This window comes from Dromiciops gliroides, chromosome 3 (genome assembly GCF_019393635.1).
Source record: "Dromiciops gliroides isolate mDroGli1 chromosome 3, mDroGli1.pri, whole genome shotgun sequence".
In the NCBI taxonomy this organism is placed as follows: Eukaryota; Metazoa; Chordata; class Mammalia; order Microbiotheria; family Microbiotheriidae; genus Dromiciops; species Dromiciops gliroides.
In genome coordinates, this window is record NC_057863.1 from 605208059 (window position 1) to 605347279 (window position 139221).

Below are 139221 nucleotides of genomic sequence, written 5' to 3' on the forward strand. Positions count from 1 at the left end.
GTGAAGGCAGGGACCATGTTTTTTGCCTTTCTTTGTATCCCAATGCTTAGTGTGGTATCTCACACATAGGAGGTGCTTATTGAGTACTTGTTGAACTGATAGATTTGAATGACTATTAAATATGCAGTTTTTTCTTGCTCAGGTAAGAACTGGACTAGATTAGCTCTGCAGTTCCAATTCAGAGGTTCTGGGATCATTAATATTCCCTTCCATCCACATTCCCCCACACTTGCCACTACCAATCTTAGCTCAAGTCATCAGCCCCCTTTGCCTGGACAATACCAGGGAATGATGTGATAATTGGCCTATTTCTCATCTCTTTTCTCCCATCAATCCATCCTCACAGCTGTCAAAAGAATATAACATCTCATATCATATGATTATATTTGTTCATGTAATTCCCTTCCCTTCTCAAGAAGCTCCAATGGCTCCAATTTGTTTTCAAATCTAGACTTCTTGGCAATTAAAGCCCTTCACAGATTGGCTCCAGCCACTGAACATCATTCCCCTTCATCCACTCAACATTCCAGCCAAACTGTCCATGAAGTTGGTACTCCCTCTCCTACATGACTACAGTACAGGCACCACTTATACATAGGATTAGTTGGATGTCATGTTTCTCTCTTGCTTCCACTTCCCAGAATCCTCAGTTTACATCAAAGTGCTCCTCTGTTGCCATCTTCTACAGGAAGCCTTTTATGTTGCCCCTACTCATTGACAATCTCCCCCTCCTCATCTAATGGGCACTTATTACTTGTTGAATTTTATATTCATTGAGCATTAGATCCACTTAGTAGACTATAAGCTTCTTGAGGGCAGGAATTCATAACCTAGTAAGTAACAGAGTCTTTAACAATGGGTCAAAATATATGCCTGTTGGAAGAATGATATATTCTTTATAAAGAATTAGATTAGGGGCAGCTAGGTGGCGCAGTGGATAGAGCACCGGCCTTGGAGTACCTGAGTTCAAATCTGGCCTCAGACACTTAACACTTACTAGCTGTGTGACCCTGGGCAAGTCACTTAACCCCAATTGCCTTACTTAAAAAAAAAATTAGATGATGAGCTCCTCAAGGGTAGAGATGGTCCTTTTGCCTCTTTTCTATTCCCAGTGCTTGGCACATAGTAGGCCTTGAAGCTGGGAAGGCCCTCAGGCCCTTCTAACTGCATGGTCTCTCACTGGATGCGGAGGCAGAGAGAGCCCCCAACTTTCCTTGGACATGCATGAAGCAAAAAGCATGCTGCTGACACTCACCAGATTCTTTTGAATGCTTCTGAAGCCAATCAGAAAGCTGATACTTCAGCACATGGTTAGTTAACTGGAAGCAGCTACACATGTTCCACAGTCTCTCCAAGGCATCTCTCAGCATATTTCTGGTTGGGTTTCTTTTTTTGCAGGCAATAGGGGTTAAGTGACTTGCCCAGGGTCACACATCTAGTAAGTGCCAAGTGTCTGAGGCTGGATTTGAACTCAGTTCCTCCTGAATCCAGGGCCGGTGCTTTAACCACTGCGCCATCTAGCTGCCCTGCAGCATACTTCTGAAAACCATCCCCATGGTTGATGAGTCTGTGCATGCTCCAGACCTCCATTACACACATATTAGGGGTGCACTCAAAACCTTTTTTTTTTGATCGATAGAGGTGTATGGTCAAAAAAGTGTGGAGACCTTTTTCCTGGACCATCACACTCTTTCAATTCTCTCCTTATCCACAGGTACCCTTCTTGCCACATACCAACATGCCTGGGTCTCCACTATCCCTCAGGAACCTTCACTTGACCCTAAAACTATCATTTAATAATACATTCTACAGTCAAATGTGATGCAGAGAAAAAGCCCTGAATTGGAAGCCACTGCACCTGAGTTTAAAGCCTATCTCTGCCCTTTCTTGTTGATGTGGCCTTGGGTAAGTCACTAAAAACCTGTTGGCCTCAGTTTCCTCATTTGTATAATGGGGATAAATAATAGCACCTACTTCCCAGGGTTGTTATTGTAAGGCTCAAATGAGATATTTGTCAACTGCTTAGCATGGTACTTGACACATGGTAGGTGCTTGATAAATGTTAGCTATTAATGACGATAAAAAAATAATAGGTGGGGGGCAGCTAGGTGGTGCAGTGGATAAAGCACCCGTCCTGGATTCAGGAGGACCTGAGTTCAAATCCGGCCTCAGACCCATGACACTTACTAGCTGTGTGACCCTGGGCAAGTCACTTAACCCTCATTGCCCAGCAAAAAAACAAAAACAAAAACAAACAAAAACAAAAAAGAATAATAGGTGTCCATAAGCTTTTTGTGTCATGGATCCCTTTGGCAATCAGTCTAATAAGGCCTGTGTACCCCTTCTCAGAATAATGTTAAATGCAGGGGCAATTAGGTGGCACAGTAGATAAAGCACTGGCCCTGGATTCAGGAGGACCTGAGTTCAAATCTGGCCAACACTTCAACACTTGACACTTACTAGCTGTGTGACCCTGGGCAAGTCACTTAACCCTCACTGCCCTGGCAAAAAAAAAAAAATGTTAAATGCATAAAATAAAATACACGAGATTACAAAGGAAACCAAAGGTTAGTGAAAATAAAGATACCATTTTTTTTCCTCTCCAAGTTCACAGACCCCCTGAAATGTATCCATTGATTCCAAGTTAAGAACTTTTGTAGTAGGCTCTAAGTGACACAGCATATATAGAACACTGGGCCTCTCATACGAGTTCAAATCTGGCCTCAGACTTTTTTTTTTTTTTGTGAGGCAATTGGGGTTGACTTGCCCAGGGTCACACAGCTAGTAAGTGCCAAGTGTCTGTGGCCGGATTAGAACTCAGGTCCTCCTGACTCCAGGGCTGGTGCTCTATCCACTGCGCCACCTAGCTGCTCCATGCACAGTGCTTTTAACGAACCTCAATCTGCTTCAAGATCCATTTTAAAATAAAACATCCTGGAGGCAGCTAGATGGCGCAGTGGATAGAGCACCGGCCCTGGAGTCAGGAGTACCTGAGTTCAAATCCGGCCTCAGACACTTAACACTTACTAGCTGTGTGACCCTGGGCAAGTCACTTAACCCCAATTGCCTCACTAAAAAAATAAAATAAAACAAAACATCCTCCTAGAAATGCTGTTGGACTTTTGGTAATCCCATTTGGGGTTTTCTTCGCAGAGATACTGGAGCCATTTGCCATTTCCTTTTCCAGCTCATTTTACAGATGAGAAAACTGAGGTAAAGAGAGTGAAGTGACTTGCCCAGGTTCACACAGCTAGGAGGTGCTAAGTACTTACTTGCAAATCCTCCATACCCTGAAGAATCAAAATTATGATTAACCCAAAGGTCGATGGAGAAAAACATGGTGGGACCAAGAAGGCTGTGTTTCTGATGCAGAAGAGACAATATGGCATGATGGGAAAAGCACCAGAGGCCCTGGAGCCATGTCCTACTTCCATGGCTACCTGTCACCTAAGGCAAGCCACCACTTCTCTCTGGGGACCAGTTTCCTCATCTGTAAAACAAAACAAAACAACCTGAGGGATGGACTAGATGACCTCACTCTGAGGTCCCTTCCAGCTACAAATTTCTGCTATTGGACATTAACACTGAAGTGGAAAGTGTGAAAGTGGCTCCTACCACCTTTGCAGCCAAAGTCTCCAGTGGTGAACTAATGAGGGGGGAACCAGACTAGATAATGTCTGAGGTCTTCCAGCTCTAGATGTATAATCCTATTGCAAAGAGGGGTAATTAACAAACGTTCCACGCCCTGATAAATAAACAAGGTAGGTGATTCCGGTATAGAACCAGAGCTTGGAGTCAAGAATTGAGTTCAAATCCCGCCTGAGGTAGTTATTAGCCTTGGGTCCCTGGTAGTCACTTTCTCAGTTTCACTTATAAAATGAAGTGGTTGGGTTTGGTGGCTTTGAAGGTCCCTTTGTTAGGTGAGATAGCCTGAGTGGCAGAACCAATCAAAGATGCAAACCAGATATGAGGAGTAAAATGCTTCAAGCTATTGGGAAATCAGATGACATACATGTATACCAGAAAAGGAGACTTGAGTAGCAACTGATTCATTGGGTGCACTTGGAAGAGCCAGATCCTTGTGCCTATCACCACAGACCATATAACTAGGAACAAGGGATGCTTTCGGCTGGGAGCTGGGAGGACAAACTAGAAATGCTGAGGAAAAGGCTGCAAAGGAGCTTGGAGAGAAGTTGCAGCACCAGGATTTTACAGGAGCCTTTCTCACCACCCCACCCACAGAGAGCCCTGCATACCTGGGGGCTCCAAGAAGAGTGGAAAGGACTTCCCTCCAATCAAGAGAGGCTACCCTTTTGATGTGTACTTTCTACCCTCGAGCCTACTTCTGCCTGGACTTTATGTACTTATGGGGAATTATCTCAGACTTTTTGGAGGGCATGTTTTGTTCCAACTGTTATGACTAAAAACTAACTGGCTGGCTAATTGATTTCAATTGGTTAATCAATGGAAAACATCGGAGTGGGAGTCCACGGATGGCAGTATTAGGTTTTTTTGTTCGTTTTTGGTGAGGCAATTGGTGTTAAGTGACTTGCCTAGGGTCACACAGCTAGTAAGTGTTAAGTGTCTGAGGCCGGATTTGAACTCAGGTACTCCTAACTCCAGGGCCAGTGCTCTATCCACTGCGCCACCTAGCTGCCCGGATGGCAGTACTAGAAACCCCAGTTTCCTCTTAGGGCTACTCCTAGAACTCTGAGGGGAGCAGGGGTCAGATAGCCTGAGGGCCCAGCCTTCCAGTTCAAGAGAGAGTTGGAAAGCAGTTCCTTAGGGGCTTCTACATTGTGAACAGTCCACTTACTGCCTTCATGCTTTTTTGCACAGGTGGTCCCCCTGACTCCCTACTCACTGGTCTCGTGGCCTCCTTAAAAGCATAGCTCATGTCATCTCATCCCCTCAAACATTAGCACTCTTTCCCCCTTTTAAAATTAGTTTGTGGGCAGCTAGGTGGCGCAGTGGACAGAGCATGGGCCCTGGAGTCAGGAGTACCTCAGTTCAAATCCTGCCTCAGACACCTTATACTTACTAGCTGTATGACCCTGGGCAAGTCACTTAACCCCAATTGCCTCACCCCCCCCCAATTGTTTTGTGCTGGGCAGCTAGGTACCGAAGTGGATAAAACACCAGCCCTGGATTCAGGAAGACCTGAGTTCAAATCCAGCCTCAGACACTTGACACTAGCTGTGTGACCTGGGCAAGTCACAACCCTCATTGCAAAAATAGCTAACATTTGTGAATCTCTAGCAGAATGTAAAGTATTTCAAGAGATGGAATTTTTGCATGTGTATCCTTTGCACATATTAGGCACCTAATGTTTATTGAATATTTGTAGCAGGTTAAGGTGGTACCAAATGTTTTCTTCACTCTTAAGTTGGATCGTGTATCTTTTTTGGTTTGTTTTTTTGCAGGCAATGGGGGTTAAGTGACTTGCCCAGGGTCACACAGCTAGTAAGTGTCAAGTGTCTGAGGCCGGATTTGAACTCAGGTACTCCTGAATTCAGGGCCGGTGCTTTAACCACTGCGCCATCTAGCTGCCCCCCGAACGTGTATCTTTTTGATAGATACATTGGGGCTGTGTGGGCCCTAAGGTTACAGTAGCCAATTCTTCACTCAAAGTCTGGCCCATATGATCTGAGGCCAAGGAGCCTACCCAATCATTACTTGGTACCACTGAACCTTTGGAGATTGTGAACACTGCTGCTGTCCCATCTACAGAAATAGCAGAGGCTTTACTTAGCTTCACGTACCCTTTCCCAGGCATCAGTTTTTAGAGCTGGATGGGACCTGAGAGCTCATCTATACTCATCTCTCATTTTACACTTGAAGAAATTGAGATCGAGAGAGGGTAGAATGATTTGCTTAAGGTCACACAGCCAGCAAGAATCAGAATTGGAATCTGAACTCAGATCCTTTGACTCCAATGCTCCTTATACTCTACCCATGTGCTCTTTGGCAGTGGGACAGCTCAGGAGCAGCAGTGTAACCATGATCTGGAGCCCAGGCAAGGAAGGATCCTGTTTATTCTTTGGGGGCTAAACCAGGCAATCTTCCTTAGTGATGAACATGCTGGTGTCTCCCCCCAGAGCAAAACCTCTTTGATCCTCATTTTATCCTTTGTACCAGCAGTGTCTAGTGCATGTTAGGTGCTTAATACAAACCATTACATACCTCAGATTATTCTGGGGGCAGCTGAATAAAGGATGTCATCTGAGAAATGACTGAGTGAAAGAACATTGGGCTGCCCATCTCATGGCAAGTCCAGGGGACAGTGCTTTGGGGGCCTCTAGGACAAAATGCTCATCCCCCAAGTCGGAGGCATCTAAAGTCTAGAACCTGCTTTCCCAATTGTACAGCACATTCTTGCATTCACATACACTCTGTTACAGACTGACCAGCTCATTAGCAGCTTGAACTTGACCAGTGAAACCTACATAAAAGGCACTGCTTCTGCTTTCTAGAATTCTTGCTTTTCTTCACGAAATCCAGGGAGCCTTCCCCAAAGCTCCCTACTCTCTGTGCTCTTGCCCAGGCCTCTCTCCACAGACATAACAGAAGCACCTCGAGGGCGGGAACTGTTCTGGTTTTGCCATTTTATCTCAAGTGCCTAGCATAGTGGAATACTGAATGTAACTGCCAATGTTGAAATTAATCAATAGGATTTTTGCTTATGATACATTTCTGGAGGCTAGAAGGGTCCTTAGTGCTCAACTAGTCCAACTCCTATCATCTGATGCATTAAAAACAGCAGAGAGAGGGAAAGTGATGGCACAATTTCGGCATTTCTTACAGTGGCCCCTGCCTTGGCCCAGCACTGTTCTGTGCCTCATCTTCCTTGGAACAGATCTGAGCAACTTCCTCTTGGGAGCACCACCCATGGGGCCCCTAGAAATAGGAGACTGGCCCTGCGCTGGAAAGGAGCCATGGAATATTTGTAGACACAAGAGACACACATGGTTTTGTTGTTTTTTTTGTTATAGCTGCTCCCCTCTGGAAGCACCAATGCTAAAGCAGTTACACAACTTTGGAAGTACTGAAGCTGTATTGTTCTAGCTAGTGCTGTCCCCTTTGGCCCAGAAAAAGGGCCAGGCTAGTACCCAGGCCAATAGGAGAGATCACATGGCTTTTCATAGTTGCTTCCCTAGCAGGGGCCATCTCCAGTCATCCTGATGTATATCTTGCCACTGGACCAGATGGAGGAGTGAGACTGGTGACCTTGCACAGCCCACCCTCACTTAAATCCAATTCACTGCAAGTCATGACATCACCTCCTGATGTCATGGTCTTCGGGCACCTATTTCAGCCCTTCATTAATCAGTAGAATCAGGGACTGGGCTCGGAGGCCACACACCTAGAGCCTATCAACTGTTGCACTAATGGTTTTCCCAGTCTCCTCATGTGTAAAACATGGAACAATGGTGCCTGCCCAGCCTCAGGCATAATGGAGTCAGGAACAACAAGTGAGCACACTCAGAAAAAGCTCATCATTCTCTAGACACAAGAAGTCCAACACAGAGACCATGGGGCCTGGCAATCAGGGAACCAGGACTCTGCCCTTGCCTTGGCCATACACTGGCTTGGTGATCTCGGGCAGTTTTCCTTTCTGGGCCTGTTTTTTCTACGGTAAAAAGTGTCCACAGAATCCTCAGGTTGCTCCAAATCTTTCTATGTTCTGAGGGCCCTTGTCACTGATGCTCTGAGCTGGCCTTTCTTCTCTCTCCACTATACAGAATGTGTCCCAGAAGCTCAACACAAAATCCAGAATCTTCATTTTCTTCACTTACTACCTACATGACCTGGGGCTGGACTAACCAGTCTCGGAAGTGCCATTTGAAGCTCTATGAGTGGCTGTGGACTTTGTGTTTTGGAAGGGACATCGGCGTGGCTCTGGGACCAATCTCCCTCCAGCCCTGCCTTGGCTCTGACCATTTGTGTTGGCCTCTGTAAAATGACAGCTGTGGATAATATCAATGAGCTTCCAAGAGACTAAACTGGTATCTGACCAGAGGTGTCACATGCCAGGTGCAAGCCCCGTGAACAGCCTGTGTGTGGAGAATGGAGTCAGGGTACAGCTTGGCCCTTAGCAAAGTCAGGGACAGATGACTGGGGTCATCAGCAGGGATCGGGTTCATAGCAAGCCTGCAGGGGCCAAAGCTTTGGGGGCCAGTCTTATGTCCTAAGGAGCCTGCCCTCTCCCTTCCACAAATTCCACATCAAGACCTAGAACAAAATGTTTTTTAATCAATTGCATCATCACCCTCACTCTGCTGGGGGTGGGGAGGGAGGGGGGGGGCAGAGGAACAAAAATATTCTGCTCCTGCCCAAGTGGACAGTAAGGCTTTTGTGTTTCTTCCACACTGGGGGGAGCAGAGTGAGTGTCGGCTGAGGGGTGGGAAAGCTAAGGGGCTGTGCCAGGCCCCCCTCCCTTCCCCAGGGAGCCCTGCCCACCCCCTCTCCCTCTCTGGGCTGGAGAAGTCAGGGAAAAGAGAGGGGAGATCAAGTCCCAGCAGCAGCTGTCTCCTTCACCAATAAATATACTTCATTACCAAGCGAGGAAAGGAAGGAGAAAAGGGGGGCTGAGAGAAAGAAGGGGAGAAAAGCCACCCCTGCCCTGCTGTGAGTGAAGCAACAGAAAGAGGCCCCGAGACCTTCACTGTCCATCTGTCCTCCAAACCCACCCCCCATGTGACTTCCAGCCTGGCTGCCCAGCAGGGGCAGGGAGGTGCTCAGATGCCCCCTCCCTCTGCAGGGCCATGGGACTGGAAGGTGGGGAAGAAGGGCATCTACCTTTCCCAAATGTCCTTGGCTTGGAGGTGGGGAGAGGGGTGGAAAAAGGCCTGGGCTGGCACAGCACTTCCAAGTGGAGGAGGACATGGGGAGGGTGAATGAGATCCCCTTCCCCACCAGCGTGTGTGGATGTACGTGTGTGAGGTGGTATGGCCCCAACAGAGCAGGAGACAGAAAAGCCGTCCTGAGGCTCAGCACAACAGGGAACGTAGAATGGCTGGAAAAGGTGGGAAGGGAGAGGTCTGTGGCCCGGGGAGGGATGGTAGAAAGGAGCCCTTACTTAGCATTCTGCTCAGCCTTGACGCTGGAAGAGATGAGGGCCAGTGGAAGGGGAGGATGCCAATGGGCTCTGGGGCAGAGGTCACAGTGAGGCCAAGCAGAGTTGGAGAGGGGACATTAGCATAGTGAAAGGCTATTCTCTGCCAGGGCCAGTAGCTCTAGGCCCCAACCACTTTCCCAGGAAGATAAAGGGAATGAGTTAATTGAGAGAGAGCTGAGGGCCAGGATACCAGTGAAGACCAAGAAGCCCCCTCCTCCTCCAAGGGTAGATTAGCTGGGGCGGGGTGAGGTTTGCTTTCCCTCAATCTGCTCCCATCATGTTAGGACCCTCCCTCCAGGGCAGAAGGGAGCAGGAATGCTGAGCAGATGCCAGACTTGGCCATGGCCTCATCCCTGACCACCCTGGAGGACACAGGGAGACAGACCAGGCCTTCAGGGATTCAAGGACAAGAACTAGCCACAGCCAAGGGCATCTGCAGCCCCAGATTCCTCCTCCTCACCCCACAACCTCCTCTGCAGACACAGAAGGGCTCCAGTAAGTGGGGCGACATTCTCGTCCTCACACATGCCTAACCCCCTTTCCCAGCAGCCCGATGCCAGAGGACTTGCTGCTGGGGGCAGGAGGAGGGAGACCGCTGGAAGAAGCTTCTGCTCTGGGCCTGGGGCAGTCACCCCCAAGAGTCTGGAAGCCAAGGAGCTGTACCGTCCCCCACCCTCCACCCCCAAAGAAACAAACAAAATGGCAGGGGGAGGTGGGGTGTCTGGAAGGGGATTTTTAAAAAAACCCAAAAACAAAAAGAAAAACCAAAACTAACCCCCCCCTCCCCCCTGTGAGGAGCCGGGAGGCGTGGGCTGGGCCTTAGCTGGGCCGGCACTGGACCTGCCCCTCAGAGCTGTCCTCATCATCAGAAGCTCCAGCGCCTCCACTGCTCAGGCCTGTGATCCGATAGCCCATGTTGAGCAGCATCACTTCTAGGGGATCGGCATTCATCCGGCGCTGATTGGCCTGAGAAGCCCCCTCCATGTCCTCGACCACTCGTCCTGTGAGGTCTTCACTCTGAGCAGGGCAAGAAGGATGGAAAAGGGGAGAACATGGGTTGAGAGGGAAGCAGGTCCCATCTGCTCCCTGCCTGTGAGAAATGTGGCCAAAGGCTTAAGCTGGAACTCGCTGAGCTGCTGCTGTGCTGCCCTTTTTGGTCTTCCCAACTGCCTTCTGGAGCCTGTCGGATTTCCCTCTAGAAGTGGGGGCAAATTCTCTTTGGAATCAGCAAACGGTTTGGCTTCCAAGAGGAGAGGGAGAAGTGGAGGGGCCAGGCTGTGTAGACAGGGTGTCCCTCACAGAGAACGCAAACACCAGTTGCCTTCTTCAGGCCAGAGCAAGCCCCACCTTCTCTAGGAAGCTTTCCTTGACCTCCCAGATTCACAGGTAACTTCATCTCCCTCAACACCACAGGTCCCCATCCCTCACAATCCCTACACCTGTAAATCTTAAAGTAACCAAAGAATATGAACTATTAGCTTCTTCCTCCTCTAGTCTTCATGGCTCTCTCCTCCCTGTCTTCCTCTAAGGAGCTGCTCCCCATGTGTCAGTCTCTGCCCTTCTAGGATGAAAGCTCTCCTAGGGAAGGGCTTGGGGTCAGCACCACACACCGTAGGCATTTGATCAAGAGGCTCCATCCAGGAGATGGCAAAAATAAGGACACTATGAAGCCCCTTACACCACCGTGCTTTATGGCTTCTCAATGGCTTCCCTTCTGAAACTCTGGCTTAGAGAGGTCAACAGCTGAGAATGCTCAGGATGGCACAGTTAGCAAAAGCCAAGACATGGGAGGTAGACACAGGTCTCCTAATCCTGAGGTCCCAGAATGCTCTTTCCATTCCACCCTGCCTCTCACCTCAGGCCGAGGATTCCAGAGCCTCACAACGGGGTCGATGCCACTGGTGGCCAGGAAGCAGTAGCTGGGGTGGGGCTGCAGGCAGTTGACAATGGACTCATCCCCCTGTAGCACACGCACCAGGTTGGTAGTCTCCTTCTCCCAGATGAAGAAGGAGCCATCGTCTGAGCCACTGACAATATACTGTGCATTGCTGGAGAGGGAGAGGAGGAGGAGGAGGAGGTTAGTCGCTGTGGGTTAGCGTTCACAACACATCCTGCCCACCCTGCCCCTTGTTCTTCAGTTCCAGAGGCTGTTGGGATCCTGGAATTGAGAAGCATGGAGAAGAGTGTACCCTATGTAATAGGAAAGGGTCAGGGGACCAAAAAGACACTTGAGCCCCCTAGTCTCACCTTATTGTGAACTAGTATTTTTATAATGAGTAATAAGGATAGCCCACTTTTATGTAGTTGGGTACCATAACTATTACTGGCCTCATTTTACAAATAAGGAAACTGACCCAGAGGTGGCAGAGCATGAACCCCTGTCTTCAATCCGCTCTCCACTGCGGCATTCTCCCTTGTTGCTCCCTTCCACCAACAACACACCTCTGTACCTTATTCATGCTCTTCCCTAGGCCTGCAAAGTCTTCCCTTATCCCTCTTCACCTGATGAATTCTTACCCATTAAAAAGCCAATTCAAATGCCATCTCCTCCCCAAAAGGAAAATGTGACCAAATGAGAGAATAGATGAAAAGTGCTTTGCAAATGGTCAAGTATTACATAAATGCCGGTGGTAGTTATCACTGTGGCTTCCTGCTCCCTTTGCCTCTGACCAGCCATTCCGTCAGAGCCTCCAGCAGAACTTTATTTGCAGCCCTAGGAGCACTCCGCAATAGACTCCTATGGAACAGCTATTGCTGGGTCTTCCCTCCCTCCTAGACTGTAAGTTCCATGAGGGCTTAGACTAGACTGGGGCTCTTGCCCAGGAGCAGGGATCATTAAATCAGACTCTCTCACACTTCCTCCTCACACCCCTCACCTGGTACCTAGAATAGGGCTGGGCACACAGTGTGCCCAATACTGATTGTGGGGGTTCTCACGGGTCCCTTCCCAACCACCGGGCCCTTGAGAGCCAGCTGGGTGTGCCGCTGGCCTGTGCGCCCTCAGGTTGCCAGGCGAGCCGCCTGCTTGGGAGCCGGAGGAACCCTAGCTCACAGACCTGCCAAAGAAGTTAGCTTCCTTGATGTCCGTGGTGGTGTTGCAGTGCCCGCAGTACCGGAACTGGTAGTCATAGCTCCGCTCCCGTAGGACCATCTCGTCTTCTGAGATGGAGTCCTTTCGGCTGGTGTTCCTCAGGCGAACGGGACCGCCGCCCTTCTTCTCCTCTGTGGAGCGAAGAGGCCGGAGCCAGTGAGAGGCTGCTCCCCTCCTCCTCCACCCTTAGCTCAAGGACTCTGGACAGGGTCCTCTGGCCCCAGTGCCAGGAGAGAGCTCAACAAGAGCAGGCACAGAGGGACACTTCTGGATAGGCTGACACAGTGGCCTGACTCGGATTCACAGGGACTGACAGTGGGGAAGACAGAGCCCCTTCCGGGAGGCTGCCAGGTCACCTGTACTCTGTCAGTCCCAGAGGTTATTTGTATTTTCCAGGGATAGGAGAAAGGACGAAGAACACTCAGTAGATTTTTCTAAATCAATCACAGAATTGAGCCAGCCATCTAGGACCCAGGAATCTCCAAGCCCATGACTTTAAGCAAGTTAAGTCTGACCAGAGAGTGTCAGGGACTTGGTAAGAAGGCCCATTTTTTATCCTTTCTTTGTATCCTCAGCACCATGCACACAGCAGGTGTGTATGGACCCAAACAGAATGGTCATTGCTATTTTACAGATCAGGTAAATGAGTTCCAGAGAGACTGAATACTTTTGCTAAGGTCACACAGCAAGTTAAGTGGTCCAAGTCTCCTGCCTCCACAGCAACACAAGCTGGAGTAAGACTAAGACCAGCACAAAACAAGCTGTGTAGAGTGGAGCCCACATGAAAGAACCATGTTTGGATTCTGACATTGCTGGTGAGGGCTGTGTGACCTTGGAAAAGTCACTGCCCCTCTGGGTTTTTGTGGGACCAGATGATCTCTACAACCCTTTCTGTAATCTAGGCCTAGGCCTCAAGGCCCAACTTGATTCTGCTCTTCTTTGATTTCCATGGGGGCAGTTGTTGGGATGATATATGGACCAGGCAACTAAAGCAGAAGAGGGGAAGGAGTTGGGGCACTCAGGGTTAGGTAGCAACACAAACCTGGAACTCATCATACCTATCTGGACTTAGGCTCATAAGCTGGCAGGGCAGGGAGGCGCATACCCTTCTCCCTCAGAAAGAGCCCCTTGTCGCCCACCTCACTCACCACCATCACTCTTAGAGAAGAGAGCTGCGGTGATGTCCCGGCCCAGAGCATCACAGGCACTGCTGTGGGCCTGCTCTGGGAACTTCCCTTTGAAGTCATCCAGACACTCCAGGGCCTCGGCCACATACTTGAGCTCGAAGAGGCATCGGGCTAGACGAAAGTGAGCCTTTAAATGGCAGGGGTTCAGGGAGATGGCTCTGAGGCAATCCCGCAGGGCGTCGTAGTGGTCCCCATCCCTAAGGAGAGAGGATAGCACAGGCGGGTGACTGGAGACAGAGAAGAGGGAGGGAATTCTACCTTCACAACACCCTTTACCTCCCCCGAAACCCAACTTTTGGCCTCGCTAGGAAAAGGGTGGGGTGGCGGGGGCAGGGGGGGGGTCCCAAGGGGAGAATTGCCCACAGGAGGAGGCGCCCACTGTCTTCCTTTCTTCCTCTTCCCTGCCCCCAGCCTACCTCTTCCCAATCTAGTTTCTAGACCCCATTGAAACATGAGAGCTCCTGGGCAGGGGGTGGAGGATTTCAGAGCAGAAACAAGCCACGGCTCCCACAGAGGCACCATGGCATCGATGTAAGCAGATACCACAGAGATCCGGGGTTCAGTAGTGGCTTTGCCACTCACTCTCTGTGTGACCTTGGACAATTCCATTAGCCTCTCAAGGCCTCTGTGTTTCCTCCTTTGTAAAATGAAAGAGTTGGCTTAGCAAGAGCACGGTGTAGCAGAGCATTCAACTTGAAATCAGAAGAGACACTCATTTTTATTCCGGCTCTGATACCAGCTGGGTGATCCCAGGCAAGTCCCAACTTCTCCGGACTGAATGAAAGAACCTAAGCCGAGGGTTTTGTACACATCAGCTATTAATGACTGCTCTCTAAAGAGCAGCTTTTGGGCACTAGTGCCAGCTTTGCTTGGTCATTCTAGGATTCTCTATTCCCATCGTCCTCTCCAATGGGTGAAGCATATCCAAGAGACGGTGGATAGAACGCAGTGGACAGAGTGGCCTGGAATCAGGAAAACTCCTCCTGGACTCAAGTCTGGTCTCAGACTCACCCTGTGACCCTGAGCAAATCACTTAAGCCTGTTTGCCTCAGTTTCCTCATCTGTAAAATGAACTGGAGTATCTCTGCCAAGAAAACCCCAAATGGGGTCACCAAGCATCGGACATTACTAAAAAAACCCCACCAGAACATCCAAGAAACTTGAAAACATTTAAAAATGACTCCTAGTTTGCAGGCAAGCGCATGCCTCACAGCAAGAACAAGGCAAGGCTGCCCCCCGGTGGGCAAACAGCCTAACTGCACATTGCCACCCAGCAGACACCTCAGGTTACCTCCAAACACTAGCCCTTCTTCTATAAGCCCCACCCTGAACCCCAAGTCTTAGGCAGATTCCACATGGGGAGAGGGGGGAAGCCCAGCAGAAGCTTCTCTCCCATAGTTTACCAGCTGGCTGACACACTTTGAAAAGCCTGACTTAGGAGCTGTGGGGTAGGGAGGGAATGAGGCCAGGAAAAGGCCATCGAGGCCAAGTCATTCCTGGTAACATCTTCATCCTCCTGAAAAGCTACGGCAGTCCTCCTCTCCACCCTATCCTGTCCAAGGACAGGGCATAACTATGGAGTGCAAGCCAAAGTGCTTTGCACAGCAACCAGTACCAGGCCATGGTAAAATCTGCTGATGCCACCACTACCACTGAGGTATAAAGGCCATGCCCTAGTCACCTGGCCCCAGGCAAGTGGATCTATTCTAGGAATAAGACTCACTAAAAGCCCATGGAGTTAATCTGATAATAGCACATTACCCCCCCCCCATCACCCCCACCCTCTAGCTAATCTTCATGCTCTCCTTATCTAGTGGCTCCTTCTCTGCTGCCTACAAAAATACCCCTGCCCCACCCCTGCCCCATTCTTCTTTTTTTTCCTCTCAACAAGTCTGCATTTGTTTTCCCTCCTACCTCTTCCCTCCCTCCACTGAGAAAAGCAAACCCCCCCAACCAAACCCTTGTTAAAACACGTACAGTCAAACAAAACAAATTCCCTCATTGGCCACGTTCACAAATCTGCGCTTCAGCCTTTCCACCGTCACCTGTCAGAAAAGTGGGCAGCGCGTTTCGTGGCTGGTCCCCTGGAACTGGGGCTGGTCATTCCCTTGCTCGCGGTTCTGAAGTCTTTCAAAGTTGTTTTTACAATATTATTGTCATTGTATAAATTGTTTTTCTGGTTCTGGGGCAGCTAGGTGGTGCAGTGGATAAAGCACCAGCCCTGAATTCAAGAGGACCTGAGTTCAAATCCGGCTTCAGACACTTGACACTTACTAGCTGTGTGACTCTGGGCAAGTCACATAACCCCAATTGCCTCACCAAAAAAACAAAAAACAAAAAAACAACAGAAAAAACAAGTCAGATTTCCCCAGGCTTCTCTGGAACCATCTACTTCAGCATTTCTTATAGCACAGTAATATTCCATCACATTTATATGCCGTAACTTATTCAGCCATTCCTCAATTTATGGTCATCCCCTCAGTTTCTAACCTTTGCTACCACAAAAAGAGCTGTTAGAAGAATTTTTGTACATATGGGTCCTTTTCCTCCTTCTTGGTCTCTTTGGGACAGACCTAATTATGATACGACTGGGTCAACAGGTATGCATAGTTTAATAGCCAATTTTGGGCAGTTACAAAATGCTTTCCCGAATGGGTGAACCAGTGAATAGTTCCAACCAACAGTGTATTAATGTATCTGTTTCCCACACACCCTCCAATTTTTTCTCCAGCTTTGTCAATCTGAAACTTTCTCCATTGTTCAAAACCACTTGCTTGATCTGATCCTGTCATCTAGGCTAAAAACTTAAGATCCCCATTTATACTTGGTGCCTAAGCTTTCTCTCTAACACCCTTTGCAATCTGGCCTCTGACTTTATCATTCAATTGAATCTGCCTTCTCCAATGGTACCAGTGATGTCTTAATTGCCAGATCTAATGCCACTGCCCCCAAATTCTCCTCCTACTTGACTTCTCTACAGTTTCTGACACTATTGATGACCATTTCTCCCCTTGGACACCCTCCTCTTAAAGGTTTTGTGACCCTGCTCTCCTTCCTGGTTCTTCTCCTACAGGTCTGGCCACTCCTCATCCTCCTTTGTTGACTCTATCCATTAACCAGGGCTCTGTCCTGTGCCCTTTTCATTTCTTTCTCTATACTAATTTTTCCTGAGCTATACTTTTTTTTTTTTTTGCTGAGCAATGAGGGTTAAGTGACTTGCCCCGGGTCGCACAGCTAGTTAAGTGTCAAGTGTCTGAGGCTGGATTTGAACTCAGGTCCTCCTGAATCCAAGGCCAGTGCTTTATCCACTGTGCCACCTAGCTTTCCTTCCCCTGAGCTATACTCTTGAATCATCAACTGTCTTTTAGATAACTCAAACTACATGTTTCTCAGGCTTACCATGTCCAAAGAGAATTTAGTATTCCCCCCAAACCCTCCCCTCTTTTCAATTTTCCTCTTACTGTTGAGGGCAGTACAGGCTCACAATCTCAGTGTTATTTTCTACTCCTGATTCTCACCTCACAGTCAGACTATCTGCCAAGTCTTGCCCTTTCTACCTTCCCAACATCTCTACTCACCTCACCTCATCAACTTTTGCTTGGATTACTGAAATCCCCATCTAACTAACTGGCTTCCCTGCCACCTGACCATGTCATCTCCCCACTCAATAAGCTCTTACGACCTTCAGGATCACACATGAAGTTCTCTGTTGAGAATTTAAAGTCCATCACAACTGAACCTCTTCTGTGTATTCTATGACTCCTGTTGTCTTCCCCATTGGAAGGTGAGCTCCTTGAGGGCAACAACAGTGGGTTTTGTTTGGTTTTTGTTTTTCTAACTCCCCAGCCACTAAGGGCTGTGTCTGACACACAGGAAGTCCTTAATAAATACATGTTGACAGACTGCTCATTTATGAAGAATACAACTAGGCGTGGTTACAGGTGGGGCAAATAACGAATCCCCTGAAGTGGTGGCTGCATGTATTTGAAATCAGACTATTTGAAATTATAATTATGTAAAATATGATACAGATACTTCTTGCATTATGCAAATCCAACTGTAGGTAAAGAACTCCAAGGGAAATATGTTCCAAAAACCCCCTATGTTAACCTTACTGTACACTACTGTGACCTCTCTCTACTCAGCCTCAGCGGCTTCCTACCCCTCACCCCTCCTGCTCCCCCAAGAGACTATACCATTGCCAATGGATCTGGGGCATGGCTTGAGACTTCCAACAAGAAAGACCTTTGCCCTGCACCACCCACCCGCCTGCTTGTCCTGCTCCCACCTGTCTGTCTTCCATGCAACCTTGCTCAGGTACCAGATGTCGCCCCTGGTCCCTATGTGTCACCTGTCCTCTCCTGTCCATGTCTAATCCCATGTGTCTGCCTCCTGTGTGTTTTGTTTTGTTTGCGGGGCAATTGGGGTTAAGTGACTTGCCCAGAGTCACACAGCTAATAAGTGTTAAGTGTCTGAGGCTGGATTTGAGCTCAGGTACTCCTGAATCCAGGGCCGGTGCTCTACCCATTGCGCCATCTAGCTGCCCCTTCCTGTGTATTTTTAACCTTTGGTTTTGGCCAGTCCCCCACCGCCTCCCATGTGTTGCTCCTCCTGCTCTCACCTCTCTGTCCTTGAACTGTGTGCCAGCCAGCACCCTCCTTTCTATGGGCGCAAGGTCCCCATTCCTGGCTCACTCCCTCTTCCCCACATCTGCAGGCAAATTCACATTATGTAAAAAAATGACTTTATGTAGAGGGCTGGAGAACAGGCCACTATCTGTAATTGGTTCCAGCCCAGTGGAAATGTGTAGTGCAAATTTGAATACTGAAAATGTGTAGTGCAAATTTCTCTACTTCAGGGGATTCCTTATTCCTACTAATCCAGGCCTATTTAGAGTCCAAAACGGCTAATCCCAGCCAGGACAATGTAGGCTAGAAAAGAATATTCAGAGATTTTAGGCAGCAGTGGCTGGCCCAGGTGAAGATCACAGACAGACAGGCCCCTCTGCTTTTGGCCAAAACACACACTAGGTCAATGGCTAACAAGGAAGGGTTGCTCTGAGTACCTAGGGAACTTCTCAGCACCTAAGGCAGGAAGAAAAGGGTGTGGTGTGTGGGTCCTCTGACCTCTGAAGCTGCCACAGTGACTAGGATAGACTGACAGTAAATGGGGCAGAAGAGGGAGTGGAGAGGGGTGCAGTCATGCAGAGGCAGAGAATCTATCATGACCCAGCAGACACCAAAACAAGTGGGGGTGACTCAGAAACTGCCGCAGCACTGAAATCCAATTACTGTCTGCAAGGTGCCCCTCTCCAGTGCGTCATAGGCAGAGAGAAAGAGCTGGGGACAGGCTGAGTCAGCCCAAAGACCAAGCCCAGAGCCCTGCAGGCCACGGCACCTGGGGGTATGCAAGTTGGAACAGCAACAGTAGAGTACATATATATGCTGGAGAGAAGTGAGCACAGAGAAGGTGACATTCAAGGGTGTAGTGGGGCACAAGGACCCAGCTCTGCTCTCTCCAAGGACTACACACTCAGTAAGAGTCAATAGCATGATCTAGCAGCCAAAAAATAAAACCCAATGCAACCTCAGACTGCATTACTAGAGAGACAGTGCTCAGAACAGGGAGGGGATCATTTCTGTTCTCCAAGCCCCACAAGAATGTTCCCGTCTAGTACGGTGCGTCAGGTCTGGAGCCACGTTTTAGGAAGGGCACTGACAAGACGGAGCATATCCAGAAGATATGGAGGGCAAAGGGAGTGGAAACTAACCACCACCACTTCCTGGTCAGCTACCAGGGCAAATCACCAGCAGCAGGAAGGATACAAAAATTCAGAGCGACTCCAGAGATCTCAGTAGAAATACTTTTTAAACTCCAGGCAACGTAACAAGAGGCCTCCATCAGTGGCTAGAAAAGGATACCAAGAGGCACCAGGGACAGGTGTGAAGAAGCTGGGCTGAGAACCATGGGGAAGGACTTGTGGGCAGAAGGGTTTTTCCAAAAGCAATCTCTGGCCCACGTAGCTGCCAGAAAGAACAGAAATGGATGGAGACCCAACTTTCTCTTTCTCAAGAAAAAGGCCTGTTGTAACAATTGGAGTGACGCCCCCCACTGGAGAGTTACTGTAGGAAAGCTCCGCCAGGAGGAGAAGGCATCTGAGGGCAGCCATGCGGCTTTTCTTTGGCGTCAGGAAGTGACGATTGCTTGTGGGTACTGTCCATCAAAGCTACCAGCCAATTAGCTTGGAGCTGTGTATGCGAGTGGATGGGATATTCCCAGTTTCACAGGAGGCGTGTGGGAGGAAGAAGGGGCCAGGCAGGCTCTCTGGCTCTCATTCACCAGGACTCTCGTGGAGAGCGGAGCAGGAGATGTTGGCTCCCTGAGATAGACAGCTGAATCTAAGGCCTCTTTTTCTCTCTCTCTTCACCAAATTCTTATTATCCTTAATAAATGCTTAAAAGTCTAAACTCTTGCTAAAGCTTCTAATTTACTGGCGACCACTCATTAGATTTTAGACAGACTAGCTAGGATTTTAGCCCCTTACAATGTCCTGTCAGTCCCGAAGGATGTGATAGAAGAGAAGGCAATAAGCACCAATTAGGTAGCAGGCACTGCACTTAGCACTTGTATAAATATGATCTTACTTGATGGGCAGAGGAAGAGAGAGAGGCCTTTTAGAAATCCAACCACCAGCCCGGGAGGAGCAGCTCAGGGTCTCTGGGACTCTGTGAGAACAGCATTTGACGTCACAGAAGCTTGAGAATCTCTAGATGGCCACTAATGGGCTTCACCAGATTTCCTTGCCTTGTATCTGTGCTACACCTTCTAGAACTACTGCCCCTCATCCACACTTGGTTTCCAGGAAGGCCCTAACTCCTGCTGAGTCAGGAAGAGGTGGTGCAGCTGGACTAGAGGGAGTTCCCTAGTAATGTGGAACTCTGGTGATGTGGCCACAAGCTCTGCATCATAGGTGGGGATTCTCTCACTTCTCTTCCTTCCTGGGGAGAGCCAAGGTCTCCAGGGGAGGGCACAAGCTCCAGCCCTGACTTTGATGGGTCAACCACCTGTGGTTCCCACACATGTGGACCACCATTCCTCTGTGACTTCGAAGGGCTTCATGCCCCCAGTGCTCACACTGGGGAAGATTGTGAATTTTGCTAAGCCGGTGTGTGGAAAACAGTGAGAAAGCCCTACTCGTAACAGCTGACACTGGAGTGTTTTACAGTCCCTTTCCTCACAGTGACCCTAGAAGGAAGCTAGTGCCAAGAGTATGATCCCTGCTTTACAAATGAGGTAGCTGGGGGGCAGCTAGGTGGTGCAGTGGAAAGAGCACTGGCCTTGGATTCAGGAGGACCTGAGTTCAAATCTGACCTCAGACACTTGACACTCACTAGCTGTGTGATCCTGGGCAAGTCCCTTAACCCCAATTGCCTCACCAAAAAAACCCAACAACAACAAAACACACACAAAAAACCAAAACAAAAAAACAAATGAGGTAGCTGAGGCTTAGTCAGGGGAAATAACACAGACCCAAGGTGGAAGAGGCTCCAGAAATCCTCTACAACTAGAAGTGGAGGCTTAGAGAATGGTAGTGACTTGTCCAAAGTGACTCAGAGGGGCAGCTAGACAGCGCAGTGGATAAAGCACTGGCCCTGGATTCAGGAGTACCTGAGTTCAAATCCGGCCTCAGACACTTGACACTTACTAGCTGTGTGACTCTGGGCAAATCACTTAACCCCCATTGCTCCGCAAAAAAAAAAAAAAAAAAAAAAAAAAAAAAAGAGTCAAAGTGACAGAGATGAGTGTGGTTCGGCTCTGGCCGATGTGCTTTCTGGGAGGAGGAGCCGGCTTGGCTAGCCGCCCCCATCTCAGCCCAAGGACTCCAAGGTATCCCACCCCACTGTCCGTTAGCCAGACTCGAGGGCTCACTCACCACTTGCGCTTCATGTAGGCAGCGGCTCGGTTCCCGTAGAGCATGGCGTTATGAGGGGCCTTCTGCACAGCTTTGCTGTAAAGCTGGATGGCCTGAGTCCACTGCTGGCAGGCAAAGGCTTCGTTGGCCTGCTGCTTCACTCGCTCTAGGGATGGAGGCAGCTCTGCCTGGGGACTACAGAGAAGACATAAACCAGGGGAGAAAATCAAGGCAGGAGAGCAAGGGCAAGACACCTGGGCCAGGCAAGAGGAGCAACCCTGAATGCTGGCCAGGGCAGACCAGGCTAGCTCTGCCAGATAAGTGGTGCTGGCCAGGGAACTCTGCCAGGCCTTCCTTAAAGTGCAAGGAGAGAAAGCAGGGCAGTCCCCCAGCTCCTGCTCTAGACAGATGCACATGAGACAAAAGATGAAAGAACAGAATGGGTTATGGCAGGAAAGCTCTGGGTAATGCCTTCCCCTGAGTCCCAGTTTCATACTTCAGACTGCCTACTAAACAGCTACAGATGACTGAAACCGCAAACTCATCTTCCTCTCCAAAACCTGCCTCTTGCTCTACCTTGTTCATTTGTGGAGATGTCACCATCATCAGATTACCCAGGCTCAAAACCTCCCTCTTCTGTCTCCCCGCCTCCACATCAGGTAGTTGCCAAGTCCTGCTGATTTTAATTTTACCTCTATCATTTATCTCCTATTTGCAACACCCCCCCCCCCTTCACCTTGCTTGGACCACTGCAACAATTTCCTAAATCACCTTCTTGCCTCCCGTCTCCTGCTGTTCCCATCGACCCTGCACATCTCGCTAATGCAGATTCCTCATCATGTCACCCTTTTAATGGCTCTCTACTGTCTGAAATAAAGTCCTGACTACTTGGCCTGGAATTTAAGGCTTTCCACGGCTTTCTTTTCCAAAATTCTTTAACCCTAGCTCCCTTGAAATACTCTTTAGTTAAGCTTGACTCTTCACTGTTGCTTATCCCGTCCTGTCCCCTTCCACCTCTGCCCAGGGAGATCCTGCACCAGCATACAGTTGAGATGCCAACCCCTTCAAGAAGCCTTATTTGATGTATCCATATAAAAGGGGTCTTTATTCTCTTTGGCCAAACCCTTTTACTCTTCCTATGCATGTTTTTATTTCTGGAATTTTACCACACCTCACCCCTCAACTAGATCTTAGTAAGCTCCTTGAAGGCATGTGTGTCTACCTTTTTCCTCTGTCATCCAAATGTTTAACACTGGGCCCTGTACATCAAAGAATCCTATCTGAGGGTGGAAAGGTGCCTCAGCAGCCATCCAGTTCAACCCAAACTTAAAACAGATTGGATAAGTGGTCAATGAACTCTCGAAATGAAGAGTAGGTCACTGCTTCCCAAGGCAGTCCATCCGTTCCACTTGTGGATGGCCTCCCTGTTAGAAACGTCTTCCTGCCATCCAGTCTAAACTCCCCCCCCCTCCCCCGGGCACTGCTCTGAGAACAAACAGAAAACATCTAATCCCTTCTTCTACCTAAAAGCCCCTCAATACCTTAGGACAGCCATCCTGCTCCCCTGAGTCTTTCCTCCAGGCTAACTGTTCCCATCTCTTTCACCTGATCTTCACTGCTAACCCTCTGGATGCTCTCCAGATGCTAAATCTTCTTAAGCTGCAGCAGCCAGAAATAATCTCAACACATTTGTTCTGACTGGGGCAGAAGCTACTGCTCTGTCCCTGAAGTCATGATCTCTCTTCATGTAGGCCCAAACAGCATTAGATTGGTTGGCAACCATGTCAGACAACTGATTTATATGGAGCTTGCAGTCCACTAAAATCATCAGCTCTTTTTCAGACAAACTGTTCTCTAAACCTGTCTTCCCCATCCTCCTTGAAGCCAAGTAGAAGACTTCACATTTATCACTGTTGAATTTCACCGTGTTAGATTCCGCCCAGTGCCTGTCAAAATCTTTGGGGACCCTGACATAATAGCAGGTGCTTAATAACATCTGTTGAACTGAATTTCTCCATCATAGATGTGATGGAGGGGAAGGGAATCTCTTGAGCCATCTTCCTGACTCTATAACACAGACACCTGGTCATACTATCAAAGCTATGCAGAGGACAGTCACAGAATCATAACACGACATGAGTTGGAAAGTTCTACCTCCCTGGTCAAGATTTCTTGCCTCCAAGCTCCAAGGAACTAGAAAATGCCATACCTACCTCCCAAGACAATTCCCAAATGACAGTGTCTCCCCTATTATCTCTCCCCTCCACTTCCTATTCATCCTACCCTTACTGGAAACTGGGAGACTATAGGGGACGGAGCAAAGAAGGGAGAAAACCAAGGCAGGACAGAGTGAAGGTAAGGCAAACTCTGGGGCCTCAGCCCTTGCTGATGCAATCCTGGGATGGCATGACTTGACACATTTCCCATTCCCAGAGCCCTGACCAGGCAGAAGGAACGAAGCAGCTTTTCCACCCACAAACCATCCCACAGCCAACGTTTTGCTGGCTTTCTCTTGCCCACATAGGCAGATCCATCCATATCTTTCCCTCCCTCTCTGGGAAGACCATGGAAGGTGCCAAGTTATTTGATGGGACACAGTACAATTAGAGAGAGGTACTGCAGCCTGAAAGCTGACGTTACCTTACGTGTGCTCTGCCCTCTGACAAGCGAAAGCCATTGCTGTGCAGGTGGAGCCCATTGGACATTCCATTGGTGGACATCTTGCCATTCTGGACCTCTGAGGAGTTTGGGGGAAGAAGGTGAAATGAACAGCTTAAATTCTAGGTAGGGATGAGAGGCATGTTTTCCCACACAAACCCTGGGTACCTAAAGGAAAAGTGTGTTGGGTGGTGGACAAAACTGGCTTAAAGGCTCTCCCAGCCATACCAGAAGAAATGAGAGGGAGGTGCAGAGAACTGTTCCTAAGGAGAAGTTCTACAATGGGGGACAGTTGTAGGAAAAGACTATGAGTGCTAAGTCTCCCTACCAGTATCTGAGAAAGCTCAACAAGACCTATGCTGGTTGTCCAGAGGGTATGAGCCCGGCCTGGTAGTTGGGGAGGGAGGACAGTGGTGGTAAAGTGAATGTGCAGCTGAATCAGAGGGAAGGAAAACACGACAAGTCATGTAGTGATCTCTCTCTAGAGGACTGAGGATCGGGACCCCATGGGATCAGCCTGACAGGAAAGGTCATTAGTCTTTGAGGCCTCCATTCTGACTCCATAGGAAAGAGAACTAGTGTCAGGAACCTGGGCCCTCCAATTCCCACACTCACCCCCTGATGAGTGACATTTCCTTGGCAGGAGAAAGGTATATGGTCGCTGCTTGTATGTCAGGTCAAACAAATAGACCTAGAGACAAACAGAGAGAGAGAGAGAAGATGGACACAGAAGCCATCAAACAACCTCCCTGTCATTAATGGGCAGTAAAGACTCCACCTTCTTCAGGGATGTATGCTAAAAAGCCAGGATACAGTGGGTGTCAAATAGATGGCGGGGAGGATTCACAACAATGCTGTTCAATGCCTTGTCAGACAGGATTTAATAAGGCATGAGGCAGTTCCAAAGCAAGAGCTCTCTGAGGAATCTTCAGCCAATTCAAAGTAAAAGACACGAAGACTGTTTAACAACAGAAATGCATACAGCTCTTTAAGGTTCACCAAGTGCTTCACAGAATTCTTTCATGTGATCTTTCTGCTAAGGAGGGGTTCCTACAGATACTACCTGCCCTCACACCCGAGGAAACAAGGCTTGGCGTGTGTGTGATGTGGCTTCCTGGACTTCACATCCATCATCTTCCTACTGCACCTTCCTGACTCCCAAATAGAATGTGTCTTACCCACTCCTCTGGATGAGAAGGCTTACTGACCCCAGAAAGCCCCAGCAGCCCCTCCAGCCCACAAGGACCCTGGAGGGCCTGCAGCCTTTATGTATTGTCTCATTCAGGCTTACAGCATCTTAGGGCTGGAAGAAACCTCAGAGACCACAGAGTCTAACATGGGAGATTTTAGAGAAGATGCAATTAGGCCCAGAGTTAGGGATGAAATGATGTTATTAGGCAACAAATAATGAAACGCTTCATGCCCATGGAAGGCTTATAAAGTGTTTGCTTAATGCATTAACTTACCTTGATAAGTGGGCAGTACAAGAACCGTTAACCCCATTTTACAGTTAGATTAAAGCAGTTCTACTATGAAGTGAATGCTCAATAAGCATATGATCAATGTGGCCCAGAGCTCTTTAGAGGGCCCAAGAGACATTGATTTCAACCAGCATAGTGCTGGGTCCCAGGGGACACACAAAGATCCCTAAGACCAGATTTCTGCCACCGAGACATTCCTAGATAATGCAGGGGATAGAGAAGCATCACCTCCTTCTCGTGCCTCTCTAACCAAATGACAAAGTCACTGGGTATGTGTCCTCTGTTTCCCCTTCAGATTTCCCTGTCCCAGAGAAAAGGGATGGGACAGGCATGCCAACTGGGCAAGACCCTGGCCCCAACACTATGGTACTATGCCCTCTCTTTGCCCTTTTGCTTGGTATAGCGACCAAGTCCTGTTTTTCACCTCTGCAGGGATGCTTTGACCTTTTGTTTTTTAAACAAACTGAATGAGGAACAGAACCACCATTCCCTGGGGACCTCTGGCTATCAAGTTAAGACTGTTTTCTCCATTCCATCTTAACCTCCTTTGTGGTAACAACCCACAACTTCAACTAGCTGGACACAGGGCTCCCGAAAGGCTCAGCTATTTGCCATTACAGTGCCTACCTGTTCCCCTCCCATGTTGACCAACAACTCCGTGCCATTGGGACTGAAGGTGACATAGGTAGCGACCAGCACTCGGAGGCGGTTATTGTAGTCCGGCAGCTTCACTGGTAAGTGCCCTGTTGGGGACAGGCCAACCACTGGGATGTAAGGTCTCTGCTCCAACCTCATTCACCCACCAACCTCTTCTCAAACACCCATTATCCCAGAGCCAGATCTTGTGAATGAACTTGTAGAGGCCCACAGCATTAGAGATGTATCCTAGTTAAGCCTATGACATTCATTATTTTTCAACACAATCACAGACATGAAGACTGGCTAGAGAAAGGAAGGAAAGGGGAAAGTCACTTTGTCCCATTCTCTTTCCTGTAGGTGCTGGGGATTCTCTGTCCAAGTGCAGACACTGCATCTGTGCTCACTCTCCTAATGCTTTAACACGAACTGCTTTTCAAAGCACTTTGACATATATCTCCTCATTTGATCCTAATAATAGACTTGTGGCTTAAGAAGAAAGGGGATTAGGGGCAGCTAGGTGGCGCAGTGGAGAGAGCACCGGCCCTGGAATCAGGAGTACCTGAGTTCAAATCCAGCCTCAGACACTTAACACTTACTAGTTGTGTGACCCTGGGCAAGTCATTTAACCCCAATTGCCTCACTAAAAAAGAAGAAGAAGAAGAAGAAGAAGAAGAAGAAGAAGAAGAAGAAGAAGAAGAAGAAGAAGAAGAAGAAAGGGGATTGGGGGCAGCTAGGTGGTACAGTGGATAAAGCACTGGCCTTGGATTCAGGAGGATCTGAGTTCAAATCCAGACTCAAATATGTAACACTCACTAGCTGTGTGACCTTGGGCAAGTCACTTAACTCCCACTGCCCCGAAAAAAAAAAAGGAAAAAAAAAGAAGGGGATTATGAGCTTCTTGCCCCATCACTGACCAATAAGCATGTTGTCTCCTGAATGCTTCCTTAAAGACACTCAACCAATATGAACTATATATAATGAATATATAGTTACATTATAAAATGATATAAAAATAATATATAATAGTTGCACACACACACACACACACACACACACACACACACACACACACACACACACACACACACACACACAAATTAACAGCAGAGTTCTCAACATGAGCTACCTAAGCTCCCACCCCTCGCCTACCAGCCCTCTCTGTAGTTGCTTCACTACAGGATGAGGCAGCTTCCCTAGCAACAGGGTCCTTGGTATCTCCGTTTGTCCATAACAGTCCAGGCAGATAAGTGAGGCCACATAATAAGAGAAGCTCTTCAGATCACAGATCGTTAACATTAGAGATTACCTCTTCAGTCAGCTGAATATGGGAAGCTGTGTCCAAGGATGAGGCAACTCTAGGGTGTGCCAAATCTCATGGAGCTGGTTGCTAAGGAGTGGAGCTGAGGCCCAGAAGCTGAGGCTCTTTCCATAAGCTACCAGTCCATTCCACCTTATGGACAAGGTGCCAAAGGACCCACAGTCCTGTCTCTGGATGACAGTGCTATTTCCCAAGGTCAGTCAAACTTCCTACCCTTCCCCAAAAGTCAGCCTTGACCTAATGAGGAGGTTCTCCAAGGTCTGTGGCTGGACAGGGCCCTACCTGCTACGTAGTACTGGGCAGCACCATCGGGGAGAGGCTTCCGTCGGTCACAGAACGTGTGCACACCGGCTGAAGGACCTTGCTTCATGCTTTTCCTGCCAGAAGAAGAGCTTTAGGAACTGCCCCGTATGGGTGGTACCCCAAGATAAAATCAGACAGTCCTTGGCAACAAGAAATGCTTCTCATTTTGTCTCTATGTCCCCGGCACCTAGCATAAATACTTGAGGGGCAGCTAGGTGGTGCAGTGGATAGAGCACCAGCCCTGGAATCGGGAGGACCTGAGTTCAAATCTGGCCTCAGACACTTGACACTTACTAGCTGTGTGACCCTGGGCAAGTCACTTAACCCCAATTGCCTCACCAAAAAATAAAAAAAATAAAGAACTGTTTTTGTTTTTTTAAAAAATAAATACTTGATGAATTGAATGATATGGTGGGTGGCATCTTTCTTCACTAGGTCATGCAATGTCCTCCGAATCTTACCCAGTGAGGTGCCCTCTGTGGCTAGTGTGTGGTCCCTGCCTACCCACTGGGGAAGATTGCTCCATGAGGCACTGAAAATATCATGCAGAACTCCTCCCTCCTCCCCAGTAAGCTTAGGGTATTTCCATTGATGCTGTGAATCACAGATCACCACACAATCAGAAAAATCAATGTTATAGGTGACTCAAAGAGCAATGGAAAGACTAATAATGGTGCCTGCAGGCAGGCTGTGGGAAGGGATATAACAGACACCATTGAAGGGTGTAGAGACCTGGAAAAGGAAGTGGGTAAGTCATGGATGGGGAGAGAGATAACAGATGGCTAGATAGCAAGTGCCAGCCAGATACCCCCAAGGTATGAAAAGAACACAGGGGGTCCTGGTGGAGGATTTATGGTACAGTCTAGAAGATTGCAGTCCAGGACAGGGAGGGACAGATGGGCTTTAATGTGTAACAGTGGAGCCAGCAACCACCCTGAAGATCCTGGGCCCACCTAAGTAAGCATCCAAGGAGACCAGAGGCTACTATCACCAACTGTCTCCAAGAGGCTCTACAGTGAACCTGGAAAGCCTAAAATCACTTCAGGGGTTCTGCTTTAGAGTCCCCCAAGGGAGTTTAGGTTTCACCAGGGATCCCTTTGGGGCCTCCAGAAGGTTTGGGAGATGGAATGGAAGGCAATTCCCTTCATAGCTTAAAACAGTCACCAAGTAAGAAGGGCTGGGGCAGTGAGGAGGGGAAGATGGATGGTGGCAGTGACCGTGACTCTGGTGGGGGCTGGTGGGCCCCAGGGTCAGAGGACATACCTGTGATTGTGGATCATTCGGATATCATAGAGCCGCACAAAAGGTCCACTGGCCCCTACCGCCAGGCAGTTGTTATCTTGGGGGTTGACTGTTAGGCATTTGGCCTCTACCAGCTGGCCACAATACTCAGTCAGGTCGATCAGCACCTCTGAGTGTTTACTATTCTCTCGAAGATCATATTGACTGCAAGACAGAAGGGTCGGGAAAATGTAAACCATTGTGGAGAGCAGCAGAGACTTGAGGTATTGCCTTGGGGTAGAAGCTGACAATGTGGGAGTTCAAAGAGGGAAGAGTTTCGGGGAGGGAATTGGAATAAGTGGGGATTTTCACATGAAAGCAAATAATTTCAACGTGAAATAGTGACCATTTCAAATCTTTTTTCCATTTTCCTCAAGGCTCCGCCCTCGGGCCAAGGCTTCTGATGTAAGATTTTCTCAATTCCTCTATTCCAAACCACAGAAGTTCTCTGTATCTTTACTTATCCTCTTTCTTTCCTCCTGTCTCACAAGAAAAGAGGTATCCTGTGTCTCCTCACCAAAACGAACTTTGTACTTGTATCCTACATACCTCTTTAATAATATCTGGAACCTTGTACACTTATCTTCTCTCTCTTGAAAACAGACACACACACACACACACACACACACACACACACACACACACACTTACATTTACCTGCTTTAGTAAGTTATTACCCTATACACACCGCCACCTCCCAGCATCCTCTGCCACAACCTCTCACACCATTTTCTCTCTATTTCCTCTTTCATGACTAAACTTTTAATCGATTTCTTGCCTTTCTTTCACTACTTGAGATCTGGTTTCCACTCTAGTGAAACAACTCTTTACAAGGTCACCAATGACTTCCAATCATCAAATCCACCAAAATGTGCTTAGTCCTCGATGACCGTGATCTCTCTGCAGCTACTATCACTATGGACCACACCTTCCATATGAAAACTTTCCTCAAAGAGCTTCTCTACTACTGGTCTATACAGGTGTTCTCTCTCCCTCTCTGATCTAATTCACTCACAAGGCTTCAACCACTATCTATGCAGCTATTCCCAAATCCATATTTTCTTCTCAAATCTCCCTGAAGCTTATGCATCAAAGTTCTCTTTGCCTACTGAACATATACAACTGGATATCCCACCAGTGTTTCAAATCAAGAGCGAACTAATTTTACCTTTTCAAGCTGGCTCTTGTTTTCGATGTCCCCACTTCTATGAATGGCATACACCAGCCTTCCAATCAACCAGGCTTATCATCCCCGCCTGACTTCCTTTTTTCTCCACATCTAATGACCAAGCCTTTCCAATTTGACCTCTCTCTAAATTTTCTCTTACCCTTTCTTTGTACTTCCATTGCACCTACCAGAGTTTAGGTCCTTACTACTTTTTGCCTGAATAGACTCCAAACTTGTCTCCCTGCTTTCAAACTCTCTCTGGTGCAGTTCTTCCAATACAGACACCAGATGAGTTCTTCTGACGTGTAACTCATCTTGACGATTGAGGTCCTTCCAGCTCTAAGGTTCTACAATCCTACGTTACTCCCCTGCCCCAAAAACTTCCCATTATTACCTGCTGCCAATGGCACAAAGAACAAATTGGTCTGCCTGGTATCTGAAGCCCTCCTCCCTCTACAGTGTCATCTCACCACTCCCCTTCACATGCCCCATTCTGGCCAGGCTCTCTGAATTTGTCCCTGTGTGTTTCTAGTTGTGCCATGAAGCCTTTCCTTGTTCTCCCTTCCAGCTTCCTTCCTCTAGATTTCCAAAACCTTTCTGTACTCCCATTTGTGCTTATCTGATTCTACTTTGCAGTACACTTGTGCCCACTAACCAAGTTCTTTAAGTGTGAGGATGATATTCTTTGTTGTTATATCTCCTGAAATGCTCTATATGCTTCATAACCAATTAATGTTTGTTGAATGACTGAACTATGATTCAAATGAATTCAATCAAACATTTATTAAGTGCCTATTGTATTGACAGGACTGGGCTATGTGCTGGGAGAGATGAAAAACAGACAAACTAGTCCCTATCGTTATTGAACCTGTAGTCTAGTATTAAAATACACACACAAATAACTAAAACACAAAATGTGACAAGTATAAGTGCCAAAGGAGGAACAAACCAAGTACTATGTGATCTTCAAAGAGGGAAAATGTCATAGGCAGGAAAGGCTTCACAGAGGAGGTATTTGAGCTCAGTTTTAAAGGGTGGGTAAGAAGTCAACAGATGTGGCATGAGAGAGAGAGAGAGAGAAAGGTATTCTTAGCAAAGGGAACAACACACCGAAAATCATAGGGCTGGGGGAGGGGGAAAGTATGGACACACAGGGGATGGCAGCAAGGAGTAGTCCAGACTGGCTGCAGGGCAGAGTACATGAGAGGGAGTAATGATGATAGAAAGAGAACATAGCACCAGATCATGAGAGACCTTGAACACCAAGCTCAAGAATTTGAACTTGACTCAATAGGAACCTTGGATCAACTGAAGATTTCTGAGGAGTAGCATGGCCAGATCTATAAAAATAGAAGATTCTGCTGGCATTGGTGTGAAGGATGGACTGGAAAAGAGAGGAGGACCTATTAGGGGATTATAAGAATACAAATGGGCCATAACAAGGACCTGTACTGGGGAGATTTGTCTTATATCATTTGCTAATGGCTCACACGTCTTCATGTCTTCTTTCTGATTAAAGGTAAAAGTCTTATGCTCCTCTTGGACAACCTTTCTTCCCTCCCTCATCCATAGTACCTAGGACAGGGCTAGGCACAGAATAAATATCAGTTACTGGCCAGCCATTTTAGGAAATCCTTACTGATTCATCGTGCTGCTCCAAACACATTTAGATAATCCTGTTTTAGAAAAGAAACAGACTTCTGCAATGGGCAGCAAAATAGGGCCTGAATACATGCCGGAAGGCATGAAACAGCCTGGCACTAAGGCTGGACCAGGGCGCTTACCGGATGAGCCCATCCTCCGCAGCGCTCCAGAACGTGTTGGGCCACATCGGGGCCGTGGCGATGCGCTTCACCCGGTTTGTGTGGTCTCCAAACATATGAATCGTCTCTTTCACAGTCAGGTCATGCACGTGCACTTTAGAATCAGCAGCTCCCGTGATCAAGATCCGATCCCCAGCATGAGGCAGAAACTAGTGTGGGTAAATATTGTTGTGGGGGGTGGTGGAGAAGGGGAAAAGTCAGTTCGACTCTGGCAGCCACTGGACTTCTCTACTTTTCTTCTTTAGACAAAAGGATTCTCTTTCCCAATCAATTAATCAATCAAAAAGCATTTATCAAGCACTTGCTGTCTGCCAGCCAATTGTGCTAAGTGTTGGGGAGTGAAAGACAAAAGCAAAACAAAACAGTCTTTGCCTTCAAGGAACTTATATTCCCCAGATGCCAACCCTGATTCTCACAGAGCCTTCATCAGAAACAGGAGCTAGAGTAGAGGAATCTTCCCACTTTACTCATCTGTCAGAGTTAGACCTCCCTCACTGGGTGTATGGAAAGAATCCTGAGTCTGTGGGTCAGGGGAATATGGCGGAGGTGGTGCCCACGGCCCTAATTCTTTCACTTGGACAGGTTGTCTTCCCCAACTCAGAGCTTTGTAGACATCCATATAAGGACTACCCTAAAGTCTGCATGCTAAGGCAGAAAGCAATGGGCCCAGACCAGCCAGCCACGGCAGCCCTGCTAAGTCAAGGCTCTTGAGCTCTCTGAGGCTGTTTTCTCATTTGTAAAATGGAGATAATACTTGTAATCATTCCTAGCAGGGCTGTAAGAGAAGTACTTTATAGACTGGAAGGCATTGCAGACATGTGAGCTAGGGCACTATGACTTACTCCGTGGGGTTGTAGTGAGGAAAGCCCTTGATTGGCCAACTACAGAAGTGCTACAGGAATGGGAGGTGGCTGCAAGTAAGGAAGATGTTCTGCAGCCTGTCTGTGCACTGTTCTGTTCTCATATACACAAAGCCATACAACTGAAAAGAAGCCATTCCTGCACTGATTCCTCTCTCCATCTGCCCTTCCCAAAGTAGGCACTTAATAAATGTTTGTTGACTATATGACAGCCATCCAAAACCAATTTACTGGTATTTAGGAATTATCAGCTTTGGTAGAAAGGGTAATTTATCATGGTCTGGGGTGGCAAACACTGATCGATGGCTGATATAAGCAGGTGAGCCCTGGCACTGACTGCACCTTTACAACAGACTCCTATTATAGTCTGGGTGGGATGCAAAAGGCACAGCTTGCCTAGGACCTTTTGTCAGACTGCAGAGCCTGAAAAATGGCTTTCAACCTGCCTGGGCACGGGACCTGCCCTCTGTCATCCAATCATTAAGGCAATTCAGCAATGCTGAATCTCTCAGAGGGTCGTATCTAACTCAAAGCAAACTGTAACAATAAAAGCTTACTGTGAAAACTATTTCCCTAGTTTTTAAGAAGAAGTTTGGGGTCAAGTGGCATTGGAGAAGTGAGGTTTCACAGGAGTTGACCAGAGCCCAGGAAAGCAGATGTGAACACATCCAGGGTCGCATCTCTACCACAAGCCATGTGACCTTGGGTAAGTCATCTCCATTCTCTGGGTCCCAGTTGCTCACGTGTAAAATGATGAAGTTGGGTTTACATGTCTATGGTTCCTCGTAGCTCTAAGATTATGCAAAGGGCGACACTGCAGAGTGAAGAGAGTACTGAATTTGAAGTCGGCAGACTTTGGGTTTGACTCTCAACTCCAGTATCTGATATCAGACCATGTTGTCAAATCACGTAACCTCCCTGTTGCTTCAATCTCCTCCCTCTAAAACGAGGGGACTGAGGTCGATGCTCTAACAATATAGGATCCTCGTGGCTGACCTGCACCAAAGAAAGTCTTGAGCTCTCCGATCTAGATGCAGGACAATACCTGAGGTATCTGCTTGGCTCTTGCTAATGACAAAGAACATCATTTGGGGGCTTGAGATCCAAGCTCTTAAAAAGACAGTCAGTATCACACCAGAGGTCTCAAACAAAAGAACGTATTATACTCAGCTGTCCTTCCTTCCTTCCCTTCTTCCCAAGGCCTCTCTAGCCTTCACTCACCTTGACAGAGAAGATGTTGGCCGTGTGCCCCGTGTGCATGGAGAGGAGCTTCTTGTGGTGCAAGGGGTCCCACACGATGGTGTGCTGGTCATCGGAGCCAGACGCTAGCAAGCTGGAGATCAGAGCGGGAGATGGCCTGAGTTCCTCGTACTACTTACTTAGCCCCAAAAGCAAGGAGTCTTGTCATTGAGTCTAGGGCCTGGCTCTGAGGTTCTTCCCAATATTCCTAGTTTCTTGGTAGGTTTTCTCTTCTAACGACACTCTGGCTTTCCCTGGCCTAGAAGTCAGGCCTTGCTAGAGATGTCTATCCCTTTAAAAGGGTTACTGTTGGTATAACATCATGACAAGCCGTGCAAATGTCAAATATGCCATAAACTTAAAAAAATTAGCTTGTGTTTTTGCTCCACTAAAGTCCTCTTTCAATGCCTTATCATAACATAGAAAGGACCATAAGTTTTTAACTTTGCTAGCAGAGCAAATACAGAGGACATACAACAAGCTAGAAAGGCTTCAAGTACTATTGTTGCTCCTAGAAAGGCTTATGAGTAGGGGAGGGGCTAGATAGTAGGTGATCATTTTTTCAAACCAAAGTTAAGTAGAATTTGGAGATTTTATGCTAGTTTTTAAAATAATGTGATACAAAGGAAGGCTTAATCTTGAAAGGGGAAGATTTGTTCATTTTTTTTCTCTTAGAAATAACTAATTGTAATGAAAAATGAGTCAAAAACATTTTTTAAAAAAGAAATGTGATATACTATCAAAAAACCCGGGTTGGGGAGTTACTGGTTTAGGGGACTAAGGGACCAAAGGAGACTGTGGCCAGACAATGAGAGGAGAAAATAATACTTTTGAGTGAGGGTGGGGAATAGAGAAAGTTCTGGTTCCCAACCCTCCACTACCTCTTCCCTCTGCTAAGGGGAGGGTCTAAGAGGTCTCTAGAAAGAAGCCTCTCCAGCTCTGGCCAGCCCTGCTCCTCTCAGCCTCAGTGCCATCTCCTGGGGAACCCAAGGGCTGATACTCACTCTCCTTTCTCATTCCATTCCAGGCAGTTTACACATCCTGAGTGACCCTGATGGAGGGAGGCAAAGAGGAAGGAAAGGGAAGAAGAGTCAGTGACACCAGTTCTTGTGGAATGCTCTCACATACAGAGACTGTTAGAAGGCTTGATTAGGTTCTTGAGGTGGTGTAGGCCAAGGAGGATGAAGCACAGAGAGGGCTTCTGCCTGAGAGTGGCTCCACAAGGATTTGTCAAGTGCCTCCCATGTTCCAGGGCATGGTGCTAGACAAAAGGGATAGCGGCATGAAGAATGACACAATCCTTGCTTACACAGAGCTGGCACTCTCGTAGGGCAGATACATACGGCTATGAATATGTGTATGGCATAAAGTGAACAAATACAAATATGTACAAATTAGTTAAATACAAGGTAATTTGGGAGAAAGGGCACTAGCAGGTGGGGAGACTGGGAAAGACTTTGCGCAGAAGAGCAGCATGTTAAAGGAAGAGAGGAACTTTTAAAGTTGAAATTTAAGAGGTATGGTGTTCCAGGCATGAGAAGCAGCCAGTGGAAAGGCATGGAGAGAGTAGAGATATTTTCACGTGAAGAACGCTGAGAAAGCCAGTTTGGTTGGAGAGCTGAGAGTGAGATGGGAATAATGTTCAATGATAGGTCAGGGTTAGACTGTCTAGGGCTTTAAAAGCTAAACAGAGTAGTTTATATTCGATTCTAGAAGCAACAGGAAATCACTGGAGTAGACTGACTAGGGGAATCACATAGGCGCATCTACACTTCAGGAAAGTTACTTTGGTAGCAGTGTGTAAGATGCACTAGAGTAAAAGAAGGCCAATTAGGAGATTGGGGCAATAATCCAGAAAACAAGTGATGAAGGCCTAAACTAAAGCGGTAGCTGTGTGAGTAGAAGAAAGGGGTCAGGTATGAGCAGTGTTGTGAAGGTAGAAATGACAAGACTTGGAAACTGACTAGATACACGCTTGAAGGAAAATGAGTCATTTAGATTAATGCCAAGGTTATGAACCTGGGAAATTCAAAGGCTGGTGGTGTTTAAAAGAGGGTAAAGATCATGATTTCTGTTTCTGACATGTTGCATGTTAAGATGTTTTGTAGATACCCAGTTTGCAATGTCCAATAGGCACCTGATGACGTTGGGCTTAAGTTCCAGGGAGAAACTGGAGTTGAATATATAGATTGAAGTCATAGAAATGGCAGTTACACCTATGGGAGAGAGAATCTTTAGGCAAAGGAGGGCCTGGGACAGAATCTTAAAGGACACTCACAGGTATGAGTGGATAATGAGCCTGAAAAAGAAACTGGGAGTATCCCAGAAAAGAGGGTGGTCAGCAGTGTCAAATGAAAGATTAAGATCCAAAAAGACTATTAGATTTAGCAATTAAGAGACCATCGTTAACTCTGGAAGAACAGTTCTAGTTGAGTTTGAAAGCAGACGAAGAGGAAATGGAGATAGCTCTTTCAGTTTGGCCGAGAAAGGAAGGAAAGATGTTAAGAGACCAGTCCTGGGCCCTTTTTTTCCCTTTCTAGTGGAAGTTTCTTAAGGATAGAGGAGGCTCAGGCAAGTTTGAAACCAATAGATAGGGAAAGGAATTCTATATTCTATATTCTTTGGACCTGGCACACATAAGGTCCTTTAAGGTCATAAGACCTATGTTCAAATGACATCAACTGGATATATGTGATCAGTCAACTACAGTGTGGCAAGTCATTTAATGTCCATGAAGTCTTTCAACTGTAAATAATGATGACATTATTTGCCCTGCTTATCCTATGGGCAGTTTTGAAGAAGCCACTACCTTAAGCCCATTATGCTATTTTTATTCTTACTTCCTAATCTGGGTCATAATAATAGCTAGTGCTGTACTGTTTACACTAATAGAGACAAGGAGAGGAGGCAGACTATACTTCACATCAGATCATTAAAAAAAAAATTCTATTTGACAGTCAGACATTAGATTCACTTTCCTATCCAAAAGATTTTGAGGGAGACTAGTTCACTAGAACTTCTGTGGAAGACTTATGGAAAGATACTTCTGCTGTGCAGCTGAGACAAATATTTTTTCTAATTCATGTAGTATAGTTTTTTATAACTTAATTTTGTTCAGGGGATTTCACAGTGCACCTTGAAACAACAGATGATATAAATGTAAAAAAAAAAAGTCAAATCACTGGGAACGGCATGAAGCACAAAAGGTGAAAAGGCTTGGAAGGGCTGAATTCTGCACTAGGGGCCAAAGCATCCATCCCGCCAGCACCATGGATCCATCAAAATATAATCAAACACACACACACACACACACACACACACACACACACACACACACACACACACACACACAAATTCCTGCCACTTCTGGAGATGACATGATGTAGAAATCATCTGGATTTGGGATTGAAGGCCTGGGTTCAAATTTTCCCCCACTTATTCCTTACACAATCTTGGGAAAGTCACTTCAGCCTTCCAGGCCCCATCTTCAAGTATAAAATAAGAAGGGTGGCCCAGCTGACGTGTAAGGTCCCTCAGGGCCCTGAATTTATGCTAAGAGGATCCTTCCTTCCCACCCCACCCAGTTGTGCTTCCAATTCTGGCATAGCTAGTCAGCAGCCTAGCTAGAGAGGAAGGGAAGGAGACTCCTGGTGAAGTCACAACTTGATTATAATTTAAAGATGATTTCAATACAGCTTCAAATTGACAGACATGCAACTAAGTGCATGCTTTCTAAGAGGTAAGGTGCAAGAGATGTGAATTTAAAGACTATTCTTGCTTGGCCAGGAAGTTTCCTGGAAGAAACTCAGGCAAAGGTCTTATCCAGGGCCTCCAAACTTTTCTGCCATGAGACATCTATCAAATAGTGGTGCAGATTTTAAAAAATAACAATTATGTTTGGGGGATTTCACCATTTCCCTTAAAACAATAGCTCATAAGTTATTAAAAAAAAAAAAAGGTCAGGGATCAATGGCTGAGGGAGATTAGCAGGCTAAGGTAAATTAATCATTGGCAGCAAAATCCCATAAATGAAACCAAAAGAAATCTTCTCTTCTCACCCTCAGCCTCCTGACTGCAATGAAAGGTTTTCCATCTATCTATTTTGACAACTACTGGATTTTATATTGCTTTAAAGTTTGCCAATGTTTTCCTCAGAGGCGGGTATAAAAACATCCATTTTGTAGACAAAGAAACTGAGGCTTTAGAGATTAAACAACTTGTCCAGGACCACAGAGCTACCATCATAACCTGGACTCAAACCTATGTCCATCGATTCCCAATCTAAGTGCTCTTCTTCCCATAGTACTGTCCACTACAGGACAGTCCCAAGAGGTCCCCAGAAAGACCTATCTCCAGAGCTGGCTCTCCTCCTGGCACAGAACCTTATTTATGAGCCCAAGTCCATTTCTTTCCTAGAAGCCCTGCTCTCTCACACCTCCTACTTGAGCTATAGGATGCATGAGCAACAAATCAGCTGAAAGCCTCTGTCTTCTGGGTCTCTTCCATCAAAAAGCAAAAGGACCAATACCATGCTTCCCCTTTCCTGGGACTCCAGCCTTTGTATCTAAACAAGAACACCTTCAACCTGGGACCACAGTGGACATTCAAATCAGAGAAGATTTTGGCCCAGGAAATAGGGCTGATCCCAGGGAGCTAGAGGGGAAGTGTTGGAAGGCAGAGGGTGCTGCAATGGGAAAAGCACAGAAGTCCAAAAGAGCTTCACTACACACACTCGCTCTGCTGAAGAATGCCAACAAAGGCTTTCATGACTTGGAGCACATGCCCAAGAATCTGCTTTATGAGAGAACAGTGCGTCTGACACAGATTATTTTGGTCTTGATAAACAGGGCTGGCTCTGTACAGACCCACGATATGTATAAGCATATTTCAAAAACACAAGAAAATGCATTCACTACACAGAGGGATGCAAAGTAGGGGAGAAGTGGCGCCCAGTGGTACCTTCTCAGGGTGTCAGCAGGAGGGGCAGGTTGGAGGTGGTTGCTGCTGAGGGATGAACAGGGTCTTCTCAGGCTGTGTCTGCTCCGTGAGGCTTTGGGAAGGCTAGGACCTCTCCCTACACTGGCACCATGTGCAGAGGGCACAGCAGAGACAAGAAAATCCCAACTGCTGTTTAAACCCAAAGTTCCTACGTCTCCTCAGCCTCTTCTGTAAGGTGCTAGTCACAAAGGGCTGACAAGCAAAGGAATGCCTTCCTTACCCTAAATACACAGCTCTCAGTTTAACTGGGCTTCCAGGTTTATAAAGGGCTTTCCTGGGGCAGCTAGATGGTGCAGTGGATGGAGCACCGGCCCTGGATTCAGGAGGACCTGAGTTCGGATCCGGCCTCAGACACTTAACACTTACTAGCTGTGTGACCCTGGGCAAGTCACTTAACCCCAATTGCCTTACTAAAAAAAAAAATAAATAAAATAAAGGGCTTTCCTCCTAACAACTTGTCATCACTGCCTCCATTTTAGACATGATGAAACAGAAGTGATTTGCCCACAGCTGGGAAGCAGAGGTCACTCAACACCAAATCTAATGTACTGTCCATTGTGCACATACACAAGATCTGTGAAAGGAGAAAAGCCTGGATAATTCACAAAATTAAAAAAATAAAAATACAAAAGCCCCGCTGTCAGAAGTGGAAGGGTCTCTCTGTCATCTAGATCTATTCCTATCTACTAAAGAAAAGGAAAATGAAGCCCAGGGAAGAGAAGTGCTTTGCCCAAAGTCATCTGGCATTTTGGCCTCCAAGGCCAGATGCTGTCCGACCACTGTCCCAGCCTGCCACTCAAAGTGAATTTTATGAGGCACTGGAAAACTCAGGCAGCCAGATTCCTTCCTTTGGTTTAATGGCCTTAAAAAAAGTTATCTACCCCAAGCTCTGCACAATTAGAAAGACTGAATTTGCAAGGAAGTTCAACACTCTGTCCATGAGAGGTGAACAAGAGTGAAAGTAGACAAACAAGACCAAGTCCTGTATTAGAGGAAGGTCCACGCCCAGAGAATTGGGGCCTCTCCCTTTAGAACCAGAGACAAAAGGATGAGAAGGGCCAGATTCTTAAGAGTTATAAGGGATGTCAGACTCTACCTTGCCTAACCCATATATAAAAGGAATCCCTTCTATAACATACCAAACAAATGGTCATCTAGCCTTTGCTTGTAGACCTTCAAGGAGGAGAAACCCAGGACCTCCTGAGGCAAGCCATGGCTTTTTGGTCAGCTCTAATTATTAGGAAGGTTTTCCCAACACCAAGCTGAAACTGACCTCTTTGCAACTTCTATCCACTGGCTCATTGTTGGGAATATTACACAATACAGATTAATTCTGCAGTCACCTATTGATATGCATTATAATCCAGTTACCTGGGCATCATGAATTGAGGTGTGTAACAATTGGAATGACGGCACCTGCTGGATACTTACTGTAGAAGAGTTCTGCCCATGAAGCGAAGGTCTTTGAGGGCAAGACCAGGAGTCTTTTCTTTGGGAGGAAGTGACGCGGACTAGTGGGAGGAGGAAGGAAGAGACTGGCGCTGACTCTGGGGCTTTTTCCTCTGGACTCTGGTGGAGAAGGGAGCTAAAAATGTGCTCTCCCTTTAATAGATAGAAATCTAGGCCTTTCTCTCTCTCTTCACCAAATTCTTATTCTCCTTAATAAATGCTTAAAAGTCTAACTCTTGCTAAAGCTTATAATTTATTGGCGACCACTCATTAGATATTTTAGACAGTTTAGCTAGAATTTTAGCCCTTAACAGATGGCTGACCACGAAGAGGAAAGCTAACCCTCAGTCTTCTTCTGATCTTCTGGTTGGGTAAGAAATTTCCCCTCCCTCTCCCTTTAACTGCTAAGTACTGGTGTACTGGCTGTGTTTTCCCTTTAAATTTTTTCAAATGGACCTTTTAAACTCCCTAATTACCCTATTTTTTATTTTAGTCTGTTTAACCAGACAAATGGGAGATAAGATCATGTTAATGCTTTGTTTTTGTGGATTTTCTATTTTTATTTTTATTTTTGTTAAAAGAGCCAGCAACTTACTCACACAAGGAAATATCTCTCCCTCTCCCAACCATGCTTTTTCAGAGAAACCTGAAGAGATTCCTGCAGCTTTTCCCAGTTCTAACACTAATTGTTGCTCTAATTTTGCATGCCTGGAGGCAATGACCCACCCTCTAGAAGCTTTTAATCCCCTAGCACCTGGAGGCAAAGTGGGGGAAGAGGAATCCAGGCCTGAGTTCAAAATCAAGTCTGATTCAAATTGCTCTGGTCCCTCCCCTCCTCTCCAGACCCCACCCTCTACTCCTCCCATGGCCAAGCCCATTGCTTCCCTGGCCTGGGAAGTCCAGAAATCTAATGCTCATGCGCAACTTTCTCTAACTACATTTGCAGCTTCAGGCTCAGCCCTTCCCCAGCCTGGCTGTGCTTCTGAGACAACCTTAGAAAGCCCTTTAAGTTCCACATATGCCCGTTTTGTTCGTAATTTTGCTAACTTGCTTTTGTCTTTAATTAGTAATATTATAAAGCATTTGTATGGTGAAAAGACTGACAGACAATATAGAGGGGTTAAAGAAGAAAAACTTAAGCTGAATAAGAATGACAATCATCACCATCGTTCAAGACTCTGCTTCTTTTGCCATGGAAGGGTACATATTTTACAGAAATGTAGAAGTAAGCAGCAAGGTATTGATATGAGTATTGGGGATTTTAGAAATCGGAATCAAAAGTGTTCTGAATTCACTCAGAGTAATAATGTCAGTTCAGAGGTTACATAGGATTTCTATGCTATTATATATACATTTTGAAATTAATGGTATGGGTTTATTTTCATAGAGATTTTCATGCTTTTGAGATTGTGTCTTATACTTAGTTTTTAAAACAAGGAGAATATTTGTAAAAGCTTTTTAGTCATGTGATCAAGTTTATATTTTATAATACTCTTTAAGTTCATGTTCATTTAGATTTCCTTAGTTTGAATTTCACTGTCTTTTATTGTTCCATGTGTATTTTCTTCTATTCATTTATCTAATTTTGAAAAAATTGCAAGATGGTTTTGATTTCATAATACAGTGTTAATTCTAGGAGTATTGTGCTCCCATATTCTGAGTTGTTTGTTTTTGTTATTTTTTCTCAACTGATTATTTGATCAAACTCTTTAAAGCATTTCCCTGGCAAATTGTTTGCCATGGCAAGTGTAAATTGATTCTAGAAGTATTATTTTTGATAAGCATATTCCAAAAAAAAAAAAAAAAAGAGGGGAACATTTGTAAAAGTTTTCTTTTTTTCAGAAAAAAGTTTTCTTTGATATTCTGTTGTGCTTTAACTTGTATTTAAATATGTTCTGATTTTTCACAAAAGTAATTGTATACTAAGTGCAAAAAAGGGGTATTATTTGAAATTGTTGCATAATTATATATTGTGTTCTGAGTCAAGATGTATTCACATTTTTTGCAATCATTTATTATCCTCAATTTTTAAATCCATATGAGACTTGGATTATGGGAACTTATCATTTAAGACATTAATTGCCTTTATTCTGAGTTATCAGATGCCAGTTGGCCAAGATGCCATCCAATCACAAGAGGAATACATGCAAAGAGCAGACATTGAACTGTTACATGAGGGGAGACATGCACGAAGTTAAGGTATGGCCGAGGGAACGGCTTTTGACAAATGTTGAGGTTGGATTCTCTTGGTTTAATATTTTATTTTATTTTTCCCCACAATATTGTACAGATGGCTGGAAGTATTCATCCCACCCATCTCACTTCTACACCTGGCTTCTATGCTCCCTCCTATATGCCTGATGCCATGGACATCTCAATCCCATGCATCTGATTAAGTCTGACTCAGTTTCCTCCAATATGTTCGGTGGCATGGACATATATTCCATCCACCTATTTTAAGCCTGGCATACTGCATGGACAGTATATATTGCTCAAGTGTGGGAATGCTCATATCCCATCATTTCTCTGTTCTTTTATGGTAACCCCCATAATTATCTCAGATGTCATGATAAATAACAGTGTTGAATTTGGCCTTGACATCTGTTACCAATTATTTTAGATTTGTAATTTCTCATAATGGCATGAGGATAATTAGGCAGATGATGCAAAAGGTGATGAAACAAAGATAAAAATTATTTTAAAAAAATTAATATTGCAGCAATTGTCTTCTCAATTACCCTCCAAAAGGGGGGACTATAGTAATATTATAAATTTAAAGAATGGTTCAATTTTTGTTTTATTATATGTTTCATGTGTAACAACTAAGATTCTGAATTCCCTTAGACATGTTTTTGAAAACTTTCATTGTTTGATTTGATTATTGACAAAGCTATTTTAAAGTTGTGTTAAGCTCAATTTTGTAGGAAATTTCCTGGCTAATTACCAGCATCCACACATCAACCCCTGAAAAGACTTCCATTCCACGACTACACCTAGAGGACATCTGAGAAAAGACTTTCAGAGACTTTAAATGAACAGTTTTGATTTGTTGTTTTTGTTGTTTTTTTCTCTTTCTGTTATAATATACACCATCTGTAACATGTATTCTCTGCAGAGGCCCTCCCTTTGCAAGACTAATGTCAAAGCGTCGGTTCATGAGGACAAAAAAAATCGCTCCTCTGGACAAAACTTTCCTCTCTTCCTTTTCTATATTGTTGTTCACATATTATTAGTTAGCAATAGTTATTATATTGTTTTTACTGTTCCGTCAAGGAAACATTTTGTTTCTTGAGGAACAACAGGGGGGACTGTAACGATTGGAATGACGCCACCTGCTGGATACTTACTGTAGAAGAGTTCTGCCCATGAAGCGAAGGTCTTTGAGGGCAAGACCAGGAGTCTTTTCTTTGGGAGGAAGTGACGCGGACTAGTGGGAGGAGGAAGGAAGAGACTGGCGCTGACTCTGGGGCTTTTTCCTCTGGACTCTGGTGGAGAAGGGAGCTAAAAATGTGCTCTCCCTTTAATAGATAGAAATCTAGGCCTTTCTCTCTCTCTTCACCAAATTCTTATTCTCCTTAATAAATGCTTAAAAGTCTAACTCTTGCTAAAGCTTATAATTTATTGGCGACCACTCATTAGATATTTTAGACAGTTTAGCTAGAATTTTAGCCCTTAACAGGTGTGAGGACTCAGACATGTTTTCTATTTTATGATCTTGTATCCAATAAGACTAATTCAATATCTGGGTTTATAAAGTATTCCAAGGTACCCTAAATGTGAACTGCATAGCACTTACTAGTGCCATTAAAAAAAAAAGTTCTGAGAGACAATTTGGTATAGGGAAAAGAGTATTAAGTTTAGAATGAGTCCTGATTCTACCTGCCAAAAACCATCCACCCATTCTTGGGTCCAGAGGCAGCTCCAAAGAGGAAGGTTACTCATTCTCCTTTCTCCTTTCCAAGCCTGCCTCCTCCAAGAAGTCAACAGGCAAAAGGGTAGGACTATGGATTAAGTGGATATTTAATGTCAATTTCTGCCAACCTTCTCCCAACCATAAACAAAACTTCTCTGACACAATCCTTCTCTTAAAACTTCAAGCTTCAAGAAGAATACAGGGCCTGGTATAGCATCTAGCATTCAAGGAACACACCCAAGATTAATACTTGAAGAGAGCTCTCACTCACCTCTTCCCCGTCTACCCCAAAATCTAAGAGAAATATCCCTAGTTCTTTCAATTACCCCTGTATGGCATGAACTCAAGGACTTTCCCTTTCTGACGTGCCCTCCTCCAGATACTCCAGTTAATCAGTGCTCTTAAAATGTGATATGCAGAAATGAACACAATTATCAATCAGTGGTCTGATCAGGGCAAAATACAGTAGAACTATCACCTTATTCCTGGAAGCTCTCCCTCTCATGTTAGAATTTAGGCTGTAATACCACCCATACTATTGATTCATATTGAGCTTGTAAGTCCACTAAAGTGTTTAAATTTTTTTTCCCAGATAAACTTCTGTCTAGTCATGCCAACACATTGTACTTGTAGAAATAGATACTTAAATACTTGGTGGATTAAGACTGATTTATTTTTTAACCCATGTGTAAGACTTTACATTTATATCACAATTTCATTTCTTAGAGTCAACCCAATGTCCTAGTCTTTCAAAAATTTTCTGGATCCTAATATCTGTACCCAGTATGTTTGCTATCCTTCCCTTCTGTAAATTTGATGAAGATGCCACCTATAATTTTATCCAAGTAGCTGATAAGTTATAATATCCTTCCAAGCTGACAATGAATTATGAATTACAACTACTTGGATCCAGGTAGTTCCAAATCCATCTAGCCCACGTCTATTTTTTTTTAAAGAAAAACAGCATGAAAATTTATCATGTACTATATTAAACTCCAGGTAAACCATCTACAAAACTCTTCTGATTCCTAAGTTTAGTAACACTATCAAAAAATAAGGTTATCCTGGATGTACCTACATTTTTTTCTAATTTTCTTTTATTTTCGGTTCCAAATTCTACCTCTATACCTACCCAATAATAAGGCAAGAAAAAAACCAACAACCTTACAAATATATGGCATCCTATAAAACAAATTCATCTATTAACATTGCCCAAAAGAAAAAAAAAGAAAGGAAAAGAACATATGCTTTGATCTGCCACCTGAGACCATCTGTGCTTTCTCTCTGGTGGTGAATAGAGCAGGTTTCAAAATGAGTCCTTTGGAATTGTGGTAAATCATTGAATTGATCAGAATTTCTAAATCTTTCAGAATTGATTGTCCTTAAAATATTGCTATTACTAGGTAGATTGTTCTCCTGGTTCTTTTCACTCCACTTTGCATAAGTTCACGAGTCTTTACAGGTTTTTCTGAAACCATCTCCTCTGTCATTTCTTACAGCCACAATAGTATTCGGTCACAATCATATATCATAATTTGTTCAGTCAATCTTTAACTGATAGGCATCACCTCAGTTTCTAATTCTTTTCTACAGCAACAGATAGAAAGAGAAATTCCACTTAAAACAACTGTAGACAATACAAAATACTTGGGAGTCTACCTGCCAAGACAAAACCAGGAACACAACCATAAAAACACATCTCACATAAGTAAAGTCAGATCTAAACAATTGGGAAAACATTAATTGCTCATGGATAGGCCAAGTCAATCCTACCTAAATTAATGTTTATTTAATTCCAATCAACCTATCAAAAAATATTTTATAGATATAGAAAAATTAATAAAATTAATTTGAAATAACAAAAGCTCAAAGATATCAAGGGAATCAATGAAAAAAATGAAAGAAGGTAGTCTAGCCATACCAGATCTCAAACTGCATTACAAAGTGGTAATTATCAAAAAATATGGTACTGGCTAAGAAACAGAGTGGTGTATCAGTGGGTTAGAATAGGTACAAATTGCATTGTAGTAAATGACCATGTAATTTAGTGTTTGATAAACCCAAAGATCCAAGCTTTTGGAACAAAAACTCATTATTTGACAAAAACTGCTGGGAAAACTGTAAAACAGTATGCAGAGACTAGATAGAGACCAACATCTCACACTGTAAATCAAAATAAGGTCAAAATTAGTTACACATCAAAGATAATGCCATAAGCAAACTAAGAGAGCATGGAATACTGTTGGATTTATAGATGGGAAGAACTTAGAACCAAAGAAGATAGAGAGCATTACAGAATGTAAAACAGAAAATGTAAAACAGAAAATTATGATTATATAAAATTAAAAAGCTTTTGCACAAACAAAACCAATGCAACCAAGATCAAAAGGAAAACAGAAAATTAGGAAAGAATTCTTGAAACAAATATCTCTGATAAAGGTCTCATTTCTCAAATATATAGAAAATGGAATCAAATTTATAAGAATACAAGTCATTCCCCAATTGAGAAATGGTCAAAGGATATAGTTTTCAGACAAAGAAATCAAAACTATCTATGCTCTAAATCACTACTGATCAGAGAAATGCAAATTAAAACAACTGAGGTATCACCTCAAGTATCAAGAGCAGCTAATGTGACAAAAAAAGGAAAATGTTGGATGTTAAGGGGATGTGGAAAAACTGGGACACTAACCCACTGTTGGTGGTTACAAACTGATCCAACTGGAGGGCAATTTGGAACTATGCCCAAAGGGCTATAAAACCGTGCATACCCTTTGATCCAGCAATACCACTGCTAGGTTTATACCCTGAAGACATCCAAAAAGAGAGAGAAGGACCTATTTGTACAAAAATATTTAAAGCAGCTCTTTTTGTGGTGGCTAAGAATTGGAAATCAAAGGAATGCTTATCAATTGGGGAATGGCTAAATAAGCTGTGGTATATGATTGTAATGGAATATTATTGTGTAATAAGAAATGACAAGCAGCATGATTTCAGAAAAACCTGGAAAGACTTACATGAACTGATGTATAGTGAGGTGAACAGAACAAGGATACAAAGCAACACCAATACTGCTTGATGAAGTGAGTGACTTAGCTATTCTCACCAATACAATGATCCAAGACAATCCCAAAGGACTAATGATGAAGCATACTACCTGCCTCCAGAGAAAGAACTGATATTGATTAAACACAGACTGAAGCATGCTGTTTTTCACTTTCTTTTAATCAAGTCTTATACAAAACAATTACGGAAATGTTTTATATAATTGGACATGTATAACCTATATCTGATTGTTTACCTCCTCAGGGAGGGGCTTGGAGAGGGAGGAAAAGAGAGAGGGATAGAATTTGAAACTCAAAACTTTAAATAAAAATGTTAATTAAAAAAATAAACTATAAGGCTAAAAAAATTAATTCATTGCTACCACACAAAGAGCTACTACAAACATTTTTGTACCTATGGATCCTTTTCTTCTTTCCTTGATCTCTCTGGGCCATAGACTTAGTCATGGTATTGCTGGGTATAAGGGTAGGGACCACTGAATAGTTTTAGGGGCACAGTTCCAAAGTGCTCTCCCCAAAATGGTTAAACCAATTCAGAGCTCCAACTAACAGTATTAGCATACCTCTTTTCCCACAGTCCCCCCCAGCATTCACCATTTTCTTTTTGTCAACTTAGCCAATTTGATGAGTGTGACATAGTACCTTAGAGTTTTTTTAATTCTAATTTCTGATTATTAGTAATTTAGAGAATTTGGCTCTAAATATGGCCATTTATAGCGTGGCTTTCCTCTGAAAACTGCCTAGTCATATACTTTGACTACATAATAATAGGGGAACGGCTCTTATTCTTATAAATTTGAATCTGTTCCCTATAAATCTTTTCTTTTCTTTTCTTTTCTTTTTTGGTGAGGCAATTGGGGTTAAGTGACTCGCCCAGGGTCACACAGCTAGTAAATGTTAAGTGTCTGAGGCCACATTTGAACTCAGGTTCTCCTGAATCCAGGGCCAGTGCTCTATCCACTGCGCCACCTAGCTGCCCCTATAGTTATACTTTGAGATCAGGTACTGATATTTTTAAAGGAATTCCCTTGATATTCTTGACCTTTTGTTCCTCCAGATTCTTTGGTAGTTGGAGTAGTATGACATTAATTAAGTAAATTAAGGTAGTATTTTCATTTTTATTATATTGGTTCAGCCTACCTATCAGCAATTAATATTTTATTTTATTTATTTTTGGTGGGGTAATGAGGGTTAAGTGATTTGCCCAAGGTCACACAGCTAGAAAGTGTCAAGGGTCTGAGGCCGGATTTGAACTCAGGTACTCCTGCATCCAGGGCCGGTGCTTTTATCCACTGTGCCATCTAGCTGCCCCCAGCAATTAATATTTTGCCAATTATTTTGGTGTGTCTTTATTTGTATAAAGAGTGTTTGGTAACTGTATTCATAAAGTTCCTGTGTGTGTCTTAGGAGGCAGACTCCGAAGTATTTTATATTGTCTGTTGTTAATTTAAACAGAATTTCTACCTCTTCCTGTTTAATTTTGTTAGTAATATACAAAACTATGGATGATTTGTGAAGGTTTATTTTGTATCCTTGAAACTTTGCTGAAGTTAATTGTTTCAATTAGTTTTTTAGTTGACTCTCTAGGATTCTCTAAGTAAACTGTCAACATACCATTTGCAAAAAAGTAATAGTTTTGTTTCCTCTTTACCTATGCTTATTTTTAAAATTAATTTTTCTTGTCTTATGGCTATAGCTAGCATTTCTAGTACCACAGTGAATGGCAATGGTGATAATGGACATACTTGTTGCAGAGCCATGGAAAGATCTCTACTGTCCCCATTGCTAACAATGCTTACTCTTGGTTTTAGATAAAGACTATGCACTTATCATTTTAAGGAAAGCACCATTCATTCCTATGCTTTCTAGACTTTTTTTTTGGTGAGGCAATTGGGGTTAAGTGACTTGCCCAGGGTCACACAGCTAGTAAGTGTTAAGTGTCTGAGGCTGGATTTGAACTCAGGTCCTCCTGAATCCAGGGCCAGTGCTCTATCCACTGTGCCACCTAGCTGCTCCTGCTTTCTAGACTTTTTTTTTTTTTTTGGTGAGGCAATTGGGGTTAAGTGACTTGCCCAGGGTCACACAGCTAGTAAGTGTTAAGTGTCTGAGGCCGGATTTGAACCCAGGTACACCTGACTCCAGGGCCGGTGCTCTATTCACTGTACCACCTAGCTGCCCCATAGACTTTTTTAAAGGTATGGGTATTTCATTTTGTCAAAAGCCTTTTCTACTTGTCAAAAGCCTTTCATGTGAATAATCATGATTTTTGTTGTTTTTGTTATTAATATGATCATTTATGTTTTCCTAATACTGCACTAGCCCTGAATTCCTTATATAAACTCAGCTTTGTCATAGTATATCTTTGTGATGTTATAACCTATTCTTTTCTAAAAATTATATTTGTTTCATTAAATATGTCCTAATTACATGAACATTTTATTTTATTTTTTGTGTGTGTGTGTGAGGCAATTGGGGTTAAATGACTTGACCAGGGTCACACAGCTAGTAAGTATCAAGTGTCTGAGGCTGGATTTGACTCCAGGACCAGTGCTCTATCCACTGAGCCACCTAGCTGCCCCCTACATGTACATTTTTTAAAAACAATCATTTTTTAAATTGAGTTAGAAATTATCTCCCTATCCCCCTCCCTGAGAAAGCAAGTAATTTGCTATCAATTACACATGTGAAATCATGAAAAACATATTTCCATATTAGGCATATTAGTTCCAAATTGCTCTCTAGAATAGTTGGCCTAGTTCACCATTCTACCAACACTGTTTTTAGTGTCCAAATTTTCCCATATCCCCTCAAGCATTTGTCCTTTTAGTCAATCTGATAGGTGTTGAAGTGGTATCTCAGAGTTGTTTTTATTTGCATTTCTCTAATCAGTAGTGATTTAGGGGATTTTTTCATGTGACTATTGGTAGCTTTGATTTTTTCTTCTGGAAACTGCCTGTTCTTATCCTTTGATCATTTATCAACTGGGCAATGGCTCTTATTTTTGTCGTGACTTTTTTTGTTTGTTTGTTTGCTTCCTTGGCTGACTTTTTTTTTTCCATGTTGAAAATACTGTATTTATTTTTTTTAATCATAAAAGTATTTTATTATTTTCCAGTTACATGTAAAGATAGTTTAACATTTGTTTTCATAAGATTTTTAGTTCCAATTTTTTTTCTCCTTCCCTCCCCCTTCCCAAGACAGAAAACAATCTCATATAGGTTATACATGTACAATCACATTAAACATATTTTTGCATTAGTCATGTTGTGAAATAAAATCAAAAGGGAAAAACCTCAAAAAAGAAAAAAAATTAAATAAAAAGTAAAAACCATATTAGTATGGTTCAATCTGTATTCAGAATCCACAGTTCTTTTTTTTTTTTTTTTGTGAGGCAATGGGGGTTAAGTGACTTGCCCAGGGTCACACAGCTAGCAAGTGTGAAATGTCTGAGGCCAGATTTGAACTCAGGTACTCCTGACTCAAGAGCCGGTGCTGTATCTACTGCGCCACCTAGCTGCCCCCTCCACAGTTCTTTTTTATGGATGTGGAGAACATTTTCCGTCATGAGTTCTTTGGAATTGTCTTGGATCATTGTATTACTGAGAAGAGCTAAGCCTATCACAGTTGATCATCATACAATGTTACTGTTACTGTGTACAATGCTCTCCTGGTTCTGCTCACTTCACTCAGCATCAGTCCACTTAAGTCTTTCCAAGTTTTTCTGAAATCTGTCCACTCAACATTAAAAAAAAATTTTTTTTTTAAAGCCGGGCAATGAGGGTTACGTAATTTGCCCAGGGTCACACAGCTAGTGTCAAGTGTCTGAGGCTGGGTTTAAACTCAGGTCGTCCTGAATCCAGGGCTGGTGCTTTATCCACTGTGCCACCCTAGCTGCTCCCCTGCTCATCATTTCTTATGGCACAATAATATTCCGTTACATTCATATACCACAACTTATTCAGCCATTCCCCAGTTGATGAGCATCTCCTTGATTTCCAATTCTTTGCCACCACAAAGAGAACTGCTATAAGTATTTTTGTACAAGTGGCTCCTTTTCCTTTTTTTTAATTATCTCTTTGGAATACAGACCTAAGTAGTGGTATTAGTGGGCCAAAGGGTATGCTCAGTCCCATAGCCCTTTGGGCATAGTTCCAAATTGTTCTCCAGAATGGTTAGTTCAGTTCGCAACTCCACCAACAATGCATTAGTGTTCCAATTTTTCCACGGCTTCTCCAACATTTATTATTTTCCGTTTTTGTCATGTTAGCCAATCTGATAGGTGTGAGGTAGTACCTCAGAATTGTTTCAATTTGTATTTCTCTAATCAGTAGTAATTCAGAGCATTTTTTCATATGGCAATAGGTAGCTTTGATTTCTTCATCTGAAAACTGCCTGTTCATATCCTTTGACCATTTCTCAATTGAGGAATGACTTGCATTATTATAAATTTGATTTAGTTCCCTTTATATTTTTGAAATGAGGCCTTTATAAGAAACAATGACTGTAAAAATTGTTTCCCAGCTTTCTGCTTCCCTTCTAATTTTGGTTGCATTGCATCTGTTTGTACAAAACCTTTTTAATTTAATGTAATCAAAATCATCCATTTTGCATTTCAGAATATTCTCTATCACTTGTTTGGTCATAAATTCTTCTCCTCTCCATAGATCTGAGAGGTAAACTATTCCTTCCTCTCCTAATTTACCTATGGTATTACCATTTATGTCTAAATCATGTACCTATTTTGACCTTATTTTAGAATATGGTATAAAACATTTGTCTATGCCTAGTTTCTGTCATACTATCTTCCAGTTTTCCCAGCAGTTTTTGTCAAATACTGAGTTCCTATCCCAGAAGTTGGAGTCTTTGGGTTTATAAAACAGTACACTGCTAATGTCATTTACTACTGTGTCTTTTGTTCCTAACATCTTCCATTGATCCTCCATTCTATTTCTTGGCCAGTACCAAATAGTTTCGATGACTGCCACCTTATAGTATAGCTTCAGATTTGGTAAGGCTAGCCTACCTTCCTGTGCATTTTTTTTTTCATTAGTTCCCTTGATATTCTTAACTTTGTATTCTTCCAGATGAATTGTTGTTAAATTTTCTAGCTCTGCAAAATAATTTTTAGGTAGTCTGATTGGTATGACATTGAATAAGTAAATTAATTTAGGTAGAATTGTCATTTTTATTATATTAGCTCAGCCCATCCATGAGCAATTGATATTTTTCCAATTATTTAGATCTGATTTTATTTGTGTGAAAAAGTGTTTTGTAACTGTGTTCAAAGAGTTCCTGGGGGGCAGCTAGGTGGCGCAGTGGATAGAGCACCGGCCCTGGAGTCAGGAGTACCTGAGTTCAAATCCGGCCTCAGACACTTAACACTTACTAGCTGTGTGACCCTGGGCAAGTCACTTAACCCCAATTGCCTCACTAAAAACAAAACAAAACAAAACAAAACAAAGAGTTCCTGGGTTTGTCTTGGCAGGCAGACTCCCAAGTATTTTATATTATCTACAGTTACTTTAAATGAAAATTCTCTTTCTATCTCTTGCTATGGAGCTTTGTTGGTCATGTATAGAAATATTGATGATTTCTGTGGATTTATTTTATATCCTACAATTTTTGCTAAAGTTGTTACTTGTTTCAAGTAGTTTTTTGGTTGATTCTCTAGGATTCTCTAAGTATACCATCATATCATTTTCAAAGAGTGATAGTTTCGTTTCCTCCTTGTCTTGGCTGACTTTCTTTATTTTGTTTTGTTTTGTTTTTTGAGGGGCAATGGGGGTTAAGTGACTTGCCCAGGGTCACACAGCTAGTAAGTGTCAAGTGTCTGAGGCTGGATTTGAACTCAGGTACTCCTGAATCCAGGGCCACTGCTTTATCCACTGTGCCACCTAGCCGCCCCTTTGGCTGACTTTCTAAAAAGAATTTATTCCATGAGATGATACCTAGTTTTCTTCTGAACTGTTCTGAAACAGGCTAGCTCAAAAGCTGATGCACGTGTAACCCCATTCTCAGCTTCCCTGTCCTTCTCTCATAAGAGGGAGTAGTTTCCCATCATTTTCAACCTAGCAACCAGGTCTTCCTGTTGGTGAGAATCAGGTCTAGGAGAGAATCTCCATTTTGGGGGAGACCCCACCTTTCAAACAATGAAATTATCTTGAGGGCATGTAAAGTATGATTTGCTGCTCTGCTTTTGGCAGAGCAAGTGCTCCAGAAGGTGTGTGGATGGATAACTAACTGAAGTTCCATATGATTACTTTGGAATGTTCTGTAATCTCATTTAAATGAAGTTTACTCAGTCTACAACACACGAGGTGGAACGGCGGCATATTAGAGAGGGCTGCAGAATATGACACAGAGCACCTGTGTCATATTCTAGCTCTACTGCTGAGCAACTGAGGGTGGGGGGGGTCACTCTTTGGACTTCAGTTTCTGCCCTCTTTCCCCTCCTTTTGTAAAATGGTGGGGCTGGATTGCATGCATGATTCATGGGCTCTTCCAAGTCTAGATACTACGATCTTAGGGATTATGCTGTTATAATGCCATAATCCTACAACATCAACCATGACTTCAGGCCACTGGAAGGTAAAGAGAGGAGTGATGGAAGGTAGAGTTGTGCTGTCCTGTCAGTTCACTCCAATAAAGAAAATGGTTCAAAAAACATGTGTTGGATTCCAGGAGGTCCCCCAACAACATAAAAAGCTCTTAAGGAAAGGAGTAAATGGTTATTTGTCCTTTACACAGGGACGCTATAAAAGAACCATGGAAGATTGTAGAATCACTGACTGGACTTAGAGTTTCTATAGAAGGAGCCTTAAAAAGATCATCTAATTTAAACTCCTCATTTTACAAATGAGGAAACTGAGGTCTAATAGCTCTCTTAAAAGGGGTGTTCAGAATATTTAACAACGTGCCCAATGTGGTACCATCAGCACAGAATACAATAGGACCATGACTATGCTTCATTTAGATACTATACTTCTATGAATGAAGTCTAAGACTGAGTTAGCTTTTTTCAGCAAATGTATTACACTGTTCGCAGGAACAACATGATCAACAAAAAACAACTAACTTAAAAAAGAAATCAATGCTAAACCAGGCATGCCTGGCTCTACCCCAGGTTCTACCTTTTTGTTTCCCTGACTTCCTTCAAGATTCAGCTGAAACCCTACCTTCTGTGGAAGACCTTTCCCTGTCCCTGCCCCCAGCTGCATCTGTCTTCTCCTTGTATGGCATCTTCATCCACTCCAAATACATCTTGTGTGGACTTAGTTATTCACATGTTATCTCTCCCATTATATCGTATACTCCTTGAGGACAAAGGCTATTTTTTGCCTTTCTTCCATATTCCCAGCACTCATCATAATGCCTGGCACATTCTAAGTACTTAATAAATGCTTGTTGATTAAATGACTCCATCCTGCACTTATGCAATTTAAAAATACAACACTTTACATTATTTCCTATGAAATCACAAACTGTTAAGACCATTTAAAACCTTAATACTGTCACCTCTCTGATTAGTGGCTCCTCTGGGTTTTGCCTTTTCTATAAATCTGATAATCACACCTGATTTCAACCAAGTCATTAATAAAAATGTTGAGAATCAAGGACAGTACTCCACAGATTTCTATTTTGGCACTGAAATAAGATACAGTACATTGGAAATAACTGTTCAATCAGCTCCAGACTTGGCCAACAGTAATATCAACCCACCCATAATACAAAGTAACTAACATAAGTACATCAGGGGTACAAAGTGATGTGTGAATTTAGAGAAGGAGAATCAGGGACGAGTTCCTGTTATTTGTAAGACTTAAACTGGGCTTTAAAGAACAGGGAGGAACTCAACAGGTGGAGAGCGATGGTGGTTCAGGTATTCCAAGCATAGGGTCTACTGAGAGGCAGGAAAGTGCAGCGGGATGATGAAAAGTCATTTGCTAACAGGATATGAACAGGTAGTTTTCAGAAGAAGAAATCAAAGCTATCTATAGTCATATGGAAAAATGCTCTAAATCACCAATGATTAGAGAAATGCAAATTAAAACAACTCTGAGGTACTGCCTCACACCTATCAGAGATTGGTTACTATTACAGAAAAGGAAAATGTTGGGGCAGCTAGGTGGCACAGTAGAACACCAGCCCTGGAGTCAGGAGTACCTGAGTTCAAATCCAGTCTCAGACACTTAACACTTACTAGCTGTGTGACCCTGGGCAAGTCACTTAAACCCAGTTGCCTCACTAAACAAAAACAAAAACAAAAACAAAAGAAAAGAAAAGGAAAAAGTTGGAGGGGATGTGGTAAATTGGAACACTAAAGCACTGTTGGTAAAGTTGTGAACTGATCCAACCATTCTGAATAGCAAGGTGTCCAAAGGGCTCCATCCAAAGGGCTATAAAACTGCATGCACTTTGATCGAATAATACCACTACTATGTCTGTATCCCAAAGAAATTTTTTTTTAAAAGGAAAAGGAACTATATGTATAAAAATGTTTATAGAAGCTCTTTTTTGTGGTGGCAAACAATTGGAAATTGAAGGGACTCCCATAAATTGAGGAATGGCTGAGCAAGTTGTGGCATATGATTGTGACGAAATACTACTGTTCTATAAGAAATGATGAGCAAGATGCTTTCAGAAAAACCAGGAAAGACTTACATGAACTGATGAACAGTGAAGTAAGCAGAACCAGGAGAACACTGTACTTAATAATAGCAATACTGTAAGGAAGTTTAAGTGTGAATGACTCAGATATTCTCAGCAATACAGTAATCCAAGACAATTCCTAAGGATTTATGATGAAAAATGCTATCTACCTCCAAAGAAATGATGGAGTCTGAATGCAGATCAAAGCATACATTAAAAAAAATTTTATTTATTTAAGTTTTCAACCTTTGTTTAGATAAGATTTCCAATTTAAAATTTTTCTCCCTCCTTCTCCTCCCTTCCCCCCCTCCCCTAGACAGCAGGCAATCTGATATATAACATTAAACATATTTCTGCATTAGTCATGTTATACAAGAAGAATCAGAGCAAGAAGGAAAAACCTCCAAAAAGAAAAACAGCACCAAAAACAAAAGAGATAGTATGGTCCAATCAGCGTCCATATTCCACAGTTTCTTTTTTTTTCTGGCTTTGGAGAGCCTTTTCCATCATGAGTCCTTTGGAACTTTCTTGTACCATTGGATTGGTGAGAAGAATCTAGTCTATCACAGTTGATCAACACACAATGTTGATGATACTGTGCACAATGTTCTCCTGGTTCTGCTCATCTCACTCATCATCAGCCCATGCAAGAGCCTCCAGGTTTCTCTGAACTCCTCCTGCTCATCGTTTCTTACAGCACAATAGTATTCCACTGTATTCATATACCACAACTTGTCCAGCGAGTCCCCAATTGATGGGCATCCCAAAGCATACATATTTAAACTTTTTCTTAGTCTGTGTTTCTTTCACAACATGACTATTATGGAAATATGTTTTGCATGAATGTACATGTAGAACTTTCTCAATGAGGAGGGTGAGGAGAGAGGGAGAGAATTTGGAACTCAACCACGCAAAAAATTTAAAAAAAAATTTTTTTTTTAAAGATGTTAAAAACTGTCTTTACATTTAACTGGGGAAAATAAAAAATAAAAAAAGCACCTCACAAATACTCTCTCATTTGATCCTCACAACAATCCTGCAAGATAGATGCTGTTATTATCCCCATTTTACAGATGAGGCAACTGAGGTAAACAGAGGTAAAGTGACTTGCCCGAAGTCACACCACTAGTGAGCATGTGAGGCCAAATTTGAACCTGGATCTTCATAATGCCAGGAAAATGAAGGAAACAGGTAGATTTCTTGAGTTAGGAAATAATCAGAGTAACTGGGTCATAACAAGATAGCACACACATTCCTAGAGAGGTATAGCTATTCAGAAGATACACAGAGAGAAATGGGAGGTGGTAGCATTATGTATGTAGTATATACATACCTAAGTTTAGAGGCTCAGGAAACAGAAAGGGGCCTAGCTGTCAGATGTCTGATAGAAGAGGTTTAAGTATGATGATGATCTTACTCAAGGAATGTGTTAAGAGTCCTCTAGATCAAGGAAGAAAGGTGGAAAAGTCTTTCCTGATTCAACTTAAAGCACCATAGGAGGATGCAAAAAAACCCAGAGTTTTGGGAACATGGATTCTGGTCCCAGCTGCAAATAGTTAACACTAATGTCTGCGTGAACATAGGCAAAGTCCTTCCTATGGCTGGGCCTCCATCGTCTCTTCTGTAAAATGGGGGACTGGACTCAACCCATATAGGTCTAACCTTCTATGAACTCATCCGTGTGCCTTTAGATCAGCAGTTGATAGTGGTGGGGGTAAGTAACTATTAACCTATATGCTGGAAGTTTGTTTTATAATAAGGGAGTGACTAGGTTTTAAAGAGTGTGCTTGGAAGGGGCAGCTAGGTGGCATAGTGGATAGAGCACCAGCCCTGGAGTCAGGAGGACCTGAGTTCAAATCTGGCCTCAGCCACTTGACACTTACTAGCTGTGTGACCCTGGGCAAGTCACTTAACCCCAATTGCCTCGCAAAAAAACAAAATAAAACAAAACCAAAAAAACCTGGCAAACATGATAAAGAGTGTACTTGGGATAATTTCCTAGTATAGAAAAATTGACTAGGATTCTGATTCAGTTTGCGCAAAGAGGACCAAATTAAGGAGGAAAAGGGTAGATGGAAACATCTGGGGAGAAGCCACTCAACCATAAAGTTAAAAAAATGAACCTCAAGGCAATAAAAGCTGTCAAAAACTCAGGGCCCTGGGGCAGCTAGGTGGCGCAGTGGGTAGAGCACTGGCCCTGGATTCAGGAGGACCTGAGTTCATATCCGGCCTCAGACACTTGACACTTACTAGCTGTGTGACCCTGGGCAAGTCACTTAACCCCAATTGCCTCACCAAAAAAAAACCCCTCCAAAACCAAAAAAAACAAACAACTTGGGGCCCTAACTAGGAAGAATACAGGTGGAAAATGCCAAAGAAGCAAAAATAAGCCAAATGAGACTTAGAAACTTTTCAAAACTGAAGTCCCATGGACACAGGGACAAACTCTGGTAGTGTGTAGGCAGAGTAACGAAACGCCAAACTGGCCAAACCCAAAACACCACAGAGACCTGAAGGCAAATGGGAAAGTCACAGAAAGTCAAAAGGAAGAGAGATTATTAACTAGGTGTTATGTTTGGAGACAAAATTGGAGCCAGATGGCAGAGGAATAAATCACACGAACTGATGAGCTCTTACTAAATGCCCAGGACAAATCCACTTTTTTTTAGACAATCTCCAATCCAGAAGGGATCTCAGTGGACATCTGTGCCCAAACTTAACTGGGCAAAATTATCTCAAACCCACCCCCTAACAAGTGGCTATCCACTGTCCCTCAGAAGGCCTCACCCAGGAGCTGGAGAGGTAATGACCTCTCAGAGCAGCCCATTCCCCTTTTATCTTTCCTCAAAACATGAAGTTCTGTACAACTCTAAGAGCTTCCCATTCACCAGTGTTTGAAGCTTTATAGAAAGCTTTATTTATGTACATGATTGAATGTCATCCTCACAGCCACCTTCTAAGGTAGACATAACCATGACTGTTCCCAATTTTCCATTTTACAAACTAGGACACAGGCTCAGAGAGGAAAAGCAAAGTTTGCCCCTTACACAGAGCATATAACTGGGAGAACTGGCATTACAAATCAAGTCTCTTGCCCATGCCAGGGGGTATATGCAGAGGGAGGCTGAGGTTGGCACATCTCTCAAGCCCCAGGAGGGTCAGAGTTGATCAGATACTGGCAATAAATCTGCCATTAATTTGGTGAGTCCACCAGAGTTAGGGAACATGAGGCAAGGAAGGCCCCCAGGCTGCCTAAGGAGGGGCAAACTGACCCGGGGGGAAAGACAGCAGGTCAAAGCTGTGTGCTGAGCACCAGTAGGATCCATCAGCTAGCAAGCTGCCAATGTCCTTCCAACCTCAGTGAGGGAGGGAGGCAAGGGAGGTAGACAGACAACAGGCAGTAAGATCTTCTGCCTCTAAGACCTCCTGATAAAATGCAAACTGCCTCTCAACCAGTAAAAATGTTCATTAGACCCGAAGGAAAGGAAATTGAGGAGAGTTCATTAGAAAGAGGAAGGTACTTTGAATAATTTTCACAATCTTCTTGTTTTTAGGCAAAACAACCAAAAAGATGTGACTGGTTCCTAGGATTATGACTGGGAGTGAGGGGTGAGTGGAAGGGGAAACTAAAATAGGGAAGAAAATGGCTGCAGACTATTTGAAGAGTTACACATAAACCAGCAAAACCTGATGACAGGTCCACAGGACACTGAAAGCTCTGGCGGCTATGAGTGGGCAGAAAGCCACTGTTCAGGAGTGTAAAGAAACCGGAAGGCAGAATTCTCTTAAGCCGGGGAAAGAAAAGGGGGGGATGAGAGGAGAAATATAGAGCCTGACTGATTTTTTTTCTTTTTTTCTGGTAAGGCAATTGAGGTTAAGTGACTTGCCCAGGGTCACACAGCTAGTAAGTGTCAAGTGTCTGAGGTTGGATTTGAACTCAGGTCCTCCTGAATCCAGGGCCAGTGCTTTATCCACTGCACCACCTAGCTGCCCCCCAACAACCCACTTTTGAAAGAATATCTTATAACTGGGTAATATGTCATCATTTTCATATCCATGACTTCGTCTGAGCCTCACAACAAGCCCTGAGATAGGAAGTGTCTGACTGCAGTTTTACAGATAAGGAAGCCAAAATCAGAAAAGTTAACTGCTCCCTTGTCGGTACTCCCTCCACCAAACGAGGTGACTTCAACAAGGTGCCCTTTAAGAGTAAATCTGGGGGCAGCTAGATGGCGCAGTGAATAGAGCACCGGCCCTGGATACAGGAATACTGAGTTCGAATCCAGCCTCAGACATTTAACATTAGCTGTGTGACCCTGGGCAAGTCACTTAACCCCAAGTGCCTTACCAAAAAAAAAAAAAAAAAAAGAGTAAATCTGGAGGGGGCAGCTAGGTGGCACAGTGGATAGAGCACTGGCCCTGGATTCAGGAGTACCTGAGTTCAAATCCAGCCTCAGACACTTGACACTTACTAGCTGTGTGACCCTGGGCAAGTCACTTAACCCCCATCCCCCCCCCCCAAAAGAGTAAATCTGAATAAATCAATTTCTCCTCCTTTGGTCAATTCTACCTTTAGAACTTGTCTTCTCTCCTCTAACACTGCTATTCATATAGCACAAGCCCTCATCACCTCATGCCAATCAGCCTGCTGGTGGTTCTGCCTATCATAAGTCTCTCCCCACTCCAATTTGACTCCACTTAGCTGCTGAATTAACCTTCCTAAAACATAAGTGTGACTGGGTCACCCCCTGCAGTAGCTCCCTATCACCTTGAGGATCTAATATAAAATCTCTATGAAATTAAGGAAATGGATTAGAAGTCCTCTGAGGCCCCTCCCAACCCTGACATTCTGTATTCTAAGCTCCTCTTCAACTCAAATGATTTGTGACTGTAAAACCATAAAACAGTCAAATCCAGGCCAGGATTAGAGAAGAGTTGTATGGCAATAGTCCTTCATTCAAGTAATGGAGAAGAATGTGGAACATGGATAGTGCAGATAATGCAGAAATCATTCCTATTTGTCTTCTACAATCATTTGGATTTTGGATTTTTTAGCAGCTTTACCTTTTTAGTTCAATGAGGGTGAGGGGTGTGTGTGAGATAGAAGTGTAACTAACATTAAGAGTCCAATTCTGAAAAGGTGTTCTAACCAATCCACAGTGGGTTCCCTCCCATCCCTAAGAGTAGACCATCTGGCCATTAATTAGGTTACAGGTTCGAAATCTTACCTGCAGCTCAGCTTCTAGGCCCAGCCGACGGATGAATGGGTCCGTGACATGGTAATGCCTCTCGAAGCTCAATGCACCCCGCTCCTAGAAAAAAATGAAAACAATCCTAAGGTTTTATCAATTCAGTTTAACAAGTCTTTCCTGAAGCATCTATCAAACATCCAGCAGTGTGCTAAGTAGTATGGGAAATACAAAAGAAGTCACTGAACTGCCCCTAAGAAGCTTATACTCTACTGGTGAAGAGGGCAGTTCCAAGGTTCCAAGTAGTGATAGAAAAATACTCTTAAAATGGCTTTAAATAGCTTTGAAAAATACCCCATGCAGAGGTGGAAAACTACAGGGATGAGATGCTATCTGCTTCAGCATCAGACTGTCAGACTAAGCCTAAGTGTTGGCTACTTTTGCTGTTGTATTTTTTTCCCTTTTAAAAAAAGAAAACATACAATCAAGTGATCACATTTTAAAAAACCACACACCAAACCTCACGTTTCTATAGCACCTCTGGGGTAGGTTGTATATCTCCATCTTACACATTAGGAAACTGAGGCCCAAAAGAGGCTATGTGAATTGTTCATAGTCCTACAACTGATAAGAGTCAGAACCATGTACTAACTTTAAAAGTTCTACAAGTATTTGGAGAAAAGACTCAATATAACCAAAATAATGGTGGGTATGTTCAAACCCCAATTCTTCCTCCCGACTCCCCCAGTTTTGTTGAGTATAACACCATCCTTCCAACCATTCAAGCAACTGACTGCAGACAGATTCATTCTTGACTTCTTTCTTCCTCAAATACAGCTAGTTACCATGTCCCTCACTGCTACTTTCACAGTATCTCCCTAATCTATTTCCTCCTTTGCACTTCCATGGACACCACTCCTGTAGAGCCTCACCATCTTTCACCTGAACTACTGTCATAGCCTCCTAATCGATAGCCCTGCCTCCAGTCTCTAATTCATCCTTTATACATTTTCCTTAATGCACAGTTCTGACCAAGTTACTACCTCAGTCAAACATTTCCAGTGGTTGCCTTCTGCATGGGCAAAATAAAATGCAAACTTCTTAGCTTCGTATTTGAAGGCCCTCACAATCTTTCCAAACGGTCCTTCCAGCCATAGTTCATACAACTCCAACCAAAACGGACTCGACACTACTCCAAGATCCCGCCACCTTTTCTTTCCAGTTGCACTATCTTTGTTTCCCCATGCCTAAAACAGACTTTCCTCCCTAATGTGCAATTTCTACTTACTGCCATCTTTCTCCTCCTTGTAGGTCCAGGTGCCACATCCTCCACTAATCTTCACTTCCCTGATTCCTCTCTGCTCCCCCAAATAGAAGTAATCCCTCCCATTTTTCCTAACCCTTTCTTTGCATTTAAGTAATTTTATTTTTAAATTGTATTTTGATAGCTTTTGTCATTACGTTGTTTCCAAATATTCTCTTTATTCCTCCCAACCCCTAGCAAGTCATCCCTTTTCAGAAAAATGCAAAAATAAATCAAATCACTGCAATGAGCAATCCAAAGAACTAATGAAGGATCACGCTTCCTCCCTTTCAGTGGGGAAGAGTGGATTATATATGGGGGTGAGGTGTACATTGTCAGGCAAGGTTTACTTAACTGTCTTTCTTTATCAGACTGCTGGTGGCACCAAAGTGGATAGAACACCATGCCTGGAGTCAGGAAGACCTGAGTTCAAATCTGGCCTCAGACACTTACTAGCTGTGTGCCCCCTGTCTGCCTCAGTTTTCTCATCTGTCAAATGAGCTGGAGAAGGAAATGGAAAATCACTCCAGTATCTCTGCCAAAAACCCCAAATGGGGGTCACAGAGTCAGACATAAATGAAAACGAGTGAACAAATTTCTTTATTACAAGGGAGAGTTCTGTTGAGGGCAATGTGGTTTTATTGGGAACTGACAGCAATGGTTTTTTCAAGGAAATAGAAAAGATACCAGATGGACACCTCCTGGACCACATCTGACACCAAATAAAACATCCCATGTCCATTGTATCCCCCATCCCCATTGTGAGATGAAGGGAGGGAGGTACACTCTCTTAATTCTGTGCAGTCATGCTGGGTCAGTTTAGGTTTACTTTCTGTTTACACTGTCAGGTGCTCTCTCCTGGATCTGCTTACTTCCCCCAGCATTGGTTCATCTATCTTCCAGTGCTTCTCATTTCTTATGCATTTGAATGCTCTCTCCTCTGTGGTAGAGCTGTCTGTGTATATGTCTCACTCCCCTACACAACTTGAAGAGCCATACTAGCAAAGATTTCATCATTTTCATCTTTGCATCACCCAAACAACCCTGGGAGAAGCAGTTCCCCCCAGACCACATGTCCCCACGTCCAGCTTCCTGCCAATCCCCCAAAACTGTCATCCTGGGCAGCAAGGCCACATGGTGATGAAACCTGGCAACTGTTTAGGTAGTGGGGGGTGGGGTGCAGTCACAACTGCTAAAGACCCAGAAAAGAATATTTTCACCAGAAAAGTCCTTTTCTGTGTCACACAATTCAACATCAGAAGTGGATAGGATCACCCACGTGTACAAAAATATTCATAGCTGCTCTTTTTGTGGTGGCAAGGAATTGGAAATTATGGGGCTGCCCATCAATTGGGGAATGGCTGAACAAGTTGTGGTATATGAATGTAATGGAATATTATTGTGCTGTAAGAAACGATGAGCAGGCAGATTTCAGAGAAACCTGGAAGGACTTGTATGAACTGAGGATGAGTGAGATGAGCAGAACCAGGAGAACATAGTACACAGTATCATCAACATTATGTGTTGATCAACTGTGATAGACTTGATTCTTCTCAGAAATACAATGGTACAAGATAGTTTCAAAGGACTCATTATGGAAAAGGCTCTCCAAATCCAGAAAAAATTTTTAAAAAAAACTGTGGAATATGGATGCAGATTGAACCATACTATGGATGCAGATTGAACCATACTATTTCTCTTGTTTTTGGTGCTATTGTTTTTCTTTTTTGAGGCTTTTCCTTTCTGCTCTGATTCTTCTCTTATAACATGACTAATGCAGAAATATGTTTAATGTTATTGTACATATATAACCTATATCAGATTACTTGCTGTCTTGGGGAGGGAGGGAAAAAAATTAGAAACTAGAAATCTTATAAAAACAAATGTTGAGAAGCACATTCTCTGCAAATCCAGATGAGCCAGACAATAAATACACATGGATTTCTGATAGAAAAAAAGAAAGAAAGAAAAAAAAAAGAAATGGATAGGATCTTATCAGTGGAAACACCATTAAAGAAAAGGTATTCCCATCTGCACCCTAAGGACCACAGGCCCTTTCCATCTGACATGCAGCTGAAACCTCCTGCATGCGGTACTGAGCAGGAGATGTCTGACTTTTCTGTTTGTCTCCCTAGCCCTTAGTACAGTGCTTTGCACAGAGTAAGTACTTCATAAATACTTCTTCCTTCTTTCAGCATCAAGTACAGGGCCTAGCACATAAAAGACTTTTTTTGGGGAACGAAAAAAGAAACTTCATTGTGTGCTGGAGTGTTAGAGGAAGAGCTGGGGTTTGAACTAGACTATGAAGCTTTTCTGACAGGTGGGGAAGAATAGGAAGTCATACTGACCTATGTACATCAACTTCACACCTCTGGGACTCTGAGAAGTCAGATTTTCAGAATCTTGAAGTCTAGTCTTTCAAAGATGCCCAAACCTCTTCGAATCAATGAATGTTTATTATCATGACCATTTGGGGCGGCTAGGTGGCGCAGTGGATAGAGCACCGGCCCTGGAGTCAGGAGTACCTGAGTTCAAATCCGGCCTCAGACACTTAACACTTACTAGCTGTGTGACCCTGGGCAAGTCACTTAAGCCCCATTGCCTCACTTAAAAAAAAAAAAAATCATGACCATTTACCTAGTAGCACATCCTGCTCAAGATCTCTGTAATCCAGAGGCACCACTTCTACCCTGAAGCCTTTCCCTAAGGAGGTCTCCTTCCTTAGCACATCTAATCCTCTCCATCCTAAACTCTCATTCCCTTCACTAAAAGCACTCCTGAAACCCTGCTTCTTCCATACAGTCCTCCTTGGATTATTAACTAGCAGACAGTTAATGAATTCCTATCATCCCAAACTGTCTGGGCATACAATTCATAAGGAGACTCTCCCTGTTCTCTACCTGGGATGTCCACCCTCACATATCTATGCCCCCTACGTGATACAAATACACCAGAGGCTCACTGTGATTTGACAACAGCACAGAACTCCATTTAATTACTTTGTAGTAATACAATCAGTCCTACAGCAGACACTGACTCTATATAGCAAAGTACCAGGATAACTGCGGCTGCCTATTCACCTCTAAGTTTAAGGTTTCTCCTTGCGATTGTGAGTTCTTAGGAGACAGGGCTCATCTCGGTCAAACACTTATACTAAGCTCCCACTCTTTTCAGGCCACTGTGATAAGCTCTGTGAATGAGAACACAAATTCTCTGCTCTGAGGAGCTTAGAATCTAATGGGAAAACAACCACACTGGGAAGATGCCAAATATACATGCAGGTGATGACCCGTGTGACCTGGGGATGAGTCAAAGCGTCTCTGAGTTTCAGTCTCTACTTCAAAGTCTTGTTTAACACCAAGATTCTAGGGCTGGGACTGGGGCATCATAGAATCTTAGTGCTGGCCGGGACCTCCATCCACCACCTCACCCACAAGTGGTCATCCGGCCTCCATCCAAAATCCTCTGGTGATGAGAGAGCTCTCGCCCTTTCCAGAAAGTTTCTCTTTATAGACAGCCTAAATCTGCTTTTCTGCAGCTTTCCCTAACTCGGCCCATGCAAAACAACAACAACAACCCCAGACACATCCTAAATGTTAAGTTTGTATTTGAACATTACACTTCTATCAATTGTGCCAGTTGGTAAGAATATGGAATATTGTCCTCACTTGACAAATGAGGAAATCTAGGCTCAGAAAGGTAAAGGCACGCCACCATATTGTATGTATGCGGTGCATTCTAGTTTTTCAAATGCTTTCTCATTTCATTCTTACAATCAAACAGTAACTGATTAATAATGATCAGAATTTGACAGAGGAGGGAACAGATGAGGTTCTGAGTGGTTAAATGATGTTGTGAACATGGTGACAATGAAGGCATGGCCTACAGCAGACAGTCAGCTGAAGGCCACGTGCAGACATCTCCCCTGAAGCAGACAAGAGGAGCGTGTGTTGGGGTGGGGAGGGTGATATGGTAGCTGTGGGGCCAGAGAGCAGAGCCAGGGCTGATGGGCAGCAATGATGGAAGATTCTGACTAAGACAAGTTCCCTAACAGTTCATTAGGGCTGTCCCAGAAGTGGAATGAGAACTCGTCCTCACTTGAGGTATCCGTGAAGGCTGGCTGGCCACTGGAGCTCTCTGCTTAGTTATGGCTTAGACTAAATTAGAGGATCACAGTGAGAAGGGGCCTAAAAGCCATTTAGTTCATCTCTCCCACACCACCCTCTGCCTCAATGTACAGGGAAGGAAACCGACCCTAAGAGGTCACCGTCAGGAGAACTGTTCTAAGTTCTAGACCTAGAATTTGGTTCTAGCTCTTCTCACAGTGACTGAACTGGTGTTTCTACTATGCCATGCGCTCTCCCCTGCTCTGCAACCTAAGTCACAAAGCTAATTAGTGGCAGAACTGGGACTAGAACCCGAGGTAACTCTCCCGGCCTGGGGTCCTGCGCCTCCAGTCAAGCTCCTCCCCAGCAGCTCCAGGCCAGTCCAGAGCTGCTCTATCACTGGGCATCTAGGACATAATAACCACCGACATTTACAAAGTGTTTGCAAAGAATTTACAATGGTCTTAAGCAGCCTGTGAGGTCTTATGGGGAAGGGAAAGGAAGGATAGGGAACAAGCATTATTGAGCTTCAACCCCAGACACTGTGCTCAGCACTTGAAGAATATTATTTCATCTGATCTTCCCCCAAACCCTGAGAGGTGGGTGCTATTATGAACTCCATTTTACAGTTGAGGAAACTGATGCAAAGAGAAGTGAAGTGATTTACCCAGGGTCATCCAGCTAGGAAGTGTCTGAAGCTGGTTTTGAACTCAGGTCTCCCTGACTCAAAGTATAGGTATTAACAAGTCCTTTTTACATTAGAGTGTGCCTGGGTCCAGAGACATGAAGTAACTGACCATAATCCAACAGTTAATCAATGAAGCTGTGGACCCCAGGTTCCTTTCCCCTCAGCCCCAGTACATGGTCCACAACACTATGCTGCCTCTCCCAGTACAAAGAGTAAGTAAAACCTCAAAGTTCAGGCAAGGTAACTCGGGAGAAAACTGAATAAAACTCTTGGGGTCGCTCATTTAAAGTTAAAGATCATCTGGTTAACCCCCTAATTTTATAGATATGGAACCTGAGTCCCAGAGAGGTAATATCAAGAGACTTAGTAGAGACCACATAGGTGATCAAAACAGTGGTTTCTGTCCCATTCTATCTCAGCTACTTGTAAGTGGGTGAGCTCTGAAGAGAACAAAGCTGTTCAATGAAGATCCACCCTCCTGAAGCCTCACACTTGCATGGAAGCCTGGGGAGGCAGTCTCACCCTCTACCACATCCCAGCACTGCTCAGGCCCACACATGCTTCCTGGAGACCCCATCTCACCAACCTGGCTGCTACCTTTATTGAACAGCAAAGTCACGAGCAGCCATGTGATGAAGGGCTCCATTAAGCCAAATCCCTGAGGGAAGGGAAGAGGGTACAGACAGAGGAAAGAACGCTGAACTCAATCAAGGGGCCTGAGGTTGGACTTTGGCTCTGTTACCACCTCCTCAGGGTAGCAACGCAGTCACTACTAGTTTCCTCATCTGTAAAAGGCGACTGAACTAAATGATCACTAAGGGCCCATCCACCTCTACCATTCCACATCCAGATGTTCTTTCAGCTCCAACATCTTATGGCTCCATGAGGTGGGCTGGATGCAGTCCCCCAGACTCTGATCCCCCAGATAGTGATCCTGAGCTGCTTACCTTTATCTGCCTATGAATGAGGTCTCTAGTTATGTTGACTTTTGCCATCTTCTCAAAATGGGGGAGGAAAAGGGAGGCTCTAGAAGGATCTTCTGTACCCCCAAGCATTCCAGCCAAGCCTGAGACCAGGGGGCACACATGTAATTACCTGGAAAGAAAAAAAAAATCACTATCAAACATTGGCCAGGGGGAAAAGCATGTGGATGTGGGTGCATTCATACATGTGTCAGAATTCTCTAGCCCTTAAACAGCACACTCTAGCTAATGGCCTATTGTCTAAGTAGAGCCTTGTTCCTCATACACTGGATGAGTCCCATCCCAGGTTTACTGAAGAACCTCAGGAGTGGGGGTGGAAAGCAATGACTTTTTTTTTTTTGTGAGGCAATTGGGGTTAAGTGACTTGCCCAGGGTCACACAGCTAGTAAGTGTCAAGTATCTGAGGCCGGATTTGAACTCAGGTCCTCCCAACTCCAGGGCTAGTGCTTTATCCACTGTACCACCTAGGTGCCCCAATGACTAACTCTTACTAGGAAAGGGACTAAATGCTAAAGGGGCTACATGTGTTTTGCCAGAAATACATTTCACAGGATATTCCAAAAGTCTTAGTGCAGTTTTAAACTATTAAAGTTGAAGTTCCAACTCCAGTTCTAGTTTTGAGCTGTTTTTGGGGGGTGGGGTGGGGCTTTCTTGTGTTAATGATAATGCCTGGTACATAGTAGATGCTTAATAAATTCTGGTCCATGGATAGCTCCAGTATTTGCCCCTTAGCTAACGTCCTCTAAGTTTCTCTACAGCCAGCCAAATCAGCGTGATGGCTAGAGCAGTCATCACCTTTCCACTGCTGAATTCCTTAGGCTGGTTCTAAGACTCCACAGAGCTACATTACATGATTCCTACTCCTCAGTACCCATATGCCCCTGCCTAAAGAAAGGCTCTCCTAGCTCTTCGCCCTCCCTCAGAGCACAGGATCTCCCCCTGCCCCAGTTATGGGCCACATCAGAGATCCGTGTGTGTGTGTGTGTGTGTGAGTGTGAGAGAGAGAGAGAGAGAGAGAGAGAGAGAGAAAATCTCAGCAGCATCTGGTCAGCAGGACCCCTGCTGAACACTTCAGTGAGGAGCCACAAATTTGGTATGAATTCTGCACCTACAATCTAGATTTATTTCATTGCTAGGCACATAGGAGGTGTTCAATAGGTAATCACTTTTCCACATGCCATGTAGTTCTCACTTGGTCCTACATCAAACACCCTACTAAGCCCAAAAAAGGGCAGGAAGAGCCTTGTCCGAATATTCGGACAGGACACTAGGTGCAGATTATTTATTAGTCAATGAGATCTCTGAGGTATAAGAGAAAGAGCTGAGAGACAGAAGCCAGAACACCCGCATTTTCATCTTCCTGCCACTGAAGAAATGACCTTGCTCCAGTCCCTTCACTTCCCTCCAGGCCTCAGGAGATGGACTAGATGCTCTCTTAAGGTCCCTTCCCTGGTTCTAAGAGTCTATGATTCCATTCTCATAAATGGATCAACATGCACTTATTAAGCACTCACCATGTGCCAGGCATTCTGCAACAAAGATTAAAAAAGTTATTAACATGTCTAGTGTAGCTCTCCCCGCCACCCACAAACACAAATGTCACAGGAACAAAAAACATCCCAAGATGCTTCAGGCCTTCCAATTTCCTAAGGTTGGAGTGGAAGTTTCAAATGAAAATGCTAACTCAAATGATTAGCAGGAGCCAAGTGCGGTCCAAGGACATCTACCATTTTGGCTTGTGATACAAAAGTCAAAAGCAAATCACCCAAATCAACAGAGAGATTTTTAATCTCTGGTTCAGGAACAAGGTAACTGTTGAGTTTTCTCATGCAATAGTTGCTGAGGTATAACACTAACAAGTTATCCCAGATCTCTCTGCTGTGGAACAAGAGGGAGAGCAGGGAGTTCACATTGTAATGGTGGAGACGACACGAGAATAACTCTGTAAGATACGTACTGCAAAAATGGAAGGTAATCTAAGATTTTAAGGCCTATCAGCAACAAAGACCATGAAGGACCTGCTTTCCTGATGGAAGGTGGGATTTGAGTTGAAGTTTAAAGAAGGCCAAAGAAGCTATGAGGCAGAGGCAAGGAGGGAGTACACTTTAGCCAAAGGGGACAGCCAATGCAAAGGCATGGTATCAAGAGATGGATCATGTGCTGGGACCAGCAAGGAGGCCAGCGTAGCTGGATCAGAGCATACTCGGAGAAGAGTCAAGTTCAAGGAGACTGGAAAAATAGGAAGGGGTTTGGCTGTGAAGAACTTCAAATGCAAAACAGTACTTTTTATTTGATCCTTGAATTAATAAGGAGCCACTGGACTTTTTGTACTTTTAGGAAAATCACTTTGGCAGCAGAGTGGAGTGGAGATAAACTTGAAGCAGGGAGACCAATGAGAAGTATCCAAGGTGAGAGGAGAATGAAGGTGTGAACTAGGATGGTGGCTGTGGGAGGTGACAGAGGAGCATGTCCTGAAGTCAGAAACAATACGATTTATCTCCATGCAGTCTGCTGAGGCAGTGGGCCACTGGGCAAAGCCTCAGTCTCCCCGCCTCCTCCCATTTCCCCCCACCAAGATGATGATCCTAAGTGAAGCTGCCATTCCCAGCAGGCCCTTTGCTTACCCCATTCTCTGTGCCTACAATGCTATTTCTCCAACCACATGATGTCTCTTGTCATCCTTAACATGTTTCAAGACCCAACAACTCAGATGCTACTTTTTCCATGAAACCTCCAGTAACCCAGTGGTCAGAAATTCTTTGTTCCTGGCTCTCATATAGAACTCTGTACTTCTCAAGGTACATGAAGTCTGTTTTGTATTATTTATATGTGAAGCATTTTCCCTTTTATGTTTCACAAGCAAAGAATTCTATCTTATTCAATGAATCTTTCATCTCCCCACACTCAACACCCAGCAAGGGAACCAGCATAAGACCCAACTCATAGTAGGTGCTTCATAAATGCTTGTTTATAGACTCATATAATGATATACCGAAGACAACTATCAGCTTAAAAGATCATCTGGTCTAATCTTCATTTCACAGATGAGAATGTGAAGCCCAGAATGGGTTAAGTGACTTTCCCAAGGTCACAATGTCAGTGATGGCAGAGCTAGGATTCTTTGAGTTCAATCACAGAGAAGCCTTCATGAGTTCTGAAGTTCTGCAGACAAACACATCTAGACACATTTCTATCCAGAGACTATAAAAACAGCTCATATTTAATCTCTCTGTAAAGAGTTCACACTAGGAAGGGAGAATACTGAATATACCAAGTAACAACCAATTTCTTCTAAGTCTCTCAAACTCAGGTATTACAGATCAATAAATCAACAGTTAAGCCAACTCTTATTCATTAACGATGAATGCCCACTTTCATGTACACAAAGCACTTTCTCCAGGAAAGCTCTGTGCAGCTACTCTCCAACTTGTTAGCTTACAAACCTCAAATGGATTTACGTAAGTGAGAAATTTGGGACAGGCTGCAACTTCTTGACAGGAGGTGTAATTAACACACTAAATGTGACCAAGGGCAAACGTTTTTTCCACAATAGTGATAGACAAATACAATACAAAACCATGTGCCTAGATACACGAGGTTGATCCTTTGATCACTAAGGATCTGTGACTTCTAGAATATCCTCCTTATTCTCCTGGGCTAAAGTCACCTTCCTTCTATGCTACTCAGTTTCTCCATCAGCAGAATGAGGGAGATCGCCTATATGATCTCCAAATTCCCTTCTAGCAGTAAGATTCTGTAATCTAGTTTTAAGTCATGCTTCACATAAAGTGACACATAACTCCTAAGGTAACTGAACCTTAGGTGCTACTTCATGTACATGAAAAGGAATCAGATTCCAGCAAGGACTCCTGGGCAAGGTCAGATACACGAATGCCATTTTGGGCGGTAGTTATAAGCTCTGTGTCCAAAGTAAAATGGGTAGTAGCCCATTCACCCTGGTGCACCACATCTGGAGTACAGTGTTCTGGTGGGCATATTCTGGGGATGACTTTAAGAAGATGCAGCCCCTCTGGATGGGGTAACCAAGAGGTGAGAAGCTTACAAATCATGCCACAGGAGAGTCTGTTGAACTGGTTATGTTTAGCCTGGAGAAGAGAAAAGAGTTGTCTTACAAAGCAACCTGGGTGGGCTGTCATTTGGGGAAAATGATCTGATCTGTTCTGCTTGGCTTGAGGCAGCAAAAGGAGAGACAATGGGAAGAAGTTGGTAGATTTGGGTTTAAGGAAGAATTTTCCAAGGATCAGAGCTTTCCAAAAGTGGAATATAATGGGCGGTTTCAAGCAGAGGCTGATAGCCATTACAAGGGGAAGTGTTCTTTTAGAGACAATTCTTGCTTAGGTACAGGTGAAAGTAAAAGATCCACAGGGTCCCTTCCACTTTTGAGACTATGTCATTTAACACAAGACTGTGTCATTTGCCAAGGAGCTATAGAGTTTTCACATCACCTTTAAGGCTACCAATCCATCTCAGTCAATGCTAAGTTATTCAAGCTTTTCCCTTGCTTGGAATCATCTAGTTTAAGAAATACTTTATATTCCAAAGAACTTTTGATGAAAAATGACCGATGTTGCCTCAGTCCCGAAATTGTTTAATTAAGGTGCTTTCTCCTCTTCGTAAGAATTTTTCCTTGAGGCTCTCAGCATTTTGATTTTGAATTATCTTGAAGTTTCTCCACCCTCCTCACTTCCTTCATCCCTTAATTATCTTGAGGGAAGAGGAGAGAGAAATGGGCATTTATTTAATATCTTTATCTTTTCTCACCACATTTAAGACTGCCTGCTTTGGGCTCTTGTCTTATGTTGTGGCAGGACTTGTAATGGTTCTGGTTAAGGTGCCACTCACTTATAGAAGCTTTTGAGACAAATGACTGGGAAGTCCTCGAGCTAAAGTTACACTGGGGTTGATTTCAAGTGCAGCCCCGCCATACAGAGAGACCCACTGGCACCTAAATACCTCTGCATCAAGCAGAAAAGCAGTTCGGTGACTATCTTGCATCTTCTCTGTGCTGCAAGCAACAATTCCTCAGCAGCCCAGCAGAAAGCTGAATTTAAAAGGATCAGAAGAAGAAGAAGGACAGAACAGCAAAGGAAGACAAAAACTCCAACCAAGTCATGATCCAGCCCATTCCTACCCTCAGGCTCCCTCTCCACAGGGAATGGGGCAAATATATCTCCCAGGTGGATGTATCCATGGTTCACTGTTGTTCTTCTTGGCACTGGCCCTCTCCCATCAGGGCTCCAGAAGAGATGCCCTGGGTCCTGGCACAAGAAGAAGCTGCCCCTCATCTAATGGGGAGCCCTTGGAATCCAAACTCTCTGGCACTTTTTCTTAAGTTTCAGGACCCAAAATAGAATCTCACCTCAGATCATCTGACTTCCCTTTCGAGGAAAACTGCACCAACTGGTTGAGTTCTGCTCTTTTTAAAAAAAAAAAAAGGCACGTAAAGAGACAAGACCAGGAGGGAACACGCTGCAACTGCCCTTCCAAGACAGTAGTGGGATAAAGATTTCCTTTGCATAGGTCCTCCTACACACATTTGGGACACTCCCACTTACTTGACATGTTCTAGGGCTATATTCAGCCCTGAAGTTTTTAAGCTATTAGTCATTAATGCCACAAAGCCCAATGCAGAGCTTACAGCTATTACTAATAACACAAAGTGGGCTCTGAAACTCAGGAAGCCGGGACAAAGCAGGAGTGGCTCCCTTGCCTTTCTTCATCTTGCCTTAGAGAGTAAACCAATCAGTACTCCTCTCCCCAAGCTTCCCTGACTGCCTTACAGGGATCTCCACTGTATACCTAGCATTCCCTAAATAACCCCAGCTTAGTCAAAGGGAGCAAAAATCCTATTAATAGTTTTAAAATTCAGCAGCTGGATATCTTGTAGCAGCAGCAGCAGCAACTAAGCCGCTAGATGGGACAGAAGAAGGTGGCCATAGTCAGCAAGAACATATTCTAATCAGGAGTCCTCAAGTGATCAAAACCAATAGTCTAAAGAAGCAGGGGTGATTTGAGAAAGCAGAGAATGAACTCTAGAGGAATGGGGACAAACTATTCAATTGGTTGACATTAGAGGAAAGTGTAAGGGGCTAAAATTCTAGCTAATCTAAAACAGCTAATGAGTGGTCACCAATAAATTATAAACTTTAGCAAGAGTTAGACTTTTAAGCATTTATTAAGGAGAATAAGAATTTGGTAAAGAGAAAGAGGCCTAGATTCATTCATCTATCAAAGGGAGAGTGCATTTAGCTCCACTCTCCACGAGATTCCAGAGGAACAAAAGAGCGAGAGAGCCAGCCTCGCCTGTTCTTCCTCCCACAAGTGACACCAAAGAAAAGCCACATGGCTTTCCCTCAGATGCCTTCTCCTCATGGAGGGGCTTTCCTACTGTAAGTCTCCAGCAGGTGGTGTCATTCCAATCGTTACAAAAGTCAGATATCAAGCCTCTTCCTTCCTACCTGGGCCCCACTGATGATGCACGGTGTTCCCCTTCGCCAATGCTCTATTGAACAACAGAGTCACTTTTACATTTAGGAAGAAAAGGAAAAACAATGTTTAGAGTTTAAACACCAATCCTTAGGTTTTGATTTGCTTCTGCAGATGGGCACCCAAAGTACTCAGGACCCTCAACAGCCAAAGGGACCCAAGCATGACTACCAGTTGCCTCTGTGTGAAAGGTCCCTGCCCTACACAAAAGCGGTCCAACTTTTAATATACCCCTGCTAAGAGTTTCCTCTAGCAATAAAAATTTGTATTCTCTGACAGATTTAGGACCAAGGAAAGAAAAGCAGAGGTGCTACAAGTCACCATAACCAACACAATAATAAGATTATCACTAACTAGAGCTTACGCAATGCTTTAATGTTTGAAAAGTGCTTTCTTCAAACCCACCTTAGGAAGTAGGTAATTCAAATACCTATTCCCTAATTTTATAGACGAGGAAACTGAAGCTGGGAGATGCTAAATTATCTGCCTGTGATCACCCAGAGCCGGTAATAGCTTGAGGTGGAATTTGAATCCAAGACTCCTGACTCCAAGCCCACCTCGTGACTGCTATACAACATCTCGGCTATTCCGAATGACCTCAGGTCAGATCTAATGCTATTAGACCACAGGATGATAGCAAGGGAAGGTAAAAATGTAGTGATTTAGTTATTGAAGCTTCTATAGGTTCACCTCTGCATAATGATTCAAGATGAACTCAGGTTAACCTTACTGCTCCTAGAGAAGTCAAATTGTTTAATCTGAAAGAACCTCAAAATCAAAGTGTCCAGCACCCAAAAAGGGTGACTTTTTCCTCACAAATCTTCTACAGTGTTTAACATTAAGAAAGATACAACATGAACCAGTTAGTCAATTAAAGAGAGTCTGGCTATTCAATCTAAAAGTCATAGGTCTAAACTGAACTCTTTTAAACGTGAGAGGCAGCTTGTTGTCGTGGAACTAGCAAGTGATCAGGAATCAGGAGCCCTGGGATCTAATCTTGACTTTCCTAACTCACTACCCCCACTCCTTGAATTTCACTCCTCTATAAAATTAATGAGTTGGGACTAGTTGATTTCCACTGTCTCAATGGGTTCTAACAGTGTGATTTTTAAGAATAACACAGATAATGAGATAACTAAGTTGGATTTGATGTGGTCACAAACATTGTTCCCTATCATCTTAATGACTTTCTGGATTATCCAGAGGTAACAAAAGAGGAACAAAAGATGTGCCTTGGTTAGGATTACTGGGTTCTACCTGTTTGAATGTCTGCATCCCAGGATCCAGGTTTTATTGTTTATGGATCAAAGTGGGGATCACTGACCAATGTTTTCCTCTGCTCAAGATTTCAGGCCTAGTATGCATTGGGAGACCGATCTACCTCTCCAGCTCCACTCTGTCAGACTTTGCCAAGAGCATTTCCAACTCCTGACACTGACAAAGTAGTTTTTTGGTTTGGGGGTGTTTTTTTTAAACTATTTGAAAACCATTCCAATGAGAGCACAGTTAGGTCAAAGACACAAAGTAAGGTATTCTAGAGAAAACATCAGAGTCCCCCAAATCAAGCCTTAAGTCTCTCATGCAGAGGTTCTTGTAAATTGCTAGAAGACATGTGTAGATTTGATAAGTGAAAAATTGCAGGCTAGGCCAGTAATGTCCATGTCCATTCAAGGGGAGGGTCCCATTAGGCTGCTTCAGTAAAAAGAATTGGAATTGGCTGACTCTCTCCCTCTCTTAAATAACTGTCCCTCATGCAGTTTTAACTGATGACTGAATAATGTATCCATACATAAAAAGTGACTGTCACCAGCCAGCATGGGCTGGGGGGATACCTGGACAGAGTTTAGTTCAGGGTCACAGAAGTAAAACTAAGGGGAACTTCTGTTGAACTTGAGAGCTCATACTCATACACATACATACACACACACACACAAACACAAAGGAAACAGAAGGGTCAGGTCAGTGTGGCAGCCCTCCCAGCATTTCCACCTGCCCCCTCTTCCTGAGTTCTGTGCCAGATCAGATGTCAAACAAAACTCTGCCCAAAGTCTCGTGATTGTGGGACTTCCACCACTCTCTCAGCTCTGTCTCCTTCTCCACCTCCCAAAGAGAGTCTCCAAAACTCCATAGCCATAGGTCCCCCAAATCAGGTCCTGTGCAGGCCTGTGTTCAGCCAACCCAGGCAAAAAGTACTTTTTAAATATTCAGCCTTCTCGGGTCAATAAACCTGTAGGTGCCTAGCATAGGTAAGGCCTGCTCTCCTTTCAAAACCTCCCTTCTTGGAGACAGTGTCCTCCCTATACTCCTCAGTTCTATCATACCTTTTTCTACACTCAAAGTTTATTCTTTCCTTTCTTTCTCTCTCTCTCTCTCTTTCTCTCTTTCTTTCTCTCTTTCTTTCTTTCTCTCTTTCTTTCTTTCTTCAAATTTCCCCTTTCTTTCCCACGTTTCCCATCTGGGTTCCAGTGACCCCTCCCTTCTCCCAAAGTCCTCCATCTGATTGCTAGGGTGCCTTCTGCTCCCCCTAAGTCTCCCCTCTACTCTCCAAGGTTCCCACTTCTAGTTGCTAAGGTCCTCCTCTGCTCCCTCAAAGTTCTCCCTTGGGTTACTAGGGTGCTTCTCTGCTCCCCCAAAGTCTCTCCTCTACTCTCCAAAGCCCCCACTTCTAGTTGCTAAGGTCCTCTGCTCCTTCAGAGTTCTCCCTCTGGTTGCCAGGCTCTCTCTCTGCTCCCCCAAGTCCCTCCTCTGCCTTCCAGGGTCCCCTCTGTTCCCCCAAAGTCTCCCCCTACTACCCGAAGTCCCCCTCTTCTAGTTGCTAAGGTTCCCCTTAGCTCCCCCTAAGTTCTTCTTCTGGTTACCAGGCTCTCTCTCCGCTCCAAGTCCCCCCGCCCTCGCTCTCTGCTCGGACTCCGGGGGTGTCCGGTGGAGGTGGCGGGGGGGGGGGGGTCGTTGCCTCGCCCCCGCCTCGTCCCCAGGCCTCCGTCCCGCCCCGACCGGGGCCAGGGGAGCGGGCCGGGCTCACCTGTCAGGCCTCGTCCCGGAGCAGAGCAGCGAGCGGCCGGTGCAACTTCAGGAGCCCATGTCGGCGCGGCGGGAGGCAGCGGCCGGGCCGGCTCCGTCCGGCGGCAGCGGGCAGCCCGTCGCTCGCTCGGCCGGTCCGCCGCGTTAAGCCCTTCCCATGCTCCCCGCGGCCAGCCCGGCTGGGGCTGCGGGCCCCCGGCCCAGCTCCCACTCCCACCGTCCGTCTCCCTCACACACACTCACACGCACACACGCGCGCACACACACGCGAGCCCGCCCGCCCTCACCCCCTCACACACACGCACTCTCCTCCCTCTCCCCGTCTCCTTCCCTTCCCTTCCCTCCTCCTCTGTTTATCTCCGCCAGCTGTCTGGGGACCCGGGCGAAGCCGCGCAGCGCGCCTGCGCCACGCCGTCTGCGCCCCCGCCCTGCGCTTCCCCGCCGGCGCCTACACTACGCCGAGAGCGGACGGCCGCTTGCAGAATGGCGGAGGCCCCCCGCCCCGGTCAACGTCTGCCAGGGGCGCCCACTAACCTGCTAGTGGGTGGGAGCGACCCTCGCCAGGCCGCGGCCAATGGGCTTCGGCGCCCGCTGAGGGGTATGGGCGGAGGGGAGGGGGAAGCGCGATGCGCCCGAAGAGAATGCCGGGACTCGTAGTTTTTCCGCCTCCCCGGGGCTTTGGGGACTCTCCCGGGCTGCCCCGCCACCTCCGTTTGCGTTAGCGACACCTAGGGGTCTGCCCCCGCCGCCACCCAGAAAGGTCCCAACGGGTCGCTCCCGCCGCCGCGGTCCGGAACCTTCTAACGAGTTTGGTTTAGCGCAGCCAGCATTTCTTAAGCCCCTGCGGTGCGCTGAGCTCTGCGCTACGGACTGGAAGAGATACAAAGTTTCGAGAAGAGCTATTCACAAGTGCTCCATCATCCCTCCCGAACGTTTTCCGAGTGCCCGCAGTGACTTGCTCTTTACATTTGCAACCGTCTGTCCCTTTGCCTAGCTCTACGCAACCCCAGGGTTCTGGGCCACCTTGGCCGCAGGAAAACTGTCTTCAAGGAGTCAGTCAACAAGCAACTATTAAGCGCCACTATGTGCGGTGGGGATAAAGGTAAAAGCCGGTCCCTGTTCTTGAGCTCAGTCTAATGGGGAACACAACATGCTAAAAACTAGTACAAACAAAGCTATATACGGGGAAAATTGGAGATAATCAACAGAGGGAAGGCACTAGAATCAAAGGAGTCAGCAAAGGCGGAATTTTAGCTGGGAAATTAGGAAAGTTAAGAGGTGGAGATGAGAAGAGAAAGTTTCAAGCATGGAGGACAACTGGTAAAAATGCCTGAAGTCGGAAGGTGGAACAGCAAGGAGACCAGTGTCACGGGATAGCAGACGACGTGGGGCTCGAGTGTAAGAACAAAGTGGACTGCAGAGGTAGGGAGGGGCCAGGTTATGGAAGACTTTAAAAGTCTGACAGAAAGGTTGTAACCTGGAAGAAGCAGTAGACTTGTCCTGCTTGGCCCCAGAGGGCAAGAATTAGGAGCAAAGAGTGGAAATTGCATCGAGGATGATGATTAGAGCGATTCCAAAACGGAAGTAAGGTGTTTCCCGCTCTAGGAGAGTGTCAAAGCAAGGGCCAAATGGCTTGTGACCAACAATGGGGTAGAAGGGATCATCTTTCAGGAATGGTTTGGATTAAACGCCATCTGAAGCCCCTTGTGATTGTATTCCAACTTTTTAGGTGGCTGCTGAAATAACATTTCCCTCACCCCTTACAAGGAGAGTGAAAAGAGGGGAAAGAATAAAAAAGGATGGACCCCAATTTAAAGCGTTCCCCCTGCCCCCGCCCCCGCCCCGCTATTCTATAAATTTAGCCGAATTGAATCCAACTCTGCTCCGTGCCACCTAGGTGGTTACTCTGGATTAGATCATTTCTAAAGGCCCCTTCCATCCCTAAATCCTACGATGATTATAATAACGATAGCTAATATTTATATCGTCGTTTAAAGGACGAACTATTTGAGCTATGAGCCAGTCTTGTAGTGGATGAAGGGTAAGGGGCTAAGAGAATAAAGCAGCACCTACAGTGAGACAAGGACCAAATTTGGAGTCAGAGAACTAGGGTTTCATTCTTACTTCTGCAACTTAATTACCAACCCGTGTAACCTTCCACAAATTACTTAAAATTCTCTGGGCTCTGGTTTCCTTGTCCCCACTTGAAAGCAGAGATTAAGTTTTTTCTTTGTAACCCAGGAACGGGGAACATAAGCAGGAATAAATAAATACTTGTAATTGGTTGATTGTGAGAGAAGGCAATGGACTGGATGACTTTTTAACTCCCTTTCAGTTACTTAAACTGTAATCCCTTGAGGCTGATCCTTGAGGGAGACGCTAGTCTGTTGGGAAGATTTCCCTTGAATGAGAGGAAAACTCAATCCAAGTCCTTCGATATAGGCAATATTTCTTCAGTCAGTCAGTCAATAAACATTTGTTGTTGTTCAGTTGTGTCTGACTCTTCATGACCTCATGGACCATAGTGTGCCTTTCTGTCTTCTACTGTCTTTTTTTTTTTTTTTAGTGAGGCAATTGGGGTTAAGTGACTTGCCCAAGGTCATACAGCTAGTAAGTGTTAAGTGTCTGAGGCCGAATACCCAGGTACTCCTGACTCCAGGGCAGATGCTCTATCCACTTCACCACCTAGCTGCCCCCCCCCCTCCACTGTCTCTTGAAGTAAGTCCAAGTTCATGCTCATTGTTTTCATGACACTATCCATCCATATCATCTTCTTTCCTTTTGCCCTCAATGTTTCCCAATATCAGGGTCTTTTCCAATGAGTCATGCAAGATATAAATCAGGATGACCAGAGAGGACCCAACTATATTTATTAAGCACCTACTGTAATGCTGGGCACTATGCTAGGTTATGGTAGTATAATTATGAAAAAGACAGTCCCAACCCTCAAGAAGCTTACAATCTAATGGGGGAAGACAGCCCACAAAAGAAAGCTGAATAAGTGGGAGAGGTACTCACCACAAGGAACAGGAGAAAGCCAAAGAAGTCCAAAATGAGTGCAGCCAGGTGGGAAATAAGGAGATGTCTGTCCTGTCCCTTCTCCTAAATGAAGTAATTTATAGCTCCACCTTCCAATCAGAAGGGCAGGATGGAAGAGGCCTGAGCATTTACACCTACTATGTGCTGAGCACTGTGCAAAGTGCTCTTTATAAATATCATCTCATGACAACCCTGTAAAGTAGGTGTTGTTATTATCCCCATTTTACAATTGAGGAAACTGAAACAGACAAGGGTTAAGTAACTTGCTCAGGGTCACAGGATACATCTGAACTCAGGTCTTCCTGACTCCAAACTTAGTGCTCTATTGACTGTGCTATCAGATGCCTCAGTGATGAAATTTGAGTAACCAGACTGATTAGATCTTGCAAGATAATGAGATTTCCCAATGATGGATTTAGTAGGGGTTTGGTGGAGAAGACAAAGTAGCTCAAACTGAGTGCAGCTAGTTGAGAAATTATTCAAATGGTCCTAAAAAGAAAGACTAGTGGAGCACTCTTTGTAGTAGCAAAGAATTGGAAACAAAGTAGATATGCTCAAGTTGCGAATTGGGTTTAACAAGTCGTGGTGCTTGAAGGTAATGGGATATCATTACTGTACTTTAAGAAAGGAAGAATATGATGGATACAGAGAAGCCTGGGAAGGCATAGAACTTGATAGAAAATGAAATAAGCACACCAGGAAAACAATGTGACCAAATAGAACAGCAAGGATACAATTGCAACAATGCTGTGAATTTATAATCCCTACAACAACACCACCGAAATCAATTACCTCCCATTGACATTGTATATATCTGGTATGTACAGAATTCTTTACATGTTGTCTCTCATTAGACTGTGAGCTCCCTTAGGTCAGGGACCAGGTTTTTGCCTTTCTTTATGTTATGGGGAAATAGAGTAGGGGTTTGGGATAGGGGTTGGGGTTCTTAGGAATTCCTCTTTAAAGAATTACACCCTCTTGCACACAAAACCAATTAGAATAAAATAATAGTTTATTTATGAGTTAGGGAAAGAAAACCAAGAGAGAAATCCTCGGACTTTTCAGAGACCGCTCTGAGATACCTATCTCCTCGAGCAGGAGACGGGCAGAGGACTGATGGGGGTGATCATCTGATTGTGGAAAGTTCCCTTATTGGGGGAGGATCATCCCCACACTGGTGGTGGCTAGGGGAGTTGGGTGAAGGATGGCTTCGGATCTCTCAAGCCATCTCTCTCCTCCTCCCCACCCCCCCAACCCCCACAAAGGCAGCAGCCACACCTAATCTTATCTCCCCAGGGGTGGGGGAGACTGGAATGAAGGCTGGTAGTCCTGGAGCTAGCTCAGTCTGGATCCAGTGCCACTTATCTCTTTAGGTGTGTCTGTCCTTTGGTTTAGTTTCTCAAGGAGAAGGTTCTTTGATGTACTCTAGAAAACTTCTGGCGTGCTAGGCCCATAACATTTACATCTTCATTGGAGAAGGAAGTAGCAAACTACTCCAGAATCTTTGCCAAGAAATCCTTAAATAGGGTCACAAAGAGTCAGACTGGACTGAAACTACTTAACAAGAGGACTTCCATGCTGAGCACTGTACTTGGCACATAGTAGGTACTTAATAAATGCTTGTTAATTGATTGATTGACTAATTGTTACTGTCTAGGCAGTGCGGATACAAATATAATGAATAAAATGATCTACTAAAAAACTACTAACAAGGAGCTATAAAGCACCTCCCTTCTTGGTAGGCATTTGGGGTTATGAGTGTGGAACTCTAGGGATAATTTAAGTCTTTTTTGATGTGTTAATTTTACCAAACTGGGTTTTTCCCCCTATTTTTTATTCTTTGTTATAAGGAAGTTCAAGCATTGTACACAGTATCAACAATATTGTGTTTGGATCAACTGTGATAGACTTAACTCTTCTCAGCAATACAGTGGTCCAAGATAGTTCCAAAGGACTCATGATGGAAAATGCTCTCCAAATCCAGAAAAAAAGAACTGTGGCATCTAGATGCAGATTGAACCGTACTATTTCTAATTTTTTTTTGTTTTTCTTTTTTGAGGTTTTTCCCTTTTGCTCTAATTCTTCTTTCACAGCATGACTAATGGAGAAATATGTTTAATGTGATTGTGCATATATAACCTATATCAGATTGCTTCCTGTCTTGGGGAGCAGGAAGGGAGGAGAGAGAGGGAGAAATATTTGAAACTAGAGAAAACAATTTCTACATGTAACTAGAAAATAATAAAATACTTATATGATTAAAAACAAATAAGGGAGTTTAAGGGGAACAGATACATTAAAATAGGTAATATAAGGGGGCAGCTAGGTGGCACAGTAGATAAAGCACTGGCCCTGGATTCAGGAGGACTTGAGTTCAAATCCAGCCTCAGACACTTGACACTTACTAACTGTGTGACCCTGGGCAAGTCACTTAACCCTCATTGCCTTGACAAAACAAAAAAAAATAGGTAATATAAAAACAAAATATTGATAAAAATTAAAAAGAAAATAATTATTCAATAGTCCACATTTTTTTTATGCCTCTGTTCTTTTTAGCGTATCTGTCAATGGTCTACTCAGAAACCTAGAATTTATGTCCTTTTATGAAATTGTCAAGACCTGTTTTTGTTTCTTTCTCCTGCTGTAAAGAATCAATTTATGTATTGTTTTCTCCTGAGGATCATGGGATTATGCATTGATGAAGAGAGTAGGGGCAGCTAGGTGGCTCAGTGGAAAGAGCACCAGGCTTGGAGTCAGGAAGACCTGAGTTCAGATGTGACCTTAGACACTTACTAGCTGTGTGACCCTGGGCAAGTCACTTAACCCTGTTTGCCTCAGTTTCCTTATCTGTAAAAACTAACTGGAGAAGGAAATGGCAAACCACCCCAGTATCTTTGCCAAGAAAACCCCAATGAGGTCACAAAGAATCAGACACTACTGAAATGACTTAACAATGACAAGAAGCAAGTACCCACAGCAGTGAGCTCACAAACCCATTGAAACAAGAAAAAGGCAGGTTAGTAGAGTGCAAGAAATTGACTCCAGAGGCAGAGGACCTGGGTTAAAATCCTGTCTCTGACAATTAGTAGCTGTATAATCTTGAGCAAGTCACTTAACAATCTCCCTGGACCCCAATTTCCCCATCTGTTTATCAGAGGCCCTCCCACCAACCATGTGTGGGGATGTGCCTGTGCTCTGGCCCTTTGCTAAAGGACAAGCATGATTGTTGATATGCTCCTGATTGGTCTTCATGTATGTATGTCCTGGGTCCCTGTGACTAGAGGGATTATGTTGAAGATGTTTGGCAACTGATTCAGGAGCCAAATCCCAGTAGGAGAGAGGAGCTATAAAAAAATTGGGCCTTTCTCTCTCTCTCTCTCTCTTTTTTTTTTTTTGGGTGGGGCAATGAGGGTTAAGTGACTTGCCCAGGGTCACACAGCTAGTAAGTGTCAAGTGTCTGATGCCAAATTTGAACTCAGGTCCTCCTGAATCCAGGGCTGGTTCTTTATCTACTGCGCCACCTAGCTGCCCTGAGCCTTTCTCTCTTAATGAGCTGGCTTTCCTGTGAGACACATGCAGGCCACCTCAACCTTGGACTTCCAGAAAAGAAAGAAAAGAATTTTTTCTCCCCCCTGCTCCCTCCCTCCCACTCTCCTAATACTCCCCAATGAGAGCTACTGCACCCCACAGTGAGCATAAGGCAGTGGAGATCAACAGGTGCTTTTCTAGGTGAGCCTGAGATAGGACCTCAAGTCCCTGGCTTCCTCTTCTGCTTTGTGTTGTTTCCTTGAGCACAGGTCACCAAAAAGTAATCCTGGGAGATGGATGTGTCCAACCTTGGTTGAGAGGGCTAGGGTTCCAGATTCAGGGCCAATTGCCCAGAAAGAGGTGCCTCCTGCAGCTATGCTCTTCTCAGAGAAGAGGATAAGTTCTTCTAGGAGGTTAGTATAGTTGAGTCCTGAATGGCTAAAATATAAGGAATTTGTCAGTTGCACAGATAGTACAAATCTACAATGACCATGAAGTATTCCACAAGGCTCCTGGGAGTTTTTAACCTCCTAGGGAGAGGAATATGATAGAGGTGATAGTTAATTGATTCCTGTTTTAAGTATTTGCTATTGAGAACTTTTGACAGAGTATTTAGCATTTGTTTTGTGGTAGAGGAAATATATAGCTGTCCCATACATGATATTTACAACCTTCAAGAAAAGATCCTTTCAATCCTTTTAGGGATGACCCTATGCCACTCTCCTATGTCTGATGATGCTCCCTTTCATTAAATTTCCCATGAGAAGGTTGGGAATGGCCGGGGGGGGGGGGGGGGTGTTGAATGAACTTTGCTCTTTTTCCAGAACCTATGGCTTCTTCCACATGAAGTGTGGATCTGATTAGCTGAGCTTGTGCCTGAGCCCCTGAAGTCTTTTGTGCCTTGTGTTTCCTGTCCAAAGTGACGAACATTATTCTCCAACCCAAATGGACATATCTAAACTCGGACATGTCCTTATATGTTTAAGAGGTTTAGAGGTCAATGAGGTCTATTGAATGGAACAACACAGGGAATTTCTACATCTAAGAAAATGACCACTTGCAGAAGACATGGACCCAGAGATGTTTAAGCAGTACAAAGCCAAGGTGAAATGTGAAATTCCTATTTAGCTAGGCCTACAAATTGCTTTATGTTCTGATGAGATTCAATTATCAGCCTCCCAAGAAATTGCAACAATAAGAATTTGGTGAAGAGAAAGAGAAAGGCCTAGATTCATCTATCTATTAAAAGGAGAGCGTATTTCTCACTCCCTTTTCCACCGGAGTCCTGAAGAAAGAGAGAGCGAGAGAGCCTGCTTCTCCCCCTCTTCCTCCCACACACAAATGTCACTTCCTGACACCAAAGAAAAGCCACATGGCTTTACCCCCAGAGGCCTTCTCCTCATGGTGGAGCTTTCCTACAGTAAGTCTCCAGCAGGTGGCATCATTCCAATCATTACAGGTCCCTTGTCCAACAACATTTTCTTTTGTCCATAGAAAATAAACACCAGTCCTATACCAAATTTACATTGTACATTGAATATCTTTTTACTCTTCTCCTGATTTGAGGAGAAATAGACCTAAACCAAAACTTGAGAACTAAATCCTCTCATCAGAAGTCAGACTCCCCAAAACTGAACCTGGTTGTACCTCAATCAGCTAAAGGGGCCCTTAGGGAGAGGATTCCCTATCCCATGGGGACAACAGGGATTCTTTAAAGCCATTTGATTGTGAGCTCAGTGCATGGCATGTAGCAGGCAATGAATGCTTACTGACTGCCTGGCTTCTTGTTACCTCCAGGTCTCAAAAGCATTAAGTTAGAATTGTATCAAAAAGTTAGAAACTGATTCCTAGGAAGGCCTCACCAGAGAAAGAGACCCCCAGAGCCTCTGAATCAGCTTCAGTGCCATTGTCATCTGGAACTGAGCTCACAGTCTAGTGGGAGGGCTGAGACCTTGGCAGGAGGGAGATTACAGGGGTCTCTGCTGGTGCTGAGGCAGAATTTGGGTTTTTCACCCCTGCTGGGAACCAGGAGATAGTCTTGAGTAGCAGTGGCCCAGGTCGGGGAGGGCCACAGGCTCATGGGAGCTGACAACCACAACACACAAAGCTAGTTGATTAGCAAGTTGGTCTGGGGTCATCTACAGACCAGGGAACAGGCCAGGAGAGTGAAGAACCCGCTCCTTCTTAAATCATACCACCTGGGACCTCCTGAAGCTTGGGACAATGCAGCCTAGAAATAGTGCCCCAATTGAAGGCTAAAGTTAATTTAAGCTAAAAGGCAAGTAAAATAAAGGCAAGATGAGCAGACAGAAAAAGGTGAGGACCATAGAAAGTTTCTTTAGTGATGAGGAAGATTGAGGTGCACACTCAGAGGAAGATGTCAACTTCAGGGCCCCTATATCTAAAGCTTCCAAGAAAAGTACGAATCGGTCTCAGGCCATAGAGTCACTCAAAAAGGACTTTGAAGATAAAATTAGAGAGATAGAGGAAAAAATAGAAAGAGAAATCAGGGTGATGCAGGAAAGACATGAGAAAAAAGTCAACAGCTTGAAAAGCCAAATGGAAAAGCTCTCTGAGGAAAATAATTGCCTAAGAATTAGGATTGAGGGGGGCAGCTAGGTGGCGCAGTGGATAAAGCACTGGCCCTGGATTCAGGAGGACCTGAGTTCAAATCCAGCCTCAGACACTTGACACTTAAGTAGCTGTGTGACCCTGGGCTTAACCCTCATTGCCCTGTGCAAAAAAAAAAAAAAAAAGAATTAGGATTGAACAAATGGAAGCTAGTGACTTTATAAGAGACCAAGACACAATAAAACAAAGCCGAATGAATAAAACAATAGAGGCCAATGTGAAATATCGTCTTGGAAAAACTGCTGATCTGGAAAATAGATCCAGGAGAGATAATTTGAAAATTATTGGTATACCTGAAAATCACAATCAAGGAAAGAGCTTAGACATCATCTTCTAATAGATTGTCAGGGAAAATTGCCCTGATATTCTAGAAGCATAAGGTAAAATAGAAATTGAAAGAATCCACTGATCACCTCCTGAAAGAGATCCCAAAAAGAAAACTCCCAGGAATATTATAGCCAAATTCCAGAGCTCCCAGGTCAAGGAGAAAATATTGCAAGTTGCCAAAAAGAAAAAATTCAAGTACTGTGGAGTCCCAGTCAAGACAGCACAAGATCTAGCAACTTCTACATTAAAGGACCGGAGGGCATGGAATATGATATTCCAGAGGGCAAAGGAATTGGGATTACAACCAAGAATCACATATCTAGCAAAACTGAGTATAATCTTTCAGGAGAAAAAATGGGACTTCAATGAAGAGGACTTTCAGGTATTTGTGATGAAAAGACCTGAACTGAATGGCAAATTTGACTTTCAAATACAAGACCCTAGAAAATCATAAAAAAATTGGATTTGGGGGACATACCTGGGATCATGCAGGGGGTGACTGTCTTGTGTCTAAGGCCGGGTCTGGCTGGGGTCCTCCTGGGTCTGGGGTGGATGCTTTGTCCACTGTGTCACCTAGCTGCCCCATGATGACATCTTTAGGGTAAAATTGAGGGTGAGAGGAATGCACTGGGGGAAGGGGAAGGGCAGAGGTAGCATGGGGTAAAATCCTACATGAAAGAAACAGGAAAGGGTTTATGGAATGAGGGAAGAGATGGGACAGGAGTAGGGCAGTAAATGAACTTTATACTCATCAGAATAGGCTCAAAGACCTTAATCTCATCAGAATTGGCTCAAGGAGGGAATAACATACACACTCAATTGGATGGAGTAATCTCTCTAACCCTGCAGGAAAATAGGAGGGGAAAGGGATAAAGAGAGAGGGCCAAAGAAGGGAAGACAGATTGGGGGAGCGGACAGTCAGAAGCAAATCCCTTTTGAAGAGGGATAGGGTGAAAGAAGATAGATAATGGAGTAAATATCATGGGGAAGGAAATAGGATGGAGGGAAACAGTTAACAATAGTAATTGTGAAAAAAGAGAAAAGGGGGAAAATTGTACAAAAAATATTTATAGCAACTCTTTGTGGTGGCCAAGAATTGGGAATCAAGGAAATGTTCATCAATTGAGGAATGAATGAAGAAGCTGTGATATATGATTGTAGTAGAATGGTATTGTGCTATAAGAAATGACAAATAGGATAATCCCAGAAAAACCTGGAAAGACTTATATGAACTGATGTATAGTGAAGTGAGCAGAACTGGGAGGACATTGTGCATAGTAAGAGCAGTATTGTTCAATGAGCAATTGTGAATGACTTAACTACTCTCAGCAATACAATGATCCAAGACAATCCCAAGGGACTAATGATGAAGCATATTATCCACTCCCATAGAAAGAATTGTTAAAAAGAGCACTTGTGGATTGTACATATATAACCTATATCAGATTTGTTGCTGTCTTGTGGAGGGGGGAGGAAGGGAGAAAATTTGGAACTCTAAATCTTATGAAAATGAATGTTGAAAACTACCCTTACATGTAACTGGAAAAAATAAAATAAATATTTGTTGCATAAAAAAAAAAAGAAAGGAAGGAAGGAAGGAAGGAAGGAAGAAAGAAAGAAAGAAAGAAAGAAAGAAAGAAAGAAAGAAAGAAAGAAAGAAAGAAAGAAAGAAAGAAAGAAAGAAAGAAAGAAAGAAAGAAAGAAAGGAAGGAAGGAAGGAAGGAAGGAAGGAAGGAAGGAAGGAAGGAAGGAAGGAAGGAAGGAAGGAAGAGGAAGGAAGAAAGAGAAAGAAAATGTGTTTGTTTAAAATGTTTTCTGCAAGAATAAGAAACACATTTTTGGACAGGACCAATATGGGAATATGTTTTGCTTGACTATGTTTATTTGTTACAAAAGTTTTGTTTTTACACACACACACCCCATTAAGATGAAGGGGAGAAAGGATAATAAATAAATCCTTTATAATTGAAAATAAATTAACTTAAAAAAAAAAAGAAGAAACCATTTCTGTCTCTTCCCTTTTTCAGATGAGGAGACTGAGTTCTGGAGAAGGAAAATAACTTGACCAAGATTACATAAGAAGTAACTGACTGGGGCAGCTAGATGGCGCAGTGGTTAAAGCACCGGCCCTGGATTCAGGAGGACCTGAGTTCAAATCCGACCTCAGACACTTAACACTTACTAGCTGTGTGACCCTGGACAAGTCACTTAACCCTCATTGCCCTGCAAAAAAAAAAAAAAAAGAAGAAGTAACTGACTGACTGGGATTTGAACCCAAACCCTCTGGTTCCAAATCCATTGCTCTTTCCTTCTTCCTCCTACTCTCTTCTTGATTTTACCATATATATCTTCAGTTTCGATTCTTTAGCCAGTAAATGCCCTCTTTGTTTTCTTGGTGTCTTTCTGATAATGGAAGATTTTTTTAGAGAAAAATTTTCAAACTTTTCATTGATGTGTTTTCTTTTTACATTATCTTAATTCCGCCCCCCACCTCCCCTGAGAGCCATTTGTTTTTGTTTTTGTTTTGCGGAGCAATGAGGGTTAAGTGACTTGCCCACACAGCTAGTGTCAAGTGTCTGAGGTCAGATTTGGACTCAGGTCCTCCTCAATCCAGGGCAGGTGCTTTATCTACTGCGCCACCTAGCTGCCCCCATTTTTTTTTTTTGTGAGGCAATTGGGGTTAAGTGACTTGCCCAGGGTCACATAGCTGTAAGTGTCAAGTGTCTGAGGCCAGATTTGAACTCAGGTCCTCCTGACTCCAGGGCTGGTGCTCTATCCACTGCGTCACCTAGCTGCCCCCTGAGAGCCATTTGTAATAACAAGGAATTTTTTTAAAAGAAAAAAAAAAACCAGCAAAGCATAACAAATACATTGAAAAAAATCTGACTATATATAAAATGTTCCATGACAGAATCTCCCCTGCACATGGGGGAGGTGTCTAGAGAAACTTTGTTTAAAAGGATTCCCCCTCCCCTCATTCATAGCTTTGCCATAGAGAAACAAGCATTTCATTTTTTAGTCTTTCATTGCTATCTGAAAGTTTTTAACTTTGTTCTGTTGGATTCGTTTACATACTGAATACCCAGCTTACCTTTGAGTTCTTAAGAAAGAATAACTCAAATTCTTCCTTTTTGTTGAATATTCAATTATTTTCTTTGATGCTTAAGCCTCTGGTTTATAGGATGTTATTTTTGGGATATAGATTGGTTTTCTTTGCTTTTCAGAAGATCACATTTGAATTCTTTCTTTGATTTCTTATAAACAAAGAGTAATCCTTTATACTTAGAAAGTGAAAAGGGTTTTTTCCCCTGTAATTTATTTGATGTTGCAATTTTGAAGTTTGACTATGTTGTTTCTTGGTGAATGAAACTTGTTCTTTTCTTCTGTTTGGAGTGTGTGGCATTCTGTGGTTTCCCTTGGTCTTTCTTTGCTACCTGATTCCAATAGTTCTCTGAAATTTTCCTGTATGATTTCCTGATGGTATTTGATATTTTTGATATTTGGATCTCTAGGTCCCTTTTGTTACCAAAACTTAGGGTATTTGTAAAAAAGATATGTGGAATTGTGTCTCCTTTCTTAGAGACCACTGACTCTTGGATTTTATTTCCTGAGAACTACTAGGTGTCTCAATTGTTGTTCTTCCTTCATTGTAGCTATAATCTATTGTATTAGCTTGAGAAATAAATGTTTTTTTCTCCTTTTAAAAAATTATACTTTGGGGCAGCTAGGTGGTGCAGTGGATAGAGCACCGGCCCTGGAGTCAGGAGTACCTGAGTTCAAATCCGGCCTCAGACACTTAACACTTACTAGCTGTGTGACCCTGGCCAAGCCACTTAACCCCAATTGCCTCACAAAAAAAAAAAGAAAAAAATTATACTTTAACATTCATTAAACATTTTTTTGAGTTTCCATTTTTCTTCTTTCCTCCATCCCCCCCACCCCATTGAGAAGGCCAGCAATATATCAATTATACATGTGCTGTCATGCAAAACATATTTCCATACTAACCATGTTGGGGGGGGAAAGGCAAGAAAAATAAAATAAATTTTAAAAGTATGCTTCAATCTGCAGAGTTCATCAGTTCTTTGAGAGATAAATGTTATAACTTTCAGAGTTAATTCACACTCCCATTGGATTAGGGTCTACTTTCTACAAGAAGCCACTCGTGTTCCTCCTTAACCTTAGTGATTTCTCTCCTAGATTATCTCTCTCTCTCCCTTTTTTTTTTGTGGGGCAAGGAGGGTTAAGTGACTTGCCCAGGGTCACACAACTAGTAAGTGTCAAGTGTCTGAGGCTGGATTTGAACTCAGGTGCTCCTGAATCCAGAGCCAGTGCTTTATCCACTGTGCCACCTTGCTTCCCCCCTCTCCTAGATCATCTCAAATTTATCCTGTATACATCTTGTTTGTACAGAGTTGTTTGGATATTGTATCCCTCATTAGACTGAGGGTTCCTTAAGAGCAGGGATTGGGGGGGGGGGGCAGGGAGGGTGTGACTTTCTTTGTACACCTAGCATTTAGCATAGTTCCTAGCACTTAATAAAAACTTATTGACTTTACTGGGCAGATAATGCCTGGGCAAGCTGCTGTGCAGTAGCAACTGCCAGACTGGGCTATATTTGGTGTTGATTAAGTTATTGGTCTCACACTCTTCACAAGCAATGGCCCCACAGTGTTGGTATGTTTCCTTCCTTCCTTCCTTCCTTCCTTCCTTCCTTCCTTCCTTCCTTCCTTCCTTCCTTCCTTCCTTCCTTCCTTCCTTCCTTCCTTCCTTCCTTCCTTCCTTCCTTCCTTCCTTCCTTCCTTCCTTCCTTCCTTCCTTCCTTCCTTCCTTCCTTCCTTCCAACTTGCCCAGGGTCACACAGCTAGTGTCAAGTGTCTGAAGCTGCATTTGAACTCAGGTCCTTCTGAATTCAGGGCTGGTGCTTTATCCACTGCACGACCTAGCTGGCCCGGTATGTTTTCTTTAACTGGTGTATTTTTTAAAAAACCTGTTCAGCTAGGACAAAGCTTCTTTTTGGTCAGATCTAAATGGGAGAAGAGATGGGAGAAGGCTTGCCTCTTTTGACAACTTCATCCTGGTTCAAAAGTCCCTTCCCTTCATAAAGTACTCCATGTTACCTTGGGGTCATTAGTTTCTGTTCAGCCCTTTCAACTTCCCATACTCCTTGGTAGGGGTGAGGTGTTCAGGGAGGTCTATCATCTATGATGTAGGGGGCTTGCCAAACCCTTTTCAGGGCTTCTCATCCACCTTTGGTGTCCAACTAATTACCCAAATCTCACCTGTGGCTCCAAGAAGCTACAAGAAGCATGTAGAGTGGCCACACCTGTGTGAGAAAATAATGGGTTTTGAGACACCCAGAGGCCAGAGTGGATAATATTAAGAATGATTGGATTGGGGCAGCTAGGTAGCACAGTAGATAAAGCACTGGCCTTGGATTCAGGAGGACCTGTGTTCAAATCCAGCCTCAGACAATTTGGCACTAGCTGTGTGACCCTGGGCAAGTCACTTAACCCTCATTGCCCTGTAAAAAAAAAAAGTGATTGGATTGACTTTGCTGATTAACTCACTTAAAGTTAACTTAATTAAAACCACATCTACCTGAAAGCCTGGTCCTCAGAGGGTGTGTTCTCTGAACTCTGACCTCAGAACTCATGTTCTGCTCATGGACCACCCTCAAGTCCAGTAAACCAATAGATTTGGGTGATTCTAGCCAATTAGCTTTGAGTAATGTGGAAGGGCCACCTCTCTTCCAGACCCAGAGGAAGCTTCCAGACACACACACACACACACACACACACACACACACACACACATATGCTTGAGGACGTGCTCATGGTGGGGGACTTGGAGAATGAAAGAAGCCAGGCTGAGCTCTATCTCTCCTCTAGGCTAGATAGGCCTTCTTAACTTTCTGAGCCACGTGTTCTCTCTTTATTAATATGTGGTATGGGGGGCAGCTAGGTGGTGCATGGATTCAGGAGGAACTCAGTTCAAATCCCACCTCAGATACTTGACACTTACTAGCTGTGTGACCCTGGGCAAGTCACTTAACCCTCATTGCCCACCCAAAAAAAAAATAATAATATTTGGTATGCTTAAATGCTTAATGCCCAAAGCTGTTGCTAGAGCTTCTAATTTATAAGTAGCAATATATTAGAAACCCCAGCTAATTTTCCCTAAACTTGGGACAGAAATAAGGTGACCAGATATACTTTTAAATGCCACACCTGGTAAAAAAAATCCATCTTGGCAGAAGGGCTAAACCAGGTCTCAAACCCATTGTTGATTTGGGGAATGTCTACCCCAAACATGTGAAGAATCCTCACCCTTACTCCCAACAGAATGGGTGGGAGAACAATTTGTTGTTAACAGCCACGAATGTGACTGAAGCAGGTGGTGGAGCGCTTAAAGTTTGGTCAGACATTCAAGACACCAAGGTCACCCACTGCATCTGAGCCATCCCCAGTCATCTTGACTTTTGTCTTGCCACTAGACTTTGATGAAGAGAATGAGACTGAAGACTTTTGTACAACTCTGATTCACTTAAATCCTCACACAGTCAAGACATCCCTGCACCATGTCATTGGCCCTCTTTGAAAAGGAAAAACAAGAAGGACAACTCCTTAGGGAACAAAGGTGTGAATGCAGTCTGTGCCCAGGAAGTACTTCATTTCCAGCTGGCCTCTTCAACTGCAATTAAGGTATACATGCCTCCTATACTTTCTCCAGTGAGGAGTGTTTATTTTTCTTTGGAAAGCTTTCCTCTTTTCTTTTCAATGACTTGTCTTTTAGCCTCTGCAGACTTTCAGGTTTTTGCTGAAATCTCAGTGGGGCACCCATCTATATCTGTGTAGGCAATCCTATCCCTCACCCATCTTGTTTTGTAGTTGATTTTTTTTTGTTAGGCAATTGGGGTTAAGTGACTTTCCCAGGGTCACACAGCTAGTGTAAGCGTCAAGTGTCTGAAGCCAGATTTGAACTCAGGTACTCCTGATTCCAGAGCCAGTACTCTATCCACTGCGTCACCTAGCTGCCCCTCGTAGTTGCCTTTGATTAAACTTGCAAAACACCTGGCAGATACATTTTGACCAGCCTTGTTCATTTTTTAAAATTAAACCCACAATGAAGTATTTCCACATAAAGCACAGAACATGAAAAGGGATTTGACAGGAGATCATGAGTGTCCATTTCATACTGCTTGCTTTTTTTTTTTTTAATTTTTTTTTTTTTGTGAGGCAATTGGGGTTAAGCGACTTGCCCAGGGTCACACAGCTAGGAAGTGTTAAGTGTCTGAGGTTGGATTTGAACTCAGGTACTCCTGAATCCAGGGCCAGTGCTCTATCCACTGCACCACCTAGCTGCCCCAATACTGCTTGCTTTTTGAAAAAGTATAAGGGGGCGGCTAGGTGGCGCAGTGGATAAAGCACCGGCCCTGGATTCAGGAGTACCTGAGTTCAAATCCGGCCTGAGACACTTGACACTTACTAGCTGTGTGACCCTGGGCAAGTCACTTAACACCCATTGCCCCGCAAAAAAAAAAAAAAAAAGAAAAAAAGAAAAAGTATATAATAAATCCCACATTTTACTTTCAAAATGATCTTACTTAGCTGAACTTCCTTCTGCTCTCTTCTGAGCACTTAAAAAATACTGCAGTGATATCTTGTTTTTGCACCACTATTGCTAACCCTTGAAGTCTCCCTCACAAACCAGTCCCCTCCCAGTTGAAAACAGAGTGGGGAAACGTTATTGTAATAGTTGAACAAAGCAATTCCACAGGGCAAGCACATCTAAAAATGTATGTCTCTCTGCACCTTGAATCCATCACCTCTCAGCTGCGTGTCAGGAGGTGGGTAGCTTGCTTTATCATAGATCTGGGGGCAATGTGCCTGGTCCTTACTTTGATCAGAGTTCTTAAGTCTTTTGGAGTTGTTTTTCTTGATCAAAATGCTGCTATTAGTTCTCATGCTTCTCCACACTTCATTATGAATCAATTTGTACTTCAAAGGATTCTCTAAAATCATCTGATTCATATTGTTAATGGTCCAATAACATTCCATTATACTCCTATACCATGTTTTGTTCAGCCAATCCCTAATTGATGTGTACCGCCTTAATTGTTTTTAATTTTTCTTTTTCTGTTTAATTTCCTTCAGTTTTTAAATTTGATTTTAACCTTTTCTTTTCAGGATAAGGAAGCTTGTTTTTCCTGTAATTGTTTCCTCCTCTTTCTTCCCTCCTCACCTGTTTTCTTGTTGAGATGAATATATTTCTGCACCAAACAGTGTGTGTGTGTGTGTGTGTGTGTGTGTATGTGCTCACACACACAATCCTCCTTTGTCCAGTCCAGATAGGAATAAGGTTTAACTGATGTTTGCTCCCTCTACTCTTCCCTCTCTATAAGTAGATGAATCTGTGATCTCATAAATGTGGATATGCCTTCCACTAAGCAGATCCCAGTCCCTCCTTACATGCCTTATGATTCTGTAGAGTTTTAGCTCATATGAGAGGACCAGGGTTCTGTCATGAGAAATAGGGTGGGGGGAGTCCTTAGGTAATCCTCTTTAAAGAACTACACCCTCTCAAACACAATTCAATTAGGATAAAATAGTCTTTTATTTGGATGCAGTGCTAAAAGACTATTCAAAGACATGCCTCAAGGGGAGAAAATGGCTCAGACATGATTCTCTGAGACACATTCCTCTTAGAACTGAAGAAAGGCAAAAGCTTTTATAGATGGTAGATGGGGTAACCACCTGACAATGGAAAGTTCCTTTTGGGGTGAGGAAAGCTTGAATGAGGGGTGGTGGTACAGACTTCTGGTGTTATCTCTGTTCCCTGGCACTGATCAGGTAAGCAGCCAAGCCTAATGGGCTTATCTCCCTTTCTTCTTAGGTAAGTCTGTCCTGAAAGCTAGTTGGCCCAACCCCCATGTCAGTTCCCTCATTTTCTCAAAATAAGGATGTTTTCCCTTGGAAGATGACGTCTAAGCTCTTTTTTTGATCATGGCTTTCAGGTAGTCTAATAATTTTCAAATTATCTCTCCTGGATCTATTTTCCAGGTCAGCTGGTTTTCCAAGAAGAGATTTCACATTGGCCTCTATTTTTTCATTCATTTGGATTTGCTTTATTGCATCTTGATTTCTCCTAAAGTTATTAGCTTCCATTTGTTCAATCCTAATTCTTAAGCAATTGTTTTCTTAAGAGAGCTTTTGTATCTCCTTTTCCATTTGGCTTTTCAAGCTGTTGACTTTTTTTCCCCATGACTTTCCTGCATCACTCATTTCTCTTTCCATTTTTTCCTCTACCTCTCTTACCTTATCTTCAAAGTCCTTTTTTTTTTAAAGTGAGGCAATTGGGGTTAAGTGACTTGCCTAGGGTCACACAGCTAGTAAGTGTTAAGTGTCTGAGGCTGGATTTGAACTCAGGTCCTCCCAACTCCAGGGCCGGTGCTCTATCCACTGTGCCACCTAGCTGCCCCCAAAGTCCTTTTTAAGTGCTTCTATTGCCTGAGACCAATTCATATTTTTCTTGGAAGCTTTGGATATAGGAGTTTTGAATTTGTTATCTTCTTCTGAGGGTATATTTTGATCTTCCTTGTCACCAAAGAAACTTTCTAGGGTCAGCATCTTTTTTTGTCTGTTCATTTTGCCAGCCTATTTCTTTCTTTATTTTTTTTTTTGGCAGGGCAATGGGGGTTAAGTGACTAGCCCAGGGTCACACAGCTAGTGTCAAGTGTCTGAGGCTGGATTTGAACTCAGGTGCTCCTGAATCCAGGGCCGGTGCTTTATCCACTGTGCCACCTAGCCACCCCAGCCTATTTCTTTTTAACTCCTTCTTAAAGTGGGGCACTGCTTCCAGGGTGCACTGTCCCAAGCTTAGGGGGGTCCCATGTGGTATGATTTAAGGAGAGGCATGTTCTGAACTTCCTGAGCCTGTGCTCTGGTCTGTAAGTAACCACGGGTTTGCTTGCTCTTTATCTAGGAACAGATTTCTGTTTCACAGTGGTTGCAAGCTCAGCATACCTGGACCCTCCCACCCCCCACCCTCCAGGCCTACCACTCAATACTGCTTCCTGGTTCTGAGCACAAGCAAAATAACAGAGTTCTACCTCGGTGCCAGCAGAGACCCCTGCAATCTCCCCCTGGCCAACCGCTCAATCCCCCTCAACAGACCATGAGCTGAGTTCCAGAAGTAGCCACCACTACAGGCAAATCAGAGGCTCCCTCTGGCATAACCTGAGGCTGGATCTGTGTCAGTGTATCCCAGGTCTGAAATGCATTCTCACCCCAGTACAACAACCTTTCCTACCAACCTTCTAAGCTATCTTTGGCTGGAAAATTATCTCACTCCATCATTTTGTGGGTTCTGCTGCTCTAGGAATTGTCTTATAGCATTATTTGGATCTATTTGGAGGGGTCATGGGGACAGGTCTGGAAAGTTTTCCCTAAAAGGCAACAAAGGCAACAAAGCTCTCCTGGAATTTGATTGGTCCCTGTCTACCTTGGTCACTTAAGGTCATAAAGAGTCCCATTCATATGGAGTCACAGCCCCTTGGGCTCAGTGAATATTTGAAGACCATCATGTGGATCAAAACACCCTGCCTTGTGACTATGGGGAAATGGGGGAAGCCACAAGTCTACAAAAGCAAAGTGCCACCATATCCTTTTTTGCATATACTTGCTATATTTGGGCAAAGTAAACCTTCCTTTTTAAACTGTTCAATGAACAGTTGAAAGTACCGCATTCGCTGAACAAGTTGTGGTATATGAATGTAATGGAATACTATTGTGCTGTAAGAAATGATGAGCAGGCAGATTTCAGAGAAACCTGGAAGGACTTGCATGAACTGAGGATGAGTGAGATGAGCAGAACCAGGAGAACATTGTACAGAGTATCATCAACATTATGTGTTGATCAGCTGTGATGGACTTGATTCTTCTCAGCAATACAATGGTCCAAGATAGTTCCAAAGGACTTGTCATGGGACCCAGAGTACCCCAGAAGTTCTCTGGGGCACATCAAAGAATCTTCCCCTTGAGAAACTAAACCAGAGGACAGAGAGATAAGGGGAACCAGTTTGGACTGAGCTAGCTCCAAGATCTCCACCCTTCATTCTGGTCTCCCTTACCCCTGGGGAGATAAATTTGGGTGTGGCTGCTGCCTTTGTGTCCTGAAGAGAGAGATGGCTTGAGAGATCCATAGCCACCCCTCACCCAATTCCTCCAGTCACTAACAGTGGGGGATGGTTCTCCAATCCTCACTAAAGGAACTTTCCACAGTCAGATGGTCACCCCCACCCATCAGTCCTCTATAAAGTACCTGCCAGTCTCCTGCTCGAGGAGATTGGTATCTCAGAGCCACAGGCTTTGTGCCATGCCTCTCTCCCCAAGGATTTCTCTTGGTTTCCCTTCCCCTCCCTTCCCTTGCCCTGAAATAAACTACCATCTTATTTTAACTGATTTTGCGTGCAAGAGGGTGAAATTCTTTCAACAAACATTTATTTTATTTTCCATTTACATGTAAGGGTAGTTTTCAACATTCATTTTCATAAGATTTAGAGTTCCAAATTTTTCTCCCTCCCTCCCTTTCCTCCCCCCTCCACAAGGTGGAAATCAGGTTATATATGTACAATCTACAAGTGTTCTTTTTATCAGTTCTTTCTATAGCAGTGCATAGTATGCTTCCTCATTAGTTCCTTGGGATTGTCTTGGATCATTGTACTGCTGAGTAGTTAAGTCATTCACAATTACTCATTGAACAATACTGCTGTCACTACACACACTGTCCTCTCAGCTCTGCTCACTTCACCATACATCGATGTTCATTAGTCTTTCAAGGTTTTTTGGGGATCATCCTGTTTGTCATTTCCTGTAGCACAAGTCCATTCCACTATAATCATATAACACAACTTTTTCCATCATTCCTCAATTGATGGATATTCCCTGGATTCTCAATTCTTAGCCTCCACCAAGAGTTGCTATAAATATTTTTTGTACAATTTTTCCCCCTTTTCTCTTTTTCATGATTACTATTGTTAACTGTTTCCCTTCCATCCTATTCCCTTCCCCATGATATTTATTCTATTATCCATCTTCTTTCATCCTATCACTCTTTTTTTATTATTATTATTTTTTTTATTTTAGCAGGGCAATGGGGGTTAAGTGACTTGCCCAGGGTCACACAGCTAGTAAGTGTCTGAGCCAGATTTGAACTCAGGTTCTCCTGAATCCAGGGCCGGTGCTTTATCCACTGCGCCACCTAGCTGCCCCTCCTATCACTCTTCAAAAGGGATTTGCTTCTGTCTGTCCCCTCCCCCACTCTGCCCTTCCTTCTTTTGACCCTCTCTCTTTATCTCCTTTCCCTCCTATTTTCCTGCAGGGTTATAGAGATTACTCTACCCAATTGAGTGAGTACATTAGTCCCTCCTTGAGCCAATTCTAATGAGATTGACCTCTTTGAGCCAATTTTGATGAGTGTTAGGCTCATTTACTGCCCAGATTAAATAAATTACTCCACCCAGTTGGGTGTGTCTGTTAGTCCCTCCTTGAGGCAGCTCTGATGAGTTTAAGATCTTTGAGCCTTTTCTGATGAGTGTAAATTGCATTTACTGCCCTGCTCCTCTCCCATCTCTTCCCCTACTCCATAAGCCTTTTCCTGTTACTTTCATGTAGGATTTCACTTCTGCCCTTCCCCCTCCCCCAGTGAATTCCCTTCACCCCTCAATTTAACCCTAAAGATGTTATCATCTAGCTAAGTGACACAGTGGACAAATCATCACCCCTGGACCCAGGGGGATCCCAGCCAAAACTCAGCCTCAGACACAAGACAGTCACCCACTGTATGACCCCAGGTATGTCCCCCAGCTCCAATTTTTTTATGGTTCTCTAGGGTCTTGTATTTGAAAGTCAAATTTGCCATTCAGTTCAGGTCTTTTCATCACAAATATCTGAAAGTCTTCTTTTTCATTAAAGTCCCATTTTTTCCACTGAAAGATAATGCTGAGTTTTGCTGGGTAGGTGATTCTTGGTTATAATCCCATTTCCTTTGCCCTTTGGAATATCATATTCCATGCCCTCCGGTCCTTTAATGTAGAAGCTGCTAGATCTTGTGCTATCCTGAGTAGGGCTCCACAGTACTTGAATTCTTTCTTTTTGGCAGCTTGCAATATTTTCTCCTTGACCTGAGAGCTCTGGAATTTGGCTATGATATTCCTAGGAGTTTTCTTTTTGGGATCTCTTCCTGGAGGTGATCAGTGGATTCTTTCAATTTCTATTTTAGCTTCTTCTAGAATTTCAGGGCAATTTTCCCTGAGAATATCTTGGAAGATGGTGTCTAAGCTCTTTCCTTGATCATGGTTTTCAGGTAGACCAATAATTTTCAAATTATCTCTCCTGGACCTATTTTCTAGGTCAGCAGTTTTTCCCAGAAGATATTTCACATTGCCCTCTATTTTTTTATTCATTTGGATTTGCTTTATTGTGTCTTGGTTTCTCATAAAGTCACTGGCTTCCATTTGTTCAATCCTAATTCTTAGGCAATTATTTTCATCAGAGAGCTTTTGTACTTCCTTTTCCATTTGACTTTTCAAGTTGTTGACTTTTTTCTCATGTCTTTCCTGCATCACCCTCATTTCTCTTTCCATTTTTTCTTCTACCTCTCTAATTTTATCTTCAAAGTCCTTTTTGAGCACCTCTATGGCCTGAGACCAATTCATATTTTTCTTGGAAGCTTTAGATACAGGGGCCCTGATGTTGACATCTTCCTCTGAGGGTGCCCCTTGGTCTTCCTTGTTACTGAAGAAACTTTCCATGGTCCTCACCTTTCTCTGTCAGCTCATCTTGCCTTTCTTTTACTAGACTTTTAGCTCCTTAAAGTGGGGCACTGTTTTCAGGCTGCAGTATCCCAAGCTTAAGAAGTCACAGGTGGTATGATTTAAAGAGAATCAGGTTCTTCCCTCACCCGGCCTATTTCCTGGTCCTAGATGACCCCAGACCAACTTGCCAATCAACCAGCTTTGTGTGTTGTGGTTGTCAGCTCCAATAAGCTTGTGCTCCTCCCCTACCTGGGCCACTTCTACTCGAGCCTACCACCTGGTTCTCAGTAGGGGTGTAAAATCCAAGTTCTGCCTTAGCACCAGCATAGACCCCTGTAGTCTCTCCCCTGTCCAGGGCTCAGCCCACTCACCAGACTGTGAGCTTAGTTCCAGACGACACTGGTGTTTCAGCTGGTTCAGAGGCTCTGGGGGTCTCCTTTTCTGGTGAGGACTTCCTGAGACTGGATCTGTGTCAGGGTGACTGTGGGGTTGGGCCCGACTCCTGTATCAGCACAGCAGCTCCCTCCTTCTGACCTTCCAAGCCATTCTTGGTTAGAAGATGATTGAAGCACATTCTTCTGTGAGTTTTGCTGCTCCGGGCATTTTCCTATGACCTTATTTGTTTTATTTATTTATTTATGTGGGACAATGAGGGTTAAGTGACTTGCCCAGGGTCATACAACTAGTGTCAAGTATCTGAAGCCAGATTTTGAACTCACGTCCTCCTGAATACAGGTCTGGTGCTTTATCCACTGAGCCACCTAGCTGCCCCCTATGACCTTATTTGGATGTTTTTTGGAGCAATCCTGTCCGTGAAATTCTTTAAAGAGGAATTCCTAAGAACCCCAAACCCCTACCCCTAACCCAAACCCCATAACCCATTTCCCCTCATAACAGGCTCATTATGGAAAATGCTCTCTGTGAGAAATGAGTAATTGTCTCCTCTCAATGTGGAAATAACAGTCAGTCATATCCCCCTGACCTGTTTGTAGGACAAAGGTCTCAGATCCCCTCCTCCCCCTCAGGTTAGCAAGGTCACATGGTTCAAGGAGTCCTGGTCTCAGTTAGGTCCTCTCCAGAGTTCTATCCATATAAGAAAGTATAAGGTCCACTCCTGAGTTATGCCCATACAAGGAAGAGGGGTGGGAATACTGAGTTCCGATTAGCTAGTTTTTTCACTTGCTATACGTCTTTTGCAGGGGTATTGGGTGAATTTAAGAATGAAAGCTTACCTCCCAGGATTGTGAGGATAGAGCAAAATGTTATTGGGGTTTAGTATAATGTTTTCTTTGGGCGGGAAAGCCAGGAGAGAGGTCCCTGAATTTCATCTCACGAGAAGAGAGCTTGGTGTGGAGGCGTGGCTCGGACTGTAGGGGTATCTTATTGGGGGAAGGCCATCCCCCACTGGTGGTAGCTGAGGGAATTTGGGTGAGGGGCAGCTCCAGATCCCTCAGGTCATCTCACTCCCCGCCTCACACCACCGGGACAGCAGCCACACCTAATCTTGTCTTCCGTGGGGGTGGAGGAGACTTGGAGTGGAGGGTGGTGGTCCTGGAGTTACTCAGTGTCGGTCCTTTGTTTCGGTTTTGTGGAGAGGGGGTTCTTTTAATTTGCCCCAGGGAACTTCTCCGGTAAACTAGGCCCATTAGAAAAACAAAAGGGTTTGCTTGGGAAAGGTGGGGGAGGCCTACAGGTCCTTCTAGAGTCTAGGATTAACTAATATCAGTTAGCCCCACGCAATTCATTTGCTTGGGAAAGGGGAATGTGAATTCAGTGCCTTTTCTTAGAAAAGAAAAAGTTAAAAAAAAAAAAGTTTGAGAATTCTACTTTAATATCCTGAGAAAACTGATTCCATGTTTTAATTGGTAAACTGTTGACAGATGGAGATTATGGTAATATTTAGCAGTTGTTGCATGCTATTGTAAATTGGTTTTGTGATTTTGCTAAGGGTTAAATACTGTTTGAGTTTATTGATTAACTGGAAGCCTTCACTGCAGCTTTTAGATATTCATTCTTTTACATTAATTGCCTTTCTTCCGAGTTATCAGATCTGAGCAAACCAGGTGCCAACTATCCACAGGGAGAGAGGACTCAGTTTTTCCCCTACACTGTATTCCATGAGGCTTGCCAACTTCTGTTCTTTTATGGTAACCCCCATGATCATCCCAGGTGGCATGATAAACGCAATGTTGAATTTGGCCATGGCAACTGGTATCAATGGTATTAGATTCTTTAATTGTCTTATATTAAATTAGAAGGGTAAAGATGATCACTTTATGGACTCCTTTGCAGGTGGCTTGGGGAAGTTTTTAACAGCATGGGGTATTCTTGGCATCTCTCATGGAACAGCTTTTCACTCCTGATGCAGGATCCTGGGGTTCCTGGATTCTCTTGGTTTTGGGTGTGCCATGGTGCCAGGCGGTTAAAGTCCATGTGTGCCAAGGTGTCAGGTGTGCCAATAAGGGTGCCAGGTGGTTAAACTCCATAGGTACCTGGGGTGCCGAGGTGCCAGGCATGCCAACCAGGGTGCCAGGCAGTTAAAGTCTGTAGGTACCTGGGTGCCAGGTGTGCCAACCAGGGTGCCAGGTGGTTAAAGTCCATAGGTACCAGGGGTGCCAACCAGACCAAGCAGTGTGCCAGGCGGTTGGAGTCCATAAGCACCAGGTGTGCCAAGCAATGTGCTAGGAGATGCCAAGTAGTGTGCCAGGCAGGGGTGGTCCCCAAGAATTCAAAGGGTTCACTTAAGATGAGGAATGCCATCTCTAGTGATACAGAAAGGGAAGAAAGTAAAATATTGTTGCCTAATATGGGCTGGGGTTCCCCTCAAGGGAAGTTCAGTCCTTTTGCCTAAATTTGGGTGTAATGAAAATCAGGTATGCCAAGCCTTAAATGTATATGTGATCCTTGCTTGGGAAGGGAAACAGAATTCCCAGTAATAGAAATGAAAAGCATGTTTTCTCAGATATTTCTGGCCTCTCTGCCTCTGTTTCTTTACTCTGACAGAAGGGACTTCTGGCCCAGACTCCTAGAGTTTCCAGCTCACCAATTTAAGCCTGGAGACTGGGTATTGATAAGAACCTGGAAGAGCAACAAGTTGGAACCTGATTGGGAAGGGCCGTTTCTGGTGTTACTTTTCACTGATATTGCAGTGAGGACTGAGGAGCAAAACTGGACTCACTACTCACTCTCAAGTAAAAGGGACACCTTTTCCAGAAGAAAAACCAGAGCCAAAACATGAGCAGTGGACTGTTAATAAGGAATCTGATCGACTGAGAGTGAAGTTTAAAAAGACTTTAATGTACAATATACCAAGCCTGGTACAAAAAGGGGGAAGTGAGGTAACATTTTGGGGTAGTGGGAACTGCTCAGGCAAACAAGTAGCGGAGGAGCAAAAAGGATTTGATATATGGGCATCTGAAGAAGGAACTGATCCTGTAGGAAGAATAGGAATATCCTTTGAAAATCTCATGGATCCTACATCCCCCTATCCTTTTAAGACTCCAGAAATAACCTCTCCAAGTCCAGAAGGGAAATTAGGAAACCCTGAAACTCCTGAGTTACAGGCCATTGAAGTTAAGGATGTGAGACCGACAGTGGAGACAGACTGTGTTTTTTGTTGTTTTTCTTTTTTGAGGTTTTTCCTTTTTGCTCTGATTCTTCTCTAATAACATGACTAATGTAGATTGTACATATATAACCTATATCAGATTATTTGCTGTCTTGGTGAGGGGAGAGGGAGGGAGAAAAATTTGAAACTAGAAATCTTATAAAAACAAATGTTGAAAACTATCTCTACATGTAACTGGAAAATAATAAAATACTTTTATAATTTTTAAAAAAGTACCTCCTTCAATCTCCCAAATTAATCTAAACTAATAGTGTATTGACATTAGTTCTATTCCTAACGTTTGCTTCTTTACATAAATTCTCTATAGTAAACCCACCCAATATGTCAGGAGTGGGGGTGGCCTTCCTCTAATTCTTTAACTATATTGTGTGGGCTGTCAATAATTTATTCTTCACTTTAGCTGCTAAAATCCTACCTTCCACTGGTAGCCTTCCCCAACTCTTAATTCAAATGTCTTCCCTATTGTCTCCTATTTTTTGTATACATCTTGCTTTGTTTATATATTATCTACCAAAATTGTAAGATCCTTGAGGGCAGGGATCATCTTTTGTTTAGCACAGGCACATAATAAATGTTTATTGATGGATGGATTGATGAAGAAGGCAATGATGGGAACAGGATGAGAGTTACTTTTTGTCAAAAGGTTGGATACCACCTTACTCCATTTCCTTTAAGAAAAGCCTTTTTGGGGGCAGCTAGGTGGCACAGTGGATAGAGCACCGGCCCTGGAGTCAGGAGTACCTGAGTTCAAATCCGACCTCAGACACTTACTAGCTGTGTGACCTTGGGCAAGTCACTTAACCCCAATTGCCTCACTAAAAAAAAAAAAAGCCTTTTTGTCTTTACCAATAGCTCAGCTTTCCAAGGCTTTTCCCAGGGAATCTGGAAAAAGCTTTTTTTTTTTTAAAGTACTGTATTATTTATTAATATTTCTGTTTTATTAAAAAGAAAGTTGTTTTTTTTTTTTGATGTTTGCACATTGTAAAATTGTGGTCTGCTATAGATACTCATTTCTTAAAGCCTTCCCAGTCCCTTTTCAAATTTTAATCAGACTTATCCTCAATGTGCACAAAGACCATTCTCATAAATCTTTCACAGCAATGAGAAACTCCACATATGAATCAGGAGTTGCTTATGTTTTCTCACTTGCTTTTTTTTTTTTTAAGTTCTTTATTTTTATTTTATTTTATTTTATTTTTTGTGAGGCAATTGGGGTTAAGTGACTTGCCTAGGGTCACACAGCTATTAAGTGTCAAGCATCTGAGGTCGGATTTGAACTCAGGTCCTCCTGACTCCAGGGCTGATGCTCTATCCACAGCGCCACCTAGCTGCCCCGCCTTTTTTAAATAAGAAATTTTTTATTCTGAATTTAATCGACTCCAAAAAAAGAGAACATTTCTACATACAAAGTAGAACAGAAAAAGAGGATTGTACGTGGTTACAAATCTCTATTACTTTCAGCTCATTTTGTTTTAAAAAAATTATGTGTGTATGTGTTGTGGAACCCCAACCCCCAAGGAATCCTTAGACTTTGCCAAGGGAAAGTCAGCCCTGCCTCCCGCCTCTGGACCACAGTGTGGCCAAGCACAAAGACCTTAGTCTGCAAGGAACAAAGATGATATATTGATATGGATGGGTGCTATTCATACTCCTTCCCAGTTGTTTTGCCCCTCCCAGTTGCTTTGCATACAGCTCTTGTTTGTAAACATACAAAAGACCAGGTCTTCTCTTACCCAGCAGGATAATCTCCTTAGAGATTCTGTCTCCTGCCCATATATTCTTCTCTCCTAATAAATCTTTTTAATTTACAAGATTCATGATCAACCTCCAATTCTTTGGGTGAGGTGGCCCCCTGATCCAGGTCGCAAGTCCCCCCCAACAAAGATGTTTCCATGTCTTCTTCACCTCCTGTTCATGCTTTCTCCTTTTGTGTGTGACACAATATTGCTCATTACCACCCACCCTCCTGCATAATGCTTTGCAAATAAGATTAAATTATAAACCAATATTGTTCAAAGAGTCTCAGATTTTTTTTTTTAGTGAGGCAATTGGGGTTAAATGATTTGCCCAGGGTCACACAGCTAGTAAGTGTTAAGTGTCTGAGGCCGGATTTGAACTCAGGTACTCCTGACTCCAGGGCCGGTGCTCTATCTATTGTGCCACCTAGCTGCCCCAAGAGTCTCAGACTTTTGAGGGACTTCAGAGGCTTCCTAGTCCTCTTGATCTAAACAGGAATCCCCTCTACAACCTACCCAAGCAATCATTCAGCTTTGCTTGTATGAGCCTTTGTTGTGACATTTCTGCCCTTTGGAGGCATACAGGAACACAGTATATCACTGTGTTAAATATCAAATGGTACTGGATTTGAACTACTAGCCCAAAAGTCCCATTCCTTCTCTGGTACATGTGCACATGCGTAGTCCATTTTCAAATTGTCTATAGTAGTGGTGTCATACTCAAATAGAAACAGATCTCAGGCTGCACATTTACTTAAAAAACCACAAATCAACATTGTCTATGTTGTATTGTATTTATCTTGTAAAATATTTTCTAATTACATTTTTATCTGGTTCAGCACTATGAAGCCTATGGATGGTGAGTTTGATACTCCTGAGCTACAGTATTCCCTCTGGTCAATAAAAAGTTTCAAAGTTCTTTAAACGTTTGGGTGATTCTTTCCACTACCATGTCCTCTAATTTCATTAACTGTTATGCGCTAAATTTATGGGTTATGTATTAAATTTAAGGGATGAAATGAAATAATCCAAATACTAAAAAATGAAATTTGCCATTTACAGCTGACCAAATGTTTACCCCATGAAATATTAAATTTTCTTGGGTCACTTTCCATTGTATTCATAGATTCAAAAACTTAGTATCCTCTTGTCATGGGGGAATGGGGTACGGGTTTGGGTTAGGTGTTGGGGTTCTTAGGAATTCCTCTTTAAGGAATTACACCCTCTTGCACACAAAAGTAGTTAGAATAAGGTGATAATTTATTTAGGAGCAAGGGAAGGGAAGGGGGGAGGGAAGGGAAACCATGACAGAAATCCTTGGACTTCTCATGGGGAGATAGGTACAAAGCATGTGGTTCAAAGGTACCAATCTCCTTGAACACGAGATTGGCAGGTACTTTTATAGGACTGATGGGGGGAGGGATGACCATTTGACTGTGGAAAGTTCCTTTAGTGAGGAAGGACCATCCCCCACTGGTGGTAGCTGGGGGAATTGGGTGAGGAGTGGAGGACCATCCCCCACTGGCAGTGACTAGAGGAATTGGGTGAGGGGTGGCAACGGATCCCTCTTCAGGACACAAAGGCCACAGCCACACCCAAATTTATCTCCCCCAGGTAAGGGAGACCTGGAATGAAGGGTGGGAATCCCAAACTAGCTCAGTCTGATTTGGTTCCGCTTATCTCTCTAGGCTTTATCTACTCTGCACCCACTTTGATCATATAGTTTATTGCGCATAGAATAAAATAAAAGGGAAACTAAAACTAAACACTCCAGGATGAAGAGAGTCACCATCAACTATCTAAATCTTGTACTTGAGAAGTTGATTCTTTGAACTCAAATAAATGGCAGATCTTACATTTTCCCCTGTTAATGTTCTAACCTGTCAAGGCATCTTTTGGATCTTGACTGTGTCATCCAGAATATTGTCTGCACCTCTTACTTTTGTGTCATTTTCAAATCTGATTAGCTGCAGCACTCCTTTCTTCTTGACAAAGAGGTCAAGAGTTTACTTACTGACACAGTTTATGGGTTCTTTTAGGTTCCAAAACTATGGCAAATATTTTATAGCAGACAATCAGCAAGGATTTATTAATCACTTCTTAGATGCTAAATGGGGAAGCTAGTAGCATTGAGCTCAGCACCAAAAAGACACATCTTCATATCAAATCTAGCCTTAGACACATACTAGCTGTGTGACCCTGAGTGAATCACTTAACTCTGTTTGCCTCAGTCCCTCATCTATAAAATGAGCTGGAGAAAGAAATAGCAAACCAGTATCTTTGACAAAACCCCAAATAGGGTCATGAAGACTCAGACATAACTGGACAACAACAATTCCTTTCCACAACTTACTTCAGCAGAGACAAGTTTGATAGGCATTTTCTCTGTCTAAGTCAAATAAGACTATATTATAAGGTAGTAATTATCAAAACTATCTGGCACTAGCTCAGAAATAGAAAGGTAGATCAATGGAACAGAATAGACATACAATTTACAGCAACAAATAAATATAATACCTTGTATTTGACAAAGTAAAGACTTAAGATTTGGGGATCAGGGGCAGCTAGGTGGCACAGTGGATAGAGCACCAGCCCTGGAGTTCAAATCCGGCCTCAGACACTTAACACTTACTAGCTGTGTGACCCTGGGCAAGTCACTTAACCCCAATTTTTAAAAAAGATTTGGGTATCAGAATTCCTTATTTGGCAAAAAAAAAAATGTTGGGAAAACTGAAAAACAGTATGGCAGAAGCTAGGCAAAGACCAATATCTTATACCATTTACCATGTGTTTTTTTTTTTTTTTTTTGCGGGGCAATGGGGGTTAAGTGACTTGCCAGGGTCACACAGCTGGTAAGTGTCAAGTGTCTGAGGCCGGATTTGAACTCAGGTTCTCCTGAATCCAGGGTCGGTGCTTTATCCACTGCGCCACCTAGCCGCCCCCTACCATGTGTTTTTAAAAATTAATTACTATTGGGACAGCTAGGTGGTACAGTGGATAAAGCACAGGCCTTGGATTCAGGAGGACCTGAGTTCAAATCCGGGTTCAGACATTTGACATGTACCAACTGTGTGACCTAGGGCAAGTCACTTAACCCTCATTGCCCCACAATTTTTTTTAATTTTAAAAATAAAAAAAAATAATTAATATTACTATATATAAGTTTGGGGTAAGCATATTATTAATTATTAAATATTAAATTTATTATTTATAAATTTATTAAAAATTAATTATTAAATATAAAATATTATTAATTGATATGCCAGTAAAGAATTTACTACATGTCTTCCTACCTTCTCATGGTCTCATGGTAGAGAAAGCAGGGAGAGAGCTTCATCATGCCAGTTAGCACAAGCAGAAGAAAAAACCACAAAAGACCCATGCTGTTTCCCAGAGAAACAACAAGTGGTCCGAAGGAGACACAAGAGAACTCAGAAGACCTAGAAAAGCCCTCAAAGATCCATGCTGTCCTAAAAGCCCTTTCTGTCTTCCATGGGGTTTTAACCCTCTTTTGATAGAGGCAGATCATTATATCAAAGCTAATTGGTTAGCATCATTCAGTTTCATTGGTTGACTTGATTTGAAGGTGGTCTACATCAAAATGAACACTAGAGATGACTTGGGGGAAAAGAATGAAAAAGATCCTCACTCAAGTTGCTTAAGGCAAAGTTCATTATCTAGGCTGTGGCTTAATCCTTCACTAATTTAGACAAAAGAATCTATCTCCATTCATTTGTTCACTTGGGTTTGTCCCAAATGAGATTTGAAGTTTCTCTGGGAGAACTGGACTTTCTGGAGTGAGGGAGGAAGAGGGAGAAAACACTGAGGAACTGATCTCTGGGTCCCCCCAAGAAATTAATCGTTAATAATTATTTTCTTGGGGCAACTAGGTGGTGCAGTGGATAAAGCACCAACTCTGAAGTCAGGAGTACCTGAGTTCAAATCCGGCCTCAGACACTTAACACTTACTAGCTGTGTGACCCTGGGCAAATCACTTAACCCCAATTGCCTCACTAAAAAAAAAAAATTAATTAAAAAAAATTATTTTCTCACAATCAAGATAAGGTCAAAATAGAGTCATGACCAAGATATAAAGAGAGATATTATCTACAAGAGAATTAGAACATGGGGCATATTACTTATCAGACTTATGAATAGGTGAACAATTTATGAATAAACAAGATAAAGAGAGCAAAGTTAGGTATAAAATAGATAATTTTGATTAAATTAAACTAATTTTGTATAAATAAAACAAATGTTGCCAAGATCAGAAGGAAAACAGAAAATTGGGGAACACATTTACAGACAGTTTCTCAGATAAAGATCTCATATCTCAAATATATAAAGAACTTTGTCAAATCGATAAGAATGAGTCATTACCCAGTTGATAAATGATCAAAGAATATAAATAGGCAGTTTTCCAATGAAGAAATCAAAACAATTTATAGTCATGTGAAAAAATACTCTAAATCATTATTTAAAAAAAATTTTTTTTTTTTAGTGAGGCAATTGGGGTTAAGTGACTTGCCCAGGGTCACACAGCTAGTTAAGTGTTAAGTGTCTGAGGCCGGATTTGAACTCAGGTACTCCTGACTCCAGGGCCAGTGCTCTATCCACTGCGCCACCTAGTTGCCCCTCTAAATCATTATTGATTAGAGAAATGCAAATTTTAAAAAACCTTGAGATATCATTTTATACCTACCAGATTGGCTAAAATGATTGAAGGGGAGATCAGTAAATATTGGAAGGGATGTGGAAAAATTGGGATACTAATTCATTGTTGGTAGAATTGTGAACTGACCCAACCGTTTTGGAGAGCAATCTGGAATTATTCCCAAAGAGTTATTAAACTGCCTATACCAGCAATACAACCACTACTAGATTTATTTCCAAAGGTGATTAGGGAAAAATGAAAAGAGCCTATATATATTCTGAAATGTTTATAGCAGCTTTCTTTGTGGTAGCAAAGAACTGGGTATTGTAGGGAGGCCCATCAATTGGGGAATGGCTGAGAAGTTGTGGTATATGATTGTGATAGAATACTGATGTGGGCTGAATTTAGGGTCAAATTGATCATGAGTTGTCCCAAAAGAATTACAAGACTCAGTAACTCAGTTTCCCAAGTTTTATTGCAACACTATGGGTGACCACAGGGAGAGAACCAGAATAGTGGAAAGGTATCTCTCGAATAGTGAAAGAAGAGACAGTTATATTTATAGTATGGATAAATCGATTATCAGTCTCATTATAATAATCTCTACCTTAGGGAGGTACAGGAGAGGGCCTGTCTTTCTCATTATAATAATCTTTACCTTTGGGAGGTATAGGGGAGGGCTTATCCTAATTTGGAGTTCCTGTGGTCCTAAGCCAACCCTTGAGGCTTAGGAGGTGGAGGTGTTTTGGGGGTTTACGTGTCATAAGGTGAATCTGGGGGCAAATTTGGCCTTTTCTGCACATGTCTCTTTTTGGTTCCCATGACTAGTTTCAAAACATCTTCATTTATCATTTATTCCTAGTCTGAGTTTCTATAGCCTGTCAATTTTATCGTTGTTATATGACTTCCCCCTTTATGTCCCTGTTATGGGTACTGATTTCTGTGGGTAAGAGAACTTAGCATCCTGACTTGTAAATTATCCATTAACTGGGGTTTGAATCCCTTTTAGAGCTAATATCTGAATTAGAGCTTGGGCCTTAGGTTTTTCTAATAACCCCTTTTTGCCTCCTATATCAATACTACTGTACCATTAAAAAAAATGATGAACCCAATGATCTAAGAAAAACATGGAAAGACTTGCACAAAATAATGAAGAATGAAATGAACAGAAAAGAAAACATTGTTTACAGGAACAGTAATATTGTTTTAAGAACAACATTGATCGAATAAGTAATTTTGACCATTATAAATATCTAAATTAACTATAAAGGACATATAAAGACACTATCTGCACACAGAGAAAGAACTGATAAATATAATTTTGTACAGAATAATTTTTCACACACATATATATACATACATATATACATATATACATGCATACACACACACACATATATATGTATCTAATGGCAACCATTTCTAGGATGAAGAAGGGTAAAAAAAGAAAAAAAAATTTACATGATAACTTTTTTCTTTCTTTTTTTTTTCAGGGCAAAGAGGGTTAAATGACTTGCCCAGGGTCACACAGCTAGTAAGTGTCAAGCGTCTGAGTGTGAGGGCCAAAATTTGATATACGGAGCGTTATTTGGGTGACTCACCTTAATATCGGGATCCTGGAAATATGAGGGACTCTTTTAGGTTTAATCTCCCCTTTGAACTTTCCTTTTTATATATTCCTCCCAGGCCAATAAGAAAAGGAGCCTCTGAGCTTTAGTTCATAAAGGATCAGATTTTATTACTTGGGAATTAATTAAACCACAAAGGTGAAACCAATTAAGGAAATAAGGAAATAGAAATACAGATAGATAGTCTTAACTCTAAGCTTAGCCTATGCAATCCCAGAGTGTTCCCAATTAAGTTAGTTAAAAGGAATTTAGGGTTTCCGTAATTAAAACTCACCAACCCCGGTCAGTCTACAGTTACTCGTTAGAAGAGCAGTTGCCCAAAACAGAGCAAAATACATGCCACCTCCAGGTCCAGGACGCCACCAGACTGATCGCCAGGCCAAAAAAGTGAGAACCTCTTGAACACGCCCCGCCTACCAGAAGTTGGCTCCCTTCCGGTGGCTTTCAGTTTTTCCTCCCCCCAAAGGGGAGGTCCTTCAAAAGCTGCTCAGTAGCCTGCTCATGATTCAACTAAAATTTGTGACATTAATTTATACCATAAATAATTTTTATCACATGAGTCTGGATTTGAACTCAGGTCCTCCTGAATCCAGGGCCGGTGCTTTATCTACTGTACCACCAAGCTGCCCCCTACATGATAACTTTTAAAAGGAATAGCAAGTTGTACATAATAGATTTGCAGTTTTATGTACAATTATACTTTTTATTGTACTATTATGGGAATGCTTATTTTATCCATAAATTTAAAATAAAATAAATAAGTGTGATAAAAAAGAATGAAAGAATAAAGTAGAGAAAAGGTTCTGAAAATGCAGACCTAAAATTGCTGAGGACTTCTCTCTCTAGCTGATTAGGTAAGCCTTACTGGGGTCAGCAACACCAAAGAGGTGAGATAACCCTAGTGGTTGGAGACCAAAGAACTGGCCAACTTCTTCCACAATGTTGAAGAAACTACATTGTAGCTAATAATCAGTGGGTGGCAGCAAAGTAGCTGTAGTAGAAAGAAGCTGCATTATACTTTATACCAGCAGATGGCAACAGAGAGCAGCAACTCAGAAATGCCTAGGAGAGAATGGATTTCAGCAGCCCTGCAACAATGTATCTGTCTCAGTGCTAATCCCATCTTCTCATGAGTACCTGGAGCACCTGAATCTACACTGATGCTCACTAACCAGTCTCCTCATTTGAAATGTAGGCCAATTGGTTGTCCTTCATTCTTTTTTTTTTTTTTTTGGTGAAGCAATTGGGGTTAAGTGACTTGCCCAGGGTCACACAGCTAGTAAGTGTTAAGTATCTGAGGCCAGATTGGTTGTCCTTCATTCTTTTTTGTTTGCTTGTTTTGTTTTGTTTTGTTTTTTGTTGTTGTTTTTGCAGGGCAATGAGGGTTAAGTGACTTGCCCAGGGTCACACAGCTAGTTAAGTGTCAAGTGTCTGAGGCTGGATTTGAACTCAGGTCCTCCTGAATCCAAGGCCAGTGCTTTATCCACTGTGCCACCTAGCTGCCCCGGTTGTCCTTCATTCTTTAAAAAAATTTTTTTTTTTTTTTGCTGGGCAATGGGGGTTAAGTGACTTGCCCAGGGTCACACAGCTAGTTAAGTGTCAAGTGTCTGAGGCTGGATTTGAACTCAGGTCCTCCTAAATCCAAGGCCAGTGCTATATCCACTGTGCCACCTAGCCGCCCCAGTTGTCTTTCATTCTTGAAGAGGACCAATGACATCATGAGGTGATGTCTTGACTTGGGTGAGTTGGATTGAAGTGAGGCAGAGTTGCATAAAGTCATCAGCCTCACTCTCTCTTCCAGGGTCATTGAAGTCCAGTGGCAAGACAAAAGTCAGGATGACTGGTGATGGCCTGGGATACAGCGGATGACTGTGACTTCTTTGATGTCTGGCCAAGCTCTAAGCACTCCACAGAGCCTGCTTCAGCCACCTTCATGGCCATTGGAACAAACTGTTCTCATCTGCCCATTCTACTGAGGGAAGTCTTTACATGCTTCCCACTAACTCACTAATAGGTTTGAGGCCTGTTGGTTATCCCCCAACCTGGCTTCCATTTGCCCAAGTGGGTTTTACCAGGGTATGGCTGATGTACACGCTACAGCTTGTTGGAGCCACAGTGAGAATCAGGGGGTAGGTGGACACCAAAGGTGGACTAGTAGCTCTGAAAAGGCCTCATACCAGAGGTGCTAGTCCTCTCTGAACACCCCGTACACCTCAATCACAATACTTAGGGAGGAGTTGAGAAAGTGTAGATGTGTGCCTATCAGGACTGTGTCACTCTTATTATGAAAAGTTGTCTTTAAAGGCATCCTGAGGGGGAAGCTAGGTGGTGCAGGGGATAAAGCACTGGCCCTGGATTCAGGAGGACCTGAGTTCAAATCCTGCCTCAGACACTTGACACTTACTAGCTGTGTGACTCTGAGCAAGTCACTTAAACCTCATTGACCTGCAAAAAAAAAAAATGCAGCCTGAGATTTGAGGCCCTAGCTAATTCCCTTTTGGCTATGCTACCAATGCTTTTCAGCTTTGGTGTTGGGTTTTTTTTTTTTTAATAAACTCCTTTTAAGTTTCTCTTCCTGAGTTTTGTCAGGCCGAAGGCCCAAACATAGAATTTTTCTTTTAACGACAACATGAAAACAACTATGGACAAACAAGCTACATAGAGGATAAATGGGAAGTAATCTCAGACAGAAGGCATTTAAAGCAGGATATTAAGGACATTGTTTGTATATATTAACTATGGCTGAATTTCTATTTTAAAATGAACAAGTTGAAGTTCAGGGGCTACAGTGGAAAAAACCCATGGGTTTTAGTTAGTTGCAGCCTCCTTGGCAGGCTTCCAGATTGTCCTCTGAGAGGCAAATAAATAAAAGAGTTGGCAGAGCTATCTTTCTCATGTGTCTCAAAGCAAGAAAAAAACATGCCAGTTCAGGGGACTTTTGGTCATTTTAAATGTCAGAGCTCTCAATATTATTTGTAAATGAACCATGAAAAAAATAATGGCAGCTTATGTGCTAATGATCTGTTGCAGAGGGTTTTGGCATGGAGAAATTCTTTTTTTTTTTTTTTTTGGTGAGGCAATTGGGGTTAAGTGACTTGCCCAGGGTCACACAGCTAGTAAGTGTTAAGTGTCTGAGGCCTGATTTGTACTCAGGTACTCCTGACTCCAGGGCTGGTGCTCTATCCACTGCACCACCTAGCTGCCCCCTCGGCATGGAGAAATTCTAAGGAGTTGAGCAGATCTTTCATATTTAATCAACCTATGGGTAGCTTGATGGCTCAGTGGATGGAGAACAGGGCCTAGAGTCAGGAAGACCTGAATTTAAATCCAGTCTCAGACATTACTAGCTGTGTGACCCTGGATAAGTCACTTATTCTCAGCTTCAGTTTTCCCATCTGTAGAAAGAGAATAGTAATGGCACTTATGTCCCAGAGTTTTGATGAAGATCATATGAGAAAATGCAAGGTGTCCCAAAAGTCTTAGTGAAGATAAAAGCTAATAAAACTGCACTAAGACTTTTGGGACACTGTATATGTAAAGCATTTTGCAAACTTAAATAAATATTAGGTATTATTATTATTAGGTAGACCCAGACACAGGCATGGACACAGCCAAATGCATGCCTGTGTCCTTCTCACTCACTATTTATCCAGATCTCTCTTACCCTCCCCCCTGTAACATATTCTTTATCCCACCTCTCCTGCCTAATTAGTCATTTGTACAAGTTTGCATCCTGCTCCCGCCCACTGCTGCCCTTTGGGTGATCTTCATCTTCAGTTCTTCAGAAACTGTAGTATACCATGACTCACAGTCTTACAGCTTCGCTTAGTAATTAAGGTGAAAAAAAAAATGGACCTATATATCAGGGAGAAGTTTGGGGTCATTAAAAGGTCGCCAAAGTTTCTGAAAGGCAATCCAGACTTGTCATCTCCTATTCAATTTTGGATATGGCACGTTGTTCATTTGCAATGTCCATTGAGGCCTCTGGGTAGAGAAGCAAATAGAGTGCTAGGCCAAGAGTCAGAAAGACCTGATTTCAAATCCAGCCTCAGATACCTACTGGCTCTGTGACCCTGGCCACAGGGATAATGATAGCACTTATTTCCCAAGATAAAATGAGGTTAAAATGAATAAGGATAAAAGTAAGGATAAAATGAAGTGATATTTGTTTTGTTTTTGGGTTTTTTGGGTTTTTTTTTTTGTTTTTAGTGAGGCAATTGGGGTTAAGTGACTTGCCCAGGGTCACACAGCTAGTAAGTATTAAGTGTCTGAAGCCGGATTTGAACTCAGGTACTCCTGACTCCAGGGCCAGTGCTCTATTCACTGCGCCATCTAGCTGCCCCTGAAGTGATATTTGTAAAGTGCTTCACATAGTATTTTGGCACATAGTAGACGTTTAAAAATGTTTGTTCCCTCTTTCCCTCTAAATCAAGTATATGTAATTAATGAATTACAGGTCATCCATTCAATTGACTTTCTTTGTCCACTTGGTTTTCCTCGTGTGGATAGTTAGGTTGAACATTTTTTTAAGTGATTAAGAATCTCATTTAGGGGGCAGCTAGGTGGCTCAGTGGATAGAGCACCGGCCCTGGAGTCAGGAGCACCTGAGTTCAAATCCGGCTTCAGACACTTAACACTTACTAGCAGTGTGACCCTGGGCAAGTCACTTAACCCTCATTGCCTCACAAAAAAAAAAAAAAAAGAAGAATCTCATTTAGGAAGTGCCCCAGTGATCTGTAATCAGTAGTACAATGTCATCTGTACACAGGGGCATATGGATCCATCTAGAGGGGACCCCTGTTTGACTTGGACTCTACGTTGGATCTCCTCCATGGCAATCATGGACAAATCCCTTTGGTGAGCATGCCCTTGTGTATGTCTCACTTGATTTTAATACTCAAAGTCTTCTCGAATTTTTAGTTATAGATTTAGAGCTGGAAGGATGTCAACTACAATTCCCTCATTTTACCATGATGAATGATAATAAGGATTTAAGCCAATAAGGATTTTTATATGACCACATGGTCTAGGGAGATAAAGTAACTTGCTCAAGGTTACACAAGTAAAGTAGAAGAGTCGTATTTCAAATCCAGGTCCTCTGACCCCCTTCAGTGTCCTTTCCACTGTATCGTGTTGTCTTCCTCCTCATTTTTCAGATGACCAAGCTGGGTTCCAGAGGGATTTTGCTTAAGGTTATACAGCCAATAAGTAGCAGAACTGAGATTAAAACCCAGGTCTTCTGATTCTAAATCCTATTCTCTTTCCGCTATATTGTGCTTTTTGGAATCCACCTAATATACTCTTCTCATTTTACAGATGAGATTTAGACCCACAGAAGAAAAAAATAATGTCAATATCTCACAATGTAGTAGTGCTGCTGAAGCTAGAACTCCCATTTCCTGCCTCCCCCAGCCAGGGTTCTACCCTTCCACCACCCTGGAAATGGTTATTAATTTGGAATTGGATAAGCATGCCGCCATCTTTGCCTTCACCTGTGTCAGGGATCAGCAAACTATGGGCCAAATTCAGCCCACAACCGTTTTAGTACAACCTGCAAGCCAAGACTGGTCTTTACATCTTGAAATGCAGTTTTATTGTAGCTTGCACACCCCTGATCTAAGTTGAATGTTGAATAGTTGAAAGATGTTGAATAGAACAGGGCCAAGGATAAATCCCTGGATTACTCCATGGAGACCTTCCTCCTGGATGATGCTGAGCCATTCAGTGTTTGGATCCAATGGTTTGGTCAGTTCTGAACCCAGTCAGTTGTGCTATTACCTTGCCTAAATCTCTTCTATTCACAAGAATATAATGAGAAACCTTGGCAAATGCCTTGCTAAAACGTCTCCTGTTCTACCAGTTTTGTAACCTCATTTAAAGAAAAAAAAAAAGCAATGAGGCTCCTATAGATTGCTCCTGATATGCAAAGAAACAAATGGTTGCTCCTGATATGCAAACAAATTGATATTTGTTTGATGGATGCACTCTTTGGTGATCATCTCTTCCCTAAGTGCTAGGGAATTTTGACAGGAATGGAAGTTAAGCCCACCAAGTTGAAAGAATTCACCTTCTGGGGCAGCTAGGTGGCGCAGTGGATAGAGCACCGGCCCTGGAGTCAGGAGTACCTGAGTTCAAATCCGGCCTCAGACATTTAACACTTACTAGCTGTGTGACCCTGGGCAAGTCACTTAACCCCAATTGCCTCACTAAAAATTAAAAAAAAAAAAGAATTCACCTTCTCCCTTTGAGAATCAGACACCACATTCTCTTTTCAGAGATCTCCAAGGTTCAACAATCCACAAGGGCTTGGTGATGGGAACTCTCTATCAGTTCAGAAATAATATACCAGGGAACAGGAATTAGAAGTATGTATAGGAGGGACAGTTAGGTGGCACAGTGTGTAGAGCACCAGCCCTGGATTCAGGAGGACCTGAGTTCAAATCTAGCCTCAGACACTTGACACTTACTAGCTGTGTGACCCTGGGCAAGTCACTTAACCCTTGTTGCCCTGGAAAAAAAAAAGTATGTATGAAAGATTCTATCCAGTGATGACCAGGTGTTTGATAAAACCACTGAGGTAGTTTGTCTACTTCTTGCCACCGGACTTGGATGACTCTGGAAGAGAGTGAGGCTGAGGACTTCACACAACTCTGCTTCACTGAAATCCTAATCAGGAAATCACCCTGTGATGTCATTGGTCTTTTTTGAAAATGAAGAATGAACAACAACAGCAAGTGCAGAACCCTGAGCCTGGCTTGGTTTTCGTGATTTTGGTGACTTGTTCCTGGTACATTAGCCTTGCTCCTTCTCAGCCTGTGAATGAGAATGGCATCCTCTGTACCCAAACACCCCAAACTTAGCTTAGGATTAGTTCACCCAGGTGCTCTGGGGACCATAGGATCATCAATTTAGAGCTGAAAGGGATCTTAGGGGTCACCTAGTCCAACTCCCTCATTTACAGATGAAGAAACTGAGGTCCAGAATTGCAGTATAGTTTATTGAAATAGACTGGAGGGGGGGCGGAGCCAAGATGGCGGAGGAGAGGCTGTGACTCCCACAAGCTCCAGATAAACCCGTCCATTCACGCCCAAATAATGCGGTAAAAATCAAAACCCAGAACAGCCTAATGCACATAAGAACAGAGTGAGACTGTTTCTCCGCAAAAGAGGGCGATTCTGATCACCTACTGATCAGGCTGAACAGCTCAGCGCGCGGTCCAGACCCAGCCAGGGACAGTGCTTCCAACACGTCAGAGTCTTCAGCACCAGCAGCTTCTGAGGCTCCGATCACGGACTGGTGAGGGGGTTCAGAGGTAGGCCGGGGTGAAGTGGAGGCAGTATCTGCTGGAGTTGGGGCAAAGCGCCCTGGGTCTGAACCAGTGGGCTGAATCGAGTGGTGGTGGCCCAGTGGGGGAGGGGTAAAAGCACGCCAAGCTTCCGACCATAGAGAATCAGAGTTCAATCAGACTTCTGTTTCCGGGTCAAAGAGAAAGCGGCTGGGATTACTCACAAGCCAGGCAGGCTGAGAAGCCCAATCACCCCCTGGGCCACGCTGTAGCACCAACGGTGTGTCCGGGAAGCAGCGCTACACTTTAAGGAGTAAAAAACCAAGAAACAGTAAGCCAGGATGAGTAGGCAGAGAAAGCAGAAGACCATCGAAAACTTCTTTGGGGGAAAGGTAGACCACAATACATCCTCAGAATAAGAAGATAATAATAGGGTCAAAGCTCCAACATCCAAAGCTTCCAAGAAAAATATGAACTGGTCTCAGGCCATGGAAGCTCTCAAAAGGGACTTTGAAGAGAAAGTAGGAGAGATAGAACGAAGATGTAGAGAAAGAGAGGAAGGAATGGAAAGAGAAATGAGAGCAATGCAGGAGAGTCATGAGAAAAAAGTCAACAGTTTGAAAAGCCAAATGGAAAAGGAGATTTAAAAACTGTCTGCTGAAAATAATTGCCTAAGAATTAGGATTGAACAAATGGAAGCTAGTGAGCTTATGAGAAACCAAGACACAGTAAAGCAAATCCAATTGAATGAAAAAATAGAAGGCAATGTGAAATATCTCCTTGGAAAAACAGCTGACCTAGAAAATAAATCTAGGAGAGATAATTTGAAAATCATTGGACTACCTGAAAACCATGACCAAAACAAGAGTTTAGACACCATCCTCCAAGAGATTGTGAGGGAAAATTGCCCTGATATTCTTGAAGCAGAAGCTAAAATAGAAATTGAAAGAATCCACCGATCACCTCCTGAAAGAGATCCCAAAAGGAAAACCTCCAGGAATATTATAGCCAAATTCCAGAACTCCCAGGTCAAGGAGAAAATATTGCAAGCAGCTAGAAAAAAGGAGCTCCAATAAGGATAAAGCAAGATCTAGCAGCTTCTACATTAAAGGACCGGAGGGCATGGAATATGATATTCCAGAGGGCAAAGGAACTGGGACTACAGCCAAAAATCACGTACCCAGTAAAACTAAGCATCCTCTTTCAGAGGCAAACATGGAACTTCAAGGAGAAAGAAGACTTTCAGGCATTTGTTATGAAAAGACCTGAACTGAATAGAAAATTTGACTTTCAAATACAACACCCCGGAGAAGCATAAAAAGATAAACAGGAAAAAGACTTCATGAGGGATATTAAAAGATCAAACTGTTAACATTCCTATATGGGAAGATAATACAGAGGACACAGGTCTGAACTGAATACGAAGGGAAGTTATGTTTTGTTCTTTGTGGGGTGTCTTATGTATGGGGCCGGATTTGGGCTTGGGGCCTCCTGGGTCCAGGGCTGGTGCATTGTCCACTGTGCCACCTAACTAACCCATAATGACATCCTTAAAATAGGGTTGAGGTGTAGGAGAAATAGACTGGGGGAGGGGGAAGGGGAGAGATGGTCTGGGGAGAGGTTATTCATATGAAGGAAACAAGAAAAAAGCTTATGGAGGGGAGGGGAAGAGGGGGAAGGAATTGGGGAGTGATTGAACCTTAATATCATCAGAATTGACTCAAAGAAGGACTAACATACATACTCAAGTGGGTATAGTAATATATTTTGCCCTGAGGGAGGGGAGGGAGATAAGGGGGGGAGGGGAAGGAGGGAAGGGCAGATTCTGGGAGAGAGTAGTAAAAAGCAAAATATTTTCAAGGAAGGTGAAGACGTTCTGCATAACGGCACAAGTATGAAATATTGAATTGCTTGATTTCATAGGGAGGGTTGAGGAGAGAGGGAGGAAGAAAATTTGGAACATAGAATTAGCTCAAAGACCTTAAACTCATCAGAGTTGGCTCATGGAAGGAATAACATTCACACCCAGTTGGGAGGAGTAATCTATTTAACCTTACAGGAAAGTATGAAGGGAAGAGGATAAGGAAGGAAGGGTGGAAAAAAAGGGAGTGTAGAGTAGGGGAGGGGACAGTCAGAAGTAAAATACTTTTGAGGAGGAATAGTTTAAAAGAAGATGGAAAATAGAGTAAATATCATGGGAAGGGAATAGGATGGAGGGAAATAGTTATGATGACTTTGCTGGGCTAATACGAAGAAAATTCTTTGTCAAGTTTAAGGTACATTATTTAGGGTATGATGAACAGGATACTATTAGAAAAACCTGGAAAGACCTACATGAACTGAAGCAGAGTGAAATGCACTGTATACAAAATAACAGCAATAGTGTAAAATGATCTGCTGGGAAGCATGTGGTTATTTTCAGCAAGGCAATGGTCCAATATAACCCTGAAGGACTATGAAAATGGCAACCCATCTACAGAGAAAGAAGTGATAGTATCTGAAATAGTTGGAAACACATTTTTTTTCTTTTCTCTCTTTTTTTTCTTTTTTGGTGAGGCAATTGGGGTTGGGTGGCTTGCCTGGGGTCATGTGGCTGGTGGGTGTTGGGTGTGTGGGGCTGGATTTGGGCTCGGGTGCTCCTGGTTCCAGGGCCGGTGCTCTGTCCGCTGCACCACCTAGCTGCCCCTGGAAACACATTTTTTTTAAAAATGTTTTTTCTCTTTGACAATTCCTCAGTCTGAAGTTTTGGGAGTTTTTTGACTGTTTTTTTCCTCACAACCTAGCTAATGTGGGAATGTTTTCCATGACTACTCATGTATAATTTATTTTGAAATGCTTGAGTTCTAGTGGGTGGGGGTGGGAATAGAGGAGGAAGAGAAGTTGGAACAATTTTTTTTTTTTAATTGATGTTAAAATTTGTTTTTACATATATTTTGGAAAATAAAATTCTATTCTAAAAAAAAAAAAAAAGAAATAGACTGGAGGTTGGAAGGTCGGAATCCTGGCTTTGCCACTGACTACCTACTATACATCTTGGGGAAAATCATTTAGGGGTGACTGAGTCAAGAGTGTGGAAGCAATACAACCTAGCTCTCCTCCACGACTACTCCAACAGAAATCTAAGAATGCCAGACTGACTAACGTTAGGAAAATTCAAGACAAAACTATAGTAGGTCACCTTTCTATGCCCAAATCACAAATTTGGCCTACAGCAAGTGACTAAGACAGGAACTTTGGGGAAAATGTCAGGGACCAGGATCCTGGACTCAGTGCTCAGAGCTCCAACCTAGGTCATCAACTAAGGGACGTTTAGAACTGATAACATAGGGGCAGCTAGGTGGCACAGTGGATAGAGCACCGGCCCTGGAGTCAGGAGTACCTGAGTTCAAATCCGGCCTCAGACACTTAACACTTACTAGCTGTGTGACCCTGGTCAAGTCACTTAACCCCAATTGCCCCCCCCCCCAAAAGAACTGATAACACACTCAGCCCTAGGCCCAGGCCAGGAGCAAGGGCTCTTCCAGGACTGGGAAAATGCACTTAGTTCCCAGAGCCTAGAACTGGTGTGCCCTGAGTAGATTCTGGATTTAGTCTCCAGCCTGGCACAAAAGCATGGAGAGGTTGGCAGAAGAAACTTGCAAGGAAGTTGTGATTGAAAACTCAGCCTCCAGTCCGGCAACACAGGTTTGCACAGAGCATATTCCTGGAAAAAGGAGGAAACAAAAAAGAGAAAGAGCTATTTGGATGCCAGAGACATTCCAGAGGTAAACCCAGAAGAGGAGAATAACTCAAATATCTACATACAAAACCTCCAGAAGCACATGAGCTTGCCCAGAACACATAGAGTTCTTAGAAATTATATGAGTTTTGGGGGACAGCTAGGTGGTGCAGTGTATAAAGCACTGGTCCTGGGTTCAGGAGGACCTGAGTTCAAATCCGGCCTCAGACTCTTGACATACTTACTGTGTGACCCTGGGCAAGTCACTTAACCCTCATTGCCCCCCCCCCCAACAAGCCCCCCCCAACAACAAAAAACCCAAGAAATTATATAAGTTTTTAAAGAGTTAAAATGATATTATAAATGAAATGAGAGCAACAAAACAATGACTTAGAAAAGAAATGAGATACAGGAGAGAACTGGAAAGAGAATTAACAATTGTCTAGCATGGGAATTGTGTTATTTGACTATGCTTATTTGTTTTGTTTTTCCTGTTTCCTTTTTTTTTATTTCAGTGAAGGGTGGGTGGTATAGGGACAGGTGGGAGGAAGGAAAAAACTGTGTACTTGATACTTGAAAATAATAAAATTTAATTTAAAACAATTCACGGAAGAGTTTTAATAGAAAAATCTTTTTTAAAGCTCTGCAAAATTTAACTACTATACAATTATACAATAAAAACTTTAGAGTATACCAGAAAAGGAGGGAGCAGCTAGGTGACACAGTAGATAGAGTGCTGGACCTGGAGTTAGGAAGACCTCATGAGTGCAAATCTAGCCTCAGATATGCACTGGCTGTGTGACCCTGGACAAGTCACTTCCCCCATTTGCCTCAGTTTCCTCATCTGTAAAATGAGTTGGAGAAGGAAATGGCAAACTATTCCAATATCTTTGCCAAGAAAACTCCAAATGGGGTCACAAAGAGTCGGACAAGACTGAACAACACATTTCTCTTTGAATTTGACAGCACTGATTTAATGTACCAACTTATTTTATAGATGAGTAAACTGAATCCCCAAAATGGAAATTGACTTGCCTAAAATCACCAGAGTAATGTAGAAGAATCAGAATTCAAAATGAGGCATCAGTGAGTTTGAGAGATGGAAGTGATTTTCGACATCTCTTAGCCCAACTGCTTCATTTAACAGATGAGGGAACCAAGTCTCACCAGGCTTGAACAACTAGACCAATGTTACATGGGTAGAAAGTAGAACCAAAATTCTAACCTGAGTCCTCTGATTTCAAATTCAATGTACTTTCCACTGCTACACACTGTCTCTGCAGTCATCATTGGAATACCATTAACCACATTTGAATCAATAAGCATTTATTAAGTGCCTACTATGTGCTACATTGTGCTTGGTGCTGGTGGCACAATGGCTAGAGCACTGGGCCTGGAGTGAGGAAAAATTGGGTTCAAATCTGGCCTCAGATACTTAATAGCTGTGTAACACTGGGCAAGTAACTTAACCTCTGTCTGCCTCAATTTCCTCTGCTGTAAAATGGGGATAATAATTGCACTTATCTGAAGAGGGTTGTAAGGATCAAATGAGATCATCTTTGCAAAAAGCACTTAGCACATAGTAGGAGCTTTAAAATCCTCAATTCCTTCCCCTTTAGTCACTTCAGTTGTGGCAGACTCTTCATGGCCCCATTTGGGGTTTTCTTGGCAAAGATACTGGAATAGTTTGCCATTTCCTTCTCCAACTCATTTTACAGATGAGGAAACTGAGGTAAACAGGGTTAAGTGACTTGCCCAGAATCACTGATCCAGTAACTGAGACCAGATTTAAACTCATGAAGATGAGTCTTCCTGACTCCAGACCCAGTGCTCTATGCACCATGGCACCCCCTAACTGCCCCATTCCCTGGGGATACAGGGAACAAAAATGAAGCAATATCTGCCTTCAAGGGACTTAATTTCTAGGGACACAGACTGAACACGCACAGTTATATAAACATAGATTAAATGAACAAGCATTTATCAGTCCCTTTTTGTGTGCCGGGCACTGTTGTAAGTACTAGAAATAGGTACAGGGTGACTCGTAGGGGGGAGGTGGCAATCGGGCTGAATCTTGAAGGAAACTAGGGAGGCAGAGGGAGGAGGAAGTGCATTCCAGGCATGGGGGTCAGCCAAGGCAAAGGCATGGAGACTGGAAATGGTGTGTCCTATATGAGAAACATTGTGAACTGGTTGACTAGATCATAATGAAGGGGAATAAGGTCAGAAAGGCAAGTTGGAGACACATTTTAAAAGTTTGTAAGTAAAAGCAGAGGAGCTTACTAGCTGAGTGACTCTGGACAAGTCATTTAACCTCTGTCTGCCTTGTGAAGGCAAGAGGGAGCCAGTGGAGATTTTTGAGTAATGAGTAAGGGTCAGTTATACAAGCAGGAGGTATCTGAACTAGGCTGGTGCTTCTGTGAGTAGAGAAAAAGAGACATACAGGAGAGATCTGGAAATAGAACAAATTTGGCAATGGACTAGATGCGTGTCCTGAGTGAGAATGAGGAACTGGGGGTGACGTGGAGGTCAGGAGTCCGGGATGACTGGGAGGACATGCTGCCTTCAACAGTAGCAGGAAAGTTTGGATAATGAGTATTGTATTGGACATATTGATTTTGAGATACTGTCAGGACAGGCAGTTTGAAATGTCAATTATGCAGTTAAAATGTGGCCCTGGGGTCTGGGAGAAAGACTGGGGCTGGTTGTACATTTATCCCTTCCACATTGCAACTTTCCCCCCATCTTGGTTTTGATACATTGCAGGTCAGCATAAGAATTTTTTTTGGGGGGGTGAGGCAATTGGGGTTAAGTGACTTGCCCAGGGTCACACAGCTAGTAAGTGTCAAGTGTCCGAGGCTGGATCTGAACTCAGGTACTCCTGAATCCAGGGCCGGTGCTTTATCCACTGTGCCACCTAGCTGCCCCTTCTTCCCATCCTTATTAAAATGCATCTTGATCAGGGGCAGCTAGGTGGCACAGTAGATAAAGCACTGGCCCTGGATTCAGGAGGACCGGAGTTCAAATAAAGCCTCAGACACTTGACACTTACTAGCTGTGTGACCCTGGGCAAGTCACTTAACCCCAATTGCCCCACAAAAAACAAACAAAAGAACAAAAACAAAAACCAAACCAAACCAAACAAAAAACCCCAAGAAGGATGGGAAGAAGGTAGTAAGAACCGGGAGAAAAGACAAAGCCATCAGTTATGTCAAGTAACTGACCTTTATACAGAGTGTCCCAAATGTCTCAGGGCAGTTTTGAGCTTTAATAGTGCAGATCACTTTACATCCATTCTCAGGACAACCCTATTAGGCAAGGACTTCCTCTCCATGAGTGACTGGAAACTCATTTTTGAGGAATGATTAAAAGAGGTTGTTTCATCTAGATAAGGTTAAGGAATGACAGCATTTTGAAATCATAGAGAGTTTAAAATCACAGGGAAGTAAAGCATTTAAGCTCTTTGAAAGAGGCCTAAATGAGAAAGAGTGAATTCTCCGGTATAATAAGATTCTTTGAGAGGCAGCTGTGATGGAATGAAAAAGAGTTCTGGTGTTTGGAGTTAGAGGATCCAGGTTCAAATCCAGGATTGTGTGAATCTTGGCAAATCACTTCCCCTCTCCAGATCTTACTTTCTTCATCTTCAAAATGAATAGATCCCTAAGTTCCTGTTTTAACTCTAAGTTTTATGATGCTATGGCAATGTAGCATAGACCCCACTCACAAGGGAGGCCCAAGAGAAGCTATCTCAATATCCAAGTGATTTATGCCACCCACTAATAACTGTAGTTGATGAGCCCCCACTGACATGTTGACTGTTACTTAATCAGCCAGAAAATACACATTATTTCCAAGCAAAAAGTGTTTGATCAAACAGCATCGCAAATTAGGTGACCAAAAAAATCATTCTATACCCTCAGGAATATATTCTCTTGTAGATTACCATACAATCAGTGAGACAGTACCCAGAAGCAGAAACCATACAAGTGGTCAGGGAACATGCATGAAAAAGCATGTTCAAAGGGAATATGTATGACCTGGGTAGATTTGTGGAGGATACTTCTTTGGGACACGAAGACAGGACAACTCACACATTTGATGCCATTGATGGCCTCTGACAATCTTATTGTGCTTCTCTCTGATCATCTGCAAAATAGGAATAATAATTCTTTGTACCACCACCTTCATAGGGTCATCGTAAGGCAAGTTCTTTGTTCATCATAAAGTGCTATAGAAATGTGAGCTGTTGCTATTGTTGTTTGAATTTCTCTCTGACTGATGCTTCTGCGTGTGTGCCTCTCCTCCCCTAGAAAAATTATAAAAGTACAGATAGAGGACTTGAAAACTATTGGGAAGATGCCTTACGATAGCACTTCAGGCTTCTGAATCTGCTTGTGGTGTGAGCTATTTGCCAAATACAGAGCATGTCAGGATTCTGCAAGACAAGCGTCAGGCGTGCTAAATCTGAGAATGAGCTGTGGCCGGTGAGAAAAGATAACAAAAAGGTTGTCATTTAAAAAAAAAAAACCAAACAATTTAGCTTGGGAAAGAGGCAAAACCAAGAAAGGATAGGAACAGTGCTTGCTGGGTATAGGATATCTATAATAGATAATTAGTAGGCAGAGTTTCTCAGCTTTTGTTTTACTTCTGTTTTCTCTGCCAAGGAGAATGACCTTCAAGAACAGGGTCTTTGGCCTGGAGAGGACAGAACAAAAATGGCAAAAAGGAGTTGATACTCATGTTGAACTCTTCAAAAGAAGCAAATACAAGAGGAAATGAGCTGGGGCAACTAGGTGGCACAGTGGATAGAGCACCAGTCCTGAAGTCAGAATAGACCTGAATTCGAATTTAGATACTTACTATCTGTGTGACCCTAGGCAAGTCACTTAACCCTGATTGCTGCTCAAAAAAAAAAAAAAAAAAGGAACAAGGAAATGAGCTTGTAGTGCAACAAGTCTTCTTTTTTTCCAACATTTTTTGTTTTGTTTTGTTTGGTTGTTTTTTTTTTGTTTTTGTTTTTGTTTGTTTTTGCAGGGCAATGGGGGTTAAGTGACTTGCCCAGGGTCACACAGCTAGTAAGTGTCAAATGTCTGAGGCTGGATCTGAACTCAGGTACTCCTGAATCCAGGGCCGGTGCTTTATCCACTGTGCCACCTAGCTGTACCCGCAACAAGTCTTTTTGCAAAACAGTCTGGTATCATAAAAGGGGTTCTGGTGATTGGAGTTAGAGGATTAGTTCTGTCATCTGCCATCTGGGGGACCCTGGGCAACTCACTTCCTTCCTCTGGGTCTCATTTTCCTCATCTTCAAAAGGATCCCTAAGCTTGTGGTCCCACATTAATGTAACAGAGAGAGCACCTACTTACCTGCCTCTTGATGAGTTCAATTGAGTGTGCCCCGACCTTCTAGGATGCTGAAAAAAACCTGATAGACACAATTGCAGAACCACAGTCAACGACCCTTAAAAGGCTGTGGAGGGTTAAAACAAAAATGCTTTTTACATGTTATCGGGGAAAGATAAAATATTAAATTTAAATTTAAAAAAAGATCGTGGAGGATGAGGGAGGTGCTACAGCATTGGGGGAGGCCAAATGTCCTGATTTTCAAAAAGGGGGAGGAGGGTAGGCTCTGTACACTACAGGCTAGTTACTCTTTCTTTGGGTCCTGAGAAAGCAATAGAGCGTATCATTAAAGTGATGGCTAGGGAACATCTAGACAAGGTGTGGTGATTACAGATCTTCAGCATAGTTTCATCAAGGCTAAGTTGTGCCAGAGTAGCATTATTTCCTTTTGCTTTTCTTCTTCTTCTTCTTCTTCTTCTTCTTCTTCTTCTTCTTCTTCTTCTTCTTCTTCTTCTTCTTCTTCTTCTTCTTCTTCTCCTTCTCTTCTCTCTTCTCCTTCTCTCTCCTTCTCCTTCTCCTTCTCCTCCTCCTCCTCCTCCTCCTCCTCCTCCTCCTCCTCTCCTCTCCTTCCTCCTTCTCCTTCTCCTTCTCCTTCTCCTCCTCCTCCTCCTCCTCCTCCTCCTCCTCCTCCTCCTCCTCCTCTCTCCTCCTCCTCCTCCTCCTCCTCCTCTCCTTCTCCTTCTCCTTCTCCTTCTTCTTCTTTGCTGGGAAATGAGGGTTAAGTGACTTGTCCAGGGTCACACAGCTAGTAAGTATCAAATGTCTGAGGTCAGATTTTAATTCAGGTCCTCCTGAATCCAGGGCCGGTGCTTTATCCACTGTGCCACCTAGATGCCCCTTTATTTCCTTTTGTGACAGGGTAGTAGATCATTTGGGATAATGCTGTAAATATGGCTCACCTAGATTTTGGTATAGGGAGGACAACAAATACATGTACACACATATATACATACACATGTATATGTATGTGTATTTGCTAGAAGGAAATCAGAAAAAAAAGGAAGTTGAACAAATGTCACCAGTCCCTTTCAGTCTTCTCTACCCAGCTCTTTTGGTTTGCATGGACCATGACTGACCTCCTGAGAGTAGAAAAGAATTAAAAGGAATGTTCACATTTTGTACCAAATATAAATCCAGACTGAAAGAGTCCGAAGTAACCTAAAATATATACTTAAAAGGCTGACAAGGGCCAGTGGGTAGAGCACTGGCTCTGATGCTGGGAGGACCTGAGTTCAAATTTCACTTCGGACACTTACTAGCTGTATGACCCTGGGCAACTCACTTAACCCCAGTTGCCTTAAACATCCAGGGCCATATGCGGTTGTCCTGATATATATCTTACCACTGGCCCCAGATGACTCTGGAGGAAAGAGTGAGGTTGGTGACCTTGAACAGCCCTCCCTCCCTTAAATCCAATTCACTGCAAGTCATGATATCAGCTTGATGACTAAAGCACAAAAGATAAAGATAGCCCTTGGGATTTTAAGTTAAAGAGCTACTAGACAGAGCCCTCTCCCTATTGGGAAGATGCTTTAATCCCAGGTAATCATGCCCAGCAGATGGTAACAGAGAGTAAGTAGCAGCAGCTCAACTAAGACACCTTCAAGCCACTCTAGGATCTTTGCCAAGATATCCCCAAACCAGGTCGAGAAGAGTGGACACGACCGTGCCCTCCAAGTAAGCAACAACAAAGAGAGTGGCAGGGAGTCTCTCCATGAGGTCTCCAGAGGCTCTGCAATATCCCATCCATATGTGTACGTGATCACGTATTCCTTACATCTGTGTCCCTTCATAGGCATTCTCAGGCCACAAGTGCTCCCTACATACATGCTTCACCACACAGGTCACCTTACAACATATGTTCCCTGTGTATGTCCACTCCTGTACTTGTGGTAAGAAGAAAGAGATAAGAAGTATGGGAAAAAATCATAAACTTGACACACAGACATGATATAGTAGTAATGGAGAACTTCAATTATCTGGACATCTGCTCATCTGCTAGATCTCTCTCTCTCTCTCTCTCTCTCTCTCTCTCTCTCTCTCTCTCTCTCTCTCTCTCTCTCTCTCTCTCTCCCCTCTCTCCCTCTCCCTCTCTCTGTCCTCCCCTCCCCTACTCTCTTCCCTCTCCTCCATCTCTTCCCCCTTCCCCCTCCCCTTCTCTCCTCTCCTGTCTTCTATTTTTTCCTCCTCTCCCTCCCCTTCCTCTCTTCCCTCTCCCTGTCCCCTTTCCCCTCTCTCCACTCCCCCTCCCCCTTCTCTTTTTTCTTCCACCACTCTGTCTTCTTATCTGTCTCTACCTGCACACCTGTCTCTCAAAATCAGAACAGATAATTTCTTGATTTATCTTAGTGATAATCTCATCTTTCACAAGGTGAAAGAACCAACAAGGAGAAATTCTATATTACATCTAATTCTCACTAAGAAGGAGAAGCTGGCTATTGGGTGGAAATGATGGAAGCTTGGGGGTAAGTGAGGACTCCCTCTTGGAATTTGTCATAGAGGAGGAGAGGAAAACCGATGCTAGTCTGACCTTCACCCTAGACTTAGAGAACACTGATTTCCAGGGGTTCAGAAGAAAGATAGATAGGATCCCATGGAGTAATATGTTTCAGAAGTCAGCTCAGGAGGGACTGGAGATACTCAAGAAGGATATTCTGAAGAGACAAAGGGAAATAATTCCAACAAGGAGGAAAAATAGGAGTCATCTAAATAGACAGACTTGGATGCATTGAGAACTCACCAAGCAACTTAAATTTGAAAAAGAAATGTATATAATATGGCAGCTAGGTGGCGCAGTGGATAGAATGCCAGGCCTGGAGTCAGGAAGACTTAAATTCAAATTCAGCCTCAGAGCTTTCCTATCTGTGTGATCCTGGGCAAGTCACTTCATCCGATTTACCTCAGTTTCCTTATCTGCAAAATGAGCTGGAGAGGGAAAAGGTAAATCACTTTAGTATCTTCACCAAAAAAATCCTAAATGGGGTCATGAAGAGTTGGACGTGACTGAAATGACTGAACAACAAACAAAAAAATTGAATATGGAAGCAAGGTCAAGTAAAAGAATATGAACATGAAGGTAACACCATCCCTTAAAAATAGTATTGGTAGGGCCAAAATTCAGAATTCATTCATTCATTCATTCAACATTTATTAAAGGCCTACTCTGTACCAGGCACATTAAGAATGATCTGAGGCTAGAAAATGAAGCTAAGGATGATTAGATAAGAAGGGCTTTTAAAAGCTATAATGAGAGAAAAGGGAGGATCAAAGAAGGGACAGGACCATTGCTCGGGGTATCTAGAACAATGCTAACTGACACCAGAGACAAGGCCTGGCTGCTCAATTCCAATTTGGTCTTATTTCTCTGCAAAGAGGAATGGCATTCATATGAAAAAATGCTCTCTCTATTGATTAGAGAAATGCAATTAAAACAACTCCGAGGTACCACCTGACACCTATGAGATTGGCTAATATGACAAAAAAGGAAAATAATAAATGTTGGAGAAGCTGTGGAAAAATTGGAACACTAATGCATTATTGGTGGAGCTGTGAACTGATCCAACCATTCTGGAGAGCAATTTGGAAATGTGGCCAAAGGGCTATAAAGCTGTGCATACCCTTTGACCCAGTAATACCACTGCTAGGTCTGTATCCTAAAGAGATCATAAAAAAGAGAAAAGGACCCACATGTACAAAAATATTTATAGCTGCTCTTTTTGTGGTGGGAAGGAATTGGAAATTGAGAGGATGCCCATCAATTGGAGAATGCCTGAACAAGTTGTGGTATACGAATGTAATGGAATACTATTGTGCTGTAAGAAATGATGAGCAGGTGGATTTCAGAGAAACCTGGAAGGACTTACATGAACTGACATTGAGTGAGATGAGTAGAACCAGGAGAACATTGTACACAGTATCAGCAACATTGTGTGTTGATCAACTGTGATAGACTTGACTCTTCTCAGCAGTACAATGGTCCAAAATAGTTCCAAAGGACTCATGATGGAAAATGCTCTCCAAATCCAGAAGAACTGTGGAATCTGGATGCAGATTGAACCATACTATTTCTACTTTTTTTGTTTTTCTTTTCTGAGGCTTTTCCCCTTTGCTCTGAAAACAGCATGACTAATGCAGAAATATGTTTAGTGTGATTGTACATATATAACCTATATCAGATTGTTGCTGTCTTGGGGAGGGGGAAGGGAGGGGAGGCAGGGAGAAAAATTTGAAACTAGAAATCTTATAAAAACAAATGTTGAAAACTATTTCTACATGTAACTAGAAAATAATAAAATACTTTTATGATAAAAAAAAAAGAAAGAAAGAAAGGGGGAATGGTATTTACCTGGAAATGACAAAACAAAAATAACTGTCAGGGAATTAATTTATAGATAAGTAAGAAGACAATAAGAGTGCACTTGACTGCCCTTGACAAATTCAAGTCACCTGGGCACATTCTTTGGTCCCAAAAGACCTGGCAAATGGGATTGCCAAGCCACTGTCAATTATATTCGAAAGCTCATAGAAAATGGGAAATGAACCACAGTATTAAAGAAGGGCAAAAGTCACAATTTAAAGAAAAGAGGAGAAGGCCTGCCAACTATAGGCAGTGGGGCTTGTGAGCTATGATTTTGAGTCAATGCTGACCTACTAAGTACTTGGAAATTTGCATGACTTTCAAGGGGCCCACACATGAGGAGGGCTCTGGGTGCTACATTGGCAACGATTTGCTAGTCTCTAGTGATATTCTTTTGTGTGTGTGTGTGGGACAATGAGGGTTAAGTGACTTGTCCAGGGTCACACAGCTTTCATGATATTCTTGTGGAAGGAAGGGAGAGATATGAGCTAAATGAATAGTGGAATTGGAATTGGATCTAAAAAAGTACTCATGATCCATGATCCCAAGATGACATCTCAGAAGGAGGCCTACAGTATCGTGTTCCTGTTTTGGTCTCGTGCTGTTCAGTACTAATGCTGGCCCCCTGTGCCATCCGCCATTTTTATCAATGACTTGGATAAAGACACAGATGGAATTGTGAGAATTGGAACGACACCCCCTGCTGGGAAAGGCATTGCAGGGAAGCATGTGATTTAGAAACCATATGACTTTAGAGTCCGGAAGTGACCTTTTCTGGAGTTTCAAAGGTCAGTTTGGTGTAAGGAAGCAGAGGCTAATTAGGGCTTAGAAACTTCCTATTAATTAGAGCTATCAGAAAAGGGAGGTAATGGCTTTCCACTAGCTCAAGTTTTTCAAGCAAAAAGCTGGATGTGCACTTGTTGGGTTTGTGGAAGAGGAGATTTTAATTCAGATATGGGTTGCAGTATATAGCTGCTGTGGTTCTTTCATACTCGGAAAGTACCTTCATTCTGTGCAGTAATGTTGATAGATCAGTACAAAGAGAAGTCATATTTATGGGTGGGGGGTTATCCAGCATGGAAGAAACTTGAATGAACACCATTATATTCCCTCTGCTTAGGGCTTCTTAGCTCACAGAATCATGGAATCTCAAAGATGGAATCCACCATCTAGTCCAGCTGTCACCTGACCAAGAATTCCCATCCACAACCTCCCCCCCCCCCACAAGTGGTCATCTAGCTTCTGATTGAAGATGACCCCTTCTCTCCTCTGATGCTGCTACAGCTTTGGTGTAAAACCTCATTTCCACACATCTGAACTATTTCAATAGCTTGCTGGTGGGTCTGCATGACTCAAGTCTCTTCCCACTTCAGTCCATCCTCCAGTCATCTGTCAAAGCGATCTTTGTTTATTTTGGAGGCAATCAGGGTTAAGTGGCTTGCCCAGGGTCACATGGCTAGTATGTAAAGTTGGATTCGAACTCAGATCCTCCTGACTCCAGGGCCAGTGCTCTATCCACTGCAAGACCTAGCTGCCCATCTGTCACATAATTGACCCTTGATAAATGCATGTTTCTTTCCTCCTTGCTTCCTCAAAAGCAAAAAACAAACAAAACAAACCCCTTTTCATTATCCTGTGCATTCCCTGTCAATCTCCTCTTATGATGAGATTTTCAGGCCTTCTGCCACTGTTCTTACAGAATCAAGTACCTTTGTTACTTGCCCTGCTTTTACTATTTATATATCTTTTCTTCACTTCAGTTGGTGGATGAGTTCATTGTGCATTCCTATCAGACAGTTAAGCTGGCATTTTTCTTTTCTTCCTGATCAGTATTTATTTTATTTTTTAAAAATTTCTGCATTAGTCATGTTGTAAAAGAAGAAAAAAGGGAAAGACCTCCAAAAAAAAAATAGAACTAGTATGGTTCAATCTCCATTCAGAGTCCACGGTTCTTTTTTTCTAGATGTGGAAAACATTTTCCATCATGACTCCTTTGGAGTTGTCTTGGATCACTGTATTTCTGAGAAGAGTTAAGTCTATCATAGTTGATTATCACACAATGTTTCTGTTACTGTGTACAGTGTTTTCCTGGTTCTGCTCACTTCATACAGCATCTAAGCACTTATCTATCTATCTATCTATCTATCTATCTATCTATCTATCTATCTCTATCTATCTATCTATCTATCTATCTATCTATCTATCTATCTATCTATCTATCTATCTATCTATCTATCTATCTATCTCTTTATTTATTTATTCATTAATCCATCCATCCATCCATCCATCCATCCATCCATCCATCCATCCATCCATCCATCCATCCATCCATCTATCTATCTAGAGGCAATAAGGGTTAAGTGACTTGCCCAGGGTCACACAGCTAGTAAGTGTCAAATGTCTGAGGCCGGATTTGAACTCAGGTCCTCCTAAATCTAAGGCTGGTGCTTTATCCACTGTGCCACCTAGCTGCCCCCTTTTTATTTATTTATTCATCTATTTGTTTTTTGCAGGGCAGTGAGGGTTAAGTGACTTGCCTAGGGTCACACAGCTAGTAAGTGTTGAGTGTCTGAGGCCAGATTTGAACTTAGGTCCTCACGAATTCAGGGCCAGTGCTTTATCCACTGAACCACCTAGCTGCCCCTTCAGTATTTATTTTTGAGTCAGATTTCATTCTTGAGTATTTCCTATTCTCCTTGGTTCAGCTTCTCCTATGTATTTTTGGCCACAAGATAGGCTTATTCTGAACTCTTTGCAATCTGCTTTCCAGAAATGTCTGGTGCATGTTAGACTATGCATGCACTTCCTTCTTCTCCATCACAAATGCTAATCAGGAATCCTAACTTCTTTCCAAGCTTCCTATTGTTTTTACTTCAGGACTTGGTTCTTCCTCATTGGCCAGAATGAGGTCCCCTGTTATCATTCCTCTTTGTTGTTTCCTCAGACTTTTGAAGAATTAAATTAGTCTTGTGTCCAGGATTAGGATGTATCCAGAGGTAATAGTCATGTGCACTTTGCCTTGGGAAGGACAGAGGTGGAGAATTGTGATTAGTTCCAGGCACAACATTTGAAGAAGCACATTAACAAACTTGTCCAAAGGGAGGTGATTAGGATGGTGAAGGCCATCAGAATGTTCTGACAGGAAGATGAGTTAAAGGAATTGGCAATATTTTAGCCTCAAGAAGAAAAGGCATGACAGTTGTCTTTAAGATCTGGAAGGCTGTCACATGTAAGATGGATAAGAATTGTTCTCCTTGGTCCTAAAGGGAAGAAGACTCTGAGATTCTGTGATCATTAAAATAAGTCAAGAATTTATCAATTAGTTTGATTTTGTAAGCAAGAAAGCTTTGGCATGTGTCCAGAGAGCTGAATTTCCCCATTACAACTATGTCATGTCTTGATGGCAGCATTGGAATCTGCTTCCCAAATTACTTATCTATTTCCTCCTTCTGTACAAGGGGTCTGTAGTCTATGTCCATGACAATATTACCTCTATCAGTAGAGAACCACTGATCCTCATAAAAATGTTCTCTCCATGCTTCCCCAATCCAGTTTATGATTTTCCACACTTGGACATTTCTTCTAAAACCAGTAGATCTTTTAATGTGTGGTTTTCTTTTGAATAAAGTATATCCTTCCACAGCTACATTGTAACATACTTATTAGTTCTCATCCAGTCAATTCTCAGTGTTCTGTATTTGACTTTTTGTTTCAGGATCACTGATTTAACTTGTCTATTTCCCACACTGTGCATTCGTGTATAGACAGACATTCAAGGCAATGGCTTTTATTGCTGGCTCTCTTCTTGAGTAGAGCTTCCTGTAAATTACTGGCCCTTTTTAGTGATTTTCTCATTGTGTGCTTCTCTGGTTTGACAGAGAAACGCATAGAGAAACCAGTAATTTTGTCCTGGCCAAAATACGGCACAAAAAGACAATGAGAGCGTAATAAAAGGCAATGCTTTTTGTGGCTGAGGGTGGTGAGGTGAAGTCCGAGTCCTCTTTTCAGCCTTCTTTGCCCATTCCAGCTCCCTGTGATTTTCAAAGAACAGGAGAAGCAGGATAGGGGAGGGGATTGCTGTCAAGGGCTGCTGTGCAGTTTGCTAAACCCCTGGAAGGCTTGTCAGGACCATGAGGTTTGACGAAAATGAACAGCTAGGTGGTGCAGTGGATAGAGTGCTGGCCCTGGATTCAGGAGGACCTGAGTTCAAATTTGACCTCAGACACTTGATACTTGCTAGCTGTGTGACCCTGGGCAAGTCACTTAACCTCCATTGCCCTACAAAAAAAAAAAGAAAGAAAAGAAAAGAAAAAAGAAAAAGAAAATGAACAGGAACTTCTGATTATGACTCAGAGAAGAATTAGGTGGAGAGAGTCAGAGGAGCCAGGTGAAGGAAGGGACCAATCTATTGGGTCCTAAACTTTCTGAACAGTGGAAGACCAGCAGATGGCAGCAGAGAGCGGTCAGAAAGCATAGGACCATAGGAACAAAGACTAGAAGCAACCTCTCTTCATTTCACAGAAAGGGAAACTGAGGCACAAAAGTTAACTAACTTTTCCAAAGTCACATAGGTAGGAAGTAGTAGAGCTGGGATTTGAACTGAGATCCTCTTATTCCAAGTCCAATGCATTTTTCACTTTTCCATTCTATTTTTCAAGACAGTAGAGATGATGGAATTCCATGCCAAGCAGCATGATGTCATCGCCAGAGGATGTTAATAGCTCTGCGCCATTATAGATATGTCTAGGCAGCATAGGCTGCTAGCTGGACCTGGCATCAGGGAGATCTCAGTTCAAATCCAGCTTCAGACACTTACTTAACTGTGGGACCCTGGATAAGTCACTTCACCCCTGTTTGTTCAACTGTGAAATAGAGATAATAATAATAGCACCTACACTGCAAACTTGTTGGGAAGATCAAGTGGGATGATATTTGTAATGCACTTCTCACAGTGCCTGGTACATGTGTATCTTCCATCCATGTTCCTGACCTGTGTACCATTTTGTACACATTCTCCAGGTATGTTCCTTATATGTGTGTCCTTCTTGAATATACCTGGGACACACGTTTTCCATATGGGTGCCATAATCACCCATAGTCCCTCTGTGTGTGTCCTCCCTCACAGGTGCCTTGACAACCTGTGGGAAAGTGTATCCCATGGAGAGAGAGGGGTGTCTTTTTGTCTCTTACTTTACATGCCAGATTGTTTGACTGATTGTCTTTTGCTTTGAGCCAATACACTTCTCCCTTTCACATCGAGGGGGTTAGAGGCGCAGTGGCCCCCATAATCTGGAAAATCTGCATAAAATGTTTTGGCCCTTCCTTTATACCAGAGAAGAAGTCTGAATTATTATGGTATTAAAGGATAAAATATGTTAATATTATATAATACTATACATGTATTTTATTCATCTCTGAGTTCCCAAACTTTTTCTGTGTCTTTTGCTGATGTTTGTATGTCATCTGCAGTTTCTACAAAACTCCCCCAAACATTCCTATTTAATTTCCTTTTTATAAAAGTAT

General features: G+C 43.3%; 1 protein-coding gene across 2 annotated transcripts; it reads right to left on the bottom strand.

Moving 5' to 3' along the window:
* Positions 1–8233: 8233 nt before the first annotated feature.
* On the bottom strand, positions 8234–78556 carry WDTC1 (WD and tetratricopeptide repeats 1). 2 transcript variants are annotated; one of them, XM_043994684.1, is made up of 16 exons: positions 78484–78556; positions 68386–68533; positions 61381–61464; positions 35083–35129; positions 34061–34172; positions 31941–32128; positions 28971–29153; positions 27687–27781; positions 26075–26190; positions 24582–24657; positions 23949–24045; positions 21330–21503; positions 13358–13593; positions 12175–12340; positions 10974–11166; positions 8234–10135 (listed from the first exon to the last, which is right to left on the bottom strand). In XM_043994684.1, exons 2-16 carry the CDS (start codon positions 68491–68493, stop codon positions 9938–9940), a joined length of 2073 nt encoding a protein of 690 aa, XP_043850619.1. In that variant the 5' UTR covers positions 68494–68533; positions 78484–78556; the 3' UTR covers positions 8234–9937. The 2 variants fall into 2 exon arrangements, with proteins under 2 accessions (XP_043850619.1, XP_043850618.1); XM_043994683.1 differs by lacking the exon at positions 78484–78556 and adding an exon at positions 77951–78193.
* Positions 78557–139221: the final 60665 nt, after the last annotated feature.

Excerpts from the sequence above, each read along its gene's own strand:
- WDTC1 (XM_043994684.1), bottom strand. The coding sequence starts at position 68,493 with ATGCTTGGGGGTACAGAAGATCCTTCTAGAGCCTCCCTTTTCCTCCCC. Across the intron at positions 34,173-35,082 it reads GAATGGAATGAGAAAGGAGA|CTTGCTAGCGTCTGGCTCCG; the intron begins GTGAGTATCAGC and ends TCTGATCTCCAG. Across the intron at positions 32,129-34,060 it reads CCAACATCTTCTCTGTCAAG|TTTCTGCCTCATGCTGGGGA; the intron begins GTGAGTGAAGGC and ends TACCCACACTAG.